Source organism: Hypanus sabinus, chromosome 11 (genome assembly GCF_030144855.1).
Source record: "Hypanus sabinus isolate sHypSab1 chromosome 11, sHypSab1.hap1, whole genome shotgun sequence".
In the NCBI taxonomy this organism is placed as follows: Eukaryota; Metazoa; Chordata; class Chondrichthyes; order Myliobatiformes; family Dasyatidae; genus Hypanus; species Hypanus sabinus.
In genome coordinates this window covers 14453061-14576411 of record NC_082716.1, presented here as the reverse complement: position 1 = coordinate 14576411, position 123351 = coordinate 14453061, and the positions used below count along the sequence as shown (strand labels likewise).

The following is a 123351-nucleotide window of genomic DNA, read 5'->3' as shown; positions in this document are numbered from 1 at the left end:
GAAACTTCAGCCATCTCTGTTCTGCTGTCATTCCCACTAGTATCCTCCTCCAATCCACCTGGTCAAGCTCCTTTCTCATGCCTCTGTAATTCTCTTTTATTCCATTCTGAAACTGATACATGTGACTTAAGCTTCTCCTCATCAAATTGCAGTATGAATTCAATCATATTATGACCACCGCCTCTGAAGGTTTTCTTTACATTAAGCTCCCTAATAAGATCTGGGTTATGACACAACGTCTAGTCTAAGATAGCTATTCCTTGAGTAGGTTCAAGCACAAGTGCCTCTAAAAAGCCAACTCGTAGGCATTCAACTACTTCCTCTCTTGCGATCTGACACCAACCTGATTTTCCCAATCCCCTTGCATATTGAAGTCCCCTATTACAATGGTGTCATTACCCTTATTACATGCCTTTTCCAGCTCCCTTTGCAATCTTAACCCCACATCTTGGCTAATATTCAGAGGCCTATATATGATTTCTATAATGAATTTTTTAACCATTGCAATTTCTTAACTCCACCCCCAAAGCTTCAACATTCTAGTTCCAGTTCTTCTGAATTTCCAGAATCTGCAGAATCTCTTGTGTTTATTTTTACACTGGGTGTTTTATGCTGACTTCCATCAGCCATTTTAATTTCTCATCTACAATCACAGAGTTACCTGATGTACTTTACATTAATTTAATGTGTTTTTTCCCCTTAACACTTCCATTCCTCCCTTGGGGATCAAAGACATAAGGTACTAAATAGCATTATGTTAGAACATGGAAGAGTACAGCAGAGGAGCAAACCAATCAACCCACAATGTTGTGCTGAACCAGCTGAACAGCAAATCAGAAACACCCAAACACTGCCCATAATGTTGCAGAAAGTTCACATTTCAACTTCCAGCAGCTCAATCTTCCAGTGTTTATCAGTTTCACTGGTATTTTATTACTTTCTCTGCTATTCCCACTATTTTATCCCTTCTTGCAAATATTTGAAGTTACCCTTGCTCTACTTTCTATTCTATTCTTAAGGATGTGGAGAAGAATGAACTTATGTATAACCTTTTCTTCAAGAGTGTTACAGCTATTAACCTTCAACAATAATGACCAATTAGGCACAATAACAACCACTATTTACTGACAAATACTGTTATTGGTTCAGTTAACAACAAGCACATGAAGTTACAAAACTATGTATCTGAACACACACTGCTGGATTTCCCTGACACTCTCTGAACAGTCAAAGTAGGAAAGATACTACCTGGGACAGGATTCTATGATGGCCAGGTATTCCTCTTGATCCCATTGTAATCTCCATGTTTCTGACATGGGGTTATCCGCTTCTGCCATGGGTATTCTCCAGAGTTAGAAACATAGGAACATAGAGAAACTACAGCACAATACAGGCCCTTCGGCCACAAAGTTATGCCGAACATGTGCTTACCTTAGAAATTACTAGGCTTACCTATAGATCTCTATTTTACTAAGGTCCATGTACCTATCTAAAAGCCTCTTAAAAGACCCTATTGTATCTGCCTCCAACATCATTGCCGGCAGTGTCATGGTCTAGTCCGTGAAATCCATATTCCAATTCACAGTCCAGTCCATTCTCCTTATTCCGGGTTTCCTGGTTTTCCCCAGTTTCTGTTGAGGCAGCTGATTCTCATTTGGGCTGGCTTCATAAATAGCTTTAGGATTCAACCTCTGGCTGCTGGATTGCTCCTGTCCAAAGCCCCTGTTTGTATCCCTTCCCTTCACCTTCCTCCTGGAGCCTTGCCTTGCCTCCCCTGTAACCCTTGCCTTCTCTGCTGTCAAGTTCAATCACCAGAGCAAGATAAGGGATTGTCTTTTGTTATTTTGAATTCTCTGTGTCTCCACACCTTCTCTAGGTAGGTCTGGCCGTTTTCCACTATCTAGTGTTGGGTACTGTCTTTGTGTCCTCGCTTTTGCTAGGTAGATCCAGCCATTTGCCACTACCTAGCTTTGAGAACTGTCTGTGTTCACAACCTTTGGTAGGTGCGTCCAGCCGTCTGCCGCTACCTTGTGTTGGGAACCATCTCGTTGTATTCTGCATTCTGTGTAGTGAGTCCCGGCCCTAGGTCCTGTACCCAAGGAGGGGTTCTGGCTCTGTGTTCTGTGTAATGAGTCCCGGCCCTACATTCTGTACCCAAGGAGGGGTCCTGGCTCTGTGTTCCATGTTCCTGTCTCTTCCTCGACCAAGACTCTGCGTTTCTGTCTCTTCTTCAACAAAGTCAAAGCTTTGGGGTCTCGTCCAGTCCTATTGATGTCCTAGCACCTTGTCCAAGCCATGGCTCTGTGTTCTCATCTTGTCTATGTGCATTGCCCAGCCCAGGAGTACCTTGCCCAGTCTGGTGCTGGCGTTCCCTTGTCCTGTCCAGGAGTCTCACATCTGGTGCAGTTGCCTCTCCTCATCCTGTAGCCACGTCATGTCTTTGCCGAGTTCTGGAGTCTGAGCCTGAGTCAAGATCCAGGTTCTGGGTCCTTGTCCAGTCTCTGGCTTGGAGTCCAAGCCCAGGCTCCTAGTTCCCAGTTCCACACCCTGGTTCCACTATCCTAGTCAAGTCCTAGCCCAGGTCTGGTATCCTTGCCACATCCAGGGCCTTCTCTTGTCCAGTGATGTTTCTACTCCACTTCCCTTGCCTACTGACACACCTGGTCCTTTCCCTAGTATGGCAGTGTCTACGTCTTGCATTTGGGTCCATTCCCATCACCCCCCCCCCCTTATGACAGACAGCCCATTCCATGTACTCATCACTCTCTGAGTGAAAATAATTACCCCTGACATCTCCTCTGTACACACTTCCCAGCACCTTAAACCTGTGTCCTCTTGTGGCAACCATTTCAGCCTTGGGAAAAGCCTCCGACTATCCACATGATCAATGCCTCTCATCATCTTATACACCTCTATCAGGTCACTTCTCATCCTCCTTCACTACAGGGAGAAAAGGCCAAGTTCACTCAACCTATTCTCATAAGGCATGCTCCCCAATCCAGGCACATCCTTGTAAATATCCTCGGCACCCTTTCCATGGCTTCCACATCCTTCCTGTCGTGAGGCCACCAGAACTGAGCACAGTACTCCAAGTGCTGTCTGACCAGGGTCCTATATAGCTGCAACATGACCTCCCAGCTTCTAAACTCAATTTCATGATTGATGAAGGCCAATACACCATATGCCTTCTTAACCACAGAGTCAAAGTGTGCAGCTGCTTTAAGCTTCCTATGGACTTGGACCAAAAGATCCCTCTGATCCTCCACACTGCCATGAGTCTTACCAATAATACGATATTCTGCCATCATATTTGACCTACCAAAATGAACCACTTCACACTGGGTTGAACTCCATCTGCCACTTCTCAGCCCAGTTTTGCATCCTATCAATCTCCTGCTGTAACCTCTGACAGCCCTCCACACTATCCACAACACCTCCAACCTTTGTGTCATCAGCAAACTTACTAACCCATCCCTCCACTTCCTCTTCCATGTCATTTATAGAACTCACTAGGTGTAAAGGTCCCAGAACAGATCCCTGAGGCACTGCACTGGTGACTGACTTCCATGCAGAGTATGACCTGTCTACAACCACTCTTTGCTTTCTGTGGGCAAGCCAGTTCTGGAAACACAAAACAGTGTCTCCTTTGATCTCATGCCTCCTTACTTTCTCAATTAGCCTAGCATGTGGTACCTTATCAAATGCCTTGCTGAAATCCATATACACTACATGTCACTGCTTGTATCTCGGCATCCTCCATTCTCATCCTTTTCTTTATCAGATCATTCTATAACCTTGCAATTTTGTTCACTGAGGCTCATTGACTTCTCTGGCTCAAGGCCCCAAGCAGTATATTTGGGCCTAAGACAACTTCTTTGTTCTCTCCCAAATCAGCCTAGTTTAGCCAGGTCAGCCATACACTGGCTCATGTTCAGTCAGATCACTGGTGGTTCTTTCTACAAACCTGCCATTTTTTCATAATTGAACAAATAGCTTCTTGTTAAGAAATAGTCTCTCATTTAAAATATTGTCATTTCCTAAGATTAACCTAATTATCCTCAGTTACACAAGCTTCTGGTAATCTCTCAATGAAATAGGAATGAAATAGGATATTCCTACCATTTCAAATAAACAATTTGCAAATATGCTCCTTTATTTTCTAATCTCCTCCCTATTTTACTTAATTTTTTGTTCTTAGATTATAGTTTCTCTCATTCCCCTTTCATTTAGTAATTTATTGCTGGTTTGTTCTTTCTTTTGCATGTAAAGCTTCCCATTTTAGGAAGGATGTGGAAGCTTTCGAGAGGATGCAGGGGAGATTTACCTGAATGATGCCAGAATGTGGAGAATGTCTTATGAGGAGAGATTTAGGGCTTTGAATTAGGGCTTTCCTCTTTAGAGAGAAGGATGAAGAGAGGCGACATGATAGAAATGCCCAAAATAAGAGCCATAGATCATTTGGACAGCCAGAAACTTTCTTTTCCAAGGATGTAAATGGTTAAAACAAGGGGCATACCTTTAAGGAGTTGGAAGGAAAATACAGGGGGATATCAGAGGCAGGTTTATTTTTTACGCTGAGTGGTGGGTGCATAAAACATGCTGCCAGGGATAGTGATAGAGCGACTAGCACCATTTAATATACTCTTAAAGAGAACATGGATGAAAGTAAAATGAAGGATGAAGCAGGAGGGGTAAGTTAGATTGATGTTGGAGTAAATTAAAGGGTCAATACACACCTTGGGCTGAAGGCCTGTATTTTGCTGTTCTGTTCTGTGATCCAGGCTCTATGTTCCATGAATAATTTTCCCTTGTGGTCAGCTGACCTCTCCATCCTCTGCTAGGCCTCCCTTTTCAACTTTTCTTCTTGAATGTCATAGATGCATCTATGGTTACGTTAAGTGGCTCCACTTAATTATAAATGGCTGCTGCTAATGGTGACAAAGATGGAATATTCAATGTGTAAGACAAGTATCTGAAGTTTCTATAGAGACTCAACAAGCTCCAAAAAACAATCTTCATTATGAACTCCTAAAAGGTGGTATCAGAAAATGAATAAAGTAATGCTACCAATTCAGAAAATATTGTTTTTATTGATACAGAGCTCAATAATTCAATAATACAGATTCTATCCCAGTAGAAACCACATCCTCCTCCAAAAGCAGTGTTTCCAATCTAAAGCATCTGATCAACACAAGAAGTTAGGCAACAAATTTGGACAGGATATACAAAGAAGGTCTTCCATTTGTCTGGGAATGATTATAGATATCTCAGAAAATCCTCAGTCTAATCTGCAACAATAATACCTCAGAATAAAATAAAAGTTCAGCAGCTGAATTTTCTGTACGTTATTGCTGCTACTGGAAATCTCTTTTTGTATTTCTTCTCCACAATATAATAAGTAATCCCAATAATCAAACATACAATTACTGCCACTACTACTGTAATCCATGTACTGTGCAGAACCCGTACTTTATTGTCCTCCAATTCATCAGGCAAAGGCACAGAGAAAGAAGCAGTGGTAACATTGGACACCCATTCATCAGGCAAAGGCACAAAGAAAGAAGCACTGGCAACATTGGACATGTCGGAAGACTGATTGTTTTCATCATAAGCACATAGAGCAAAATAAAATGTGGTCGTGTTTTTAAGTTCTGTACTTCCAATGGCAATTGTAAATGTTTCCGTGGAGCCAAATGGTTGTGGTTTCAAACTTGTCACATTAACCTGTTCAGCTCCTGAGAAACTGTCCCGTAGCTGCAGCAGTTTCGCACTCATTCTCATCTCATAGTAGGAGGCTGATAAAGAAAGGAAATACTGTAAGTGATTTCATTGACATATTGAATGGTATCGGATAGATGTGAGAATGTGGTGAGCGCTTATGCAGCTGATCGGTTGTGTGGTAAATTAATTGGGCTTCCTGTGTGCAGAAAGCTCTCTCTTTTTGTGCGGGCTTTTGAGTGCATATGTTTCCATCTTGGCGGGAAGTTCATTGGAACTTCATTGGAAGTTGCCCACTATGTGCAGTGGCTAACATGACTCAGTAAAAACATTTAATCAGTTGTCATTGTTTCTCCGTGCATACATAACCACTTGTGACTAATTTGCCTACTTCGATATCATTCTGCAACTTTTTAATTCTTGTTTCAATGTCCTGGTAAGCAACTTAGGATATTTTGCATTCAAGTGAAGTTGTCATTACAGATCAGAACAATGTAATGCAGTTTAATTTTGAAACCTTATCTGTTCAATTATTTCTATTCCAGTTCAATATATTCAGACTAGATTAACTTTATTTGTCACGTGTATTGAAATATCAAAACATACAGTAAATGTGACATTTGTGTCAAATCAAATCAGCGAGGATTGTACTGGGTAGCCTGTAAATGTTGTCACGTTTCTAACACCAACATCACATGCCCACAATTCCCTAACAACTCCCTAACCCTGATCATATGTCTTCAGAATGTGGGAGGAAACTGGATCAGCCAGAAGAAACCCACACGGTCACAGGGATTACATACACAATCTTCACAGGCAGGACTGGAAACTGAACCTTGATCAGTGATCACTTGCACTGTAAAGTGATGGGCTACCTGCTGCACCACAACACCGGGAGGATTCCCTGCCTGTAACAATTCCAGCAGAAAGAGAGGCCAACTGTACCTGCCTTAACTCTCTGGGCCACTGTGTATGTGTTAGTGTGCACTGATGTTCATAGACAATGAGTCAGTTTGTGATCTTCAGTACCAGACATTGACTGGAAATGTACTGTCCCATTGGGATCAGAGTGATCACAGTTCACTCTGTGAGAGCTGTGAAGATGTATGAGAGGGAAGGACATGTATCTTATTCCCTGTGGTCATTGACTGACTGTGGTCTTCAATACTCACAACTTGGTCATAAAATATACTTCAATAGCCTAATGGTATTGAGTCAGGAGCTGCTGGTAGAAACTGCCATAAAGACCACTACAGATATGCAGCTAAAATTGTCACATTGAAGCTGTGTGTATGAACGGCAGGCGTTGGGAAGCATTCAGAACCTATATTTCCCCACCTGGAATCTATCTCATTGTGAATATGTAAAAAGCTTTAAATTAACATGTTATTGAAGATTACTTAAATATAACCATTGAAATAATGCTTCACCACAGGAAATGCAATTCCTAATTATGGTTTTGCAACGTTAAACATTTTCTTCAGTTTACACATATAGCATTGAAAGTGATGAGACTAAAGGAGGTGTAGAGTCTGCTGTTATAGGAGGATTACCATAAATCTTTAAACCACAAATAATGATATTTGATCTTTAAAAAAGGAATTCTTCTACCATTAGAGCCAGCACAGTAATGTAGTTAGTTAGGAAGCTAGATATGGCCCTTGTGGCTAAAGGGATCAGGGGGTATGGAGAGAAAGCAGGTACAGGTTTCTGAGTTGGATGATCAGCCATGATCATACTGAATGGTGGTGCAGGCTCGAAGGGCCGAATGGCCTACGCCTGCACCTATATTCTATGTTTCTATGTAGTGAATGGTGTAATGCTATTATAATCCAATGAGTGGGTTCAATTCCACTGCTGTCTGTAAGGTGTTTGTATGTTTTACCCATAAGCATGTTGGTTTCCTCCAGGTGCTCTGGTTTCTTCCCACACTCCAAAGATGCATGGATTAGGAGGTTAATTGGTCACATGTGAGCAAATGGGAAGCACAGCCTTGTTGGGGTAGAAGGGCCCGTACCGTGATGTATCTCTAAATATTTTTATTAAAAAGTAGTTCACTAGCATCACATCTTTTATTTGTTCTTGTTCTTTCATCCTGGGGAATGTGCTTCATTGTGTCAAACCTCAGCTGATCAGCAGATTTTTCAACTATCTGATCACTTCATTGCTGGGAAGAAAAATTCCATGTAAATTATTAAAATGCAGGAACATTTACCTGTTCCTTGATCCATGTCTGCTCCTGGTGCTGTCCACTGCAGCTCAATTTTGTCTTTTTCTATCGTTGCTTGAAGATCTGTGACTTTGCATGGTGGAAAGTTGACAGTAGGTGTACCTTGAGGGATTGAAAGTGCTCCTCCTGATTTGACCCTGCTAAAGCTTCCTATTTGAGCCGCAGAATTTTCTTTACTAACTCGAGGCTTTGGTGGATTTATGTGAATAACACCTACATTGAAGGAAAAAAACTGGAATTGAAATTGGGATTGGTTTATTCTTGTCACATGTGCCGAAGTATAGTGAAAACCTTGTTCATGCAGATCAAATTATTACACAGTGCATCAGGATAGAACAAGGTAACATAATAAAGTATACCAGTTGCAGAGAAAGTGCAGTGCAGGTGGACAATAAGGTGCAAAATAATGCCTTAGGTTTTGAGGACAAGAGTCCATCTTATCATATCAAGTAATCATTAAGTAATCTTACAACAACAGGGTGGAAGATGTCTTGAGCCTGCTAGTATGTACTTTCAGGATTTTCTATCTTCTGCACAATGGAAGATTGGCAAAGAAAGGAGAGATGTGAAAGGTACCTTCTCCAGAACTCAGATCATACAGAGAGAACCATGGCTGAACCAAGGATGCCTCCAGCCCTCATTTTTTTCCGATATTGTGGGGGATGTGGACAGTAGAAGTTCATTGCTTTCTCACAGAGTGAGGGGCAAGGAGACTCTAACAGCCCTCTCCCCAAGGTTATGTTGTTACTGGGGAAAAGCGGGCAGAAGGGACACAAGCTCAATGATATTTATTCTGACACTTTCTCTCTGATATCCTTTGTCTAACGTGAAGTATCATGGACATTGGAAATCTGTATTTGAAGCAGAAACACTGGAAGTTCTCAAAGGATCAAGCAATGCAATGTTTTCTCTACAGATGTTGCTTGAACTGATGAGAACTTACAGGATGTGGTTCTTTTTTCCTTCTCTAGAGCTACCTTGCATTTCCTCTACTTGTTCCATTTTCTTTCCCCAACTTATTCTTTCTCCCTGCTGCTTCATCATTCCATTCTCCATCTCTGCCATCTTATTCTCACTCAACCCATGGGTTGTGACCAAGTCACAAATTCCTGCCAGTGACTTGGATCTAAGTTGACACAGAACTGTGGGAATGCCTACCTGATGGGATTGTACTAGATTAATGATCGGAAGACAATTTGAATCTCATTCAATTTAATTCAAGTCAAGTCAATAAATTCTGAATAAAAAGTGAGTCCCAGTAAAAGTAACAATGATGCTGCCAGATCATCTTGAAACATTACTCTTTCAGCATTGCACTTCAGGACAGGACATCTGCCATCTTTCTAGAACTTCAGGTGTTATTCTACTCAAACACAATGTACTTTAAAAACATTTTTTTATTCTGTTACACAGTTTATAGATAGCATAGAAAGCAAGGCTCCAGTATTTTTAAGCAAACCTCGGGAAACAGGACCAGATGAGTTTAAAGGGATTATGCCAGTCAGTGCCCCAGTGAGTGGATGGGGAGCATGATATACGTCACTGACTGAGTCCAATACGGGACCACTGGCATTTCCAATTAGACCAATAGCATATTTTCAGAGTTTTAACAAAGGATCCAATGTCCGGGTAGCATAGCCTTCACAATGTATAACTTTGTAGTGAAGGAATCCACATCGGCCTGCATGTCGTAGACGGACAGTGACTTGCCTGAATGCCATCCTATTAAACAGGGCAGGTGGCGTTGTGGGATTGTGTTCTTCCTGATGATGAGTGACTTGACAAACACAGCTAATAATGCTGGAGGAATGGGCACCAGTTCACAAACAAGCATACAATTCAATGGCTCACTCTGACACTACATCACAAACCAAGGAAGGTTTAAATGGATGTAAACCAATCAAGACAAATGGCACTAGCACAGTCAGTATGGACAAGTTGGGCTAAAAGGGCCTGTTTGCATGCTGTACAGCTCAATGATTCTCTGACACTGTAATGATAAAAACAAACCTGTGTTGTCTTATTGTGAAATGCCAAATAGTTATTACCATTTTCTGTGTATCCTGGTATGTACATGGCACTCCCTTCTGTTCTGTTTGCCATCATGGTAGAACCTTCTTTTCTCTCTGCCCTCACCTTGAAATTGTATCTTCCGTGTTCAGTAGTGTTCAGGAAATACTTAGAGTACACCCCATCATTGCTGACAATATCAGCACCTAAAAGTAAGTAAAGGTGAATGATTTTCAGCTGAGGAGAGAATGCAACACTAATACTACAATTTTTTTTAAAAGCTGCCTATAGAAGCTTCCTACTCTCATCTCATTGGTAGTCCATTATGATGTCCTCGGATCAAGACCAAATTTCAAAATTTAAATGTTTTTATTGCTTTGTAGACTGCCCTAGGTGTGATGCATTGAGCAAGAACAATTTATAGCAACATACAAGAATGGGAATGTTTTACATTAAATTGATGTTCCATCACATCTGCAGAAACTGACATCTGAATGAGTTGCAAAATGATCCCAGACAGACACTATGTGTACAGAGAACAAAGACACCCAGCTACCCTGAATATTCATCAAGTTCAATGCCTGATTTATTATACAAGGTGATAAATGAATCTGAATCTAAATCACTTCTGAATCTCCCTGGATGGATTGATGAGAAAGTTTCCAAACAGCAGTAGGCCAGCAAGTTTGAACCAGTCAATCACAACCCAGAGATGTCTGAAACTAGCAAGTAATTCCTTTATTCTGCTTTTCCTGTCCATATCCATCTTTTTGCATCCAAATTTATTTTTTTTATTTATATGCTGTATAATTCTTTATTTTAATGTAATTTTTTATTCTTCATAATTGTTGAATGTTGTTTTTTGTTACATATCCGAATCAGAATCAGGTTTGTTATCACCAGCATGTGACGTGAAATTTGTTAACTTAGCACCAGCAGTTCAGTGTAATACATAAACTAGCAGAGAGAAAAAAATAATAATAATAATAATAAATAAACAAGTAAATCAATTACGTATATTGAATGGATTAAAATAATGTGCAAAACAGAAATACTGTGATTAAAAAAAAAGTGAGGTGGTGTCCAAAGATTCAATGCCCATTTAGGAATCGGATGACAGAGGGGAAGAAGCTGTTCCTGAATCGCTGAGTGTGTGCCTTTGGTAACACATCATCCTGCTTGAAGGTAACAGTAAGAAAATGGCATGCCCTGGTTGCTGGAGGTCCTTAATGATGGACGCTGCCTTTCTGAGACACCACTTCCTGAAGACGTCCTGGATACTTTGTAGGCTAGTACCTAAGATGGAGCTGACTAGATTTACAACCTTCTGCAGCTTCTTTCAGTCCTGTGCAGTAACCACTCCATACCAGGCAGTGATGCAGCCTGTCAGAATGCTTTCCATGGTACATCTATAGAAACTTTTTTGATTGTATTTGTTGACATGCCAAATCTCTTCAAACTCCTGATAAACTATAGCAGCTGTCTTGCCTTCTTTATAACTACATCGATATGTTGGGACCAGTTTAGATTCTTAGAGATCTTGACAGCCAGGAACTTGAAGCTGCTCACTCTCTCCACTTCTGATCCCTCTATGAGGATTGGTATGTGTTCCTTTGCCTTACCCTTCCTGAAGTCCACAATCAGCTCTTTCGTCTTACTGACATTGAGTGCAAGGTTGTTGCTGTGGCACCACTCCGCTAGTTGGCATATCCTGCTCCTGCACGCCCTCTCGTCTCCACCTGAGATTCTACCAACAATAGTTGTATTGTCAGCAAATTCATAGATGGTACTTGAGCCATGCCTAGTCACACAGTCATGGGTACAAAAAGAGTAGAGCAGTGGGCTAAGCACACACCCCTGAGGTGCACCAGTGTTGATCGTCAGCAAGGAGGAGATATTATCACCATTCTGCACAATCTTCTGGTTAGGAAGTCAAGGATCCAATTGCAAAGGGAAGTACAGAGGCTCAGGTTCTGTACAGTATTGATCAGGACTGTGGGAACAATGGTGTTTAAAAATGAGCTATAGTCAATGAACAGCATCCTGATATAGGTGTTTGTTTTATCCAAGTGGTCTATGGCCATGTGAAGAGCCATTGAGATTGTGTCTGGCCTTCACTTATTGTTGCAATAGACAAACTGCAATGGTTCCAGGTCCTTGCTGAGCCGGGAGTTCAGTCTAGTCATGACCAAAATCTCAAAGCATTTCATCACTGTAGATGTGAGTGCTACTGGATGCTAGTCATTAAGGCAGCTCACAGAACTCTTCTTAAGCACTGTTGTACTTCTTGCCCTTTTGATGCAAGTGGGAACTTCAGTGAGAGGATGAAAAATTGTCCTTGAATACTCCTGGCAATTGGTTGGCACAAATTTTTTGTGACTTATCAGGTTCTCCATCGGGGCCTGCTGCCTTCTGAGTGCTCAACCACCTTAAAGATATCAGCCTCTGAGACAGATATCACACAGTCACTGTGTAAAGCAGCGATCTTCACAGCTTAAGCAATAGTCTCCCTTTCAAAGCAGCATAGAAGGCATTGAGCTCATCTGGTAGTTCAATTACTTCATTGGCAACCCACCAGTAAGCCTGGCACTGGACTCACTACTATGTACAGTGATGAGATGGATAGTCTGTCTGCCATTCAGGCTTGTTTAGATCTTTGCATTTGACATCTTGAGGTCAAATAAATCAGCCAGCACAACACAGCACATTGAAGTCTTGTTCACAATTTGATCAGGTCATCTATAGGTTAAATAGGTCTCCTGGTGGCTGCCAATGGTAATTTGTCCTTTACCCACCCAAACTTATCAATAGATCTCCCCCAAACTTTTACTTATGTTCACTACCTCATTATTAATTTCACAACAGTTCCAAGAGAATTGTATACAACTTACCTAAACCATTATCTGAAAGCTCCACTTGTTCTGTATGACCCGTGGGTTTTTCAACAGTGATCATCACACTTGCATTTAAGACTGGTAAAAATCCTTGGGAGACTTTCACATAAATAACCACTGGAACCTTTCTGGTGATTTTTGTGCTGATGGTGATGGAGGGAACATTCTCATCCGCTGATTGGGATGTTACTGTAACTGTTGCTTGCTGCTGTTTTCCGGGATTCCTGATACTGTAAGTCCAAATTCCTTCCTGGAAGATAATTATGGTTAGTCTTATGATAATCAAAGGCAGGAATAACTTCTCAGTGAAATTTCAAATTATTGATACTAGACATATAGAAGAATGATTATCTCTGTAGGGGTCCATTGAGAAAGTTGTGCTGAGTCATTATATTCTGCTCTAAGATACTACAAGATCATAACACGTAGGAGTAGAATTAGGCAGTTTGGTCCATTGTCTGCTTTGCCATTCCTTCAAGGCAGATTTATTATCTCTCTCAACCCCATTCTCCTACCTTTTCCCATATCTTTTGATGTCCTTACTAATGAAGAATCTATCAGCCTTAGCTTTAAACTTACCCATTGACTTGGGTTCACATCATTCTGTGGCAATGTATTCCACAGATTCACCACTCTCTGGTTAAAAAAATTCCTACTCGTCTCTGTGCTAAAGGGACATTCTAATTTCTTGGTTTTGAAGGAAATCGGTGCAACCACTCAAGGCCCAATACTATGTCTCCGCCATGACAGGTAGAAATGGGTAACTTTGGATAACAGGGCTCTGAGAAAGTTATATAGGACAATTCCTGTACAGTGGATACAATGGATTACAGAATCATTGATGACGTCCAGCTGTACCATCGGCAGTGAGAAGAGGCTCATCATCGAGTAAGTACAAGATGCCATGCAGGATCTGTACAGCCAGCAATTCCTATCTGTCACCAACATACCTGCAATATGAGAACTATGTACTAGGCAGGAAAATCCACCATCATAGCAAATAACGTGAAAATTGGCAAATATTCAATTCTGGACTGAGTGAAACAAGTTTGACTTCATCTGCAGAGACCCAACTGACAGGTGGGATCAATTTCATCTACTTAGGCCATCAGAGCAACAATGCACCTCATACAGAGGGTGTAGCCTTCATGATGACACCAGAAGCACATAGAGCAATGATTGCATGGGAAGCCAATAGTTCCAGAATCATCACTGCTAGGTAGAAAACCAAGCACAAGATAACAACTAAAGTTATCCAATGTAACATGCCAACAAACAATGCTAATAAAGACGACAAAGACAAGTTCTAAGACACACTCAGTGGAGTCATCAGCAGAGGAAAGGAAAAAGACCTGACGATTGTCATGGGAGATTTTAATGCCAAAATATGCTGGTGATGAGGAAACACAGTCTCAGAGAAATGTACGACAATTGGAATCAATTTGCTGAAACTTGTGCTAACTTTAAGCTAGATATTGAAGGAAGCTTATTCCCTAAAGTACAATCCGAGCTACTTGAAAGACAAAGAAACTGTTTAGAGATTTGTCCTCACACTTTCCAACAGGTTTGAGGCACTTGAAGACCCTGAGAACAAAGATGAATGGTCTGCTGTTATAAAGGCAATAAATGAAACTTGCAGGGAAGTGCTGGGAAAAAGGACATTTGAGCACAAAGAGCGGGTTCTGTGAGGAATGAGGGAAACAATCAGTAAGTGAGAACACTAAAAGAAAAATGCAATAGAAGCAGAACGAGGAGCAAGGAAGTGGAGGCACAGAAGGAGCATGACAGAGAGCACAAGGAAGTAAAAAAGAAGCATCAAGACAGACAAGAGTGTACATAAACACCCTTGCATTCCAAGCTGAAGAAGTCTCAGCAATTGAGAATATGGAAGAATTATAAGTACTATCAAGTAACTAGCTGGCAAATTCAACCAGATCAACTCCCAAGAGAAGGTTAAAGATAGAAATGTCCTTAAGAAGATGAACAAAGTCAACATAGGGCATGTAGTTAAAACCATCCACTGTTGGTCCAAGCAGTCAGCCTCCATGCTGCAGGACGGCCTTGATAACATTGACTAGAATGTCTTCCATGATGAGGATGTCTCTGGAGTCACGAGTTTCATCTAGAAGTTCATCAAGAATGTTGACACCCAGAAATCAGTCAGGGTCTATCCAAACCAGAAACCCTGGGTCAGCAGTTCTATGTGAGCAGCATTTACTGAGTGACACAGAGACACAGTGACAGACACACTTACATTGCCAGTAATCAGCAGGAGATCAAAAAGTGCAACTATAACCTGTGCAAAGTCATCAAGGCAGTGAAACAACAACACAGACAAGATCCAGACACAAGTTTTTCCAACAACACACACAGCTTTTGGCAAGATCTGCATACCATGGCAGACTTCAAAGCTAAACACAGTGAAGTTTCCAACATTGCTGCCTCTCTCCCAAACAAGCAATATCTTTTTTATGCTTGATTCAATGTCACCAATACTGAGGCCCTGAGAAGACCTGCAGATGATATGACTGGCAGCTTGGACATCTCTGAGGTTGAAGTACTGAGGAGTTTCTAACGAGTGGACAGTCACAATGCTGCGGGACCGGACGGCATCCCAGGGCGGGTACTCAGGATGTGCGCGGCACAGCAGGCAGGTGTGTTTACAGACATTTTTAATCTCTCCCTCTCCCAGTGTAGAGTGCCCTCCTGCTTCAAAACATCCACCATTGTCTCAGTAACTAAAAAGACCAAGGTTGGGAGAGCTATTTTGTTACACTGGAAAGAATCTACTGTTTTCTATTGGCTCTCCTCCATTATGTCACATCTAAGCTTGGAGAAAATTAGAAGCTGGACATTTGTTACATCCTTTAATTTTGAACAAGTCTGGTGATGCTTTATTCAATATTTTCACATGATTTAATTTATTTTTATTTATTTATTTTTCTTTACTCTCTTTGGGGAAAATCCTTATCCATGAAGGTTCAGAGATAACTGGAAGGATGTGTTTTTTTTCTCTCTCTTTTTTTTCTAATTTTATCCTCAAATGGACTGCCCAATCTTTCTTTTTCTTTCCTTTTCTTTCTTTCTCTTTTTTTGTTTCAGGTTAGTTAGTGGGGTTTTTTTTTTCTTTATCAATTAAATTTCCAATCCTTTTTTTTATGATTTCTATGAGGAGTTGTTTTTTTTTGACCATTGTATATATAACAGCATAATATTTTACCTATTTGATTTTGACATTATATACTTTGTTTTTACTATTGCTGTTTATATGTATTTTATATTATCTACTTGTTAAACTCCTCTTCCAATTTGTATATTCTTTATTTGAAAATCAATAAAAAAGATTGAAAAATGAAATTAAATGAAAGACCAAGGTAACATGTCTGAATGACTGGCGTCCTGTCACACTCACCTCAATAATAAGAAAATGCTTTGAGAGGCTGGTCAAAGACAATATCTGCAGCATGCTGCCACCCACACTGGACCCCTTATAATTCACCTACTGACACAAGAGTTGACACAATGGCCACAGCTCTACACACCGTCCTTACACATCTGGAAAAGAGGGATGCTTATGTGAGAATGCTGTTCTTGGACTACAGTTCAGCATTCAACACTATAATTCCCTCCAGGCTTGACAACCAAGGACTTCACATGGTCTATATGCACTAAATGCATGGTGAAAAAGGCACAACAGCGCCTTTTCACCTCAGACGGTTGAGGAAGTTTGGTATGGGCCCCCAGATCCTAAGAACTTTCGACAGGGGCACAATTGAGAGCATCCTGACTGGCTGCATCACTGCCTGGTATGGGAACTGTACTTCCCTCAATCACAGGGCCCTGCAGAGAGTGGTGCAGACAACCCAGCACATCTGTAGATATGAACTTCCCACTATACAGGACATTTACAGAGACAGGTGTGTAAAAAAGGGCCTGAAGGATAATTGGGGACCCAAGTCACCCCAGCCACAAACTGTTCCAGCTGCTACCATCTGAGAAACTGTACCGCAGCATAAAAGCCAGGACCAATAGGTTGCATCTTCCACCAGGCATCAGACTGATTAACTTATGTTGACATATTGTATTTCTATGTTATATTGACAATCCTGTTGTACATACTATTTATTAAAAATTACTATAAATTGTACATTGCATATTTAGATGGAGACATAGCATAAAGATTTTTACTCCTCATGTATATGAAGGATGTAAAAAATAAAGTCAATTCAATAGTTCAAAGCGCTCCTGAACAGATAACCTCCCTGGAATCTCTTGTAATTCCAGGAGCACCTTCGGGTTTGGATGTAAACTGTGCCAGGCCATCAATGAAGAAAGTTATACAGCCAATCAAGATGCTAAAGTCAGGAAAAGCATCTGGCCCAGGCAGTGTACTACCAGAGGCTTTGAAGGTAGACCCTATCTTTCAGCAGATATCTTATTACACTTTGTTCTGCAACATTTGGGACAAAGAAGAGATGCCATAAGAGTGGAAGAAAAGTCACATAATCAAGCTTCTGAAGAAAAGTGACCTACAAAACTGTAAAAACGACAGAGTTATATCCTTAGTGTCTGTGCTCGGAAAGGTGCTAAACAGAATTATTCTGCAATGACTTCAACAAGCTGTTGACATAATACCAATCAGTCTTTAGGAAACTCTGCTCCTGCACAGACCAGATAGCTACCTTAAGGATAATCCTTGAACAGTCAATTGATTGGAATACTTCTCCTTATTTCATCTTCATTGACTAGGAGAAAGCATTTGATAGCTTAGACAGAAATACTCTATGGAAAGTTATGTAAAATTATAGAATGCCACAGAAATTTATCAATATCATCAGGAACACCTTCAAAATGTCATGCAAAGTCTTACATGCAGGACAACTGTCAGAAAGCTTCAATGTCAACAATGGGGTGAAGCAGGGATGTTTGATGGCTCCTTTCCAGTTCCTGGATTATGAAATGTACCACAAGTGTAAAACATAATGGGATCTAGTGGACCATATGCTGGCAACTTAATAACCAAGAGTTTGCTGATGACTTTGCCCTCATGTCCAGCTCTAACCAACAGATGCAAGAGAAATCAAAACTCTTGACTGCTAACTCCACCATGCTGGGTCTAAGACCAAGTATTAATAAAACAAAAGTGATGAAGATAAACTGCACCAGCAATAGACCCATAGTGATGAGAGATACAATCATGGAAGAAGAGATTTCCTTTGTCTACCTTGGAACAATTTTGAGTATATGTGGTGGAACAGATGAGGATGACAAAGCCAGGATCAACAAGGCCAGAGTAGTTTTCAACATCTTGAAGAAAGTGTGGACATCAAGAGTCATATCAAGGAAATGTAAAATCAGAATCTTCAACTCAAATGTTAAAATAATGCTCCCACATGGCTCTGAAATCTGGAGAGCAACAAAGAGAACACTACAAAAGCTGCAGGCTTCATCAACCAGAGCCTGCGAAGGATCCTAAACATCACATGGATTGAGAAAATAACTAACCAGACACTGTGGGAAAACACCAACCAGGGATCCATAGAAGTACAAATATGCAAATAAAAATGGAGGTGGATTGGTCACACCTTGAGAAAGCCAACCAACAGCAACACCATAGAGGCATTAAAATGGAATGCCTCTGAGGATAGACATAAAGACCAAAATTAGGCAATAGGAACACTCCTGGTCCACCCTCGAGAAACTGGCTCAGAACAGAGGGTGATGGAGACTGGAGGTCACCAAATGCTCCACTGGAAATAGACGAAGGCATTCCTATCAGCTTCACCCTATTTTAGCTATTTAATATAAATGTATGTAATTCAGATTTTTTATTATGTATTGCATTGTAGTGCTGCTGGTGATATTGAACCTGATTGTGATTCTGATTAAATTTCTCTTTAATCCCTTTCTCCTGACTTCTCCCTGTAACTTTTGACACCCTTAATGATGAAGAAACCACTAACTGCCAATTTAAACATACCCAATGACTTGGCCTCCACAGCTCTTTGTGACAATAAGTTCCATAGATTCACCACCCTCTGGATGAAGAGAGTCTTCCACATCTCTGGTCGAAAGGGATGGCCTTGTACTCTGAGACCATGCCCTTTGGCCCCAGAATCCCCCTCTATCTCTTGTATATTCCTATGGTGGGGAATCTAAGATGCTTTATAGAATGGAGATGTAGAAGAACTTCTTTATCCAGAGTAGTGAACCTGTGGAATTCTTTGCCACAGGCAGCTGCGGAAGACACGTCTTTCTGTATATTTAAGGCAGAGGTTAATAGATTCTTGATTGGTCAGGGCGTGAAGGGATATGGGGAAAAAGCAGGAGACTAGGGCTGAGAGGAAAATTAGATCAGCCATGATGAAATTTCGGAGCAGACACACTGGGTCAAATGGCCTAATTCTGCTCCCATATCTTATGGTCTATTGAAAATATTCTCTCCAAGTCTACTCTATCTAGGCCTTTCGATATTCACTATGTTTTAATTGGATCCCTGCTCGTTCTTCTAACATGCAGTGAGTACAGACCCAGAGCCATCAAATGCTCTTCATGTACTAACCCTTTCATTCTCGAGATCATTGCCGTAAATCTCCTTTGGAACTTTTCCAATGCCAGCACGTTCTTTTTTAAATAAGTGGCCCAAAACTGCTCACAATGAGGTCTGACCAATACCTTAAAATTCTCAGCATTACATCTTCACTTTTATATTCCAGTACTCTTGAAGTAAATGCTAACTTGGTGTTTAACTTCCTCACCACTGACTTAACTTGCAGTGTAACCTTCAGGAAGTTTTCAAGTTCATTTGCACCACTGATTTCTGAATTTGCTCCCATCTAGAAAATTGTCTTTGCTTGTATTACATCTAATGAAGTACATGATTGTACACTAACCTACGCTGTAAATTTCTCATCTATATTCACTTTAATCTAAGCTCTCTATTTGTTGACCACACTGCTACAGGGAATAAACAACATCCTGACTACATTATGAATGGCTGTCAGGTCACCCCCGACCTTCTGTGCTTCAATGAGAACAAACAGAGCCTATCCAATCTCATTTTGTGACAAAAATGCTCCATTCCAAGCAGCATCCTGGTGAAATCTCTTCGGCAACCTGTCTATTGTTTCTTTGTCCTTCCTGTTTATAGTTCAAAGTCAACTTCTCATCAAAGTACACACAAGTCACCCTAGTATAACCTTCAGATTCATTTTCTGATATAGATCGTAAATTCAAGAAACACAACAGAATCAATGAAACATCACACCTAACAGGACAGACAAACAACCAATGTGCAATAGACAACAAACTGTGCAAATACAAAGATAAATAATTATAATAATAATAAATGCAGAAGCCACAATTATTGAGAACATGATATGAAGAGTCCTTGAAAGTGAGTCTATAGGTTATGGAAACAGTTCAGTGAGGGGACAAATGAAGTTGAGTGAAGTTATCCCATCAAATTCAAGAGTCTGATGGTTGAGTGGTAATAATTTTTCCTCAATTAAAAAAGGTGTGGATCCTCAGGCTCTTATACCTTCCTCCTGATAGCAACAACAAAAAGAGAGTGGGGCAAGGGTGTGGGGGGGGGGGGGGTGATCTTTAATAATGGATTCTGCTTTCTTGTGACAGTGCTCAGTGTAAATGTGCTCAAAGGTGAGAAATGTTTTACCCGTGATGGACTGGCTGTATCCATTACTTTCTATAGGATTTTCTGTTCAAGGGCATTGGTGTTTCCAAACCAGGCCGTGATGCACCAGTCAATAAACTCTCAAATAATCTACTGAAATTTCGCGAAGTTTTAGATGTCTTCCTGAATCTTCACAAACTTCTAATGAAGTTGTGCTTTCTTTGTAATTGAATCTATGTGCTGGTGCCAGGATAAATCCTTTGAAATAATAACACCAAGTAATCTAACATTGCTGGCCCTCTCCACTATAACTTCCAAAGGAGGACTGGCTGATGAACATCTTCTTCTGCTGACGTCAATAATCAGCTCCTTTCTACCTGACATTGACTGAAAGGTTGTTGTTGCGGCACCACTCAGCCAGGTTTTTAATATCCCTTCTAAATGCTAGTTTAGTGAGAGTCGCTGCATGGGCAGTGTTTTAGAAACAAAGAAAACTTACAGCACAATGCAGGCCCTTCTGCCCACAAAGCTGAGCCAAACATGTTCTTACTATAGAAATTACTAGGGTTATCCATAGTCTTCTATTTTTCTAAATTCCATGTACTTATCCAGGAGTCTCTTAAAAGACCATATTGTATCTGCCTCCACCACCATTGCCAGCAGCCCATTCCATGCACTCACCACTCTCTGTATAAAAAACTTACCCCTGACATCTCCTCTGTACCTACTTCCAAGCACCTTAAAGCTGTGCCCTCTTGTGTTAGCAATTTCAGCTCTGGGAAAAAGCCTCTGATTATCCATATGATCAATACCTCTCATCATTTTATACACCAGGTCACCCCTCATCATCCAACACTCCAAGGAGAAAAGGCTGAGTTCACTCGACCTATTGTCATAAGGCATGCTCCCCAATCCAGGCAAAATCCTTGTAAATCTCCTCTGCACCCTTTCTATGGTTTCCACATCCTTCCTGCAGTGAGGTGACTAGAATTGGGCACAATAGTCCAAGTGGGGTCTGACCAAGGTCATATATAGCTACAACATTACCTCTTAAACGCCTAAACTCCTTGATGAAGGCCAATGCACCATATACATTCTTAACCATGGAGGCAACCTGCATAGCAGCTTTGAGTATCCTATGGTCTTGAATCCCACGATCCCTCTGATCCTCCACACTGCCAAGAGTGTTACCATTAATACTATATTCCCCCATCACATTTTACCTACCAAAATGAACCACCTCATACTTATCTAGGTTGAACTCCATCTACCACTTCTCAGCCCAGTTTTGCATCCTATCAATGTCCCTCTGTAACCTCTGACAGCCCTCCAACCTATCCACAACACCATCAACCTTTACTAAGCCATCACTCCAATTCCTCATCCAGGTCATTTATAAAAATCATGAAGAGTAAGGGTCCCAGAACAGATCATTGAGGCACACCACTGGTCATTGACCTCCATGCAGAATATGACCCGTCTTCAACCACCCTTTGCCTTCTGTGGGCAAGCCAGTTCTGGATCCACAAAGCAATGTCCCCTTGGATCCCAAGCCTCAAATTACTTTCTCAATAAGCTTTGCATGTGGGCGAAGCTTATCACATGCCTTGCTGAAATCTATATGCACTACATCAACTGCTCTACCTTCATCAACGTGTTTAGTCGCATCCTCAAAAATTTCAATCAGGCTCACAAGGCATGACCCGCCTTTGACAAAGCCATGCTGACTACTCCTAATCATATTATGCCTCTCCAAATGTTCATAAATCCTGCCTCTCAGGATCTTTTCCATCAAGTTACCAACCACTGAGGGAAGACTCACTGGTCTATAATTTCCTGGGCTATCTCTACTCCCTTTCTTGAATAAGGGAACAACATCCACAACCGTCCAATTCTCCGGAGCCTCTCCTGTCCCCATTGATGATGCAAAGATCATCACCAAAGGCTCAGCAATCTCCTCCCTCACCTCCCACAGTAACCTGGGGTACATCTCATCTGGTCCCTGTGACTTATCCAGCTTGATGCTTTCAAAAAGTTCCAGCACATCCTCTTTCTTAATATCTATATGCTCAGGCTTTTCTGTCCATTGTAAGTCATCTCTACAATCGTTGAGATCCTTTGCCATAGATAATGCTGCTTTGTACTGTGTATGTGATGTGGGAAGTTTGGAAGACCTCCAGTCTCCCGAATAAACACATCTGCACAAGGTGCACTGAACAGCAGCTCCTCTGAAGAAGCATTAAGGCAATGGAGCTGCAGCTCTATGACCTACAACTCATACGGGAGAATGAGGAGATGACAGATAAGAGGTACCGGGTGGTAGGTGACCCTAGACTGCAGGAGACAGGTGAATTTAAATTCTATTGAGGCGGATAACCTACCAGGGTAACCATAGTGACTGGGCCTCTGTCAATGAGTCTGGCACTGTGGCTCAGAAGAGCAGAGAGGTGAAGAGGACAGCAGTTTTGATAAGAGATTCCCTAGTCAGAGAAACAGAGATGTGGTTTTGTGTGCACGATAGAGACACCCGGATGGAATGCTGCCTGCCTGGTGCCCGGATCAGAGATGCCTTGGATCAGGTCCATGGCATTCTCAAGGGCAATGATCAGCAACCAAAAGTTCTGGTACATATTGGTACCAAATGACATAGGTAGGCAAGGTGAAGAGGTCCTGAAGAGAGATTTTATGAAGCTAGGTAGAAAGCTAAGAAACAGGACTTCCAGGAAGGTAATCTCTGGATTGCTGCCCATAAGGATAGGAGTATGACAATTTGGCAGGTGAATGCACGGCAGATGAATGGTGCAAGGGACAGGAGTTCAGATTTATGAAAAACTGGGATCTCTCCTGTACAGCTTGTACAAGAGGGATAGGTTACACCTGAACCAGAGGGGTCCAATATCCTTACGGGTAGGTTGGCTGGAGTTGCTTGGGAGGGAGTAAACTAACTTGGCAGAGGGGTGGGAACCAAAGTGATAATGCTGAAAATAGCATAGCTGGTTTATAAACAGAGACAATGTGTACTGAGGAGAAGCTATTGATATGTAAAAATTGTAGTAAACCGGATTAGTTGCAATGTAAATGGTGGACAAAATGGAAAAGGGTGAATACGGAACTGAAGGTGTTATGTTTGAATGTGTGCAGTATATGGAATCATGTAGATTAACTTTTACCACAGTTACAAGTTGGTAGATATGATCTTGAATGCATCACCGAATCATGGCTGAAAGAAGATTATAGCTGGGAGCTTAATGTTCAAGGATACACAAGAAAGACAGAGGGGACGTCATTGCTCTGTTGGTAAAAAATGAAATCAAATCATTAGAAAGAGCTGACATTGAGTTGGAAGTTGGTGAATCATTGTGGATAGAGCTAAAGAATGCAAGGGTAAAAGAATCTGATGGGAGATTATACAGACCCCCAATAAAGTAAGAACGTGGTCTGCAAATTACAGCGGGGAAAATTTTGTTGGTGCTGGATTCTGAAGAGGAAGACTTGCTAGAATATTATGAGATGACTTTTTAGAGCAGCTTGTGCTTGAGCCCAATGGGGAATCAGATGCTCTGGATTGAGTCTTGTGCAATGAATTGGAAATAATTAGGGAGTTTAAGGTAAAAGAACCCTCTGGCCAAGTGATCATATTATGATCAAATTCACCCTGAAATTTGTGAAGGAGAAGCTGAATTCAGATAGATCAGTATTACAGTGCAGTAAAGGGAATTACAGAGGCAAAAGAGAGGAGATGGCCAGAATTGATTGGAAAAGAACACAGGCAGGGATGATGGCAGAGCAGCAATGGCTGGAATTTCAGGAAGCAATTTGGAAGATTCAGGATATATACCTCTGAAATAAGAAGAAGTATTTGAAAAACAAGATGACACAGCTTCACTGTGGAAGACACAAGCAGTATGGTGGAAGTTCCAGGTGTCAGAAGTTATGAAATGAATGAAGGTGCCATTACTAGAGAGAAGGTCCTTGGGAAACTGAAAGGTATGAAAATAGATAAGTCACCTAGACCAGATGGTGTGCACCCCAGAGTTCTGATAGAGGTGGCTGAAGAGATCATGTAGGCATTAGTAATGGTCTTTTAAGAATCACTATGTTTTGGAATGCTTCTAGAGACTGGAAGATTACAAATGTTACTCTACTCTTCAAGAAGGGGAAAAGTTAGAGTAAATTAGACTCAGTACTCTGATCTCAGTGGTTGCAAAGAGATGGGAGTCAATTATTAAGGATGGGGTCTCAGGGTACTTGAAGGCACATGATAAAATCAGCCATAGCCAGCATGGTTTCCTCAAGGGAAAACCTTGCCTGACAAATCTGTTGCAATTCCTTGAAGAAATAAGAAGCAGGATAGATGAAGGAGAATTGGTTGATATTCTGTACTTGGATTTTCAGAGAATCATTGAGAAGTTGCCACATGTGAGGCTGCTTAACAAGCTATAAGCCCATCGTATTACAGGAAAAATTCTAGCATGGAGAAAGCAGTGGCTGATAGGCAGGAGGCAAAGGGTTGGTATAAAGGGATCCTTTTTTGGTTGGCTGTCAGTGACTAATGGTGTTCCATAGGGGTTTGTGTTGGGACTGGTTCTTTTTATGTCATCTGTCAATGATTTGGATGATGGAATTGATAGCTAGGTTGCAAAGTTTGCAGACTATATGAAGGTAGGTGGAATGGTAGGTAGTTTAATAGAAGTAAAGGGGCTACAGAAGGACTTAGACTGATTAGGAGAATGGGCAAAGAACTGGCAGGTGCAATACAGTGTCAGTAAGTGTATGGTCATGCACTTTAGAAGAAATAACAGGGTTGACTATTTTCTAAATGGGGGAAAAAAACAAAAAAACTGAGTTGCAAAGGGACTTGGGACTCCTCATACAGGATTCCCTAAAAGTTAATTTGCACATTGGTGAGAAAGGCAAATGCAATGTTGACATTCATTTCAAGAGGACTAGTATATAAAAGCAAGGATGTACTGTTGAGGCTTTATAAAGCATTGGTGAGGCCTAACTTGGAATACTGTGAGCAGTTTTGGGCTCCTTGTTTTAGAAATGATGTGCTAAAACTGGACAGTGTTCAAAGGATGTTCCGGAAAATAATTCTAGAACCAAATGGCTTGTCATATGAAAAGTATTTGATGGCTCTGAGCTAGTATTCACTAGAATTCAAATAATATGGGGTGACCAAATTAAAACCCAAAGAGTGGTGAAAGGCCTTGATAGAGTGGATATGGGGAGAATGTTTCCAATACTGGTAGATCCAAGCCTCAGAACAGAGGGACATCTTTTTTGTTCAGAAATAAGGAAGAATTTCATTAGTGAGAGAGTGGTGAAACTGGAATTCTTTGCCACAGGCAGCTGCGGAGGTTAAGCCTTTATGTATATTTAAGGCAGAAGTTGACAGATTCTTCCTCCTGAAGTCAATATTCTGCTCCTTGCCAGCTAACATTGAGTGAGGCATTGTTATAGCACCACTCAGCCATATCTAAATCTTTTGACTCATCTCTACATTTTATCCAACCAACAACAGTAATGTCATCAGCAAGCATTGCACTGGAGCTGCAATTGGCCTCACTGTCATAAGTGTAAAGTGAGTAAAGTGAGTGTAGTGAGATAAACAGAACTGTATTCAATATTCCAACTTGATCTGTAGAACAGTCAAAAAAGCCCGAATGAACAAGTCCAAATAATGCAATTGACTGTAATGTTAATGGAAAGTAAACCTACAAAACTATGTGGCAGCCAGACAGGCCCATCAACATCTGTGGAGCGAGAACTAGAGATAATGTTTCAGGTACATAGGAGAATACCTGTGCAGTGCCTTCAATTTTGAGCCATGCGGTGTGTACGTTCTCTTCTATGACAAAGTCATTGTTGCTGTATACCTTTCCATTGGGGTCACGCACAAATACTTGTGGTGTGGACGCCTCCCAAGTGAACACAAAATGTGTGTTGTTTCCAACAGTTTTATCAACAACAATTGAATCATTAAACCAACTGTTTTCATCAACACTCCATCCTTTACTTTCAAGCTAGGAACAAAGAAATAAACATATTTTATTATAAAGCACTTGGTAACATAAAAATAATAGGAAATTAATTCTCTAAGGTAATCAAACCTGGATTGCCTGTTGGTTGTTACCATCTCCTGATACTAATTCATTGAATGCATCAAATAATCCATTTGTGTCCACTTTATCAGTGGCTGCTAACCGTTGACCTCCTAGTTAATGGAAAATGAAAAATAATCCATAACTGAGATATTATCCAAGGTTTCATCTTCTATCCCTGATCAGTTCAGCCCTCACTCTAGTTATCCACATACATTACATACATATGCATCTTTTCATATGTATAGAACACCTTGGGGTGTTCCTTAAATCTACTAGCCAAAGCCTTCTTATGTCCCCTTCTAGCTCTCCTTCGTGTATTTTAAGCACCTTCCTGGTTACCTTAAAAATCTAGAACTTTGTCTAAACCTTGGTTCCTAAACCTTAAGTAAGCTTCTTTCTTCCTCTTGACTCAATGTTCCACATCTTTTGTTAACCATGGTTTCTTCAACTTACTAACCTTACCCTGCCTCAATGGGACAAACCTATCCAAAACCCCATGCAAGTGCTCCTAGTATTGCCTGTAATTACTTTATACATTTTCCATGTTTCAGAGTGAGTTTCCTCCAGGTGCTGCCATTTTCTCCCACAGTCCAAAGATGTATTGGTTGGTAGGTTAATTGATCATTGTAAATTGTCCCATGATTAGGCTAGAGTTAAATGAGGAGATTTAGTTGTGGTGCAGCTCAAAGGGCTCTGAAATTCTCCCCTGCCAAGAGATCTGTCACCTGACCAGGTTCATTACTAGTACCAGATCTAGTATGGCCTCTCCTCTAGTCAGCCTGTCTACATTTTGTGTCAGTAATCTCTTTTGAATGTACCGAACAAATTTTGCCCTATCAAAACTTTTTACACTTAGGAGGTGCCAATCAATAGTAGGAAAGTTGAAGTCACCCATAACACCAGCTCTGTTCTTTTGCACCTTTCCAAAATCTTCCTGCCAACCTGTTGCTGCTATTGGGGGGTCTTTTGAATGCTCCCAACAAAGTGATTGCTCCATTCTTGTTTCTGATTTGCACCTGTGCTGACTCAGTAGACTATCCTTTCACAATAGCATTGCTTTCTGCCACTGTGATACTATCACTGATTAGCAACGCCACCTTTTTACCTCCCTCGCTGTCCATCTGAAAGATTTAAACCCCAGAACATCCATTAGCCATTCCAGCCTCTGTGACAGCCATACTTCTGTGATGGTTATAATGTTATAGTTCCATATACTGTCCCATGTTAAAAACTTATCACCCTTTTTCTCATACTTCTTGCATTAAAATAGACACATCTCAACCCATCCAACAAACTGCAATTATGCTCTATCCATTGCCTGTTCATCCTCACAGTCTATCTACACAGTAAATTTACCTTTACATCAATTGCTCCATCCTCTGACCTATTATTCTGGCTTCCAGCTCATTGTTAGTTATCCCTCTCTCTGTCAGGCAGCAACCTTTAGCATTTTATCTGTCTTTTTTTTTACGAGGCTGAGTTTCTTGCTTGATGCTCAACCCAGCACCGTTGGAAAGTGTGCAAGGAGCTAGGACCAGTCATCTCAAAGTCTGAAGCTGATGCTAGTGCACCACTGGCTAGCTAATCTCACTGTCTAAGTAGCTTAGGCCCTCCATTACAGCTCCAACAAACCTACCCGCAAGAATATTAGACACCTCTGTGTTCAAAAAGCTGGAAATAACTACAAAATAGATTGAGCTTTATTTCAACTCTGGTGGTGACAATGTCCAACATTCTGTAGATTTGTATGGATATAGCAAGACCTTTAGGGGGAAGCATGCTACCATGATGAAGATGAGGTATTGCAGAGAAGACTGAGAGTCAGAATAGATGAGTCTATTCAGCTTCAGGGATATAACTAGACAGCTAGACAGGAATCACCAAAGTGCAGTAGGTCATTAGAAAGGCAACCCTTGACAGTCCCAGCTGTAAGATTCGAGTTCAATTCCTGCAGCTGTCTGTAAGGGGTTTTCTCATTCTTCCTGTGACTACACGGGCTTGCTCCAAGTGCTCTGGTTTCTTTCTATCTTCCAAAGAAGTATGGGTTTGGGTAAACAACCTGTGGTGTTGCTATGCTGGTGAGTCTTGCAGGCTGGCCCCCAGAACGGAGAACACTACAAGACAGTTCAAGCCCTTTGGCCCACAATGTTGTGCCAACCATTTTACCACTTAGACTGAGTTCAAAGTTGATGAAAACAGTGCATTTCCCTGCAAGTTTTGATGTACATCTGTCAAATAAAGATAATCTTTAAAGTAGCTTATTCGTCTTCATTACAAAATGGACGGGGTTTCAAAATAGGATGTATTACCTCAATTGTGTCTTCCCTCCTCATTGGTGAAGATCTCCAACCCAGGCAACATCCTGGTGAATTTCTGCACCCTCTCCAAAAATGTTCTCACACTGCTCTTCTAGTTGCTACCTATCTGACTGTCTGGTACTGGTTACCTGTCTTCATTGAGAACTGCTCTAGATCCTTCTCTGCACTTGACCCGAAAGCGATTGTGTGGATCATGGCTCTACTTTTTTCCACCTCTGTGAAGCAACTGCTAATACTGTCGTCCTCTCCGTCCGTAAGTAAAATAATTTCATCACCACTTGTATATCCATCATCACCACGAAGTACCTGCAAGACAATGAGTTGTCAACAAGTTGAGTAAAATGTAATCCCTGAAAGGAATGTGTTAATGAAGTTTTCCAGACCTACCTGAAAGCCAGATTGAACCCCTTCACAAATACATGTTCCCCCGTCAGCTGATGTTGGTAGCAGCCGTACAAGATCCTTCCTCGCACTACTACTATCATCAATCTTTTTTAATTGTGCTATAGTGTTGGCTTTATCGTTAAAAGTGACAATTCCAACTTGTGATCCATTTTCAATGACTTGCAGCAAGAATATCTCAGCAGCTTGTCGAAGCCTGACAATGCGTTTCCCCTGTTCACCAACATAAAGCACAAAGTATGATGTAAGATTGATCTCAGACCCGTTTAATGGACCAGACAGTGCTGGATACAACCAAATCTTAATGCCATTAGATGCAAACCATGAAGCTGCGACCATTTTGCTGGAATCAAGCTGTTGTTGCAATTCAGCCCCACATTCCTGGATGAGCAAGTGACCAGCACATTTACCAGCACATTTGGTAATATGGGGCTCAATATCCCCAGAGAGGTGACGTGATAGAGGTGTATAAGATGATGAGAGGCATTAATTGTGGATAGCCAGATGCTTTTTCCCAGGGCTGAAATGGCTAACATGAGGGGACATAGTTTTAAGATGCTTGGAAATAGGCACCCAGGGGATGTCAGGGGTAAGTTTTTCACACAGAGAGTGGTGGGTGCGTGGAATGCACTGCCGGCGGCAATGGTGGAAACAGATACAATAGGGTCTTTTAAGGGCCTCTCAATAGATACATGGAGCTCAGAAAGTTAGAGGACTATGCACTAGGGAAATTCTAGGCAGTTTCTAGAGTAGGTTACATGGTTGGCACAACATTGTGTGTGAAAGGGCCTGTAATGTGCTGTAAATTTCTATGTTCTATATTCTTGTTCATTCAGTGCCGTTTTCAATGTTCCTACTACCGTGTGTAACTAAACCTTCAAAAATTGTCCAATGCAATTCAATTCAAGGTTGTTTATTGTCAATCATCAGTAAATGAGCATAAAAGAGAACAAAATGATTGGTACTCTGGGTCTGAGGCAGCACTAAATAGACTATAAATATGAATGTAAAACAGTATGTTGAATATGTCTGCATATACATATAATTAGCTTTTATGCATAGACTGTATATACATTAAATGATGCCAGGTGCATCACATTGTATTTCGGATTAGACCATGGTCCAAGGAGAACCTTGTTCTCCAGTTTATGGCTGAACTTTTGGTCTGACCATCTCCTGGAAATGCTAACTATAATAGTCTTTGCCTCCTGCACTCTCCTCTCTGATCCAACTGCTGCTCCAACTATCCATACAATCTGAGAGAAGCTACAGCTGGTAAACACTTGCTGCAGAAATTGCCTTCAGTGTCACCTGACTGTTCTCTGATCTCTCTCATCACACAAGAGGCACATATGTTATTATATGTGCATAATAAAGAACTTAAAGTCCCAGTAGCCAAAACAAGTGTTTCACTTGGAAATGGAGGCGACAATGGTGACCGTGGTTGCATGTGCACAGTAATAAAATGTTCTAATGTAAACACACACCGTTTGTCTCTATTAAGAACAAACATAACATACTGTCAGAAGTCAACATACTAATCACAGAGAGTAAATGAATACTGTGTGAAACTGAGAAAGAAACAGAGTACAAAGGTGCAGCAAGTGACAGAGAGAAGCTAGCCAATGAGGCAAGAAAACACATTTTTACAAAGTTCATCAGTCGCCATATTCACTGAGAGAAATTCTGTTGAGAGAGCTAGAGTTCCCATCATGGAAAAGCTAAGTCCTCCCACACCTATGCAGTTTATTGGCAATCTAACTGATAATTGCCAATGCCTCAAAGAGTGTTTAAATATATATTTAGCTGCTGAGAGAAACTGATGAAAATTTGAGAGTGTCTATTTTTCTGTGTGAAATTGATGAAGGTGCTTTGGGACATCTATAACAACTTTCAAATTGATGAGACAACTTTTACGTTGGTCACTCTGATAACAGAATTTGAGGATCATCACATTTGAGAGATATGTTTTTCTTTTCCCCTGTGACTAGAAACAAGGTGTTACTTTGATCAATACTTAACTGAGCTTCACATAGAGTAAATCCTGTGAATTTTGCGATTTGAGAAACTCAGTAGTTAGAGGGAGAATATTTTGAGGAGCTGCACAGAGTTGACACAACAGTGGTGTCAAAAAAACAACCTCTCCCTCAATATCGCAAAAACAAAGGAGCTGCTTGTGGACTACAGGAGGAACGGAGACAGTCTCACCCCCATTGACATCAATGGATCTGGGGTTGAGACAGTGAACAGCTTTAAGTTCCTTGGTATACACATCACCAAGGACAACATGTAGTCTGTAAAGATGGTTGTGCAACACAGTTTGCAACAGCCACTCCGGAGCTGATATCTGTTATTTGTTAAGCGGGGTGCCATGCACAATCCTAATTGGATAAAAAATGGATGTGGGAGCACAGAGGAACATCTGGAAATCTCTCTGGAAAGCCTTCTTTGTTGCTGCAGCCGGGTCCGGGTCTCTGCTGAGAAGAACAGGCCCCCAGTCCTCAGGGTTGCATGGCCGGTGGCCGTTGACTGGGGCCTTATAGTGCGCTCAGCAGAGGATGGTGCTCAGAGAGGCTGTGCCGGAGGAGATGGCCAGAGGCTCGGAGGTTCAAAGGACTTGGAGTCCGCTGTGGTCGGGGTGCTTTCACCGTGTGCTGCATCTGCGAGGCTGGGTCCAACAGAGTTTTCATTGTGTGCTTTGTCTGTGAGGCTGAGTCCGGCACCATGGAAGTCCATAGCAGGGGTACGCCCTTCTGCCACTTGCGTGGGATGACAAGTCTATCGGGACCCTGAAGACTTGTGGAAAATGTGTGGTGGTTTCTTTCAAACTTATAGTCTTTTAACATGTTTGGACTATTTTTACTATGCCTATGGTCTGTTTTTTATCAATTATGGTATTGTCTGCACTGTTGTAACTATATGTTAAGAATAGCTATATGTAACTATATGGTTTTGTGTAGGTCTTGTAGCTTTAGTTTTTGGTTTGCTGGGTGGTAGAGTTGGTCTCTTGACTTGCTGTGTCTGGGTAGTCTTGTTTTGTCTGGTGGGTTTGGAGCTCCTTCCCGGGGAACGTGCTAAGATGGTAGCATGATATTAATATGCAGCAGCCTCTCCGGACTCTGGATTTGGGGATTGCCAAATGTTTTGTGGATTTTCTGGTATAGTCTGTTTTGTTGTGTGCTTTTGTGATAGCGTTCTGAAGAACATTGTCTCATTTTTTAGCTGCATTGCATTTGTGGTTTCTAAAAGGCAATAAACTGAAACTGAACTGAACTGAACTAAATGCCAGCTGTGTGGTGAAAAAAGCATAACAATGCCACTTTCACCTTAGATGGTTGAAGAAAAATAAACATAGAAAACCTACAGCCACAAAGTTGTGCCGAACATCTCCCTACCTTAGAAATTAGTAAGGTTACCCATATTCCTCTATTTTTCTAATCTCCATGTACCTATCCAAAAGTCTCTTAAAAGACACTATCGTATCTGCCTCCACCACCGTTGCCAGCAGCCCATTCCACGCACTCAACACTGAGTAAAAAACAATGATCCAGAAATCTGAATCCCTGCTCCTTGCTCCAATCCATCAGCCACACATTTATTCCCCACCTCATTCTATTACTATTTTCACTGTCACGTGGCATAGGCAGTAATCCTGAGATTACTACCTTTGCAGTCCTACTTCTCAACTTCCTTCCTAATTCCCTGTAGTCTGTTTTCAAGAAGTAGTTAGGCATGAGACCCCAAATCCTTGGGACTTTCTACAGGGACAGAATTAAGAGCATCCTGACTGGCTGCATCACTGCCTGGTATGGGAACTGTACTTCCCTCAACCGCAGGACTCTGCAGAGAGTAGCACACCTGTGGATGTGAACTTCCCACTATTCGGGACATTTACAGAGATAGCTGCTTAAGAAGGGCCCAAAGGATTATTGGGGACCTGAGGTACCCCAACCACAAACTTTTCCAGCTCCTATCATCAAGGAAATGGTACCATAGCATTAAAGCCAGGTGCAACAGGCTCCAGGACGCTCTTTTCATCAGGCCATCAGACTGATTAATTCACACTGACACAACTGTATTTCTATGCTCTATTGACTGTATTTTTGTTTATACTATTTATTACAAATTACTATAAATTGCACATTGCACATTCAGAGGGAGACAAAGATTTTTACTCCATGTATGTGAAGGATGTAAGAAATAAAGTCAATTCAATTCAGTGTGTTATGTGAAAACAGAGGAGCAGTGCACAAAGCATTTCCCAAAACAACATCAAAGCAAAGAGGAAGGCTCAGACTACAAATGCAGCAAATGTGAGGTAGTCATATTCCAAAGCTGTAACCTGCCTATGGAAAGTCCGACAATAATTGTGGGAAGAAGAATCATTTTATAAACTGCTTTCAAAGCTGAGGCTACCAGGAGAAAGGAGCACATAGCTGGGGGAAATGAAGCAAGTCTTTGTGATTCTTCTACAGCAGGATTTCTCAACTGGGGTTTTGCAGGAGATAGTGATTTAAATAATAAAATCATTTTTGAACTTCATGCTATGTGCGATGCTAGCACTTGCAGTGGTAGGCAGTGACCAAATAGCCTCATTAGCAATCTCATTAGGTCTCCAGCCCAGTATGGCAGTGCCCAGTAGAATCATGTTTGAGTCCTCTCCCTTACGAATTACCTTCCCCAATTTCCCCTTATGTGCCACTTACCCAAGTGTTCATTTTACTGTTCATTTTACACTGTTCATTTTACCCAAGAATCTCAGTTTCCAGTTGAGGGATCAGGTTGGAAAAATTAATCTTTGTAGCTGTTTGGATTGTCTAAAAAATGTGTCCTCAGCATAATAAAGGTTGTGACACTGTCCTAAGTATGTAGTCGCTTTGAGTCTCTGTTATTCACAGCTGGTTAAACAGAAGAAAAATTGTTTGTTTCCACAACTCTATTCTACCATTGTCTAACCATTTGATTATAAAACCTCACTGAATGTTTGGGTCCAAGGGATTGCCCATGTATTAAGGTTAGTGTTCCGTGGTTTCTCTGAGTGGTACCAAGGATTGTAGATTTGAGGAAATTAAGGGCAGGACTCTCAGGTAATAAGATGGTAAAGCTGTCCAACTGATCAGTTACACACATCAGCCAAAAGCTCACCCCATCACTGAATGAATGTTAAACCCACTTAAACATTTTGCATAAATTTGAAACAAATGGTGACCATATTTTGTTTCTACACACATACAGTAAAAGAAAATGGAATATTATAGACAAAAAATTGCACAGTTCCCACTCTGAGGCCTCTTCAAGGATCAAGGTTGAACTTTAATCGCCAAATATACATTTACATATCTTGGGAGTTTGCTGTGGTGTGTTGCTCAGGGCACAAAATGCAACAAAAAACAACATTCAACAATGATAACAACTAAAGAATTATATAAAATAAAGAATTATATATAAATAAGAGTGCTAATGCAGTTAGAGGTTAAAAGATGGGAATGAAATAAAATATGCATAAATATATAAATATCAGCATGCATTTGCAATACCACTCTCATTACCCTATCTACACAATTCATTGAATGGCCTGATCATAAAAGACCTTACTGTATTCATGCTTGCTGAAACGTCAAGGACTAAGCAAATCACACGGTCCTTGGCCTGTAGAAATGTGAATGTCAGGTTGCGTGAACCAGTGTAGGGCGAAGAAATGTTTCTGAAATCTTCCGACTGGCTAATCACATCCCAAGTGCTCCTGTAATCGCACATTCTGTTCTGCATGTTGGGTGCTTCTGTATTGTGGGTCTTGTCAGTACAGAATTCAACCTAGAAAAAAAATATGTTAAAGAGCTGAGTAGCTAAAAGCAGGTCCTCAACTGAAAGTTACAACTGATCTCTGAGAGCTATATCAAAGAGTAGCTGGGGGATTATTCCCATTTTATACCTGATAGTTATCCTTTAATCAACATCACAAACAACAGGTTATCTGATCAAAGACAAAAATGTGCCCTATGAACTATTGTGTCAATGCAGAGTTTTTTGCCCTTCTACACTGATCCCATTTGTTCCCATCTGAACTGTACATATTGAACACTGGGTGTATCTACAGGTATTTGATTGTTAGGTATTTAATTAGTAAAGGCATCAAAGGTTATAGGGAGAAGGCAGGAGAATGAGGTTGAGGGAGAAAAATATCAGCTATAATTAAATTGCAGAGCAAAGTCAATAGATCAAATGGCCAAATTCTACTCCTATGCCTTAAGGTCTGATCAGTTTTCCCAAAATGTTAAGGATTATGAGTCATGGAAAATCCTCTTTGACAAAGCAAAAGATACTCTGTAGTGAATAAGGATATTGCCTGGATTGGAGCATACTAGCAAAAAAATAGATTGGCAATGTTGCGTAGCAGTTAGTGTAATTTATTACCGTGCCAGTGACACAGGTTCAGATCCTGCTGCTGTCTTTAAGGAGCTTGCATATTCCTGATATAAACCTGATTCTGAAGCAGCAGAATTCAGGCTGGCCTGGGACATTGCATTGATGATGCTCTGCAGTGATCAACTGTAAATAATACAATGAGCTGCAGGTAGAAAAGTTCATCGTCAGTCAGGAAAGCAGTCCGGTGACTCCACTTACATTCTTCAATCCTTGATTATACATTATTGAAGATGATGCATCCTGGTTCTTCTCTGGATAAAATGTACAATTCCGACCTGGAAATCCTGCCTTTTTATTATTGGTACAGTCTGAACACTCACCACCACTGCAACCTTTAATAACTCCTTTTATCAACTTTGAACACCTGAAAGACCAGTGACAAAAATAAATCAGATTTGTTTCTGAGTGATGGTTCTATCATTATTGAGTAATTGTGTGCCAGCTTTATTAGAAGAGGCTGAGAATTGGAATTTCGCTCTGGTGGAAGGTATACATAGAACACAGAAGAGCTCAGCCCAGGAACAGACACTTCAGCCCACATTGTCACTGCCAAACATGATGCCAAATTAAACAAATCCCATCTGTCTGCACATGATCTGTACCCCCTCCAATGCCCACCTGTCCAAATGCCTCTCCAAGATCACTATTGTATCTGCTTCTATCAGTTTCCCAGCAGAGTATTCCTCACACCCACCATTCTCTTTGTAAAAAATCTTAATTCGTGTATTTCCTTTAAACTTGCTCCCTCTAACCTTACATCTGTGCTCTTTTTCACCCTGGGGAAAGACTGACCAATCTACCTTATTTATGCAACACACACACAAAATGTTTCAGGAACTCAGCAGGTCAGGCAGCATCTATGAAGGAATTTAAACAGTTGGTGTTTTGAGCCTAGATGCTTCATCATGTTCAATAAAGCTGTCCCATAAGATGATAGGACCACAAAACATAGGGGCAGAATTAGGTCATGTGGTCCATCAAGCTTGCTCCAGTATTCTATCCTGACTTATTTATTATCCTTCTCAACCCATTCTCCTGCTTTCACCCCGTAACTTTAGATGCTCTGACTAATTGAGAAATTTATCAACCTCAATCTTAAATATACCCAATGACTTTACTTTCACAGGTGCATGTGGTAATGAATTCCACAGATTCACCACCCTCTGGCTAAAGAGATTCCTATATATCTCCGTTCTAAAGGGACATTCTAATTTCATGGCAACACACATAAATGTTGGTGGAACTCAGCAAGCCAGGTAGCACTTATGGAAAAAAGTGAACAGTCAAACTTTTGGTCCCAAAACGTCAACTGTTCACTCCTTTCCATAGATGCTGCCAGAGTTCCTGAATTATGTTGTGCGTGTTGCTTTGGATTTCCAGCAGCTTCAGATTTTCTTATGTTTGTGATTCCAATTGCCCGATTTTGAAACAAGAACTTATCAACTTCTACTTTAAATACACCCAGTGCCTCCACAGCTGTCTGTGGCAACGAAGGCCTGAAATATAAACTGTTTACTTTTCTGCACAGATGCTGCCTGAACTGCTGAGATCCTCCAGCATTTTATGTGCATCCAGATATCAACCATTTGCAGGATCTCTTGTGTAACCTGTCTGTGCATCTCATAGTTTTATATACTTCTATCTGGTTAACTCCAGATAAAATAATCCAAATTATCCAACTTATGGTTGATTCAGGGAACATCCCAGCTAACGTCTTCTATACCCTTTACAAAACCTTCCTTTGTGTGGTGACCAGAACAGCACACAATATTCCCAAATTGACCTATCCCAGCATTTATACAGCAGTAACATAACTTCCCATATGGTAGAAGGTAGAAACATTCAAGGAAACAGGAGAAAAATTGTGCCAAGAGCCAGAGGAAGTGGGTGAGGTATTAAATGAATACTTTGATGGTATCCAAAAAGGAGAAGGACATGGATGATAGTAAGATCAGTGCAGGGTATGTTTATATTCTAGAGCAGGTTCATATCATATCATATGGTGTTAGGTCTCTAAACAACATTAAGATGGATAAATCCCCAGGGAAGGGATCTATTCCAGATTTTTGACAGAGGAAAGAAAAGAGATTGCTGGAACCTTAACAGAGATTATTCATTAATGGAGATCCAAGCCATTTATTTAGATCGTAAATGACAGAGGTCCCAGCACTGAGCCCACAGACTTCCAATCATTGAAATTTCTAGTCCACATAGGTGGAATTTATTGCCCTACCATCACCAATCATCTTTGTCACCTCCTTAAAAAGCTACTAAATCACTATCTTTTTGGACAAACCAGTTTTGAATCCATGAATCCCATATGTCTTAATCTTCTGGATCAGCCTACCATGAAAGACTTTTGTCATAAGCTTTCCTAAACTCCTGAGCCACACACACAAAATGCTGATCTTTTCTTGGAACTTGTCTCTACCACAGTCAGCAAATCCTAAGAACTTTCTATAGGGATACATCATTGGGACTGACTGGTTGCATCATTGCCTGGTATGGGACTGTACTTCCCTCAGTCGCAGGACTTTGCAGAAAGTGGTGTGGACAGCCCAGCACATCTGTAGATGTGAACTTTCCACTAGTCAGGTCATTTAAAAAGACAGGTGTGTAACAAGGGCCCAAGGATCATTGGGGACCCGAGTCACCCCAACCACAGACTGTTCCAGCTGCTACAATCTGGAAAGCCGTACTGCAGCATAAAAGCCAGGACCAACAGGCTCCAGGACAGCTTCTTCCATCTGGCCATCAGACTGATTAATTCATGCTGACACAACTATATTTCTATATTATATTACTGTACATACTATTTATTATAAATTACCATGATTGCACATTGCACATTTAGATGGAGATGTAATGTAAAGATTTTTACTCCTCATGTATATGAAGGATCTAAGTAATAAGGTCAATTCAATTCAATTTGGTTTGTGTGTTGCGGATTTACTAAAATCCATGCAGACTACATTCATTGCCCTCCCCTCATCAGTCATCTTTGTCACCTCCTCTAAAAACCAATTCAAGTTCTTAAGACCTGGCCTGCTCAACCCAAAGCCATGCTGACTACCTTAATAAATCACCAGTTTTCCAAATACAAATAAATCCTACAGCTAGGAATCCTCTCCAATAGTTTCCCCAACATTGATGTGTGGCTCACCTGCCTATAATTTGCCAGATTACAAATTGTTATTCTTAAGCAAAAAAACAACAAAGATTATTGTCTGGTTTTTATTACATCGGGCACTAAGTGTTTTGTAGGAAATTGGTTTGCAATCATAAAAAGAGCCTTATTAATGTGGACACATATATAATCCAATAGAAAGTTTTAGTCATTTTATACTCCACAGCTAGGTACCTCAACACAGTCATAATTACAACATAAACACAAGAGATTCTGTTGATGTTGGAAATCCAAAGTTACACTCAAGAAAAGCTGGATTGATGAAGGATTTCAGCCAGAATCATTGACTATTTCCTCTCCAAGGATGTTGCCTGACCTGCTGAGTTCATCCCACATTTTGACTGGAATAACAGCAATTAATAATCTGTGAATATTAATGGATCATGAAAAAAATCTAAATCTTGGATGGTAGCCACTTCCAGAAATTAATTGTTTCTTGTCCATAAACCAGAAAAAGCACAGATAAAAGTTGGAATGCATTAGCCAGTGCCAGAAATACTCAGAAGGTCTGTCAGCATTGTAGAAAGACACCTGTTTAACAGTGAGTTTATATCAGTACTGGGAAATGTTAACTATAAAACAAGTAGATAGAACAAAGGGATCTGGGAATATAGGTCCATAATTCAGTAAAAGTACTGGCACAGATTGATAGGGTTGTAAAGAAGCTTTTAGCACAAAGCTTTCATAAATCAAGAGATAGGATGTTACACTGAAGTTGTATAAGACATTGGTGAGGCTTAATTTGAAGGCCTGAGATATAAGGAAAGATTGAATAGCTGCCACTGGACTTGGAGACAAAGAGGCCAACAAATGGGCAGGAGAAGGAGAAGCCAGTGACCGGGTGGAAGAAGGAGCAGCCAGTGGATGGGCCGGAGAGGTTTCGGAGGAGCTAAACTGGGTGCAGAAAGTAATTCTGCTGCTGCTCAAAGACTTCAGAGTTGGTGCACAAAAGCAGTGTGCAGTGTAACTGTGAGTGACTGTCTAGGACTTTTCTCTTTCAATCGAAAGACCATTTGGATATTGGTGATGTGAGATGCCACAGCCCTGTTTCACTTGGTTTGGTGGTGGGACCAGCAACGAGGCTCAAATGGAGTCCAGGTGAGACAATGCTGGCGACTGTGTAGCTTGTTGTCTATGCTTGATCATAAAATTTAGAGTCATAGAATCATAGACGGTACAGCACAGAAAAGGGCCCTTTGACCCATTTAGTCAATGGTGAACCATTGATGTGCCTGTCAGTGCTGCCCTCCAGTGTTTGACCACTGGAATGACAAGCTGGATTGCCAGGAGCTGTACAATCAATTTGCACACATTGCTCAAAGACTTGGACTATTCTCTCTCCCTCTCCCTCCCCAGATTATAATGCACCCTGTCTTGTTTGACTGTATCCATATATGGTTTGAATTACAATGAAACTTCACTTGATTTATTCCTTGGAAAATAGAATATTCAGAGAGGTTTGACAGAGGTATACAAAATTATGAGGTGTAGAGATAAGGTAAATACAAGCATATTTTTTCTACTGAGGTTAGGTGGGTTTACAACCAGAGATCATGGGTGGAGGGAGAAAGGTGAAAACTGTAAGGGAAATATGAGTGGAAACTTCTTCACTCAAAGGATGGTGAGAGAGTAGTCAATGCAAGCTTGATTTCAATGCTTACCGGAAGTTTGGAACAGTACAGGGATAGTAAGGGTATGGAGGGCAATAGTCATGAAGCAGGTCGATGGGAAAAGGCAGTTTCAATGGTTCATCATTGAATAAATGGGCCAAAGGGCCCTTTCCTGTGCAGTACCTTTCTATGATTCTATGATTCTATCATTCTAAATTTTATGGTGCAAAATTAGCTTGGTTGGGGAAGGATGGAGGGGAATTAAATATGATATGCAAAAAAAATTGATTTGTCTCACCCTGTTGCCTCAATGCTTCCATCACTAGATCTGTAAAAGGGCTCCTGATCATCATATTCATTAAATACACCCCACTGGAGGTGGGCCCATTCATGAACAAATGTTCTTCCTGTAGGAAAAGAAGTGTATTTGTTCAATGTAATGCATTAATTTTTTAAAATTTTATTTTCAGATATAGCACAGTAACATCATCTTCTGGCCTAACAAGCCTGCACTGCCCAATCAAACCCATGCAAACAATTCACCTACAAACCCTCACAGCTTTGGAATGTGGGAGGAAACCACAGTGCTTGCAGGAAACCCAATCAGTCACAGAAAAAGTTTACAAACTCCTTACAGATAGCGGCAGCATTTAGTAAGGAGATGATGCAGAAGTTTATAAGGCACTAGTCAAGTTGTGCTTGGAATATTGTCAACAGTTTTGGGCCCCTTATCTCAGACAGGATGTGTTGTCATTAGAGAGAGTCCAGAGGAGGTGCATACAGAATGTTGAAAGGACTAGATGGAGTGGATGTGGAAACGATGTTTCCTCTGGTGGGGGTATCCAGAACTAGAGGGCACAGCCTCAAAATTGAGGAGTGACCTAGGATGAAATATTTCAGCCAAAGAACGGTGAATCTGTGGAATGCCCTGCCACAGACTGCATTAGAGGCCAAGCCTGTGGACATATTTAAGGTGGAAGTTGATATTTTCCTGATTGGTCAGGGCATCAAAGGATATGGCGAGAAGGCAGGTGTATAGAGTTGAGTGGGATCCGGGTTCATGATCAGCTATAATGGAATGGTGGAACAGACTCGAAGGGCTGAGTGGCCTAATTCTGCTCCAATGCCTCATGGTCTAAAAATAGCTTAATCTAGATAACTCTATCCTAAAGCAAGCTAGGGTTTTCAGTCACTAAAAATCACATTTCTGAATGTTTAAATACTGTAGTGATATGTCTCATTTCTCTTAAGGGGAGATTTGGACAGTGAGACAGCGCTGGCTCTCAGATTAGCACCATTAGTATTTCTACATCCTTGATCCACTTTTCCATGTCCTAGTCAAGCCTCCCCTCAACTCCATTCTTATTCTCTCAACACCCACCTGGACAAAGTGTGGTTTATATGTCATCACTTAACTTACCAACCGGCACAAGCTTTTCACCCTAACCATTAACTTCCTATTTTGTATTCCCAGGTTGTTGTCACAGGAAACCACTAGACACAGCTTCATTGGATTCAAAAAAAAAAGCTGAAAAGATGTTAATTTACCTTTTTTGCCATAAACTTCAACCAGACCGTCGTTTAGTAGGAAGTTCGGTGTAAGATGAATGTAGAGCCCCTTCTCCCCACATCCTCCATACTGCAGGGTGTATGGAGTGTCTCCATACAGAGGATTGGGTTCAGCAATGATCACGTTTGCCTGTGAAATATAATTGCCCATTTCCTTGTGAAAATCATTATACTAATTACACTGTGCACAATGTGCCTGTCAGAATAAAAGTAAAGATAACAAGTGTAGGGCACTTTAGTTTTCAGTAGAATTTGAGGCCCTACTTAAGAAAAACAAAGGAGGTATAGGTAAGCAGAAACAAATGAGACGCTTATGGAATATAAGAAATGGAAGCGAACACTTAAGAAAGAAATCAAGGCTAAAAGACAGCATGTATTTCCTCTAGCAGACAAGATGAAGGAGAATCCTAAGGGGTTCTCCAGATATGTTAAGAACAAAAGGATTGCAAGGGACAAAATTGGTTCTCTGGAAGACCGGAACGGTTATCCATGCATGGAGCTAAAACACATGGGGATGATCTTAAATGAATTCTTTGCATCTGTATTTACTCATGAGATGGACACAGAGTCTACAGAAATGAGGCAAAGTGACATCTACTTTATGGACCTTGCACAGATTATAGATGCAGAGGTGTTTGCAATCAGACCCTATGGGAGACCCTGTGTATAGTGATGCGCCTCAGGGATTGGTGCTGGGTCCTTTGTTGTTGTCATTTATGTCATTGATCTGGATGATAATATGGTTAACTGGATCAGCAAATTTGTGGATGACACCAAGATTAAGGGTGTAGTGAACAGTGAAGAAGGTTATTGTGGCTTGCAGAGGGATCTGCATCAGCTGGAAAAATGGGCTGAAAAATGGCAGATGGAATTTAATTCAGACAAGTGTGGGATTTTGCACTTCAGCTGGACCAACCAGGGTGAGTCTTACATGGTGTACAGTAGGGCACTATGGAGTGCAGTAGAACAAAGTGATGTGGGACTACAGGTCCATAATTCATTGAAAGTGATGTCACAGGTAGACAGGGTGGTAAAGAAAGCTATTGGCTTTCATAACTCAATGTATTGAGTGCAGGACATGGGATATTATGATGAATTGTGTAAGATGTTGTTGATGCCTAATTTGTAGTAGTGTATGCAGTTTTGGTCACCTGCCTGTAGGAAAGACGTAAACAAGATTGAAAGAGAATAAAGAAAATTCGCAAGGATGTTACAGGGTCTGGCGGACCTGAGTTATAAGGAATGATTGAATAGGTTAGGACCTTATTCTTTAGAATATAGAAGATTGAGAGGAGATTTGATAGAGGTATACAAGATTATGAGGGGTGTAGATAGAGTAAATGCCAACAGGTTTTTTCCACTGAGGTTGGGTGGGACTACAACCAGAGGTCATGGGTGAAGGGTGAAAGCTGAGCAGTTTAAGGGGAACTTGAGGGGAAACCTCTTCACTCAGAGGGTCATGAGAGTTTGGAATGAGCTGCCAGCACACATGGTACATGCTGGTTCGATTTCAATGTTTAAGAGATGTTCAGATAGCTACCTGGACAGGAGGGCTATGTTCTGGTGCAGGTCAATGGGATTAGGAAGTTTAAATGGTTTTGGCATGAACTAGATGGTCTGGATGGCCTGCTTCTGTGCTATATTTTCCTAAGAGTCTATGAATCATCTCGCCATTCCTTCCCACATAGCCCTCCATTTTTTATTATCCATGTGTCTAAGAATCTCTTTAATGTATCTCCAATGTATCAAGCTTTACCACCACCACTGTCAATGGGTTCCACACATCCATAATACTGTGTAAAAAATTACCTCTTCCCACTACGCACTCCTATCCATTCTGTCTATGCCTTTCATAATTCTATGCACCAGTATCAAATCACCTCTCATTATCTTTTGCTTCAATGAGAAAAGCTCTAGCTTGCTCAGCCTGTCCTCATAAGACATGTTCTCTGATCCAGACAGCACATGGGTAAATCTCCTCTGCACCATCACTAAAGTTTCCACATCCTTCCTATAATGAGGGGACCAGAAATGTACTGTATGCAATACTCCAAGGATAGTCTAACCAGACATTTATGGAGCTGCGACATTACCTCAAGGCTCTTAAACTCAATTCCCTGACTGAGGTGGTACAGTAGCATATTAGCTAGCACAGCACTTTATAGTACCAGTGGCTTGGGTCCTATTTCCACTGCTGCTTATACGGAGTTTGTACATTCTTCCTGTGAGAAGGGCAGAGCTTTGTGATGATGACGCTAATGGTGACTCCTTTCCTTGCATCTTCGGAAACAACTCTATTTCCATCTTTGATGTCTCTTTTTTTCCCTTTCAAGGTTGTTTTGAAGACCCTGACCTGGAGTTACATGCTGACTTTGGTTCTTTGCAGGAACGGGACTTGTTCTCAGGGCCTCATGACTGGCCGGTTTTCAATATGCCAAGGACACGGCCTAGGAAACTAGCATGCCTTTGGGGTGTCAGATTTTCCCGTCTCTGGAGGCAGGCTGGTTCCGCTGATGACTGATGCATTGTGGGAGAACACAGAAGATTGGAAGGAGTGGCTTGCTGCTGGCTATGTACCCAGAGACCCGAGTTGGGCATAGGGCTCAGAAAAGGTGACATAATGGACTATTAGCACCATAATCCGCAAGTTGCTTGTTATATCTCCCCTCTCACTGTGAAATGGGGACATCTCTTTCTCACTTATGAGGGGGAGAGAGAGAGAGGTACGTCAAATACCAGGTTTGTGGGTACTGCAAGCCTGTATCTTTATTGAGGCTTTGCAAGCTTGAGTGCTCAGTGGAGAGCACCAATGCTTCTTTGCTAGTGGGGGAGGAAGGGATTGTAGCTTTGCTGCTGCCTGTGTGTGGGAGGGGGTCTGGTGGGAGGGCTTTGGGGTTCTAGCATTTAACTGTCATTCATTCTTTTGGGCACTCTTCTGTTTTCATGGATGTTTGAGAAGAAAAATAATTTTAGGATGTATATTGTATACATTTCTCTGACATTAAATATACCTGTTGAAACCTATTGACTGTGTGTTTCCTCCCACAGTGCAAAGATGTACTGGTTGGTAAGTTAATTGCTCACTGTAAATTGTCCCATGATTAGGCTAGGCTAAATCAGGGGTTGCTGGGCAGCATGGCTTGAAGTGTCTAATCTGTATTGTATCTCAACAAACAAATAAATAAATAATGAAGGCCAACGCATTACATACTTTAACCATTCTCTCAATTTGTGCAAGAATGTTGAGAGATTTATGGATGTGGATTCTAAGATCCTTCTGCTCTCCCCACTGCTCATAATCCTGCTATTAGCTGTCATCCTGTATTATGCTTTCAAGTCTGACCTTCCAAAATGCATCACTTAACATTTTTCAGAATTGAACTTCATCTGCCACTTCTCGCTCAAGCTTTGATTGCTATCAATATCCTATTGTAACCTACAACAATCTTCTACACTATCCACAACACCACCAACCTTTGTTGGATGGTCAAAAATTCAAAGGATCTTGGTCAGCAGGGATGAGTTGGGTGAAAGGCCCACTTCTATGCTGTGTAAGTCTATGGCTTCAAGTTGTTCTTGTCATTTATATTTGGCCTCTCTGTAGTAATGGAGGAGGTTGATGACAGACAGGTCAGTGTCAGAGTGGAAAGGAAAGTTAAAATGACATGCAGCTGGAAACTTGTGGTAGCCACTGTGGACAGAGTACAGGTGCTCGGCAAAATGGTCATCTGGTCTCTGCAGACAGGTTGATGAACACCTCCACCTATTAATACACTCCAGCACAACATCCACAAAATGCTGGAGGAACTCAATAGGTCAGACAACGTCTGCAGAAATGAATGTTTCAGGCCAAAACTTTTCTTCAGGACTGGAAAGGAAGGGTTAAGATGCCAGAATAAAAAGGCAGGGATAGAGGAAGGAGGATAGCTAGAAGTCAGGTGTGTAGGAAAGGTAAAGAGCTGGAGAGAAAGGAATCAGATAGGAAACAAGAGAGGACCACAGTGAAAAGGGAAGGAGGAGGGGACCCAGGAAAAATGATAGACAGGTGAGAACCGGTAAGAAGCAGGAGTGGGGAATAGAAGGAGAGGGAAGGGAATTTTTTTCTACCGGAATGGGAAATTGATGTTCATGCCACTAGGTTGGAGGCTAACCAGACAAAATATAAGGTGTTGCCTCTCGATCCTCAGGGTGGCCTCATCATGGCACAAGAGGAGGCCATGGAACAACAATTTGGAACAGGAATAGGAATCGAAGTTAAAATGTTTCGCTGCTGGGAAATTCTACTTCTGGTGCTTGACGAAGCGGTTCCCCAATTTATGATGGATCTCATCAATGTGGAGGAAGCTGCAACAGGCGCATTGGACACAATAGGCGACTCCAGCAGATTCACAGGTGAGATGCTGCCTCACATGGAAGGACTGTTTGCGACCTTGAATGGAGATGAGGGAGGAGGTGAATGGGCAGCTGTAGCACGTTGGCCTGTTGCAGGGATAAGCGTCTCTGACCCCTACCACACCTTTTTATTCTGTCATCCTCCCCCGTCCTTCTCAGTCCTGAAGGAGAGTCTCAGCCCAAAATGTCAATTGTTTACTCTTTTCCAGATGCTGCCTGGCCTGCTGAGCTCCTCTAGCATTTTGCGTGTGTCAAAACTTGAATCTTATTTTCATCAGTGTGAGAGGCCACATCACAGGCAGTGAATGACCAAGTTGGAAGAGCGATAGGTGTGGATTACAGGGAGGTATAGTTAATATTTAAAAAGTATCTGATGAATATTTGGATTGCTACGAACCTAGTGTCAGTAAATGGGATTGCTATATAGTTGATGTGGAGCCTGGAGAAGATTGAGGGTCCATTTCTGCGTGTATAACTATGATTCATTGTTAATAAATTTTTACATGCCACACTCTGTAACTGTAAACAGGAACAAACTGAATAGACAATTAAATCACCAAATTACTACCAACCTTGTTTCCGGAGTATAATGCAAAGACTAAAACATTGTGTTATGAAACAAAACTTATCTCATTTTGATATCACTGATTCTGGCAGCATAATTATTCACTACAGAGTATCTTTTGTTTTGTCAAAAAGGGTTTTCCATGATTTGTAATCCTAAACATTGAGAAATTTATACAAAATCAGTTACTTCCCTCAAGCCATCAGGCTGATCAACACCTCCACCCATTAATTAACCCACTCCACCACCCTCAGCCTTCACAACACACACAAGACATTCCTTTCCACAGCCCCTCAACACACTTCAAACCACCCCTCATGACCTTTACTTTTACATTGTGTTTTACGGGATTGCTTTTACAATTATATTTATTCTATTTTATGTGTATTGTGTTTTTATATGCTTCATCAGATTTGAAATAAATCATTTTGTTCTCCTTTACACTCATTTACTGAAGAATTACAATAACCAATATTGAATCTTGAGGAGCAACGTTTGGCTATTTAGCCCATTGAGTCCGTTCTGCCAATTGAGGGTTGGTGAGTCGTAGATCCTGGACAGCGAAGACCTTCATTCACTTGTGCGAATACAGAAATTTGAAAATTGAAGCCTGAACGTCAATCAGAAAACCAGAAGTCAATGCGTAATGGCTGAAAGCTGAAGTGTAGAGACTGGAGACCCAGTGATGCAAGGCCTGGGCTTGGGGTCCCATCACTGGCTTGGGCAGGGATCAATACAAAAAACTGAGGCCTGAATGTGGATCAGAAAACCAGAAATCAAAGACTGGTAGCCAAAGTCTGGAGGACTGTCCATGTATGTGGATGGAAGGGAGAGAAGGGGGCTTGTGTTGCCTTTAAGGCATTTGTTTAGTTTATAATATTTTCATTTTAGTAATTCATTTGTTATCATTTTCTAGTTAAAGTTAAGATTGTTTAAAGTAAATTTGTTGCCTGTGATATATCGCGGCATGTGATGATGTCACACCCGGTTTCGCCGCGTCTTGTGGGAAAATACCGGTTTGGAGAAATGGGAAGGAGGGGGCTTATGTGTGCAGGATCAGCGCGAGAAAAGTTTTCTTTCTATGCACTAGAAACATTAGAGAAGCAACACTAAGTTCAAGAGATAATCGATATGTTGAATTAAAAATGTTAACACTGATTCTGTTAAAAGTAATGACGGTTAATAAAGTTCATGTTTTTTTGTTATTTAAAGAGTTGCGGATAGTTTGTGTTGAAGTGTATTTAAAGCCAGTCGATGGTGTAGGTAGATTCTGACTATGTTGCACTTTAATGTAATATAGTTGTAGTTTTACTTTTGCAAGTATTTATGATGTAAATGTGATGTCAAGGAGGAAACAAATACTGTATATATTTGGTATTGTTTTATCAACAGTTTTCACCATACGTTAATGTGGAAGAGTGAACAGTAATCTTACTGGGACCGCCTCATTGATTGGTTTATGCTTGGTGTTTAGTTCAGAGTTCTTTTACACCTGTGCGAGAACACTACAGGGCTGTTGTGGTGTTGTCTTGTTGCCCTGTGGTGTCCCATGATGTTTTGCCAAGCATTGTGGGCAGGTTACATTGGTGCCAGAATATGGGATGACACTTGAGGGCTGCCCCCAACTTACCCTTGGATTGTATTCATTGTTAATACATTACACTGTCTGTTTCAATGTACAAATGATAAACAAATGAATCCAAATATGAATCTGAATCTGGATCAGGAACTAGGCTACAATTAGTGTAAAAGAACCACAGGAAAAAGGAACTTTGTGAACTTAACAGGAGAGTGGGAAATGACGTGCTATTGAATTTAAAGAGATCACATCAGCGTCCCAGTAAGCCAAGAAGGAAGGCAGAAACCAGGACAGGGTAAGTTGAAAGGGAGAGAGCAGAAACTGGGTTTCAGTACAAAGAAAGGGAACGTTGGAAATGGGGCACTGGTGAGGATAAAGAAGCACAGGAGAAAGTATTTTAGTATATCCAAAGGTGTGCAGAAACTGGTGTCCGGTTGAGTTGAAGGGAGAACAGAAATGGGGCACTGGTGAGTTTGGCGGGGTGGGGGGGGTTGTGAAACTTCACCAGTTAGCTGATGCTGAACCATCAGGATTTCTGAATGATGGAATGGTAAATTATTGGTATTATATCGAAAATACCTCGGTCTTTCTCTTCACCTGTAACTTGCTGTCTATTCAGCAGGTCCATCTACATCAGTGTACATTATCACCCTCTCACACTTTGCCACTCCTTCGTCCATAAATTTATAAATGTTATCCAACACATCCATTTCAGTATTGAACCCTGGGCAACTAGATACTAGATCTCTACCTTTATTTAATCTGATATACAACCATTTACTATCACTCTCTGATTTCTTTGTTCTTACCTTCTCATATGTTTGATTAGTTGGTCTTTGAACCAAGCTGGAGTTATATGGCCAGGATTTAGGCAAAAGGATTTTAACATCTGAAAAATAGAGCCGCTGTTTGGTAGCTTGATGCAGGAAGGAGGAGGCTTCACTCATCATTGCCTAACGGAAACACAAGTTTAAAATCAATGTCTTATTGTATTTTAATTATCATACCAGAGCAATCACAGCCACATATTCTTTTAACTCTTCCTCCTGTCATCAAATCTTAATTTTAAGGTAATACAACACATCTTTGACATAAAACAACAGATATGAAATCATTTTAGATCTTACCTGGATTTTTTCAGGAAGCTTCTCATCATATGGGATACTTGGTTTAATTGCAATCACAATGTCTCTGTATCCATTATCCACCACATGTATTCCACAGCTCCTCTCAACGTAAACACTTAGGAGATAGCTGAAGACCATGGCAAAGTTTTTCCGCAGAACAATCATTGTACTGAAGTTTTGCTCTACTCCACTCGCTTCCTATGCTTACAAAGACACCTTTGCCAGTGATTCAGAAAAAAATGAATGAAATATTAAACTCTCAGCACAAAAAGTGTATGATATTGGCTCAGCATTTCTAATTTGCGTTAGGCTTTCATCATCAGCAAATCTTAACATAACAAGCAATTGCATCAGACACAGAGCTACAAGAATAGGTCATCGTGGAATTAAACTAAGCAAAACCCTTCTGTGAGTAACAAATTCAACTTGCTTTGACTTTTCTCAGGTTTAAGCAGAGAGGACCTGAGGAACATTATGTACTGTAGATGGAATAGAAAAGGTAGGTCTTTCTTGCAATGGATAAGATGTGAGGAGATATTGTAGAGGGATTTAGCCCTGAAGGAATCAAGAACAGATGAAGAGACTGAGTCATAAAGTCATCGAAAAGTTCAGCAGAGAAACAGACCCTTCAGCCTACCTGGTCTGTGCTGATCTATTAATCTGCCTACTCCCATCGAACTGCACACAGAACATATCCCTCTAGAGAGGCAGAAGAAAGGACATTATAGGCCAGCTAACCTGACTTTAGTTGTTGGAAAGATGTTGCAGTCTATTATTAGGAATGAGGTTTTGACATACTTGGAGGCACATGATATAATAGGCCAATGTCAACAACATAGTTCTCTAAAGGGAAAATCATGCCTGATAAGTCTGTTGGAAGCCTTTGAGGAATTAACAGACAGGATAGACAAAGGAGAATAATTTCATGTTGTTTATTTGGATTTTCAGAAGGCCTTTGACAAGATGCCACACATGAGGCTGCCTAACTAGATAAGACCCCATGGTATTTCAGTAAAGGTACTAGCTTGGATAGAAGATTGGCTGACTGGCAAAAGACAGTGTAGAAATTAATTAATTTCTCGTTGTCTGTGGTAACTAGTGTGCCACAGGGGTTAGTGTTAAAACCACTTCTTTTCACATGAATTAGGAATTAATTGCTTTGTGGCCAAGTTTTCAGATGATGCAAAGATAGGTGAATGGAAAGGTAGTGCTGAGGAAGCAGGATGTCTGCAACAGGACTTAGACAGATTCTGGGAATGGGAAAGAAAGTGGTAGATGAAACATGGAACCCTGAGCATTTTTATTTCCGTAAATGTTCACGGTTCCAGAAGGAAAGCTGCATGTGACATGATTCAAAGGCCTTCCTTTGGCAATATGGTCCGATGGTCCAATTGCATTGCATTGTTGGGATGGGGAATGACAGAGTCGTAGAGTAATCTAGCACAGAATCAGGCCCTTTAACCCAACCTTTCCATGCCATGCAAAGTGCCCACCAAAGCACTTAGCCACATTTGACCCATATCCCTGGCAACTCTTCCTATCCATTAAACTTTTAAATAGACAATAGGTGCAGGAGTAGGCCTACATTTGGCCTACATGTTATTGTACCTACCTCAACTAATTTCTCTGGTATATATGCACCACCCTCCAAAGTTGGCTCTTAGAAACTTTAAAGTCTTTCATCTCTCAACTTAAACTGATGCTCTCAAGCATTTTATTTCCTTCTCAGGGGAAAAACAGACTATGTGCCTTCATCCTGTCCTTGTCCTTCAAGATTTTAATACACTGGCAAAACCTTCTTACTTCTCAATGCCCCAATGAATAAAGACTTAACCTTCCCAATCCTGGCTACATCCTTGTTAATCCTCCTTGCACTCTTTCAAACTCAACACCGCCTTTCCCATAACAGGCAACCAAAACTACACACAATTTCCAAAGTGTGGCCACACCAGCATCTTGTACAACTGTAACATAACTTCCCAGCTCCTATTCCCTGTGCCATGATTGATGAAAGCTAACATGCCAAATGCCTTCTTCACCATTCTATCTGTGACACCAATTTCAACAAATTGTGTACTTAAACTCTGAGGTCATGGATAGTTACATGGATGAAATAAAAATGGAGGGCTATGTGTGAGGGAAGGGTTAGATTGATCATAGAGTAGGTTAAAAAGCACAACATTTTGAGCTGAATGTACTCTACTGGCTGTTCTAAGCCACTTAATACTCCCTGTCTATTTATTGTACAAGTCCTATCCTGATTTGATCTGCCAAAATGCAATACCTCATATTTATCTGGATTTAATCCATTGGCCATTCCTTGGTCCACTTGACAAGATGATCAAGATCCCATGTGATTTTTGATCACCATCTTCACTATCTGCAACACCATCAATGTTTTTTTTTGGAGAAGGAAGTCTGAGGATCAGAACTGGAGTGCGGCAGGACCCATTTTGATTTTTTCTTATTCTCATCAGAGTTAAGAGAGGCTGGACTGCGCAGGCATGTGACATCGGGCAGTGAAGCACGGAAGATTTAAAAAGGGCAGAGATTCTGATTCAGGTTTCATTTGGAGAAGGAAGTCAGAAGGTGAGTGTAAGCGTTCAGCACGGACTAGAAGGGCTGAGATGGCCTGTTTCCATGCTGTAATTGTTATATGGTTATATGATCAGAACAGGAGTGTGGCAGGCACAGCCTTAAGTAGCGGGCAGCAGAGTGAGCCCAGAGCAGAGTGAAGGCTCAAGGGCTTTGGCTCAACGGCCTTAGGTGGAAACGGGCGAGGCAAAATAGTTTTTGTCTCAGTTTTTCCTGTTATTTGAGGAAAGGGGAAGTATGAGTGTGAGGGTAGCTTGTTGTTCTCAGTGTTGGATGTGGGAGATCCTGGAGTCTCCTAGCCTCCCGGACATCCTCATCTGCTCCAGGTATGCCAAGCTGCACCTCCTTAGGGACCATGTTAGGGAACTGGAGCTGCAGCTTGATGACTTTCATCTGGTCAGGGAGAGTGAGGAGTTGATAGAGAGGAGGTACAGGCAGGTGGTCACACCAGGGCCATGGGAGGCAGACAGGTGGGTCACGGCTAGGAGGGGCAAGGGGAAGAGTACCCCAGTGGCTGTACCACTTGACAATAAGTACCCCTGCGAGTACTGTTGGGGGGGCACAGCCTACCTGGGGGAAACGACAGTGGCCATGCCTCCAAAACAGAGTCAAGCCTGTAGCTCAGAAGGGTAGGGAAAGGAAGAGGAAGGCAGTAGTAATAGGGAACTCAATAGTTAGGGGGCCAGACAGGTGATTCTGTGGATGCAATCAGGAGACCTGGTTGATAGATTGTCTCCCTGGTGCCAGGGTCTGGGATGTTTCTGATCACATCCAAGATATCCTGAAGTGGGAGGGTGAGGAGCCAGAGGTCGTGGTGCATATAGGTACCAATGACATAGGTAGAAAAAAAAGGAATATAGGGAGTTAGGAAGGCAGTTGAGAAGGACCGCAAAAGTAGTAATCTCGGGATTACTGCCTGTGCCACACAACAGAGAGAGTAGGAATGGAATGAGGTGGAGGATAAATGCGTGGCTGAGGGATTGGAGCAGGGAGCAGGGATTCAAGTTTCTGGATCATTGGGACCTCTTTTGGGGCAGGTGTGACCTGTACAAAAAGGACAGGTTACACTTGAATCCTAGGGGGACCAATATCCTGGTGGAAAGGTTTAATAGAGCTGTTAGGGAGGGTTTAAATTAATTTGGCAGTGGGGTGGGGAACGAAATGATGGAGCAGAGGAGAGGGAAAACAGCAATAGATCTAAGGAAGTGAGCAGTAAGGATGTCAGGAAGGACAGGCAGGTGATGGAGTAAATATGCAGCCATTGGGATGAGTTGCAGTGCAAGAAAGTTGCAGTGCAATCAATGCAAAAAATACTAAATACTGGACTTGAGGTGTTATACGTAAATGCATGCAACAAAGGAATAAGGTGGATGATCTTGTTGTACAGTTACAGATTGGCAGGTATGATATTGCAGCCACCACTGAGATGTGGCTAAAGGATGCATGTCTCTAGGAGCTGAACGTCCAAGAATACACAGTGTATCAGAAGGATAGGCAAGTAGGTAGAGGGGGTGACATGGCTTTAGTGGTAAGAAATGATATTAAATCATTAGAAAGAGTTGACATAGGATCAGAAGGTACAGAAACTTTGTGGGGTGAGCTAAGAAATCACAGGGGTAAAAGAACCCTGATGGCAGTTATCTACAGGCCTCCAAACAGCTGCAGTGATGTGGACTACAAATTACAGCAGGAAATAGAAAAGGCTTGCCAGAAGGGCAGTGTTATGATAATTGTAGGGGATTTTAACATGTGAGTGGATTGGGAAAATCAGGTCGGCACTGGATCTCAAGAGAGAATTTGTATAATGTCTACGAGATGGCTTTTTAGAACAGCTTGTTGTTGAGCCCACCAGGGGATCGGCTGTACTGGATTGGGTATTCTGTAATGAACCAGAGGTGATTAGAGAGATGGAAGTGAAGGAACCCTTAGGAGACAGTGATCATAACATGATTGAGTTCACTGTGAAATTTGAGAAAGAGAAGCCGAAATCCGATGTGTCGATATTTCAGTGGAAATTACAGTGGCATGAGAGAGGAACTGGCTAAGGTTGACTGGAAAGGGATACTAGTGAGAAGGACGACAGAGCAGCAGTGGCTGGAGTTTATGCGAGAAGCGAGGAAGGTGCAAGACAGAAGTATTCCAAAGAAGAAATTTTCAAATGGAAAAAGGATGCAACCGTGGCTGACAAGAGAAGTCAAAGCCAAAGTAAAAGCAAAGCAGAGGGCATACAAGGAAGCAAAAATTAGTGGGAAGACAGGATTGGGAAGCTTTTAAAAGCTTACAAAAGGAAACTAAGAAGAACATTAAGAGGGAAAAGATGAACTATGAAAGGAAGCTAGCAAATAATATCAAAGAGAATACTAAAAGCTTTTTCAAGTATATAAAGAGTAAAAGGCGAGAGTAGATATAGGACCAATAGAACATGATGCTGGAGAAATTATAATGGGAGATAAGGAGATGGCAGAGGAACTGAACGATATTTTGCATCAGTCTTTACTGAGGAAGACATCAGCAATATACCAGACATTCAAGGGTGTCAGGGAAGAGAAATATGCACAGTCACAATTACGACAGAGAAAGTACTCAGGAAGCTGAATAGTCTAAGGGTAGATTAATCTCCTGGACCAGATGGAATGCACCCTCGTGTTCTGAACGAAGTAGCAGTGGAGATTGCAGAGGCATTAGCAATGATCTTTCAAAAGACGATAGATTCTGATATGGTTCCGGAGGACTGGAAGATTGCAAATGTCACTCCATTATTTAAGAAGGGGGCAAGGAAGCAAAAAGGAAATTATAGACCTGTTAGCCTGACATCGGTGGTTGAGAGGTTGTTGGAGTCGATTGTCAAGGATGAGTTTACGGAGTACCTGGAGGTATATGACAAGATAGGCAGAACTCAGCATGGTTTCCTTAAAGGAAAATCCTGCCTGACAAACCTAATGCAATTTTTTGAGGAAATTATAAGTAGGCTAGACAAGGGAGATGCAGTGGATGTTGTGTACTTGGATTTTCAGAAGGCCTTTGACAAGGTGCAGCACATGAGGCTGCTAAACAAGATAAGAGCCCAGGGAATTATGGGAAAGTTACATAGGTGGATAGAGCATTGGTTGATTGGCAGGAAATGAGAATGGGAATAAAGGGATCCCATGCTTGGGCTGCCGGTTACCAGTGATGTTCCACAGGGGTCCATGTACTCCTTGGAGTTTAGAAGAATGAGGGGGGACCTCAGAAACATTTCGAATGTTGAAAGGCATGGACAGAGTGGATGTGGCAGAGTTGTTTCCCATGGTGGGGGAGTCTAGTACGAGAGGACATGACTTGAGGATTGCAGTGCGCCCATTCAGAACAGAGATGCGAAAAAAAAACTTTTAGCCAAAGGGGGGTGAATCTGGAATTTGCTGCCATGGGCAGCAGTGGAGGCCAAGTCATTGGGCATATTTAAGGCAGAGATTGATAGGTATCTGAGCAGTCAGGGCATCAAAGGTTATGGTAGGAAGGTGGAGAAATGGGACTAAAGAGGAGATTCGATCAGCTCATGATGAAATGGTGGAACAGACTCGATGGGCCAAATGGCCAACCTCTGCTCCTTTGTCTTAAGGTCTTATCTGCATACCTATCAAATAATCATTGTGATTCAATTCCTACCGCTGTCTATAAGGAGTTTTGTAAGGTTTTCCTCGTGACTGCACAATCCAAAAACATACGGTTAAGGCTGGTGATTTGTGGGCATGCTATGTTGGCTTCGGAAGTGTGGCAATACTTGTGGGCTGCCCCCAGCACAATCTAGATGATTTGATACAAATAATGTGTTTCACTGTAGTTTTTTTTCCCCCAATGTTTCAATGTACATGTGACAAATGAGTCAAAGTAATTTTTTTTTAAATCATAGAACAGTTCTACATTCAACGTCCTAATTTTGAGATCCACATTGTAATTTTAGAAATTCTATTGTGCAGTGCATATAAACATCAAACCATATGTTAGCATGTCCTGCATCGTCCAGAGTCCCTACTGATGGATGCTGCTTCACATCCACAGGAAACATTCTTACAGAAAAGCAGCATCCATCATCAGAGACCTCTACCACCCAAGACACGTTCTCATCTCACTGCTGCCATCAGGAGGAAAGTACAGAAGCCTCAGAACTCTCACAATGAGATGTAGGAATACCTCTCAACCATCAAGGTCATGAACAAAAGTGATGACTTGACTCAACTTTACTTGCCATTTCAATGAACTATTCCCACATTCAATGGATTAATTTTAAAGTACTCTTCATCTCACTGTCTCAATATTTATTGTTTATTTATTTATATTATTGTTTCTTCTCTTTGCATATGCACCAATTGTTGTTTTCTGGGTAAAAGCATTAGTTTGGCAGTCATTCATTGATTCTGTTATAGATTGATTCTGTTATAGTTACTATTCTATAGATTTGTTGATTATGCCCACAAGAGAGTAAATTTTGAGTTTGTCAATTACAGTACATAGAACTACAATGTTGTGGCCTTTACTGAAACTCGGTTGAAAAGGGGCAGGAATGAGTGATTAATATTCCAGGTTTTTGAAGTGTTAGAAAAGATAGAAGAGGTAAAAGGAGGGTGGGGAGGGAGTTGCACTATTAATCAGGGACAATATCACAACTGCACTCAGGGGAGACATAATGGAAGGGTCAGAAACTGAGTCCATTTGGGTGGAAATCAGGAATAAGCAGGATGCGATTACACTGGTGGGATTGTACCTCAGACCCCCTAATAGCCACCAGGACATTGAGGAACAGATAGGTAAGCAGATTAAGGAAATGTGCAAAAGTAACAGGATTGTTTTCATGAGGGGTTTCAACTTCCCTAATATTAGTGCAAGGGATTAGATGGGGCAGAACTTGTTAAGTGTTTCCAGCTAGGCATCTTAAATCAATATTTGGGCTGTTCAATGAGAGGAAAGGCTGTACTGGACCTGATGTTGGGTAATGAGCCTGACCTGGTGACTGACCTTACAGTGGGTGAACGGTTAGGAAACCGTGACCAAAAATCATTAACTTTATGGATAGCTATAGATAAGAATAGGAATGGTTCTTGTGGGAGAAAGTTAAAAAGGAGAAGGAAAAATTACAAGGGCATGAGGCAGGAACTAAGAAATATTAATTGGGAACACATTTTCTCTGGGTGTGGGAGACAAGGGGATGTGGAGACCGGACCCAAGAGCAGGACGCAGGCACTAGGGGCAGTACTGGGGCAGGACAGGAACAACTAAAGGGTAGAACAAGATGGGGAGACCATGGCATGTGTGAGGGACGTGGCATTCAAAGTGATCCTGGGGTTCAGAGATAGTTCATGGCGAGGTAGGACCCTGGCTAGGCTAGAGGATGGGTCTGTGGGACAAGGAATGCTGGGAGGCTGGTCCTCTGGGTGGGCCACATAACTCCTGGGCAGGGCCTGGCCTCCCAGGCAGGAACGCAGGGACCTGGGCAGGTGCAGGGCACAACCTGTCAGAAGAGAGGGGTAGGAAAGGGTCAGAGTCCACCACCGGGCAATGGCAATCCGGCCTGCTTACCTGACAGAGGCAAGGGATCGGAAGGGAGCTCGGTCCAGGGTGACTATGAGAATGGACTTACAGAACTAGTTGATTAATGGTGGGTACTCCAAGCCAGGATGAACAGAACGAAACTGGGTGAACAGTGCAAGCAGGACAAACATGACACATGGGCCAGAACAGGGTAAACAGGGAGACCAGCACAAACAGGACGACCAGGTCAAAATGGGATAGACAGGCAAACAGTGCAATCAAGGTGAATGGGACAGAACAGCAGGACCAGTGCGTACAAGGCAAACATGACAAACCCCCCCTCCCCCAACTAGACTCAATCCCAGAGCCCCTTACATACACCTGCCAGCTGATAGGCATCAGGTGCACCTCCTTAAGCCAAGATGATCCTATTTGGGCTGAAGGGTGAAAGGAGGGACGGCTACAAGGCCCAGAGTCCGCAGACCAGGTGAAGACCTGGAATGTGGGCTGCGAACCAGACCATAACACAACCACCCCCCCCCCCCCCCATCAAAGGGAGCCTCCAGGTGACCAAGGAGGGTCTCTAGAACTAGAGAAGATATGGGTGGGTGAAGGGGGAAAATGTTCAGAAAAGAGGGGACCCCACAGTGACAGAAATAGTGCCTGCATGGCTGGGTCCACGCTGGTGGGGTCATTCTGTCACAAGGGGACATGGAGACTAGACCCAAAAGCAGGACGCAGGCACTGAAATACTAGGGGCAGGAAAAGAACAACTAAAGGATAGAACAAGATGGGGAGACCCTGGTGTGCGAGAGATACAGCATTCAGAGGTGATCCTGGGGTTCAGAGATAGTTTGTAGCAAGGCAGGACCCTGACCCAAGGCTAGAGGACGGGTCTATGGGACAAGGACTGCTGGGAGGATAGCCCCCTGGGCAGGTCACAATTTCCAGGCAGAGCCCAGCCTCCCTAGCAGGAACACAGGGGCCCAGGCAAGTCACAGGGCACCTGGGCAGGTGTGAGGCACAACCCATCAGAAGGGAGGGGTAGGAAAGGGTCAGAGTCCCCCACCAGGCAACAGCAGTCCAGCCTGTTTACCCAATGGAGACAAGGGATCCGAAGGGAGCTTGGTCCAGGGTGACTATGAGAACAGACTTACAGAACTAGTTGATTAACAGTGGGTACTCCAAGCCAGGATGAACAGAACAAAACCAGGCAAACAGCACAAGCAGGACAAGCATGACACACGGGACAGAACAGGGTAAATAAGGCAACCAGTGCAAACAGGACAACCAGGTCAAAATAGGACAACCAGCACAAACAGGTCAACAGCACAAACAAGGTGAACCAGTTGGAATAACAGGACCAACACATACAAGGCAAACAGGACAAGCCCCAACTAGATAGATAGATAGATATTCTCTCTCCCTCTCATATTTTATGGCAGTTGGCACCCAGCTTAATGGTGCATTACTGCCACCTTCTGCTCCGGAGTATGCGATGGACTCACATTCTAAATCCCTTCACCCAATCACACATATACACATACCATAACCTACACTTTATCCTCCCCATCCTAGTACCCTATTTCTGTTTATCCATCATAAACTATAAAAAACCCCTGTACCCCTTAAAGTTAAAAATACCCTGACCTGTGTTCTCTCACCCATGCCCAGCAACCCTTTTAATGTGAATTCCTGCACCCCCAATTCCCTTAGATTAATTCTCATCATCTCTCCCTGTATCCCATACTTCCTGCAACTCAGAACTACATGCTCTACTGACTCCTCTTCCTGACATTTCTCACACAGTCCTGTCTGGTGTTTCCCTATCAATTTCAGTGTTTGGTTTAGTGCACAGTGACCCAGCCTTAACCTAGTCCACACTATTTCCTCTCTTCTGTATCTACTTCCTACCCTAGTACCTGCAACACTTCTTTGTATTTGATATAAATGCCTCCCTTTCCCCTCCCTGTTCCATCTTTCTTGCCACATTTGGTTATTTTTTTTCCCCAGGTTACACACTTAACCTCTGCTTTACTAATACTAATAAGCATTTCTATATTTTCTTTCTTTATTGCTCTCTTTGCCAACTCATCCACCCTTTCATTGCCCTTCACCCCTAAATGAGCTGGAACCCATAGAAATTTAACCTGAACTCCCTGATTTGCAACTCTTGTGACTGACTGAAGGACTTCATGAAGTACATCTTGCCGGCTGTTTGAGTGAGAAGACCTTAAACTTGCCAGTACGGAAGATGAATCTGAGCATATCAATATCAATGCTTTGACTAGTTTAGTTTTCTCCACCCAACACAACCAACACTGCCATCATCTCCACTGTATACACCGCTAACTTATCAGATGTTCTTCTGCTGATTGCAATTGCTCTTGCTGGTATAGCCACCCCAAACCTTGTCACTCCTGTCTCAGGTTCCTTAGCACCATCTGTATAGACCTGAGTATAATCACTATACTTTTTCATCACACGTTAAATGCACTTACCAAATCAGTTTTATACTTTCCTTTCCACCTCTAACAAATGCCAGTCTATGTCAGGCCATACCAGCTTCCATGGAGCTACAACCGGATAAACTACTGAAGGACTTATCCTTAGATCAAACACTCCACATGATCTAGCAATATCATTCCCTACCTGACTAAAGTTTTCCCTCTGAAACCTCCCATTTTCCCAGGACTCCTGCAACACTCCTTTAGCAGGATGAGAATCATTGTGTCCCTGCAAATTAACCCAGTAGTTTGCCATCAATTGCATCCTTCTTAATTCCAAAAGTATTGTTCCCATTTCTACCTGCAGGGCTGATACTGGTGGTGTTTTAAAAGCCCCACTGCACACTCTCAAAACCTGAGCCCAAATCACATCCAGTTTCCTTATAAGAGACCTAGCTGCTAATCCAAATACTACATTCCATAATCCAACACAGATCTTACTAAAGCCACATACGTTCTCTTTAATGCTGAACAACTTGCTCCCCATTCCCTACCAGTCAAACATCTCATCACGTTTATTACTTTTACATTTCTCCTCAAATTTTCTGATATGGCCTGCCCATGTTAATCATGAATCAGATACAACTCCCAAAAATTTAAATGATCCAACCCTTTCTAATTCAATCCCATACATCCTTAACTTCTTCCCTACTTCAATTCTTTTCCTAGTGAAAAATACAGTTTGAGTTTTTTCCACTGAAAATCTACATCCCCAAGCATAACCCCACACTACCACTTCATCAATTGCTCCTTGTAGTTTCCCAATTACATGCTCCACATTCCTGCCTCTTTTCCCACAAGGCCCCATCATCCGCAAACAGTGACCTACCTATATCCACTGATACCTTTGTGAAGACATCATTGATCATAATGATGAAAAGTCTCGATCTCTTTATTGCTCTCACCATTTCTGCCAAAGTAAATGGATCATCAATTATATCATCTGTTTCTTTCCTCCTGTTTAACACACCTGGGTATTGACTCATTGTTATTTCCCTTCTTCAGACAAATTTTCTGAACTATGTATCTTTACAAATGACTTGGTCATGATCTCAGCCTTATCCCTGCTGGAGACTGCTGTTTCCTCCTCAGATATCATTACTGGATACTCCCAATCCCTTCTATCTCCCCCCATCCTCTTAATCATTCCCCATATCTCTCCCACAGGCATTGTTCTTCCTATTTTGTTCCAAAAACTCCTCCAACTTGCCCTTTTAGCTTGACATATAGTTCCTCTCACCACTGCCTGTGCCTTCTTATATTGTATCAAATGCTGCATATTATGGGTTCTTTTAACTAGTCTAAATGCTCAATTTCTGTTATTTTTTTTAAATAAAACAGCCTGACAACATTCCTCTGTCCACCATGGCACTATTTTTCTATTCATCCTATTTTTACTCCTGGGTATAGATCCTTCTGCTGCCATAATAATTGCTGAAGTCTCCTGACTGTTTAATTCATCTATATCCCCAGAAATGTCAATCTTTGTCAATGCTTCTTCACTTAACTTCTGGAACTTACCCCAGTCTGCTTTTCCAAACACCCACTTTGGGACTCCCCCACCTGGTCTCATTTCAACTCTTTCACCCACTGAACATGAAACTGGGTAGTGATCACTGCCTCCTGTTGAAGCAGTCCAAGCTCCCCAGTTACTGATGCCAGCCAAGACATTAGACACTAACATAATATCTAATATCGACTCAGTTCACATCAAATCCCTTTCTTCCATCAAATCTTCAATTACCGTTCTATTTGAATCTGTAATTGGATCCCCCCATATTGTGCTGTGAGCATTGAAATCTGCACACCACACTACTTTGTCTATTTTGTCCTTGTATCCTTAGTAGGCTGTCCAAATCCAACCTTTTACATGGATTGTAGTAGTTAATTGTAACCACTCCCTCCCCTCTCTCCCATATTTCCACCACTATGTATTCCTGATCATCTCCTTTTTCCAGTACTCTATACAGTACACCTTGCTTGATTAACATAGCACAACCTCCTCCTCCCCCTAGATTTCTATCTTTCCTTATCATTGTATACCCATGTACCACAAAGTCTAAAGCTGGTTTCAACCAAGTTTCCTGAATACACACTACATCTGGTTTTACAACCATTTCCTTAATAAATTCCTTAAATTCCTGGCCATTGGCCAGTAAACTCCTTGCATTCCATTGCAAAAGAATCACCATAATGAGTACTAACCAACCTATGACACTTCCTGGCTTGACTGATTAGTGAGGTTCTCCCTCACTTCTTCCCATGTCAGTCCTACTAACCCTAAATGGTTTACTGCTGCTTTGACCACCAGCTGAATTTTGTCACTTTTTGACTTTATCTCTGCTGTACTGTTAATGACTCCTGCAATGAAGATTACTAGAGCATTTTTTCCCCCCCACATAAATCCTGTCATTTATTCTTCGCTGCATCTCTTGCATCCCTATTGCTCTCTGGTCATTAGGAGCATTATTCTGTTCTCTTGACATTCTTACAGCTTCTGCATAAGTGATCTTTCTTTTCACTCATTTCTTGAATTTTATTCTCCCGTCTCATAACCTCACACCCACTATATGCCACATCATGAGCTCCTCCACAATTACAGCATTTTGGTTGCACTACTGTTCCACACATTCCATATTCATGATCATCCCCACATCTAGCACATCTCCTCTGACTTTTAGTTTTTAGCTATGTGTCCAAACCTTTGACAATTATAGCACCTCAATGGCTTTGGCACATATACCCTTACTGGGTAACTCATGAAACTCAGGAACACTTTCCTTGGCACTCTTTCTTCAAATTCAATCAATACTCTTTCACTTTCCTTTTTCATTCCCTCCTTTGTTGTTTTCAGTCTTAGAACATTAATTACTTTCCCCCCTTTGATATTCCTCTTCAGCTCCTCTATGTTTATACTCATTGGTACACACATGATTACTCCTTTACAACCACCATTTCATGCTCCCATCCTCCCTGTATATTCCACCTTGCATTTTCCTATCTCTTTTCACTTGAGTGCTTTCTCAAGTTGTTCCTCATTCACACATTTTACCAATAGATTGCCATCATTAAGGACTTTTGCAAATACTATTTCCCCCATCTTAATTGCCAGAGTTGTTGTTAGCACAGAGGTTAATTTTCTTCATATGTCCTTGCACCTTCTCATTAAATCTAATAATGACAACACCTCCTCACTGAACTTGTTCATCTTCCTCACTTTCAGAACTCTCTCCACTGTCATTTCTTATTCTTTTATTCCCTTTGTCTCAGTTTTCATTCATCCATCCCCTCACTATCTCCTTATTCCCTTTATTTCTCCCTTCACAATAATCCATTTCTCCCCAGCTGCCTATCCCACTCCTTCTCCACTCTCTTTCCCTCAGCCCCTCCTCTCACCTTGTCTGCCATTACCAGACCCAGGCAACCCCTTCCCAGCAATTCCCACTCCCTTTCCCTCAACAAGTTCCAAACTCACCAACATCAATTCCCACTTTCAACCACCCACACCCCCAACTAGACTCAGTCCCAGAGCCCCTTACATACACCAGCCAGCCAATAGGCATCAGGTGCACCTCCTTAACCCAAGATGATCCTATTTGGGCTTAAGGGTGAAAGGAGGGATAGCTACAAGACCCGGAGTCCAGTGTATACGTGGACCGGATCAAGACCCGGAATGCGGGCTCCGGACCAGACTGGACCTTAACAAGTAGAGCAAAGTATGTAAGGGGCAGGGGGGGGGGGTGTGAGGAGTAATTTTATTACTCAGAGTCATGAATGTCTGGAATGCACTGCCTAGTATGGTGGCTGAGGGAAATACATTGGAGACACTTAAGAGACGTTTGGATAAGTGCATGGATATCACGAAGATGGAGGGTTTTGGACATGGTGGATGTAGAATAGACTAGTGTTTGGTGTTTTTGATTTGCTTTTTAGCTGGTTTGGCACAACTCTGTGGGCTGAATGGTCTGTTTCTGTGCTGTAATATTTTGTGTTCTATAGTGAAAGCCATGATTCTAAGAGTTCCATCTATTTTAAAAGAACATTTTTACAAATGTCTTTTTCTTGAATAAAATGAGAGGTTGTCCATTATCTAAGGTACCTCACCATAACAGATACTTAAAATGTGTGCAATTGCATAAATCTGATTGCTTTGCTGAAGCATCTGAATGTCTCGTAGTCTTTTTGTGTGTTTATAACAAGTTAGAGTCATAGAGTCATAGAACTTTACAGCAGAGAAACAGGACCATCAACCCATTTATTCTGTGCTGAGCTATTCATCTGCCACATCCCATTTACCTGCACCCACGCCATAGCCCTCCACACCCCTCCCTCCAAGTACTTTTCAAAATTGTTCTTAAAAGTTCAAATCAAACCTGTATCCACTACTTCCATTGGGAGTTCATTCCACACTCTCACCACCCACTGAGTTAAGAAGATCCCCCTCAGGTTCTGCTTAAATATTTCACCTTTCAACCTTTACCTGTAACCTTTAGTCCTAATCTCAACTAACCGAAGTGGAAAAAAATCTTCTTGCATTTACACTAACAATGTATTTCTTAATTTTGTATGCCTTAATCATATCTCTTCTCGTTCACCTATGCTCCAGGAGATAAAGTCCTAACTTATTCAGTCTTTCCCTATAATTAGGTTCTCAGGTCTTGGCAACTTTTTCTTGGTGCTCTTTCAAACTTATTTTCTTTCCTGTTGGTAGGTTGCCTTGCCTTACGCCCTTAACCCCTGGTGGAGTCGTCCGGACGCTGTCATGACAAGTTTTGACTCCGGTTCTTGTAGCCATCCCTCCTTTCACCCTTGAGCCCAATTAGTCTCACCTGTGGATCATCGTGGCTTGTTGGGGCTCAAGGAGGCACACCTGATGCCCATTGGCTGGCGGTGTATATAGGGGGCTCTGGGACTGAGTGGAGTTGGGGAGTTTTCTTTGTTTAAGATGAGTTCTTTGAGTAAGTCTGGTAGTCACCCTGGACCTAGTTCCCTTCCTATCCCTTGCCGGTGTTGGGCAAGCCTGGTTGGACTGCTGTTGCCTGGTGGGGACTCTGCCCTGTCCATCCATTTCTGCTGATGGGTTGTGCCCTGTGCTGCTCAGGCCCCTGTGTTCCTGCCTGGGAGGTCTGGGCCCTGCTTAGGAGTTATGTGGCCTGCCCAGCAGTCTCTGCCCCTACCTATATTGTTGTTGATGGGTTGTGCCCTGTTACCTACCTAGGTATCCTGTGACCTCCCCAGGCCGCTGTGTTCCTGCCTAGGAGGTATGGACCCTCCCCAGGAGTTATGTGGCCTGCCCAGTGAACTCTAGAATCCTGTCCTGCCTGAACTCTGGGATCCTCCTTACCTGAACTCTAAGACTCTCCTGGAACCCCAGAATCGCCTTAAACATCATGTCCCTCATGCACACCATAGTCATCACATCTTCTCTATTGTTTAGTTGTTCTTGTCCTGCTCCTAGTACTTCAGTGCCTGTGTCCTGCATTTGGGTCCAGCCTCCTTTCCCCTTGTGACACATCCAAGGAAAAGACTTTGAACTTTCTCTAGTGTTGTGTGCTAGCTGAATAATTGAATGTTATCTGCATGTTCTCTGTGAATCCTCTGTGTTTCACTGTTCTTCTGCTATCTCTGTCTTGCTACTTTCCTCCTTTCTTCTCCATTGCTCTCTCACTTGAAAATCTCAATGTGTTTGTGACAACCAAGGATTCAGCAGTGCAGCAGATACAGCAATTGCACTTGTGAATATGCACATGTCAGCTAATAATTACTTAGTTGAGGTTATTTGTGAACGCCATTCTTTGTGTCATAGCACTTGTCGAAACTTGGGCAAAGCACAGCATCGTTTCGCTGCCTGCTTGCATTCAGCCTTGGCTGGGAAAATAGGACAGTTGAGTCAGCTGACTCTGAAGACTAGCGGTATTTTTTATATATTTAGTTATTCCTTTCAGTCGCAGGGTTGGCTTCATTTTCCATGTGACAGCCCTGTTTGGCCTAGTGTTTGTTTTATTTCCCCTGTAACTCTGTTTGCATTAAAGTCTGTGAACTATTGACCTGCTTCAATGTTTCTCGCTCCACAATTGACCCATATCTGAATGCAGTGACAGTGTTTTGCTCAGTTGCAATGATCAGAATTTGGAAAACAAAACAGACTAGCATTTACTCTTAGAATGTTAAATAGTGAAACATAAAGGTCTTTTTACTGTTCTACAGAATTCCTGCAAGTTAAATGATTGGCTTTTCTGACAACGAATCTACTTAAACTCAGTTCTGGCTATCTCTCACTGTAACGAAACATTCCTTGCCAAGAGCAATTTGGAGAAGAACATAAATGGACAGGGTATGGAGGGCCATGGTCCAGATGCAGGTTGATGGGAATAAGCACAATAACAGTTTGGTATGCACTCATTGGGACATAGTGCTCTATAACTCAATGATTCTATGATAATAAATGTGATTCTGATTTTGAATCTGATATAGTGTCAAAAGCTAGGCGATCACAATTTGTGAATCTATTGAAGAGACCCCATCTGGATTTTGTCAGCTGTGTTCAGATTGGTTCTGCATTAAGTTCCAACTGAAGCATGGTTGCTATACTGTCAAAACAACTTCTTGTGCCCATAGCTCAGGTCATACAGCTTGTGTTTCACCAGGATCTGACAGGATCAGCCTTGGACAGTGAGCTGTTAACTAACCAGGACCTGGCATCTCAAACCTTCTCACTTGGTTTGAAAATGAAGACAGAAACAAAACCCATCTGTCTGAAGATTAGCTACTTGAAACAACTACTAGTAAGAACATTGATCTACCATATCTGCAATCTCAGTATCCGGTGCAGCAAGGCTGGAATGCAAAGAGGAATCACAATAGGAATGCATGCAGAGAGTGTGTGGCATTTCAGTAACAGTGGTAACAGATTTCCATCCTACAAAATTTATATCCTCCCTGTGCTATCACTGGTTCAGGGACACTAAGTTGCAGTGTATCTGTGCAGGGAATGGGACATCTTCCACCATTACTGTCTCTGATAGATCTTCATGTTTATTGCAGTCAATTTATGCCTGGCATCATTGGAAAACATTCCCAATGATGACTGGAATTGACACATTAGGTATCTCAATCAATGTCAACACGAAGTACACTGCAGATGCTGTGGTCAAATCAACATGTACAAGCAAGCTGGAGGAACTCAGCAGGTTGGACAGCATCCATTGAAATGAGCAGTCAACGATTCGGGCTGAGACCCTTCATCAGGATGAAGGCTTCATTAGGCCCGAACCGTTGACTGCTCATTTCTATCAATGTCAAGATGTTTCAGTCATTTCTGTTGCCTCTAGTTTAAGCTCCAAGATTTTCTAGTCAAAGATTTTTGTTCTGGCCAGGACTTTGTGGAGGAAGAACTTGCCTTATCTTTGGGTTATGTCAGAACTTTTGAAATCCCTTTCCAATTCTTCTTATTCTTTAACAGTATCAATGGGATATGGGATACATCAATGCTCAGAAATGGAAATGACTAGAGAAAGTGAAGGGTACATGCCAGTCAAAAATCAAAGGAAATTTTATTATCAGAGTACAAATATATCACCACATACAACACTGAGATTCATTTTCCTGTGGGCATACTCAGCAAATCTATAGAATAATAACAGAATCAATGAAAGATCAAGTAGAGTATAGAAGACAACAAAATGTGCCAATGCAAATATAAACAAAAAACAAGAGCATGAAATAACAAAATAAAGCATCCTTTAAATGAGATAATTGGTGGTGGGAACATCTCAATAGATGACTGTAGTTATGCCATTCTGTTGAGATGTTCCCATAACCAATAATCTCACTTTGTGGATTCCTTAAGGATTTCAAGCTCCAAGATTTTCTGGTCAAAGACATTTGTTCTGGCCATGTCTTTGGAGAGGAAGAACTGCAAGTGATTGAAACAGGCCAGACCATCACAGCCAAAGCCCTCTTCATCATCGAGCATATTTACAAATAGCACTGTCACAGGAAGAAAAAATCCATCATCAAGGACCCCCACCTTACAGGCATTGCTTGCTTCTTGCTACTATGATTGGGGAGGAGATACAGAAGCATTATGTCCCACACCACCAGGTTCAGGAACAGTTATTACCCTACAATCATCGGGCTCCTGAATCGGCATGGATAGCTTCACTCAGTACACTATGCACTGATACCACTGCCTACAGACTCACTTTCAAGGTCTTGACAAATCACATTCTCAGTATTATTTTCTTTTATTTGACAATTTGTCTTTTTTTTAGATTGATTGTCACTTTTTGTATAGATTTTCATAAATCCTGCTGTATTTCTTTACTTTCCCATAAATGCCTGCAAGAAAATGATCTTGAGATAGTATATTGCGACAGATGCATACTTTGATATTAAATTAACTTTGATTCTGACTTTGCACTTGCACAAGAGGGCCACTTGTTGGCAGCAGATTTATCTTATGCCTGGATTTCTCTTCATAGTTCTCTCTCACCCCTGGCTGTTGCCAACAGTTTATACAGTGGGAACACAAAACACTGGTGATGCTTAAATCTCCAGCAAGAGTTGGATGGATAAAGCCAGCTGTACTTGTAGGGAGAAACCCTACCTCTTTATACCAATCATAATTTCCTGACGATTCTACTATAATGCATGAATTTTTAAGGAAGTTGAATATTTCAAAATTACCACTTAATGAATGTTTAGCATTAGATGTACCCATTATGGAAGAAGAAATAAAGAAAGCAATTTCTTCGATGAATTCTGGTAAAGCACCTGTTTTGGATGGGTATACAGTAGAATTTTTTAAATCTTTTTCAAATCTGCTTTCTCCTTGGTTATGTAGAATCTTGAAAGATGCCTTATTTGTAGGGAAATTATCACAATCCTTTTATGAAGCATCTATTTCTTTAATTCTTAACAAAGATAAAGACCCCACTGAATGTGCATCATATAGACCTATATCCTTGTTGAATGTGGACTTCAAAATCGTTTCCAAAATATTGGCAATTAGATTGGAAAACGTATTGCCACAAATTGTCTCTGACAAACAGACAGGATTTATTAAAAATTGGTATTCGTATTTTAATGTTAGGAGGTTAATGAATAACCCAGAGAAATCCATCCCTGCAGTAATATCACTACTTGCTCAGTTTAGTAGTCTTTCTGGTTATAAATTGAATCTTAATAAGAGTGAGCTTATCCTATTAAATATGTAAATTCCAATCTATAGACAATCACCATGTACACTGGTTACTCATTACTTCACTTATTTGGGTGTTAACATTACTAAGAAGCATAAGGATCTATTTAAAGTTAACTTTTTACCCTTAATTGATTATGTTAAACAACTACTTACTAAATGGTACCTATTGTCCTTATTGGTAGAATTAATGCTATTAAGATGATTATTTTACCAAAATTTCTGTATCTATTTCAGGCCATACCGATCTTCATTTCTAAATCCTTCATTTCTAATTTTGATATTATTGCTTCTAAAATGTCTTCATATATATGGCAGAATAAAAATCCTAAGCTGAAGTTAAAAATATTTACAGAAATCAAAAAAGGATGGCAGTTTGGCAATGCCGAATTTAAGGTTCTATTATTAAGATTCTATTATTGGGCAATTAATATTTGATATTTAACGTTCTGGACACAAGATCTGGATGAAATTCAATGTCCACAATGGGTGAATCTCAAGTGCGAGTCGACTTTTCATTGGCTTCTATTTTAGGGGTCTCGCTTCCCTTTGCACTTACTAAACTAAATAACCAAATAACGAATCCAATACCTAAACATACAATACAACTATGGATTTAACTTCGTAAAGTTTTTGGATTGAATAAACTTACTCTATCAACTCCGACTATATCTAATTTTTTCATCCAACCATCCGGAATTGATCAAGCTTTTCCTTTATGGAAAACAAAGAGAATAACTTGTTTTTGTGATTTATTCATGGATAACTGTCTCATGTCTTTTGAACAGTTGTCTGATAAATATGATTTGCCTAGATCTAATTTATTTCAGATATTTACAGATTAGAAACGTTTTGAATGTTATTTTACCTACTTTTCCAATACCGCATCAAACTGAAATTACAGAAAAATGTTTAGGTTTAAATCCCTATCAGAAGAGTTTAATAGAAATTATTTAACTATCTAACCATATTACAATTACAGCACAGAAACAGGCCATCTCGGCCCTCCTAATCCATGCTGAACGCTTACTCTCACCTAGTCCCACTGACTGGCACTCAGCCCATAACCCTCCATTCTTTTCCTATCCATATACCTATCCAATTTTACTTTAAATGACAATACCAAACCTGCCTCTACCACTTCTACTGGAATCTCGTTCCACACAGCTACCACGCTCTGAGTAAAGAAATTCCCCCTCATGTTACCTTTAAACTTTTACCCCCTAACTCTGAACTCATGTCCTCATGATCTGATCATGAGCATGTAATCATGATCTGATTACAAAAGTATGTCTAGGTACATCTGATAAAATTATGAATGAATAGGAAAGAGAACTTCAAGTATCTTTACCAATAGAGAAATGGGAGGAAATTCCCAACTAGTTAGAAGTTCTTCAATGTGTGCTAGACACGCTTTGGTACAATTTAAGGGGTTCATTGGACCCATATGCCTAAGGATAAGTTAGCTCATTTTTATTGCCATATAAATCCTGTCTGTGACAGATGTAATTCTGAGGTAGCTTCCTTGGTGCATATGTTCTGGTCTTGATCTCTTTTGGGAAAATATTGGAAAGACATTTTTGATATTATTTCAGTAGTTTTGCCTATTGATTTACAACCGCATCCTATTACTGCAATTTTTAGATTACCAGTGATGGACTCTAGTCAATTATCCTCTTCAGTTTACTATTTGATTGCATTTGTTACATTAATAGCTAGAAGATCTATTTTATTTAAATGAAAAGATTCTAATCCCCTTACTACATTTCAATGGTTTTCTCAAAAAATGCTTAAACTTGAAAAAATTAGGAGTGGCATATCGACCCTTTGGTTAAATTTGAAGAAACTTGGAGGCCATTTACTCAGCATTTTCATATGATGTAAGCTGACCTTTTCCAAATCCTTCTCAATAACTTTTTGTTCGTGTATAGAAGAGTGGAGTTAATGACAAATAGTGATTTTAACCGATGGAACATGGCAGCCCAGCTTTTGTTTTGTGTTTTTTTTTGGTTTGGGGGACTTTTTTTTCTGTATAATTTTTTTTAAAATTTTTAATTAGTTTTTCAAATCATTTTACAAATTAAAAACCCCAAATCCCAATGAGGAACATCAAAACGGTGTAAAATTAAGCATACAATAACAATATGCTACTCTGTATAAATTTTTTTTTAAATCTTTTTCATGTTCAGTTATTACGAGATTGGCAGGCTTAGATTACATATGTTACTCAGAGTTTGTGTCTGTATATATTAACCGTTATTAATGTAATTCCGATCTCTTTGTATCATTATCATTGTTATGCTTATCAATTTGCAACTTAATAAAAAAGATTGAGAAAGAATATTCATACCAGTTTTTCTGACCTTCTTCCCTCTCAACTGTTGCTACCAAAATTTTCTTCCTTCACATATCAGTCAGATCCAAATATCTTCACACCAGGATAGAGATTTTTAGTTATGGATCATCATTAAAGTTTGTACAATATTTGCCATTCAATACAATCCTGAGATTCATTTTCTTACTGGCATACTCAAAAAATTCAATATCCATAACAGAATCAATGAAAGACTGCACCAGCAGGTCAGATAACCAATGTGCAAAAGAGAACAAACTGTGCAAATGCAAAAAGAAAAAAAAGAAATAATAACACTGAATATACATTTTAAGCAATAAATATCAAGAACATGAGATGAAAGTGAGTCCATAGGCTGTCCACAGTTCAGTGTTGAGGTAAGTGAAGTTGAGTGAAATGATCCCGTCTGGTTCAGGAGCCTGTTAGTTGAGGGGTAATAACTGTTCCTACACCTAGTGCTGTGAGTCCTGAGGCTCCTGTACCTTCTTGATGAAAGCAGCAATTAGACAGTAGAGTTTACAGAAAATCTCTGTTTATTATAAAAACATGCAACAATTATGTATAGTCAATAATATGAGATAACTCACAACTCTCCTTTAATTCACAGGATTCAAGAGCAATGACCAGATGTCCAGTCTCAACTTGACAAATTCTTTTGCAGCTGTTACAGACTTGGTCAAAGTAGAATTCCAACAACCTTGCTCTTTATACTATCTAATGGACATGGCCAGAATGCAAAGGAAATTACTGCCTGTGCTATTTATGACAATAGGATAATCTTGGCATAACACCAATGATGCAATTCCGCATCCAATCAACAATTTCAGCCTTTACACTGTATGTTAACCCATTAAAGCCAGTGTATCATTATTCCACATGGTATAACTGCGACAAACACTTTTGACAACAGTGAATTAATCGACTTAACAGCAGTTGGTCGGGCTACAGAATGCATATTAATTGCCATGTGAGTGCACCAAATATGCTGGACAAACATAGAAACATAGGAAACCTATAGCACAATACAGGCTCTTTGGCCCACAATGCTGCACTGAACATGCACTTACTTAGAAATTACCGAGGGTTACCCATAGCCCTCCATTTTTCTAAGCTCCATGTACCTATCCAGGAGTCTCTTAGAAGACCCTATCGTATCCTCCTCCACCATCATTGCCAGCAGCCCATTCCACGCACTCACCACTCTCTGCATAAAAAACTTATCCCTGACACTTCCTCTGTACCTGCTCCCCAGCACCTTAAACCTGTATTCTTCCGTGCTAGCCATTTCAGCCCAGGGAAAAAGCCTCAGACTATCCACATGATCAATGCCTCTCATCATCTTACACACCTTGGATTGAGGGATGACTGCACAAGCATGTGGACATCAGCGAGTTAGACCAGCTTGAAGAGCTTAAAAGGCAACCAGATATTCAGGTGGAGAATAAATTTTGGTTCAAGATGGCACTGCTGAAGCTCAGAGACTACTTGCTGGTGGCCAATGAAAGAAAGACAGCAATTAAATACTTCGCTACTCACACTTTTTTTCTGGTAGACAGTTGTTTGTGGCTTCTCTGTCTGAGTTGAATCACCTGTATGACCTGATATTTTTGCGGTGTGGGCTGGGGTCTCAGAGACGCAGGACGATTGCAGTACGTCCAGGCCAGAGATGCTGGAGCGGACTTGGAAAGAATTTGATTTGGCAGAGCGGAGGTGGGGTGAAGTCAAAGAAAGAGCAAAGGTTTGATCTATTTAAGAGTCGAGCCAAATTGGTTGCCACCAGGTTCCGATATGGCCCAAATGTGGAGTGATAGACACTGAAGCAGGTCGATAGTTTACAGACTTTAATGCAAACAGTGTTAAAGGGAAAAGAAAACAATAAACTCTAGGCCAAACAGGGCCATTAACTAAAACTATCAAATGGAAAACAAAGCCTACACTGCAGCTGAAAAGAACAACTGGGAATAAAATGAATACCACGGGTCTTCAGAGTCGGTTGACTCGACAGTCCAATTTCTCAGGCAAGGTAGAATGCAAGCAGGTAGCAAAGTGTTGCTGTGTCCAAGTCTCAACAAATACTACGACAAAATGAATGAGTTAAATACTATCAGAATAAAATTATAATTAGCTGACACATGCATATTCACGAGTGCAATTGTTGTATCTGCTGCGCTGCCAAATCCATGGTTGTGATATTGGTAAGTCAGGTACTAGCTGAATCAAGGTGGTGGTGCCCGAGCCTGAGGGCGTATCAAAGCAGTAAAGAGTGAGAAACTACCCGAGGTTGGACAATTTAAGTGCCAGCCAGATTGAAATGGTCAGGGAGTCAGGGTTGGAGTCCATGGACAGTCCAGTTCGGCTCACTGCTCTACAGGGTTCGCTGCTCTCTCTGCTGGACTGATGCTATGGCCTGCAACGAGTGGATTTCTGGATCAGCTTCAGTGATGCCTGGCTTTGTGAACTTCAGTTCTGAATGCTGTTTCCTTGCTTTTATTGTTTGCATGAAGTATTTTTTCTCTCTCTCTGCACACTGGATGTGTGATGGTTTTCTTTTATTTTTAGTGGGTTCCATTCAATTTCTTTGCTTCGTCAGTGCCTGTAAGGAGACAAATCTCAAGGTTGTATAGAGCATACACCCTTTGGTAATATGTGTATTTTGTACTTTGAACTTTGATTTGGTGAAAAGAACAGTGTTTGTCACTGTTCTATCAACTGACACAAAGATAATCAAGAAGCAATTGTTAAAATTTGAATGTTTGCTGAGTATGTGCAGAGTTCCACTACCTATGTGACTTTTCACAGCTCCACTGTCTGGAAGGAGTTTGTACATTTGCTCCATGACCATTTGGGCTTCCTCTGGGTGTTCTGATATTCTCCCACATTCTAAAGACATGCAGGTTAGTAGGTTCATTGGTCACATGGATGTTGTTGAGCAGCACAGGCTAGTTGGGCCAGAAGGGCTGTTACTGTGCTGTATCACTAAATGATTGGTTTTATCCATCTTATCCGATGATGACAGTATCTGAAACCTGTGTGGGAGAGTTTTTAAAAGAGGAAAAGTCATTGCACTGGGTAGTTCCACTCTCCTGACCTCATAAGTCCATTAGGAGTAATCTTCCTTGTTTGCAATGGAGGACCATGACTTCTGTGCCATGTCTTTTGCTCCTTATGAAATGTTGCAGAGCCACCTTCCTGGTCATTGAATCTCACTGTTGGTCTTATCCATCTAGTCTATCGGATCTGACTTTGCGTGCTAGGACAGGTATGTATGTCCTTATCTCACCAGAGTATGAGGCCTGCCAGCTATGCTCACCTACAGTAGTTTAACCTGCCTGATGAAGCATTAAAACAGGATATAGCCACTGTTGCATGCAAATAACTATATGGAGCAACTGGTGAGAGCTGAGTGTCCCTTGGGGACGAAAGATGGGGGAGCTGCCACAGAGTGGACATGACAAGCCTCTTCGCCAGAGCTGCTACCACTCACTCTTACACCATCTCTAAACAAAATTAAAATAAAAACTCTGCTCAGATTTACTTTATTGTTCAAAAGACTTTCTGAAAAGTTGTTTCCTTTGCATTGTGATTATGTCCGTTTCACATGATATATTATGAAAGCATTTGGAATTAATCCTCAGCTGGGTTCATGATCAGTGCTAAGGAACTTGGCAAGTTAAGACTGGCCATCAAGCCATTGCCTTGGAGTCCTGTGAACAGAAGTTTCGTCTTTTGCTGTTGACTTTATGTGACTTCTGCATTTTTTTATTTACAACAAAACTGAGATTTCTTGTAAATCTCCACTGTACTAGTTTGATTTTTACACCAATATAAATTAGACCTGAACCATAACCAGAAATGTCTGTGCTGACATAATACTCCATAATACACAGTTCTTTTAGCATCCAGATATCTTTTGATCTCAGCTACGAATATACTCAGCAAGTGTGCTTCCAGAGACGTCTTTGATAAAATATTGACAAACCACAAGATAAAGAAATTCTCCAATCACTGCCTTGAATGCCTAACCACTCATCTTAAGAATGAATTTAGTTAGATATGAGAAATTTCATCTCTACAAAAGAGCTTGATATGCTTCAGTGATCACCTCCAAATTATTCTGAATTCTACACAATATATTCCCAGATCAGTTGCTCTCTCATCTTTGATTTACTACCCATTCCAGGAATTACTTTTGTGATCCTTCATTCAATGCCTTTTACCTCATTTATCCTTCTTTATGGAGCGAGACCTGACCTGCACATGTGGCCTAATTGACACCGTAGTCAGGATAGCATGCAAAGACTTTCACTGTATCTCAGTACCTTCCCTTGTATAATCGGTATCTCAGATAAACCAATTATCCTACATCATTGTAATAAAGAACTGAAATCTTGTTACAATAAAGCCAAAATATTGTGTGCTTTCTGAACGGCTTGATTCAATGTCATATTATCTTTTGTGATTACTTATAAGAACCCAAGTCTGTCTGAGTACCAACATATCTCACTCTCTCTCTCACAGTTTAAAAATATCCCTTCTCCCTGTACCCAGCAAACAAAATTGTTGATGTCATATTTTACCAGCCTATTTTTCATCTATTTTTCCTCACCCAAGAATAGGATGGGTGTGATCCTTCATAGTGTCACTGGCCCTTTTCAGCAACCTGTCTGTGCACATGTCCTTTATGGTGGGTAGGCTAGCGCTGGTGATGCATTCAAGTTTGACAATCTATGTTCGTCTTGACCTTTAGACTGGAAAATATCAGTTTATATCTCAATTCCTAAGAAGGGAAATGTAGACCATTAGACCATAAAACCATAAGACAAAGGAGCAGAAGTCGGCCATTCGGCCCATCAAAACTGCTCCGCCATTTCATCATGAACTGATCCAATCTCCCCTTTAGTCCCATTCATAACCTTTGATGCCCTGACTACTCAGATACCTATCAATCTCTGCCTTAAATACACCCAATGACTTGGCCTCCACTGCAGCCTGTGGCAACAAATTCCATAGATTCATCACCCTCTGGTTAAAAATTTTTTTTCGCATCTCTGTTCTGAACGGGCGCCATGCAATTCTCAAGTCATGTCCTCTCGTACTACACTCCCCCGCCATGGGAAACAACTTTGCCACATCCACTCTGTCCATGCCTTTCAACATTTAAAATGTTTCTATGAGGTCCCCCCTCATTCTTCTAAACTCCAAGGAGTACAGTCCAAGAGCGGTCAAACGTTCCTCATATGTTAACCCTCTCATTCCCAGAATTATTCTGGTGAATCTTCTCTGAACCCTCTCCAATGTCAGCACATCCTTTCTTAAATAAGGAGCGCAAAACTGCACACAGTATTCCAAGTGAAGTCTTACCAGTGCCTTATAGAACCTCAACATCACATCCCTGCTCCTATACTCTATTCCTCTAGAAATGAATGCCAACATTGCATTCGCCTTCTTCACCACCAACTCAACTTGGAGGTTAACCTTAAGGGTATCTTGCACGAGGACTCCCAAGTCCCGTTGCATCTCAGAACTTTGAATTCTCTCCTTATTTAAATAACAGTCTGCCCATTTATTCCTTCTACCAATGTGCATGACCGTACACTTTCTGACATTGTAATTCATTTGCCACTTCTTTGCCCATTCCCCCAATCTATCCAAGTCTCTCTGCAGACTCTCTGTTTCCTCAGCACTACTGGCTCCTCCACCTACCTGTGTATCATCAGCAAACTTAGCCACAAAGCCATCTATTCCATAATCCAAATTGTTGATATACAACGTAAAAAGAAGCGGCCCCAACACGGACCCCTGTGGAACACCACTGGTAACCAGCAGCCAACCAGAATGGGATCGCTTTATTCCCACTCTCTGTTTCTTGCCAATCAACCAACGCTCTATCCACGTATGTAACTTTCCTGTAATTCCCTGGGCTCTTATCTTGTTTAGCAATCTCATGTGTGGCACCTTGTCAAAGGCCTTCTGAAAACCCAAATACACAACATCCACTGCATCTCCCTCATCTAGCCTACTTGTAATTTCCTCAAAAAATTGCACTAGGTTTGTCAGGCAGGATTTTCCTTTAAGGAAACCATGCTGAGTTCTGCCTATCTTGAAATATGCCTCCAGGTACTCCGTAAACTCATCCTTGACAACCGACTCCAACAACTTCCCAACCACTGATGTCAAGCTAACATTTCTATAATTTCCTTTTTGCTTCCTTGCCCCCTTCTTAAATAGTGGAGTGACATTTGCAATCTTCTATTCCTCCGGAACTAGGCCAAAATCTATCGACTTTTGAAAGATCGTTGCTAATGCCTCTGCAATCTCCACTGCTACTTCCTTCAGAACACAAGGGTGCATTGCATCTAGTCCAGGAGATTTATCTACCCTTAGATTATTCAGCTTCCTGAGTACTTTCTCTGTCGTAATTGTGATGGCGCAAATTACTCTTCCCTGACGCCGTTGAATGTCTGGTATATTGCTGATGTCTTCCTCAGTGAAGACTGATTTCGCATTTCCCCCTACCCCCACTACTTTCAAATCTCTAACTCTCTTTCCTTTCAGTTAGTCCTGACGAAGGGTCTCGGCCCGAAACGTCAACAGTGCTTCTCCTTATAGATGCTGCCTGGCCTGCTGTATTCCACCAGCATTTTGTGTGTGTTGTTTGATGCAAAATACTTGTTCAGTTCCTCCGCCATCTCCTTATCTCCCATTACAATTACATTACAAAATGTAGAAGAATATTCAAACTATTGAGCAATTTCACTAATTTCACATGTTTCAAAGATCATGCAAGCAAGACTCCAGCAATATATGGAACAAGAATTGCCAGGCATTAAAGTTGGTTTTAGAAGAGACAGAGTCACCAGAGAACAACTTGCTAACTGGATAACAGAGAATCGAGGGAATTCCAAGAAAGTATTCATCCATGTTTTATTGACTACTCTAAAGCCTTTGATAGTGTATATCATAATAAACTATGGCAAATCCTTAAAGAAATGGGGATACCTGGACATCTGATCTGCCTTATGAGAAACCTGTACGAAGATCAAGAAGCAACAGTTAGAACTGTAAACTTGTTCAGGATTGGGAAAGGAGTACAATAAGGCTGCATACTGTCATCTTATTTAATCTACATGCTGAACACACATCATCAGGGATGCTGGTCTAGAGGACTCAAATGTTGGAATCAAAATTGCCGGATGAAATACTAACAACCTCAGATATGCAGATGATACCACTCTAATGGCTGAAAGTGAGGAGGATCTGAAGAAGCTTCCAATCAAAGTGAAAGAAGAAACTGGCTTGTTGCTCAATATGAAGACAACCAAGATTATGTCGACCAGCCCTATTAACCCCATGGTAATAAATGGAAAGGAAGTGGAAACAGTGAATGCTAAAAGGAAACAGCAAGTGAGAGGAAGAAAGCAAGAGACCATCACATGTAGACACCTGCCTCCAGCAGCAACGAGCAAGATGCTGGTAGACAGCACTGAACACCACTTGCCTTCAGCACTCACCTCGATGGTTTCAATCTTCCTCAGTACTTTAATCGGTGAGATTGGTGAGAAGTGGAGTCGATCATGGTCTCCAGGCTTCTGGGCCTTAAGAAGCCGTTTTGCTCGAAGCCTCACTGAGGTGAAAGAAATTGTTTTGTGAACTGTCTGGAAGCTGTTGCCTTTGACTGCATTGTTCACTGGTTTTATCTTCTTCCAACCATCAGGATATTGAAGCTTATTGACTTGTATTATTTTTGCAGGTATTTGTTTAACTCACTTCCTCAGTTCCAATGAAATGTTTCCTAGAATTTCTGAAAGGTTTGATATGTCTGCCAGAATTTCTTGGAAGTTTGATATGTCCTCTATGAAAACTAAGTATAAAATATACTATAAAGTATAAGTATAAAAACAGGAAAGTCAGTGCCAGTTGGTACTTCCTTACTAACTCCAAAAGTATGTGATTTATTTTATGAGACTTTTTCATTTTAAATACTGAATGAACTCATAGCTGTCAGTTTCTATCCTACTCTGATACACTATTTGACATTATGATGTATCCACCATCATACACCATTATCTGCCAGCATCCACCAACATCAAAGACTCCCATGCTCCAGACCATGATCTCTTTTCATTACCACCATCTGGTAGGAGCCTTAGTTTTCACACAGTCAGGTTCAAGAACAATTATTACCCTTCAACCATAAACCTTCCTGAATCTGTGTGGATAACTTCACTCACCAAAGCTCCAAATTGATTTCACAATGTACAGAATCACTTTCAAAGGTTCTACTACTCACATCCTCAGTATTATTTACTGTTTTTATTTGCAAAACTTGCTTTCTTTTGTCGATTGGTTGTTTGCCAGTCTTTAGTTATATTTTTTTCATAAGTTGTATTGTTTTTTTCTTTATCTTCCTGTAAATGTCTGCAGGAAAATGAATGTCAAGGTGACATATGGTAACAAACGTGCATTTTGATAATACACTTACTTTGACTTTGATTTAATTCTCCCTGTATACTTCTGAGGGAGAAGCCCAAGAAAAGAGTGCATTAACACCCAAATTAATACAACAGTTGATATACTGTATCACCATTGGATACACACTAGTAACCTTATATGAAAATGAATTCAGCACATTATAACATCTAAGTTGCATAGATATGAGGTTGAAATTTTTGGTTGTTCTTTCTTCCATGGTTATCTGTTTATTTCAGTTCCCTTTCCAGGGCAACATATTATTGTTTTAGTTATTTGCAAACTATGAGCATTTGAAAATGTTAGAACTACTGTCCGAATTAAAAATATAGACCTAGAAAACCCACAGCACAATACAGGTCCTTCGGCCCACAAAGTTGTGCCCAACATGTCCCTACCTTTGAAATTACTAGGGTTACCTATAGCCCTCTATTATACGAAGCTCCATGTATCTATTTAAAAGTCTCTTAAAAGACCCTATCATATCCACCTCCACAACTGTTGCTGGCAGCCCATTCCACTCACTCACCACTCTCTAAGTAAATGTGTACCCCCGACATCTCCTCTGTACCTACTCCCCAGCATCTTAAAACCGTGTCCTCTTGTGGCAACCATTTCAGCCCTGGGGAAAAGCCTCTGACTATCCACATGATTAATGCCTCTCATCAACTTATACACCTCAATCAGGTCACCTCTCATCCTCCGTCGCTCCAATGAGAAAAGGCCAAGTTCACTCAACCTATTCTCATAAGGCATGTTCCTCAATCCAGGCAACACCCTTGTAAATCTCCTATGCATGCTTTCTATGTCTTCCACATCCTTCCTGAAGTGAGGTGGCCAGAAATGAGCACAGTACTCCAGGTGGGGGTCTGACCAGGGTCCTATATAGCTGCAACATTACCTCTTGGCTCCTAAATTCAATTCCACAATTGATGAAGGCCAATACACAATTAACCACAGAGTCAACCTGCACAGATGCTTAGAGTGTCCTATGGACTCAGACCCCAAGATCCCTCTGATCCTCCACTCATATTCTGCCATCATATTTGACCTACCAAAATGAACCACTTCACACTTATCTGGGTTGAACTTCATCTGCTACTTCTCAGCCCAGCTTTGCATCCTATCAATGTCCCACTGTAACTTCTGACAGCCCTCCACACTGTCCACAACATTTCCAACCTTTGTGTCATCAGCAAATTTACTAACCAATCCCTCCACTTCCTCATCCAAGTCATTTATAAAAATCACAAACAGTAAGGTTCCCAGAACACATCCCTGAGATACCCCACTGGTGACCGACCTCCATGTAGAATATGATCCGTCTAGAACCACTCTTTGCCTTCTGTGGCCAAGCCAGTTCTGGATCCACAAGGCGAGGTCCCCTTGGATCCCATGCATCTTTACTTTCTCAATAAGCCTTGCATGGAGTACCTTATCAAATGCCTTGCTAAAATCCATATACACTACATTTACTACTCTTCCTTCATCAATGTGTTTAGTCACATCCTCAAAAAATTCAATCAGGCTCATAAGGCATGACCTGCTCTTAACAAAGCCATGCTGACTACTCCTAATCATATTGGACCTCTCCAAATGTTCGTAAGTCCTGTCTCTCAGGATCTTCTCCATCAACTTACCAACTACTGAGGTAAGACTCACTAGTCTATAATTTCCTGGGCTATCTCTTATCCCTTTCTTGAATAAAGGAAACCTCCAATCCTCCGGAACCTCTCCTCCCCCATTGATGATGCCATCGAATTCAAGTCTACTACTCAGTCACATGAGAAGGTAAGAGAGTGATGAGAGACCAAAACTGTTCTTAGTGTCTTGCTCATTGCTGATGTAAGGTTGACCAGATTAAAGGAACTCTCCAATCCTCCAGAACCTCTCCCATCCCCATTGATGATGCTAAGATCATCACCAGAGGCTCAGCAACCTCCTCCCTCGCCTCCCACAGTAGCCTGGGGTACATCTCGTCTGGTCCCAGTGACTTATCCAACCTGATGCTTTCCAAAAGCTCCAGCACATCCTCTATATATTGTATAATTTTTTCCTGATTGACAGATCCGCCTCCTCTTCTAATCCATTTCAAGTCATCTTGAGAAGTGGGTGTACCCTGCAGATCTATTACTTGCATTACAGGAAGTTGGTACAGCAGTCCTCAGTAAAAGAATGACTCTTACCCTGGGATTGCTTTTCTACTGTCTCTTGAGTGTTTGCATTACCAAATGCTCCAAGGTCAATTGGTCAATAATGGATATAGAAATATTATTTTTGCTATAAATCCTAGACTCCAATATAATCCCAAACTGATTGAAAACATTCAGGTGAGGTGATTAATTTTGTTACACTGTTTTATTCATTGTATGCTATTTGCATCAGGTTTCTCATCTTGGAGTTTATAATTTGATGACAGTTAAAGATATATTTATGTTCCTTTTTCCCCTCCCTGGGTGATTAAAATGCATTTACTTTCAATCCTGAATTTACTTTGCAGGAAATGATGACTGAAGTCTCCTCCTACCTCTACAAAGCTACAAAACATCAACTTTACCACTCAGATGTAAAAATTCTGCTGCCTGCTGTCTGGTCATCGAATTCAAGTCTACTACTCAGTCACATGGGAAGGTAAGAACAGAGTGATGAGAGACCAAAACTGTTCTTAGTGTCTTGCCAACAATGGAACTTCTTATAAAAATTTCTGTTCACACTTGTGAGTTTCAGTGGTGGAGCAAGAGACGTTCCATGGAAAGACGTAACAAAACAATTTCCGGAGATATTCTGACAAATATAATCTCTGCTCCAGTTAACAGTCTGTTATAAGGTCACTGAAATGCCCCACTGATGTAAAAAAAATAGTGCAAATGATTGCTTGATATTCAGTGCAGAATCAGTGAGCCACAAGAACTATTTCTATGTCATATGACTGTGAGTCACATTTAGATAACTGCTGTGAGGAGTAAATTGAATTCTGAAATTTTTGCTGGTGCATTGGAGACAGATTTTTTTCCCTTGAAATATTCACACAATTGTTATACATTCCTTTATTTGCATATTTGATATTTTTGACTTATCTATCTGGAAGTCTGTTGCAGACAAACATAAAAGTATTGATACCTGAGCTGAAGGTTTCTGGAACTGTAATTGGGTTCTTGCTCTTTGATGATATGAGGCTGTTCTGGGATCTGGTAAGAATGTTGTGGCATGCCTATCGTTTGCTAAACTTAAGAGAATGAATTGTGACTAGCTGATGACTTTTTGTGGAGTGTGTATAGAGTTTCACAAAAGTGTGAATCTGCAAATGAGGGTGGGCAAGTCATAGGTGGCAAGTACTGGCAATGAGTATTGCTGGGTGAGATAATAGACAATAGACAATAGGTGCAGAAGTAGACCATTCGGCCCCTCGAGTCGCACCGCCATTCTGAGATCATGGCTGATCATTCACTATCAATACCCAGTCCCTGCCTTGTCCCCACATCCCTTGATTCCCCTATCCATCAGATATCTATCTAGCTCCTTCCTGAAAGCATCCAGAGAATTGGCCTCCACCGTCTTCTGAGGCAGTGCATTCCACACCTCCACAACTCTCTGGGAGAAGAGGTTTTTCCTCAACTCTGTTTTAAATAACTGACCTCTTATTCTCAATCCATGCCCTCTGGTACTGGACTCTCCCAACATCTGGAACATATTTCCTGCCTCAATCCTATCAAATCCTTTAATTATCTTAAATGTTTCAATCAGATCCCCTCTCAATCTCCTCAATTCCAGTGTGTACAAGCCCAATCTCTCCAATCTCTCTGCATAAGACAGCCCTGCCATCTCAGGAATCAACCTAGTGAATCTACGCTGCACTTCCTCAATTGCCAGAATGTCCTTCCTTAAACCTGGAGACCAAAACTGTACACAATATTCCAGGTGTGGTCTCACCAGGGCCCTGTACAAATGCAAAAGGACATCCTTGCTCTTGTACTCAATTCCCCTTGTAATAAAGGTCAACATTCCATTTGCCCTCTTCACTGCCTGTTGCACTTGCTCATTCACCTTCATTGACTGATGAACTAGGACTCCTAGGTCTCTTTGCATTTCTCCCTTACCTAACTCTACACCGTTCAGACAATACTCTGCACTCTTGTTCCTGCTTCCAAAGTGGATAACTTCACATTTATTCACATTGAATGACATCTGCCAAGTATCTGCCCACTCACCCAGCCTATCCAAGTCTCCCTGTATTCTCCTAACGTCCTCTTCGCATGTCACACTGCCACCCGGTTTAGTATCATCAGCAAACTTGCTGATATAGTTTTCAATGCCCTCATCTAAATCGTTGACATAAATCGTAAACAGCCCTGTGGTACCCCACTAGTCACCACCTGCCAGTCCGAGAAACACCCATTCACTGCTACCCTTTGCTTTCTATCTGCCAACCAGTTTTCTATCCATGTTGAAACCCTGCCCCCAATGCCAAGAGCTCTGATTTTACTCACCAATCTCCTATGTGGCACCTTATCGAATGCCTTCTGAAAATCTAGGTACACTACATCCACTGGCTTACCCACGTCTAACATCCTTGTTACACCCTCAAAAAACTCCAACAGATTAGTCAAGCATGATTTGCCCTTGGTAAATCCATGCTGGCTCGGCCTAATCCTATTACTGCCATCAAGATATGCCACTATTTCGTCCTTAATAATGGACAAGCATTTTCCCCACGACTGCCGTTAGGCTAACAGGGCGATAGTTCTCCGTTTTCTCCTTCCCTCCCTTCTTGAAAAGTGGGATAACATTAGCCACTCTCCAATCATCAGGAACTGATCCTGAATCTAAGGAACATAGGAAAATGATTACCAATGCATCCGCAATTTCCTGAGCCACCTCTTTTAGAACCCTCAGATGCAGACCATCTGGACCCGGGGATTTATTAGCCTTCAGTCCTATCAGTCTACTCATCACAGTTTCTTTCCTAATGTCAATCTGTTTCAATTCCTCTGATATCTTATGACCCTGGCCCATCCATACATCTGGGAGATTGCTTGTGTCCTCCCTGGTGAAGACAGATCTAAGGTATGCATTAAATTCTGTTGCCATTTCCCTGTTTCCCATAACAATTTCTCCCAATTCATTCTTCAAGGGGCCAACATTGTTCTTAACTATCTTCTTTCTCTTCACATAGCTAAAAAAGCTCTTGCTATCCCCTTTTATATTCCTGGCTAGACTGAGCTCATACCTGATTTTTTCTCTCCGTATTGCTTTTTTAGTTAAGATCTGCTGTTACTTAAAACTTTCCCAATCATCTGTATTCCCACTCATCTTAGCCCTGTCATACATCTTTTTCTTTAATGCTATACAATCTCTGACTTCCTTTGTCAACCACTGTGGCCCCTTCCCCCTCTTTGAATCCTTCCTTCTCATTGGAACGAACTGCTTTTGCATCTTTTGTATTATCCCCAAGAATATCTGCCACTGCTGATCCACTGTCTTTCCTGCCAGGGCATCCGCCCATTTAACTTTGGCCAGCTCTTCCCTCATGGCTCCATAGTCTCCTTTACTTAATTGCAACACTGACACCTCTGATCTGCCCTTATCCCTCTCAAATTGTAGATAAAAACTTACCATGTTATGATCACTACTTCCTAATGGCTCCTTTACTTCAAGATCACTTATCAATTCCTGTTCATTACACATCACCAAGTCCAAAATAGCCTCGTTCCTGGTTGGCTCAAGCACAAGCTGTTCCAAAAATACATCCCTTAGACACTCCACAAACTCCCTATCCTGGGGTCCAGCACCTACCTGATTCTCCCAGTCCACCTGCATGTTGAAATCTCCCATAACGACTGCATTACCTTTAGCACATGCCAATGTTAACTCCCTAATCAACTTGTACCCAATATCCACGCTACTGTTTGGGGGCCTGTACACAACATCCATTAGGGTCTTTTTACCCTTACTGTTCCTCAGCTCAATCCACACAGACTCTACTTCCCCTGTTCCTAAGTCACCCCTTGCTAAGGACTGAATCTCATTCCTCACCAACAGGGCCACCCCACCCCCTCTTCCCATATTTCTGTCTCTACGATAGCACGTATACCCTGGTACACTCAATTCCCAGGCCTGATCCCCTTGCAGCCATGTCTCTGTTATCGCAACAATATCGTAGTTCCCCATTTTCATCTGAGCTTCAAGCTCATCTGTCTTATTTCTGACACTACGCGCATTCAAGTATAGAATTCTTAGCCCATTCCTCCTCTCTTTGCTTAAAACACTGTCTATTGTACCTAACCCAGCTCCTTGAACTTCCATCAGGCTAATTGCACCTTGAATTTTGATGACCTTCTCAAGATCACCCAAACCTTGTACACATTTAACCCCATGCTCCTTCTGACCAACCCTCCGTACATGTAACTTTTCCAACACATGTTCTGTCTCACCTTTCTCCTTTACACAATTAATATTTGGGAAACGTGTATTCCCCACCTGTCCCTTATCCTTAAGGCATCATATCATCTTCTCTCGTATTCTGGATCCCTGCCCCCTGCACATCTAGTTTAACCCCCTCCTGAGCAGCACTGGCAAACATTCCTGCAAGAATGTTAGTACCCCTCCAGTTCAGATGTAGACCATCCCTTCAAAACAAATCCCAACGTCCCTAGAACAAAGACCAATTATCCAAAAACCTGAACCCTTCCTTCCTGCACCATGCTCTCAGCCTCGTATTAATAAGATCTCGGAGTCAATGAATTTCAACAACTGTGTCTATGCAGGATTCAAAAATTAGTGCATTTTGTGGTAAGAGAGTTACTTGGCATATAGATATTACCAGAGAAGTAGCCTCAATTCCAATAATGTTGTGGACATACCGTGTCAGAGAGCTTTTTGAATTGTGGAGTATTAGATACTTAAATGGAAGATCTTAGTCATCGCCTGATAACACAGAAACAAACCATTTCAGCTTACCATACCCATGCTGAGAACAATGCCTATCTATGCTAATCAGAGTTGCAATATCATTTTATGTGTTTCCTTTCCAAGTACGGGTCCAAACACCTTTTAAGCATAGAATTGTAATTGCCTCAACTACCTCTTCTTGCAGCCAGTTCAAAATATTCACCACAGATCTCCTTTAAAAATTTCCCCTCTCACTTTCAATCTGTGTCTTCTAGTTCTAGACTCCTCTGGGAAAAAAAAAATATTTTGCTATCTATCCTATGTATAGCTCTTTTAATTTTATAAACCCCTATAAGGTCACCCTCAGCCTTCTGTTCAACTGAAAATAAGCTCAGTCTACCCTATCTATTCTTATAACTACAGACTTCCATTCCAGGTAACATGGTGAGAGGCATTGGTCATGTGGATAATCAAAGAGTTTTGCCAGGGCTGAAATGGCTAACACGAGAGGACAGAGTTTTAAGGTGTTTGGAAGTAGGTTCAGAGGAGATGTCAAGGGTAAGTTTTTTATACAGAGAGTGGTGGGTGCATGGAATGGGCTGCCGGCAACATTGGTGGAGGTGGATGTGATAGGGTCTTTTAAGAGACTCCTGGATAGGAACACAGAGCTTAGAAAACTAGAGGACTATCAGTAACCCTAGGTAATTTCTGAAGTTAGTAGATGTTCGGCACAGCATTGTGGGCTGATGGACCTGTATTATGCTGTAGGCTTTCTATGTTTCTAACAACTTGGTGAATCTCTTCGGTGCTCTCTTTATAGCTACCACATCCTTCCTGTAGTGTTGCACCAGAACTGTACAAATGTGGCTCAGGTTCCAAATCCTAAGCTCAAATCTTCAGCCTGCAAAGGCAAGAATGCCAAGAATAGCATGATCACTGCCTTACATATAAACATCATCACTTTCAGAAAGTTATGGACTTGCATGCCAGAGTCTCTCTGTACATCAATACTCCTAAGATCCTGCCAGTTCTGTTACATGTCCAACTAGATTTTGACCTCTTATCTGGCTACTACTTCTCAACTTACATGTAAACTTAACTATGTTCCATTGTATCCTTAGACAAGCTTCCTCTCCTTAAACGACTCCACCAATTTTTATAAGAGCATAAAACATAGGAGCAGAATTAAGCCATTCAGCTGATCAAGTCTGCTCTGCCATTCCATCATGGCTGATCCCGGATCCCACTCAACTCCATGTACCTGCCTTCTTGCCATATCCTTTGATGCCCTGTCCAATCAGGAAATGATCAACTTCCACCTTAAATATACCCACGGACTTGGCCTCCACCGCAGTCTGTGGCAGAGCATTCCACAGATTCACTACTCTCTGGCTGAAAATAAATTCCTCCTTACTTCTGTTCTAAAAGGTCGCTCCAATTTTGAGGCTATGTCTTCAAGTTCTGGATATCCCCCCCTTCCGCCCCGTCAGAGGAAACTTCCTCTCCACATCCACCCTATCTAGTCCTTTCACCTTCTGGTAGGTTTCAATGAGGTGCCCGGCATTCTTCTAAATTCCAGTGAGTACAAAGCTGCCAAATGCTCCTCATATGTTAACCCCAATTTCCAAAAACACATAATCTGTTATGTCCATAACACATGAGACATAGGAGAGGAATTAAAGGAATTAAGCCATTTGACCCATTCAATCAGCTCTGCAGCTGTGTCAACTGCAAACTTACTGATCATACCTTCTATATTCTCATTCAAGTTATTTTTATTTATTACAAATAACTAAAGTCCCAGCACAGATCTCTGTGGTCTTCTGGCTCCTCACTCTTGGCTGGCAAAGGCACAAATTCTCTGTTGGAGGCTCAGCACTTCCTTCCCTTTCTCCCTTGGAGATCCTGGGATAGAATCATTTAAGCCCTGGGGGTTTTCCACCACCTATTTTTCTGCAAGATGTTGAGCACTCCCTTCCCTTGCTCCCTTGGAGATCCTGGTATAGAATCATTTAAGCCCTGGGGGATTTTCACCGCCTATTTTGCTGCAATATGTCCAGCACTTCCTTCTTCCTGATGCAAACATGCTTCAGAATATCAGAGTAACAGTTAACTCTCCATCTTCCACATCTTTCTCCTTGGTGAATACCAATGAGAAATTTTCACTTGGTATCTTCCTTATGTCATCTGGCTCTAAATAGATGACACCCAATCTCCACACCCAGATCACAAACAGCAAGGCCAGTCAGCAAGTAAGCAGCAGGAGGCTGGTTCTGTTTGCCTTCCACTGGCTCACGCATGTTATGATACTTATAAAACTGCTAAACTGCAGAGAGGCAAGAATGCATGAAGTCTACCACCGGGATCACTATCTACCACTAGAGTTCCATTAAAGTCCTGAAACTTATCCTATTTGGAAAGGAAGTTCAACTCACTTTTCCTAATAGTTTTGTAGCATTTCTAAGTGATAAGCAGCTTAGAGAACAAATTGTTGCTGCTAAATCTGACATATTTTTCCTGTAAGATCTATTTGACAAACTGAAATTATTAAAGCAGCTACAAGGAATCTCAATCATCCAAAGAGACTATTACTGCTTCCTTGGATAATTCAAACATTTCAGCAGCAATGTTGGAAGTCCATAGTTTATGCAATTTCCTTCACTGGCCACTCTTAAAATAGAATTGCAAGATGATGATCTGATTATATATCTTGATCATTTGAAATAACTGGACATTGATATGGAATTTCAGTTCAGAGACCTGCTGGAGATGCATATTCCAGATTGGGTGGTGAATCCATTTGGGCTGAATGTGAATGATGTTAACATCACATTACAAGAATGTCTTATCGAGCTGCAGAGTGATATAACAGCTCAAGCAAAATTGAAATGCAAAATTTCTTGATAACTCATGATATTCAAAATAAACTTCCATAGCTCTGGTAGAAAGCAAAGTTGCTTTTAATTGGATTTAGTTAAACACTTCAACTACAATCAAAGCTTGTAGCAGTCTTGATATTGTGAAAAGAGGTGATCTTTGATTATCTTTAACCTAGTTGCAGCCAATAATTCAAAGGTTCACTAGCTTGCATCAGTCACAAGGATCTCACTATATATGCAAAGTAACAATACAAAGTGCTTCTTCGTCACCAGTTGGAAGCATATTATCTACATTAAAAGTAAAGTATCCTATTCAGAGTTTTGAAAGAATTGTTTTATGTGTTATATACACCTGTAACATTGTATTTAACATATAATAATACCTATAATCTCTTAAAACATAGATATTGACTGTATATTACAATAATTACTACAGCTGACCAAAAGCAACTTTAACAACTAACTGAGACTATGGAGGATGGGGGCCACAGAGGAAAATGAAAGTTACAAGTGGGCCACAAGAAGAAAAAGGTTGAGACCACACTTTTAAAGCACTAACATGAGAACCTACATTACCTTGGACTTCCTGAAAGCTTACAGAGCTATGATCACTGCCCACAATTGCTGCTGATACATCAATCATTTATCCATTCTCATTCCCTGAAATAAGATCAAGTACTGACACATTTTGCTTCAGAAAACCTGAATTTTATGAATTTCTCCTCATGTAATCCCCTTGTACCAAGACAATCAGAACCAATACTGAGAAAGGTAAAATCTATTATTACAGCAACCCTATTCCTTTTCCACCCTTCTGCGACCTGCCTGCATATCTGTTGTTCTAATTCCCACTGACAATTGGGAGGGTTCTCGTTTCTCATTTAACATGGACAGAGTGAGTGCTCCTTTCTTATTCCTAATTTCTACCCATGCAGCATCATTCACCTATTCCTACCAGCAGAATTTTCTGCCTGGGAAATGCCATTATGCTCATTAAAATCAGCAGTGAACAGCCATTCCACTTTTGCAACTTCTGTAATGCTTCAAATATCTATACCCAGGAGTGTTGAGCTTTCAGACCTGTCTATCACTCATCCACATTTCTGTAATTGCAATAACATCATGATTTCATGTCCCATTCAAAATCTTGGAATGTTAAGTAAGAGTTAGTCCTTTAATAGAAAACGACAAAAGGATCAGGAGAATTTTGGCATCTGGCAACTAGGGGAAGGACTTAGAAAGATTCAAAATTGGTTAAGTAACACACACAGAATGCTGGAGAACCCAGCAGGGCAGGCAGCGTCTATAAAAAAAAGTAAACAGTGAATGTTTCGGGCCAAGTAACGGTATATCCATTACGCAAGTGTAATCATTCATTTCAAGAGGTCTGGAATACAAGAGCAGGGATGTGATGCTGAAGCTTTATAAGGCACTGGTGGGGCCTCACTTGAATACTGTGAACAGTTTTGGGGCTCCTTATCTCAGAAAAGATGTGCTGGCATTGGAGAGGGTCCAGAGGAGATTCACAAGGATGATTCCAGGAATGAAAGGGTTAGCATACAAGGGACATTTGATAACATTGGGTCAGTACTCACTGGAATTTAGAAGGATGAGGGAGGAAATCTCATTGAAACCTTTTGAATGTTGAAAGGTCTAGTCAGAGTAGATGTGGAAAGGATGTTTCCCATGGTGGGAGATTCTAGGACAAGGGGGTTCAGCCTCAGCATAGAGAGACGTCCATTCAAAACAGTGATGCAGAGAAATTTCTTTAGCCAGATGGTGGTGAATTTGTGGAATTTGTTGCAAAGTGCAGCTGTGGAGGCCAGGTGTACTGAAGGCAGAGATTGATAGGTTCTTGATTGGTATGACATCAAAGGTTATGGGAGAAGGCTGAGAAATGGGGTTGAAGAGGAAAAGAAAACAGGATCAGCCATGATTGAATGGCAGAGCAGACTCAATGGGCCAAGTGACCTAATTCTGCTCCTATGTCTTAAGGTCTTATGGTGTGAATGAGAATGAAATAATTGTAACATCAGATCTGATGCAGAGCAAAAATGCAATAAGATAAAGAACACAATAAATATAAATATATAATAAGACAGCTTACACACATAGATTGAATGTATGTACATAAAGTGATACTAGGCACAGGACTACCTTTTACAAGGGGGCATTGGGAGCAGACCCAAGTGCAGGACACAGACACAGAGGTCGTATAAACAGAACTGGGTTTATTGATAGTTACGAGCAAGGCCAGGGAGCAAGGACAAAATGTCAACATGGACGTAAACGTTGGATAACAAACCGGTAAAATCTGGACTAGTACTTGGACAAGGAACCTGGTCTTGAACCTGTCTTGGACTTGACTTGGACTAGGAACCTGGAGTCGGTCTCGACTTGGGCTCGAACCCTGGACCTTGACTTGGACTCGGAACTTGGACTTGCAACTTGGATCTTGACTTGGACTCGGAAGTCGGACCATGAGCTTGGACTTGGACTGGACTTGGACCACGAAAAGACAGAATACCCAACTTTGAGTAGTGGCAAACGGCCAGACCTACTCAGCTGGAAGGACTTGGACAATGAGGAGACAGAATACCCAACTCAGAGCAGCATTAAATGGCCAGACCTATTCAGCCAGAAAAGACGTGGACAATGAGGAGATAAAACCACACAATGACAGTCCATTCGTATCTTTGCTCGAAGTGGCAGCAAGTGGCCAGCAAGTCTCAGCCAGCCACGCGAACAACAGAATTTGTTCCTTACTTGGAGCAGCGGCAAAACAGCCGGCACCTCAGCAGGACACAAAAACGACTGAATTCGCTAAGCAGCCACAGGCACTGAAGCGACTACAGTCCACAAATCTCAGTGGCCCCGGGATGAGCAAAGCCACAGTGGATACAGTGAGATGACTGTTTTCCAATGACGTGCTTCTGGTGATGGTTCAGCAATCACCGTTGTAACCCAGAGCCTTTTAAGTTGCCGGTACGAAATGAAGATCAGGTGCCTCAATCAAGGCACCCAACGGAACATGGGGAAAAGGAAATAATTGGAATGAGGAATCCACAGACCAGACCATGACACTACCTAGCTTGGGAAAGCATGGATAATTAAGCTCTAAGCCCTCAAATGCAGTGAAGGAGAAGAAATGTGTCTGTCAGTATATTGGAACCTGTTAAGGATTCAGAAATATTAAGAGGTGGATTTGAATGAGAGTGGCAAGGAACAGCAAATCAGAGATGAAGAGAAAGAGGAGAAAATAAGCTATTCTGAAGCTTTAGGCTCTCTGGTACTTAGCATATGTGCAGTTTTAATGTTGCCATTCATTTCTTTTCAGGTGCAGGGATTATTATATGGAAGCATGCAATTTCCTTTTCATAGGCGAATGTGATCATTGCTGAGCCATACCTTAAATATGGAGATGCCCCGTACACCCTGCAGTATGGTGGATGTGGTGAGAAGGGGTGGTACATTCATTTCACCCCGAACTTCATGCTAAATGATGAAATGACCTCAGTTTATGGTCCAAAAGGTAAAATAATTTAAATAAGCCTGCATTGATTAGCACGTATTTTGAAAAATGAGTTACCCAAGGGACATAAGAACAGGTGCCTGAAGTATCTTCCATCAATCAATGATATGATTGCTGAAGCCCATTGACAATCCAAACTGAAAGTCAGGCTTGATTGTCACACCAAGCTCTATGAGGCATGGAAATGGACACTATATTTCTGGATAACAAAGATATTCAGCACAGCGCATGATTTTTAAAAAGTTTTTATAGAATCATATAGCACAGCAATAGGTTGTTTGGCTCAATGTGACAAATTAGTCTAAGCATTTAGCCTATATCTCTCTTAACTTTTCCAATCCATGAACCTGTTGAAACGTCTTTTAAACTCTGTAATTTTACTTGCCTCCACAACCCAGGTTAGCTGCTTGTTCCATATACCCACCAGACCTTGAGGACCTGCCCTTCTGGTCCTCAATAAATCAAACTTATGCCCTCAAGTTTTAGACTTCTTTACATGTGGAAAAGGATTTTGACTGGGTATTCTATCCAGGCTTTCATGTGGATTATATCTCTCTAACGTCAGCCCTTCACCTCCTTCGCTGATCTCTGCCGGTGTCTCAGTAATATTTTCTTGATTCCCACAATGAAACATTACACACCTGGTCAGGCACTAGGAATTTTCCACCTGTAGAGGCTTACCAATATGACAATATGATTGAGTTTTGAAGAAACGTCTCCGTCTGAAACGTCAACTGTTTATTCATTTCCATAGATACTGCCTGGCCTGATGAGTTCTACCAGCATTTTGTGTGTGTGTTATTCTGTACTTCCTGCATCTGCAGAATCTCGTGTGTTTAACCTTTTAGTAAAATGTTGTAGGAGTAATTATGGGCCATGAGCCAATGAGTAATATATGAACATTTTCATTTATTAACTATAATTACTTTAAATCTTTCAAAATTCATATTTGCAACCTGATATTGGTAGCAACAAACACAAGATCATGAAGAAATTCAGCAGGTCAGGCAGCATCAATGGAAAGAGTAAGCAGTTGACGTTTTATGTCGAGGCCCTTCATCAGGACTGGAAAGGGAGAGGAGAAGTCAGAGTTAGAAGGTGGGAGGAGGGGAGAAAGAAGTACAATGTGGTAGGTAATAGCTGAAACCAGGAGTGGGGGAGGGGGCGAAGTAAAAAGCTGGGAATTTGATTGGTGAAAAAGATAAAAAGGCTGGACAAGTGAGAATCTGATAGGACAAATTCCCAGTAAGGATATTGATGTGCCATCAATAACTCTCGGAGACGTGAGTTATCGCGTCTTCATCCCTCCTTATCGCGGGGGATGGGCCTTTCTCTGACCACCGCCACCTTCTCAAGATCCATCACCACTCCTTCCACAGTCACTAAGTACCACAGGAACTTTGTCTGGCAGTGCAGCAGGCAGCGTTTTGCAGGGTTGAGCTGCAGATTCATCTGGCGGATGGTGACAAAGACCTCTTCCAGGATCCACAAGGCATCATTGAAAACGGCGTTGTACAAAAGGGGGTTGTCCGAATAAATGATGCAACGACTCTGTGGAGTGTGAGCCTCTCCATCAGTCTCTCGAAGGTGGCCGGGACGTTACACAGGCCAAATGGCATTACTGGGAAGTGCCACAGCCCTTGACCAGTGGTGAAGGCAGACTTGAGCCAGGCCTCTGGGAACAGTTCGACCTGCCAGTAGCCACTGTGCATATCGAGAGAGCTGAACCAGGTCAAACCCATGAAGTAGTCCGGGGCATCATCAGTTCGGGGCAGTGGTTAGAAGTCTTTCTGGGCCATGGCACTGAGACACAGAACAGTCACAATCCATCTTTCTTCCTGACCAACATTGCTGGAGCTGCCCACAGGCTATCGGAGGGCTCGATGATGCCAGCTGCTGCCATCTCTTCAGTTTCACAATGCCTGGACGGTCTCACCAGAGGACAGCTTAGATGTCACGCCACATCGATGTGGTTGCTGATGACAGGGGCACGGTGGGCTGCGCCAGGATGACGAGTGGTAGTTGTCGCAAAACCCACCTGGTTCCGCTTCCGGCAGCTGCCCTACTGGACAGCCACGGCTTCAGCACTGAGGTAGAGTATTGCCCCCGGTACATCCACACGGGCTTCCAGTGGGACAGCAGATCCAGCCCAATGATGCAGGACTCGCGGATGTTGGCTAGCTACACCACATGCTCCCCACTGTGATGCACAGCCACCTCTTCCCTCTCTCTGCACAGTCGCATGTGACCGTAGCCAGCTGGACTGCCATCGTTGTCCTCCCAGGCTGGTCTGTGTTGGGGTGGATGTCTGGACGGATCATGGTGACAGTTGATCCCATGTCCACCAACGTACGGCACCTATTGCCCTCCACCACACAGTCTGCATATGATCTCTTCATTCAAACACCCTCCCCCCCCCGATGGAGGAGACAACAGAGGGATTCTGTTGGAGGTCTCGTCGGATGCTGGAACATCTCGGGAGGGCTAAAGTTGCTTCTACTCTCTCCACCTTAGCCAGTGCCTCATCCAGCGATGATGGTGATGTCAGGCAAACGTGCTAACGAAGGCACTCAGGCATCAGCACCTTTATAAAGGTGTGGAGGGCAAGCTCTTCCTGGGCCATAGGAGGGAACTAGGGAAGCCAAGCCAAGCACAGTGGTGGATCTGTTGCAAATGTCGCCAGGCTTCACAGTTCTTCTTCCATTGCTTCTTCCAATGGCCTCGGCTTGAAACACGACTACGGAGTCTCTGCAGTCACACTGCTCAGCCAGTATAAGCTCGAGTAGGGCCCATAGGGCAACCCCCTCCGGTGCCAGGGTAAGGTGCAACACCATCTCGGTGGGGCTCCACCCATTGTGCTATGCCATGTTTGACTTACACCAGGTAAGGCTCCAAGCTGGTACTGTTGTGTCTGGAGAGCTTCAGGGAGGACCTTATGTCACTAATTGTTGAGGCTCATTGGTCTTCCTCTTGGTCTAGCAGCATCTGACATCCTGCCACGGCCGCAGCATCTTGGGTTCCCCAGTGCGGGTGAAGTACTGCACCGTGTCCCCCAGTTCGGGAAGGCTGGGTACACTTGCTCTCAGGTCTCCCTGGAAAGGCATGATGCTCCATTCCCAGGTCCACGAAGCAGGTCCTGCCTTCATGACCCCAGCGCAGGGGAAGAACACTGCTGGATCCCTTGACTTATTCCCTGGGTCTTAAGGTACTCTGTCTATCATCGTTGCTGTTCAATGTTGTCATCAATTTCACATCCCACTCCTGACATCATTGTGGTGAGCATTTGATTAACAATCACAGACGAGGAAGCCTGTTAAACTCAACAACCATTTTATTGTGATGTACACAAAAACAGGTTAGGTACCATGAACCAGACAGAGAACACCTCAGTCTAATCCGGACAGGTAAGTGACCATCACACACCCTGGTTACAGTCATGGTGACCCCCAATTACACAGCAAATAACTGTATAACACAAGCTACAATGTACCAATAAGTGAATGTGTACTTCCCACCATAATCCCACAAAAGCATTTTAAGCATTTTAACAGAAGAACAAGAAAAAGTAATGGTCATTAGAAATGCGGGGGCGGGCTAGCAACCATGACCCCCCCTCCCCCAGAGTGTCAAAATATTCTTTTTTTATATAAACTTTTTTTATTGTATTTCAAGTAGTTACAAAATAAAGTATGGAAAAAAATGTATATTACCCATCCCCCCCTCCCCTTAACCCCTCCCCCCTAGCATTCTTATAGAAAAAAAAAGAGAAAGAAAGAAAGAAAAAAAAAGAAAGAAAGAGTGCCTGGATATTGGAAGATCCCCACATGCTCCATGGAGTTCGTAATAACTTTAGTATATATATTTATATCTTTCCCCAAATAACCAATTATTTCATCTTCGGAGCACCTATATATTTAACCCTGTCTTTTGTAAATTAGGGCGCCAAATTTTCAAAAATGATTCATATTTATCTCTTAAATTATAAGTAATTTTTTCAAGTGGAATACAGCTATAAATTTCTTTCTTCCAACGATCTATACTTAAATATGTATCCGATTTCCAAGTAACTGCAATAGCCTTTTTGGCTACTGCCAATGCAATTTTTATAAATTCTTTCTGATATTTATTCAATTTGGGTATCAGTTTTATCCCTTCAATATCACCTAGTAAAAATAATATTGGATTACGTGGAAGTTGTATTGTCCAAAAAGGTTGAATTTTAGAACAAGACCAAGTAGAATGTAAAAAAGGACCAATTTCTTGGTTACATCAGAAACATTGATCAGATAAATTTGGGTATAATTTATTTATTTTTTGTGGTGTAATATATAATTGATGTAAAAAGTTATGTTGCACTAATCTTAACCGGACATTTATTGTATTTGTCATACTCTCAAGACATAGTCTTGACCAATTTTTTTCTTCAATTTTAATATTCTAGTCACTTTCCCATTTTTGTCTTGACTTATGGACTCCTTGTTTAATTGCCTGTTTTTGAATCAAATTATACATACAAGAAATGAATTTTTTAATCTTTCCTTTTTGAATTAAAGTTTCTATTTCATTAGATTTTGGCAATAACATTGTTTGACCTAATTTTTCTCTTAAATAAGCCCTTAGTTGAAAGTAACAATAAAGAGTGTTGTTTGATAGTTTATATTTATTCTTTAATTGATCAAATGACATTAATATACCTCCTTCAAAACAATCACCTATATATCTAATCCCTTTTTGAAACCAATTATATAAAAGTTGATTATCCATTGTAAAAGGAGTAAGTCAATTTTAATTAAAGATCTCTTTGCTAATAAGGATTTCTTTATCTTGTCGTCAACATTTATCTTATTCCATAAGTCAATCAAATGTTTTAATATAGGAGATTCTTTCTTTTCCCGTATCCATTTAGATTCCCATTTATATATGAAATCTTCTGGTATATTTTCTCCTATTTTATCTAGTTCTATTCTAATCCATGCCGGTTTGCCTTTCTCAAAAAAAGATGCAATAAATCTAAGTTGATTTGCTTTATAATAATTCTTAAACGTTGGAAGTTTTAACCCTCCTAGATCAAATTTCCATGTCAATTTTTCCAACGATATTCTTGACATCTGACCTTTCCAAGGAAACTTCCTCACATATTTATTTAACTCTTGAAAAAACTTCTGGGGTATTTGTATTGGTAGTGATTGAAATAAGTATTGTAATCTAGGAAATATATTCATTTTTATGGTATTTACTCTACCTACTAATGTTATTGGTAATACCATCCATTTATCAATATCTTCTTGAATTTTTTTCAATAGAGGTAAGTAATTGAATTTATATAAATTCTTTATATCATTATCAACTCTTATACCTAAATATTTCATACCATTTGCCGGCCATCTAAATTGGGTTATTAATCGACATTGACTATAATCCCCTTTAGTAAGAGGTAAAATTTCACTTTTATCCCAATTTATTTTATAACCTGATATTTTCCCATATTCTTCTAATCTATAGGATAATTTACACAACAAGTGTAATGGGTTTGTTAGATAAAGCAGAACATCATCAGCAAATAAGTTAATCTTGTATTCCTCCTGAATAACTCTAAAACCCTTAATATCTGGGTCCATTCTAATTAATTCAGCTAATAAAGCAAGTGATAATGGACAACCTTGCCTAGTTGACCTTGTTAACTGAAATGGTGTTGAAATTTGACCATTTGTCACTACTTTAGCTTTGGGATTAGTATTTAAGGTTTTAATCCATTTTATAAAAGATACTCCTAATCATATTTTTCCAACACCTTAAATAAAAAATCCCATTCCAATCTATCAAATGCTTTTTCTGCATCTAAAGCAACTGCCACGCTCATTTCTTCCCTCTTTTGCGCTAAATGAATTATACTAAATAACTGAGTTACATTATCTGCCGATTGTCTGTTTTTAATAAATCCTGTTTGATCCATATGTACTAATTTTGGTAAGTATTTAGATAATCTATTAGATAAGATTTTTGCTATTATTTTATAATCAGTGTTTAATAAAGAAATAGGTCTATATGATGCTGGCTTTAAAAGATCTCTATCTTTTTTTTTGGCAATACTATTAAAATAGCTGTCGAAAAAGATTCTGGAAGTTTATGCGTTCTTTCCGCTAGTTGTATTAACTCCATAAAAGGAGGAATTAATAAATCTTTAAACTTTTTATAAAATTCAGGTGGAAAACCATCTTCTCCTGGAGATTTATTACTTTGAAGTGATCCTAGGGCTTCTTCGACCTCTTTCAATGTAAAAGGCATATCTAATCCCTTCTGTTCTTCCGTATTTAATTTTTGGAAGAGTTATTTGTGATAAAAATCTTTCTATCTTGACATTATCATTTTGTGATTCTAATTTATACAACTCAGAATAAAAATTCTTAAGAGTTTCATTAATTTCTAAAGGTTAATAAGTAGTTTTATTTACTCTTGTTAGAATTTCATTTATTGTTTTAGAAGTCTGGTCTGTTTTTAAGTGCCATGCAAGGACCTTATGTGATCTTTCACCTAGTTCATAATATCTCTGTTTAGTTCTCATAATTGCTTTTTCTGTTCGATATGTCTGGAGTCTATTATATTGTAACTTCTTATTAATAAGATGTCTTCGTTTTTCTTCTGTCATATTTCTTTGAAATTCTTTTTCTAATTTTGTAATCTCTTTTTCCAATTGATCTATTTCTATCATATATTCCTTCTTAATTTTAGAAGTATAACTTATTATCTGACCTCTCAAGTATGCCTTCATTGCTTCCCACAATATGAATTTATCATCAACTGAATGTGAATTTATATCTAAAAAGAACTGAATTTGCTTTTTCATAAAATCACAAATATCTTGACGTTTTAGTAAGATTGAATTAAATCTCCATCTATATATTGATTCCTCTTTATCTGTCATTATCATTGTCATTATCAAAGGAGAATGATCTGACAATATTCTCGCTTTATATTCCACATTTTTCACTCTATCTTGAATATTCGTTGATAATAGGAAAAAATCTATCCTTGAATATGTTTTATGTCTATTTGAACAAAATGAGTAATCTCTTTCTTTTGGATTAATTCTTCTCCATATATTAATCAAGTTTAAATCTTTCATTAATGATAGAGTTAATTTTACTACTTTTGATTTTGTGACCACCTTTATTGATCTATCTAAAACTGGATCTAGACAAAAGTTAAAATCTCCACCTATTAATATTTTGTCATGTGCGTTAGCCAAATTCAAAAAGACCTCTTGTATAAATTTTACATCATTTTCATTTGGTGCATAAATATTCATAAGAGTCCATAGTTCTGAAAAAAATTTGACAATGTATAATTACGTATCTCCCCACTGAATCAATTATTACATTTTGTATTTTAATTGGTAAATTTTTATTAACCAAAATTGCAACTCCTCTCGCCTTTGAATTAAATGAAGCTGCAATAACATTTCCAACCCAGTCTCTTTTTAATTTCTGATGTTCTTTATCTGTTAAATGTGTTTCTTGTAAAAAAGCTATATCTGTTTTCATTTTTTTAATGTATGCTAGAATTCTTTATCTTTTTACCGGTCCATTAAGCCCATTAACATTAAAACTTTAAAAATTCAGTAAATTAGTCATTATTTTTAATTATGTTACTCCAAGCTATAATAATACCTAATCTTTCAACTTTCTTGGTATCTTGGGAAATCTTTTTAAAATTCTCCATGTTACTATGTGTGTCCCCACCAATCATTCAGGCAAAAAGGTAGAAGAAAAATAGAATATAAAGAAAAAAACAAAATACCCCCCTACTAATGTTGTGAAAAAAAAACACAACATTACCCCCTTCTGTTGTACGGGTCATGGCAATCGCCATGATTACACACGTGAATCCCGCAGAAACTGGTCCAAAGCTCTCCAGCTCCCCCCCCCCCGCAACATAAAAAAGTATATACATAAGAAGAAAAAAATACTATTCTCAATTAGTGTTTCTAAAATTTTACTTTTCTTCCCTATATTATCCTTAAATGTCCATCACTTCTGTTCACTGTCTCTATCTTCATCTTTAATCCATTACGTTTGGAAGTCTCTATGTATAATTAGCCACTAGATGGAAGTTCTTGTGCGAACACCTCCACTTCTCGATAATCGGAAAAATATCTTCTTTTTCCCTCCTTCAAAAAAATTATCGATGTTGCTGGGTGACGCATTATAAATTTATAACCATTTTCCCATAAGGCTTTTTTCACTGGGTTAAATTCTTTCTTTCTCTTCAAAAGGTTATAACTTATATTAGGATAAAAAAGAACTGGTTTCCCTGCTATCATCAATGGCCTGTTTCTATTTTTAGCACTTTGGGCAGCCGCCTTCAGGATCTTTTCTTTATCTTGGTATCTTAAGCATTTTATCAAAATTGATCGTGGATTTTGATCAGATTGAGGTCTTGACCTTAATGTTCTGTGAGCCCTTTCTATCTCAATTGGAGTTTCTCCTTCCATTTCCAATTTTTCAGGGATCCATTTTTGAAAAAAACTTATTGGATCATCACCTTCTTCATCTTCTTTAAGTCCAACAATTTTGATATTGTTTCGTCTACTAAAATTTTCAATCTTATCAATTTTTTCCATAAATTGATTTCTTTCTGATGTCCAAGCAGTATTCTCATTTTCCATTTTGTTAATTCTTTCAATCAAGTCTTCTGTTGTAGTTTCCAAGTCTATAATTTTCTTTTCCATTTTTCCCTGTCTCTTTGTCATTTTATCAAACATAATCTCCATATTTATCATTTTTTCTTTGATTATTTTTTGATTACTTTTAATTACTTTTAATGCACCTAATTTACGCATTATTGGCCTCAAAGTCTTTTCTATATTTCCAGAAGAACTTTTATCTTCATCTCCGTCTGATCTTTCCAGAGAATCTGACTCTCCCTCAGATTCACTTTCACTTTCGGTTGCAGTCGTAACTGGGCTTTGTAGTTTTGGTTGCTCCCGTTTGCGCATGCTCCTTGCTTCACGCTTGCGTAGTTCTCATTGGTCTTTTCCTTTAGGAATGTCCGATGTTGCCGTAGTTTCCTGTTCCGTATCACCAGTGGTATAATGAACCTGAGTCCTCGGTTCTTTGGTAGAAGTGGGCCTTGGTTCTGCTCCCAGTTGCGTTGTCTTCCCGGTAGTGGTTTTCTTCATCTTCTGTTTTTGAGGCATAGCTTGAAACAATCTGGAGTAGTTTATAAGTAACTTTTAGAAAGTATTGACTAATTTTTCTTCACTTAAACATTAATTTATTGATTTTTTACGGGAGAGCTGAGTTCCAGCGTCTCAATCCTACGTCATCACGTGACATCCCCCAGAGTGTCAAAATATTCTTAACCATGGGTGAGGTGTTGAAGGATTTGAGTGTGGCTAAGGTTGAAATATTGTTTAAGAATGCATCTAAGAAGAAGCCATGAAGAAGAAGGCTAGTGAGCATGACATTATGAATGGAAACATTATTGGAAGGTATTCTAAGGGACCAGATATATAAGTATTTGAATAGACAAGGACTGATTACTGATAGTCATCATGGCTTTGGGCAAGGTAGGTCAGGTCTAACTAATCTTATAGAGTTTTGCTCATAGACTTGAGGACCTAAATTATATGGAAAGTTTGAAATAGTTTAGATGTAGAAGATTGAGGGGAGATTTGATAGAGGTAATCAAAATTAGGAGGTGTGTAGTTAGGGTAAATGCAACAGGCTCTTTCCACTGAGGTTCAGTTAGACTACAACTAGAGATCATAAGTTAAGGGTGAAAGGTGAAATGTTTAAGGGGAAGATGAGAGGGAACTTCTTGACTCTGAGGGTGGTGAGGTTGTGGAATGAGTTGCCAGTGCAAGTGGTGCAGAGTCAATTTCAACATTTAAAAAACATTTGGAGAGTTACATGGATGGGAGGGGTGTGGAGGGTATGGTCCAGGTACAGATTGATGGGACTAGGCAGATTAATGGTTCAGCAAGACTCGATATGCCAGAAGACCTGTTGCTGAGCTGTAACGATCTATGACTCTAAGGTCTGATTAGAGGGAGAGATTGGTCATGCTAGATGCCTATTTCTTGAGGATGACCTAATATACATGTGTATGTTTATGAGGGGCATAGACAAGGTGGACGGTAGCAGGCTTTTCCCCAGACCTTGGGGATATGGTTTTAGGCTGGGAGAAGTATTTAAAAAGGGACAAGCTTTTCATGCAGAGGGAGTTGAGTACATGGAACAAGCTACCAGAGGAAGTGGTAGAGGGAGGTGCAATAGTATCATTTAAGAAACATTTGGATAAGTATTGGGCAGGCAGGGCAAACAGGGCTATGAGCCAGATGCAGATAATTGTCAATAGCTTTGTGGGCACTATGGTCACCATGGACTCTTTGGGCTGAATGGGCTCTATTGCTCTATTTCTCTATGACTCTATGACTTTTCTGTGCTCAAATTTCCAACTCATCTTTACCCTGCTCTGTCCTTTGAGAAACTTCCTCATTGACCACAATTCCAACAATTTTTATATCTTCTTCAAATTTGCTAATTAGCTCACCTACGGTATATCTTCAACTAGATCATATCACAAATAACACAGATCCCAGCACTGATTCATGTAGAACACCACTAGTTACTGACTTCAATTCTGAGAAACATTAGAAGTATTAAGGACGTTGCTCACTTCCTCTGTTTCCATGCATAAAATCCTTCTATTGTAATTGAATTATCCCACCTTTCCTAGTTACCCTCTTGGCTCCTAAAATACGTGTGTTTAGTCTGACTTGTTTGAGATATTTCATGATCACTTTCAGCACTCCGAATTCCTCGTATTAGTTCTTTCTTGTTTCCGTAGCCAGCACAAGCTGGCCAAGTTAACACAATTTTATTTCTCAGTTCTGAGAATGGCTACAACACCATAGTTTCGTATACTAATCCAGGTTCTAAATTCATCTAACCTACTTGTTATTCTCCTTGCATTAAAATAAACATCCTTAGACTGTCTCCCCACCCTGTTATTAACAATCTGCCTGTAATTGCTATTAATCCCAGTTCAATGAACCTCAACCTTCATCTCATTTATTCCAGCTGCCAATTTATTGCTTTCATTCCCATGTTCCTTTCAGTCCAGTTTAAAACCTTCTTAGTAGTATTATCAAACCCCTCCCCCACCCCACCCCACAAGGATATTGAAGCCCTCAGATTTGTCTACACAATACTCTCCACCTGCCTAGAAGGTCTTAACATTAAATTCTCCAAGATATTACTGTATTGTAGTTTTTCAATTAGCTCGACCTTATTAGTAGTTTTAAGCCAAAATGTCTTGTTCAATATTTTCACCTCTTTAACCCTGTAGCTTTAAATTTCCAGGTAGATAAATTCTGTGATGCTGAGACGCACAATGCCGAAGCACCCAACATGCAGAACGAAATGTGTAATTACGAGAGCATCTGGGACGTGATGAACAAGTCAGAAGACTTCAGAAACATTTCATCACCCCACACTGGTTCAGTCAATCCAAATTTCATACTTTTACAGGCCAAGTACCGAGTCGTTTGCTTAGTCCTTGATGTCTCAGGAAGCATGGGTTCGGTAAGGTTATTTATAATAGTCTATTACTATTTTGGGCTGAATTCCCTACCCTTGTGTGAGTTTCAGCAAGAACATGTCAAAGGTTGGCTGTTCTAATGACTCATCAAACTCCTCTCCACCACCGACAAGCTATGGATGTGGAGTGAGGTGATGGGTTTTCAGCTTGCACAAGTGTCTGTGGATTGAGCAACAATGAAGGAAAAATTAGACCCCATTGAGCAATGCAGGCTGCTTGGAAAAACCTAAATTTGCATTATTTTTTAAATTCCTTAAAATATGGAGTTTAAGATAAACAGGCTTTGCTGGACTTTGAATTTTCTTTTTCTGATATACAGGAGGATCGCATTGTCAGGCTCCAACAAGCAGCTGAGATATTCCTACTGCAGATTGCTGAAACAGGATCACAAGTTGGAATTGTCACTTTTAACCATGATGCAAGCATTAAAATACAGTTAAAAAGGATTGATAATGATACCATAAGGGAGCATCTTGTACAGCTGTTACCAACATCAGCTAGTGGGGGAACGAGAATCTGTGCTGGGTTAGGGCTGGATTTCAGGTAAGCCTAGAATGTTGGGCCTTTTCTACTAACTTCAAGTGTTGCATTTTTTCCATGTTGGCTTCTGATTGTTGCAGGTACTTCATGGTGATGACAATGCTACAAAGGGTGATGAAATTATTTTACTGACAGATGGAACAGATAATCAAATAAGCACCTGCTTCCCAGAAGCGGAAGGAAGTGGAGCTGTAATCCACACCATTGTACTAGGACCATCTGCAGCTGAAGAATTAGAGCAGCTTTCAACCATGACAGGTAACTCGTGCTGAAAAATCTGCAATTACGTACCTGGAAACCAGGAATGCAAACATTTCACATGTTTATTTTAGGGGATTCCCCTTACTATTTGTTTTGATGCTATTAAAAGGTTTATGTTAAATAGCCAGCATAAAGTAAACAATTAACAAAGGAACCTCAAGTGAAAACATTAAAGTTGGAGTCCATACAAAGTGTGGAGCTGGTGGGACTTACTTTTTCCTGATTTTATTCCTGATCCTAACCCAGTTCAGCAATGGTAAGAAGGAAGTTGGCAACCTTCTATGATTCATTTGTGCATAAGTCAAATCACACAGATTTTTGTAAAGGTACAATGAAAGGATTACTCAGCTCACACAAATTAGTGGAATTATATAACAAAGCATATAAAACACAGAAATTAATATTTTAATTCACAAGTTAATGTATCCATATATTTGCCCCATCTGCTTAACTGACCACCTTTACCAGCTACTCAAGTCCTTCTGATTGTTGTCCCAAATCTTAGCATGTGTTGCTTTTCATGAGGTGGCTATTGGTAGTGAAACCACATTAGCTGTGCACCCATAAGTGCTCTCAACTGAATAGCTTCATTGCACTTCCAGTTCAGACTCCATATTTTCATATATCTCCATGCAACAAAGCAGGAGGCCATTTTGGCCCATCAGATCAATGTTGGTTCATAGAGCAATCCCATTTATGCACAGATTTCACTGTAGATCCAAGAGTTCCCAACCTGGGTCTCATGGACCCCTCAGTTAACTGTAAGGCACCATGGCATAAAAAATGTTGTAAACTTCTGCTATAAGTGATTCTCCCCACATTGTATTCAATTCTTCCCAAAATCAGCCATTCACCTAAATACAAAGAGCAATTTATAATGTCTAATTAATCTACTGATCTGCATAATAAGGAGGAAACCACAGTATATGGAGGAACTCATGTAGTCACAAGGAGAACATGCAGGCTCCACACAGAGAGCACCATAAGACTGGAATAAACTGAGGTAATTGAAGATATTGTGTTATAATATATATCGCCTCATATTCCACTGAAAGGTACTTCAGTCTTAAGAGGCTGACTCAGGTATTCATTTGTCAGTTTTGACCCAATATTTCTTACTTCTTCGTATTTAATTTGTACTAAAATTTCTGAAAGCCAGGACTGAAGTGTTGAACTGTTTCAGTCCTAATTTAACGGATCTGGTTACAATTCACGATGCTTATTTGTTAATTAGCATAGATCATTGTTATTACCCACGTTGATCCTAAAATTTGTCATTGTAATTTTGCAGGGGGCTTACAGTTTGCAGCAACTGATAACCTGGATACAAGTGGATTAATTGATTCTTTCACTGGATTGACATCAGGAAATGGTGACAGCAGCCAACAGGCCATCCAGGTTGGATTATCTATTAGTAAAGTCCTAGCTAGATTCCAATATTGTAGAAATGAATGCAACAAGCCAAATCACCTCACCACTCCTATTTCCAGGTCCTCATGTTTTAAACTTGGTCACTTCTGGAGTCACTGACCTCCATCTCAGCTGCTCCTAGAGTCCTTGGCCTACCCCTTAACTGCCCATGAGGCTTGCCATCTTCACTTCCAATCTCATGCCCAGACTCATGCCCTACAGAAAAACTCATGAACCCAGGCCAATCATATGCCTGAATTGAACCAAAGATCTGTGTTACATCTGGGAATGTGCCTTAAGGTTAAGTTACTTAATGTGATAATGGCATGATTTCAAGGTTTAAAATAATACTAAATTGCTTATGAAGATCAAAATGTTGCAGATCTTGAAAATTTAAGCTAAGGGGAGAAAATACTTTAAACACTTAGCAGGGCCTGAAACGTTAACTTGATCCTTACTCCTCAAATGCTGGCTGACCTATTAACTGTTACCAGTATTTTCCTGTTTTATTATTAATTTTTTTTTGCTATTTTATCTATCTTTTCTGCAACTCAACCAGTTTTTGAAGTTCATCAAATTATTTAGGTGGGAACATTTCAGAGAACTACAATGCAATTATTCTCATCCTTTAAAAATTGCTTTTTGGTAAAATATGATATTGTTTGCTTCCAGCTTGAAAATCTAGGAAGAAACATTGGCAATGACACTTGGCTAAATGGCACTGTTGTTATCGATGAGGCTATTGGCAATGACACATCTTTTGTCATCACCTGGGAGACACAGACTCCTTATATTCTTCTCCATGATCCCAGTGGAAAGAGTCACAATAACAGTGACTTTAAGATAGATGAGATTGTGCACACAGCTCGACTACAGATTTATGGCACGGCACAGGTATGTTCTAAAATGCTTATTAGAATTGAAGAGAAATATTAAAACTATTTCACTTTTTTCTTGAGGCTGAATAACTTGCAGGGTATTTCCAGTATTTTTCCTTTTGCTTCAGTCATCTGCTTTCTGTTCTACTGTCTAAAAGCTGAACTTCCTTTCTTCTGGTGTTATGTATCCCTAGGGTTCATATTTTCTGTGGACAATCACTTTAAAATGTTAGTAGAATGAGGCTGGCTTTTGGACACTGACCCCCCTGTGAACTGGTGCTGCTAATGAGAGAGAGATGAAGAACAGAGGGGGAGGCAGAGTCATGCAACACAGATGGGAGAGAGAGAGACAAGGATTAAATTGGATGATTTAGTATTATGGCTTCTTCGCTAATTGTTGACTTTAATGCCAAGGACATTTGGCCCGTTTGTGTGGTTCTCTGCTGACACAGCAGAGTGATGCCAGGTGCCTGCTGAGACAGGAGGGAGTAACCAGTTTGATGGACATGGACAGGATCAATTGATGGATGGCTGATACCTTATCAGGGGAGATAAAAGACGGGTCTGCTGAGACACTGGCAGACACAACACAAGACAATGCAAGAGAGTTGTGCACCCACAAGAAGGTAGGGGCTTGGAGGACTGAATCAGGAGATCGGTCATAAAAGCTGACAGTGTGATGGCAGGACTGGTGGGGACTTGTTTGTGTGTCCACTCATGCCAGAGTGACGAGTCCACCACGGAAGAACGGTCTAGCCGAGAACAGAGGGTCATATCCGAATGACCACATCAGTACAATGAAACAAGAAGACAATGGAATGTTTGCCTGCTGCAGCTGCTTACATCTCGCTCACTCTCTCTCTCTCTTTCTCACTCTCTCTCTCCAACGTTACACTAGCAACTACTTCGACCTAAGCTAAACTGAACTGAACTAAACTGAACTGAACTTTCATCATCTCCTAAGACTATTCATTTACCCCTAAACTTTGGAAGAGCTTGGTTTTTGATTCCTTTTACCACACTTCTGTATATATACTTATACATATATATTTGCTAACCTGTAATATATACATATTTGCATTTTATTTTGTACTGTATTACTTAGTTTGCTAATAAACTTTATTAGTTATTAGTAATTACAGACTCCAACGTGTATTCCATTTCTGCTGTTTTGGTAATCCAGTTACGGGGTACGTCACAAATTGGGGGCTCATCTGGGATTTGATTAACAAATTGGGGGCTGGTGAATTGTTCGGAGTAAAAATTCCCGTATCTGATCTGGTTGTGTGGAAAACCATAAAGGAAACCAACTGAGATGGAGATTGACAAATTTTTAAGGGAATCAACTTCAGAGGCATTATGGGATGCCAGAAAGTTGGAATTGTTGAATATTGTGGAACAGTTGAAACTTGTGAGGGTGAAACTGGCAATGAGGAAGTCGAAGGTATAGAGAGCCATAGTTGACCACTATGTATCTGAGGGGGTGTTTTCCGAAGAGGAGCTGGAAATGTTTCCCGAGAGTAAACCTAACGGGTTTGAGCTCCAGCTTCAGATGGAAAGACTACAGATGGAGGAGGGGGAGAGGAAATGGGAACATGAGTTCCAGATAAGGAAGCTGGAGGCAGAGAGGGAAAGAGAAAAGGCTGAATGGCAGAGAGAAGAAAGGGAGGAAGAAAAGAATATTGCAGCTGGGAGGTCCAGTGTTTGACATTGATGATGTATATAGCTTGAAAGGGCTGGTTGTAATTGATGAATTTAATAAGTGTGTCCCGATTATGAAAAGGCGTTCCGAGATGAAAAGGATGCCGCTACTTTAAGGGAGTCTGCTGCGTTAGCAGACAAGGTTGTTTTAACTGGTAAGTTTGAGTTTACTCCAGATAGGAGTATCCCAGAGAGTAACTGTGAGGATCAGGGGAACATGGAATTTGAAACTGGGACTGGTATTGAAGGCCTAGAAGAGGCAGCTGTCCCATTTGCCTGCGTTCAGGTTGTTGAGGTACCTGTGAATTCATAGGGTACTGAACCTTGTGGTGAAACACAGTTAAGGTCTAAGGTTTCTGACTTGGTTGAAAAGGAATGCAATTCTTTTGGGTCAGATGGACTTGGTTCAGTGAGTAAGGGGTTAACCCTGGCACCAGTGGAAAGTGAGGATTCTCAGTCACTTGTGTTAGAAGGTGTTCTAAACGTTGGTGATGAGATGAAAACTAGTGAAGTGAATTTAATGGACAATAGTGAGGAAGGAGCTGTGTCTGGATTTTTAAATAAAGAACTGGAGAAGTTTGGACTGGTTTCATGACCTTTGACCCTGCTTGCAGAACAATGGTCTGTTGAAGAATGTGTCAGCTTGTTAAACTCTGTTTTAGAAGTTGAAAGTAAACCACTCCAAGGTCAGAGAACAGTTGTTCAAGATGACAATGTAGGAAAAAAAATTGTTTTGGTTTTGAGAGGCCACCTGTCTGCGTTACTATGGGAACGAATCGAAGTAAAAGTCGAAGAAACAGATTAGATAGTTTATTTGGGAATTTCCAGAATGTAAACGTGGTTTTCATAAGTTTAGAGATGGTGTTGAGCTTGGTAAACATTATTGGCAGCTATCCAGGGTGAAATTAAGTCAGCAGAATGACTAACGAGCAAGCTCATGGCTGGCAACCCGTGCACATATACTGGCACAGTTAGCAGAGATAGGAGTTTAATTTATGGAAGTTTGTCAGAGACTTTTCTACCTTTCATGTTACAGCAGGATTTGGAGAGTAAGGGGGATAAAAAAAGGCTTGTCTTTGTCAAAGGTTGAATTTATAGCAGAGCAAGGTAAAGATTCTAAAATTACTGTGTTAAAGGAGACAGCTCCTTTATAGGAGGTTTGGAGAGGGTCAGCAGGATATTACCTGAAAGATGGGGTATTGATGAGGAGGTGGAGACTACCTACTGAGTTTGCAGATGAGGATTGGGCAACTGAACATCAAGTGATGGTCCCGAAAGTTTACAGCGCTGAAATTTTAAACGTGGCTTATAATATGTCCTTATGTGGACAATTTGAAGTGGAAAAGACAGTAAATGGAAGTGAGAAGGAATTCTACTGGCCTAATTTAAGGAAGGCTATTGTGAACTTATGCAGGGCTTGTCATACCTGTCAGAGTGTAGAAAAACCTAATCCAGTACCTAGCAGTACCATTTAGGCCGATACCTGTTCTTGGTGAACCGTCTTCCAGGGTCACAGTGGATTGTGTGGGCCCATTGCCAAAGACTGCAGCTAGCTACGAGTATCTGTTAACCATCATGTGTGCTGTGTCTAGGTTCCATGGAATGGTGCCCTTCTGGAACATCAAGACCAAGACTGTGGTAAAAGCACTTTCTACACTGGTAGGTGTACCTAAAGGAAGCTAATTTGTCCAGGGTAGTAACTTTATATCAAGAACATTCCAGGGGATAGTGAAAGAGTTGAGAGCTAAGCATATTGTATCACCTTTGACCTTACTGAGAGAGCAATGGTCAGACCAGAATGAAAATATGATTAAGGGTTATTATGACTCCTACCCTGCAGCAGTGAGTACTGTTATGATGATGGAGGAGATTGTCATGTCTACTACTGGATTACCAATTCATTTTACTGAACACCCTGTAGTTTTCACAAGACTCAGAAAGTCTGATGTTTTGGAAAATACTGATGGAAAAATTCAACATTCGCAGTCAAAGCAGCAAAAACAACTGAAGAGCTTAATTGACAAGTATAAACGTTTATTCCCTGATATTCTAAGGCTGTGCAATGCATGATCTCATTGTAAATTCAGTCCAGGCTATTAAGCAGCATCCCTACAGAGTGACCTTGGAGGAAAGCAAGCTGGTAGAAAAACTGTTTAAATGGCTGTCTGAGGCAAATCTCACAGTGAACCTCACCAAAAGTGAGCTCGGCCATGCCACGGTCACATACCTGGGGTATGTGGTAGGACCGGGGCAGCTGGCTCCTGTGCAGGCTAAAGTACAGGCTATTTCTGAAGTTCCCTTCCCGACTGATAAGAGGGTAGGGTACTATTGGAAGTTTTGTAAGAACTTTGCAGATATTGCCCTCCTTCTTACTAAGCTCTTGCAAAAGAGTAAGAAATTTGTGTGGAGTGACACCTGTCAACAAGCTTTCGAGAGTCTGAAAACTATACTGTGTCACCACCCTGTGTTAAAAGCACCTGACTTTTCAAAACCCTTCTCCCTAGCAACAGATGCTAGCGACGAAGCTGCAGGGACAGTGTTGCTGCAGAAAGGCTGGGATAAAATTGAACACCCAGTTGCTTATTTCTCTAGGAAGTTCATTGTGCACCAGAGAAATTATTCCACTGTAGATAAAGAATTACTGTCACTTATTCTGGCATTACAGCATTTTTAGGTTTACACTTGTCCAGCACAGAAGCCATTGATAGTTTATACTGATCACAACCCATTGGTAGTTTTGACTAACATGAAGAATAAAAATAGTCAGTTATTAAGTTGGAGTCTGTTATTGCAAGAATTTGATGTGAAGATAAAACATATAAAAGGAACTGACAATGTAATTGCTGATTGTTTATCTAGGTGTTAGTTTTAAAAATCCTATATATTACTCTGTCGACTAATAACTATCTGTACACCATATTAGACTCTGTAATGTGCATGCATGGTTTAATTTTTACACACTGTAAAAATTCCTAAAAATCGGGGGGGGGGGGGTGTTATATACCCCTGGGGTTCATATTTTCTGTGTACAATCACTTTAAAATGTCAGAAGAATGAGGCTGGCTTTTGGACACTGACCTCCCTGTGAACTGGTACTGCTAATGAGAGAGAGATGAAGAACAGAGGGGGAGGGAGAGTTATGCAACACAGATGGGAGAGAGAGAGAGACAAGGATTAAAATGAATGATTTAGTATTATGGCTTCTTCGCTAATTGTTGACTTTAACACCAAGGACATTTGGCCTGTTTGTGTGGTTATCTGCTGACACAGCAGAGTGATGCCAGTTGCCTGTTGAGACAGGAGGGCGTGGCCAGTTTGATGGACATGGACAGGATCAGTTGATGTATGGCTGATACCTCGTCAGGGGAGATAAAAGATGGGTCTGCTAAGACACCAGCAGACACGACACGAGTCTCTGCAAGAGTGTTGTGCACCCACAGGAAGGTGGGGGTTTGGAGGACCGAATCGGGAGATTGGTCACAAAAGCTCACAGTGTGACGGTAGGACCGGTGGGGGCTCGTGTGTGCGTCCACTCACGCCAGAGTGACGAGTCCACCACGGAAGTACGGTCTAGCTGAGAACAGAGGGTCATATCCGAATGACCACATCAGTACAATGAAACAAGAAGACAATGGAATGTTTGCCTGCTGCAGCTGCTTACATCTCGCTCACTCTCTCTCTCTCTTTCTCACTCTCTCTCTCCAACGTTACACTAGCAACTACTTCGACCTAAGCTAAACTGAACTGAACTAAACTGAACTGAACTTTCATCATCTCCTAAGACTATTCATTTACCCCTAAACTTTGGAAGAGCTTGGTTTTTGATTCCTTTTACCACACTTCTGTATATATACTTATACATATATATTTGCTAACCTGTAATATATACATATTTGCATTTTATTTTGTACTGTATTACTTAGTTTGCTAATAAACTTTATTAGTTATTAGTAATTACAGACTCCAACGTGTATTCCATTTCTGCTGTTTTGGTAATCCAGTTACGGGGTACGTCACAAATTGGGGGCTCATCTGGGATTTGATTAACAAATTGGGGGCTGGTGAATTGTTCGGAGTAAAAATTCCCGTATCTGATCTGGTTGTGTGGAAAACCATAAAGGAAACCAACTGAGATGGAGATTGACAAATTTTTAAGGGAATCAACTTCAGAGGCATTATGGGATGCCAGAAAGTTGGAATTGTTGAATATTGTGGAACAGTTGAAACTTGTGAGGGTGAAACTGGCAATGAGGAAGTCGAAGGTATAGAGAGCCATAGTTGACCACTATGTATCTGAGGGGGTGTTTTCTGAAGAGGAGCTGGAAATGTTTCCCGAGAGTAAACCTAACGGGTTTGAGCTCCAGCTTCAGATGGAAAGACTACAGATGGAGGAGGGGGAGAGGAAATGGGAACATGAGTTCCAGATAAGGAAGCTGGAGGCAGAGAGGGAAAGAGAAAAGGCTGAATGGCAGAGAGAAGAAAGGGAGGAAGAAAAGAATATTGCAGCTGGGAGGTCCAGTGTTTGACATTGATGATGTATATAGCTTGAAAGGGCTGGTTGTAATTGATGAATTTAATAAGTGTGTCCCGATTATGAAAAGGCGTTCCGAGATGAAAAGGATGCCGCTACTTTAAGGGAGTCTGCTGCGTTAGCAGACAAGGTTGTTTTAACTGGTAAGTTTGAGTTTACTCCAGATAGGAGTTTCCCAGAGAGTAACTGTGAGGATCAGGGGAACATGGAATTTGAAACTGGGACTGGTATTGAAGGCCTAGAAGAGGCAGCTGTCCCATTTGCCTGCGTTCAGGTTGTTGAGGTACCTGTGAATTCATAGGGTACTGAACCTTGTGGTGAAACACAGTTAAGGTCTAAGGTTTCTGACTTGGTTGAAAAGGAATGCAATTCTTTTGGGTCAGATGGACTTGGTTCAGTGAGTAAGGGGTTAACCCTGGCACCAGTGGAAAGTGAGGATTCTCAGTCACTTGTGTTAGAAGGTGTTCTAAACGTTGGTGATGAGATGAAAACTAGTGAAGTGAATTTAATGGACAATAGTGAGGAAGGAGCTGTGTCTGGATTTTTAAATAAAGAACTGGAGAAGTTTGGACTGGTTTCATGACCTTTGACCCTGCTTGCAGAACAATGGTCTGTTGAAGAATGTGTCAGCTTGTTAAACTCTGTTTTAGAAGTTGAAAGTAAACCACTCCAAGGTCAGAGAACAGTTGTTCAAGATGACAATGTAGGAAAAAAAATTGTTTTGGTTTTGAGAGGCCACCTGTCTGCGTTACTATGGGAACGAATCGAAGTAAAAGTCGAAGAAACAGATTAGATAGTTTATTTGGGAATTTCCAGAATGTAAACGTGGTTTTCATAAGTTTAGAGATGGTGTTGAGCTTGGTAAACATTATTGGCAGCTATCCAGGGTGAAATTAAGTCAGCAGAATGACTAACGAGCAAGCTCATGGCTGGCAACCCGTGCACATATACTGGCACAGTTAGCAGAGATAGGAGTTTAATTTATGGAAGTTTGTCAGAGACTTTTCTACCTTTCATGTTACAGCAGGATTTGGAGAGTAAGGGGGATAAAAAAAGGCTTGTCTTTGTCAAAGGTTGAATTTATAGCAGAGCAAGGTAAAGATTCTAAAATTACTGTGTTAAAGGAGACAGCTCCTTTATAGGAGGTTTGGAGAGGGTCAGCAGGATATTACCTGAAAGATGGGGTATTGATGAGGAGGTGGAGACTACCTACTGAGTTTGCAGATGAGGATTGGGCAACTGAACATCAAGTGATGGTCCCGAAAGTTTACAGCGCTGAAATTTTAAACGTGGCTTATAATATGTCCTTATGTGGACAATTTGAAGTGGAAAAGACAGTAAATGGAAGTGAGAAGGAATTCTACTGGCCTAATTTAAGGAAGGCTATTGTGAACTTATGCAGGGCTTGTCATACCTGTCAGAGTGTAGAAAAACCTAATCCAGTACCTAGCAGTACCATTTAGGCCGATACCTGTTCTTGGTGAACCGTCTTCCAGGGTCACAGTGGATTGTGTGGGCCCATTGCCAAAGACTGCAGCTAGCTACGAGTATCTGTTAACCATCATGTGTGCTGTGTCTAGGTTCCATGGAATGGTGCCCTTCTGGAACATCAAGACCAAGACTGTGGTAAAAGCACTTTCTACACTGGTAGGTGTACCTAAAGGAAGCTAATTTGTCCAGGGTAGTAACTTTATATCAAGAACATTCCAGGGGATAGTGAAAGAGTTGAGAGCTAAGCATATTGTATCACCTTTGACCTTACTGAGAGAGCAATGGTCAGACCAGAATGAAAATATGATTAAGGGTTATTATGACTCCTACCCTGCAGCAGTGAGTACTGTTATGATGATGGAGGAGATTGTCATGTCTACTACTGGATTACCAATTCATTTTACTGAACACCCTGTAGTTTTCACAAGACTCAGAAAGTCTGATGTTTTGGAAAATACTGATGGAAAAATTCAACATTCGCAGTCAAAGCAGCAAAAACAACTGAAGAGCTTAATTGACAAGTATAAACGTTTATTCCCTGATATTCTAAGGCTGTGCAATGCATGATCTCATTGTAAATTCAGTCCAGGCTATTAAGCAGCATCCCTACAGAGTGACCTTGGAGGAAAGCAAGCTGGTAGAAAAACTGTTTAAATGGCTGTCTGAGGCAAATCTCACAGTGAACCTCACCAAAAGTGAGCTCGGCCATGCCACGGTCACATACCTGGGGTATGTGGTAGGACCGGGGCAGCTGGCTCCTGTGCAGGCTAAAGTACAGGCTATTTCTGAAGTTCCCTTCCCGACTGATAAGAGGGTAGGGTACTATTGGAAGTTTTGTAAGAACTTTGCAGATATTGCCCTCCTTCTTACTAAGCTCTTGCAAAAGAGTAAGAAATTTGTGTGGAGTGACACCTGTCAACAAGCTTTCGAGAGTCTGAAAACTATACTGTGTCACCACCCTGTGTTAAAAGCACCTGACTTTTCAAAACCCTTCTCCCTAGCAACAGATGCTAGCGACGAAGCTGCAGGGACAGTGTTGCTGCAGAAAGGCTGGGATAAAATTGAACACCCAGTTGCTTATTTCTCTAGGAAGTTCATTGTGCACCAGAGAAATTATTCCACTGTAGATAAAGAATTACTGTCACTTATTCTGGCATTACAGCATTTTTAGGTTTACACTTGTCCAGCACAGAAGCCATTGATAGTTTATACTGATCACAACCCATTGGTAGTTTTGACTAACATGAAGAATAAAAATAGTCAGTTATTAAGTTGGAGTCTGTTATTGCAAGAATTTGATGTGAAGATAAAACATATAAAAGGAACTGACAATGTAATTGCTGATTGTTTATCTAGGTGTTAGTTTTAAAAATCCTATATATTACTCTGTCGACTAATAACTATCTGTACACCATATTAGACTCTGTAATGTGCATGCATGGTTTAATTTTTACACACTGTAAAAATTCCTAAAAATCGGGGGGGGGGGGTGTTATATACCCCTGGGGTTCATATTTTCTGTGTACAATCACTTTAAAATGTCAGAAGAATGAGGCTGGCTTTTGGACACTGACCTCCCTGTGAACTGGTACTGCTAATGAGAGAGAGATGAAGAACAGAGGGGGAGGGAGAGTTATGCAACACAGATGGGAGAGAGAGAGAGACAAGGATTAAAATGAATGATTTAGTATTATGGCTTCTTCGCTAATTGTTGACTTTAACACCAAGGACATTTGGCCTGTTTGTGTGGTTATCTGCTGACACAGCAGAGTGATGCCAGTTGCCTGTTGAGACAGGAGGGCGTGGCCAGTTTGATGGACATGGACAGGATCAGTTGATGTATGGCTGATACCTCGTCAGGGGAGATAAAAGATGGGTCTGCTAAGACACCAGCAGACACGACACGAGTCTCTGCAAGAGTGTTGTGCACCCACAGGAAGGTGGGGGTTTGGAGGACCGAATCGGGAGATTGGTCACAAAAGCTCACAGTGTGACGGTAGGACCGGTGGGGGCTCGTGTGTGCGTCCACTCACGCCAGAGTGACGAGTCCACCACGGAAGTACGGTCTAGCTGAGAACAGAGGGTCATATCCGAATGACCACATCAGTACAATGAAACAAGAAGACAATGGAATGTTTGCCTGCTGCAGCTGCTTACATCTCGCTCACTCTCTCTCTCTCTTTCTCACTCTCTCTCTCCAACGTTACACTAGCAACTACTTCGACCTAAGCTAAACTGAACTGAACTAAACTGAACTGAACTTTCATCATCTCCTAAGACTATTCATTTACCCCTAAACTTTGGAAGAGCTTGGTTTTTGATTCCTTTTACCACACTTCTGTATATATACTTATACATATATATTTGCTAACCTGTAATATATACATATTTGCATTTTATTTTGTACTGTATTACTTAGTTTGCTAATAAACTTTATTAGTTATTAGTAATTACAGACTCCAACGTGTATTCCATTTCTGCTGTTTTGGTAATCCAGTTACGGGGTACGTCACAAATTGGGGGCTCATCTGGGATTTGATTAACAAATTGGGGGCTGGTGAATTGTTCGGAGTAAAAATTCCCGTATCTGATCTGGTTGTGTGGAAAACCATAAAGGAAACCAACTGAGATGGAGATTGACAAATTTTTAAGGGAATCAACTTCAGAGGCATTATGGGATGCCAGAAAGTTGGAATTGTTGAATATTGTGGAACAGTTGAAACTTGTGAGGGTGAAACTGGCAATGAGGAAGTCGAAGGTATAGAGAGCCATAGTTGACCACTATGTATCTGAGGGGGTGTTTTCCGAAGAGGAGCTGGAAATGTTTCCCGAGAGTAAACCTAACGGGTTTGAGCTCCAGCTTCAGATGGAAAGACTACAGATGGAGGAGGGGGAGAGGAAATGGGAACATGAGTTCCAGATAAGGAAGCTGGAGGCAGAGAGGGAAAGAGAAAAGGCTGAATGGCAGAGAGAAGAAAGGGAGGAAGAAAAGAATATTGCAGCTGGGAGGTCCAGTGTTTGACATTGATGATGTATATAGCTTGAAAGGGCTGGTTGTAATTGATGAATTTAATAAGTGTGTCCCGATTATGAAAAGGCGTTCCGAGATGAAAAGGATGCCGCTACTTTAAGGGAGTCTGCTGCGTTAGCAGACAAGGTTGTTTTAACTGGTAAGTTTGAGTTTACTCCAGATAGGAGTTTCCCAGAGAGTAACTGTGAGGATCAGGGGAACATGGAATTTGAAACTGGGACTGGTATTGAAGGCCTAGAAGAGGCAGCTGTCCCATTTGCCTGCGTTCAGGTTGTTGAGGTACCTGTGAATTCATAGGGTACTGAACCTTGTGGTGAAACACAGTTAAGGTCTAAGGTTTCTGACTTGGTTGAAAAGGAATGCAATTCTTTTGGGTCAGATGGACTTGGTTCAGTGAGTAAGGGGTTAACCCTGGCACCAGTGGAAAGTGAGGATTCTCAGTCACTTGTGTTAGAAGGTGTTCTAAACGTTGGTGATGAGATGAAAACTAGTGAAGTGAATTTAATGGACAATAGTGAGGAAGGAGCTGTGTCTGGATTTTTAAATAAAGAACTGGAGAAGTTTGGACTGGTTTCATGACCTTTGACCCTGCTTGCAGAACAATGGTCTGTTGAAGAATGTGTCAGCTTGTTAAACTCTGTTTTAGAAGTTGAAAGTAAACCACTCCAAGGTCAGAGAACAGTTGTTCAAGATGACAATGTAGGAAAAAAAATTGTTTTGGTTTTGAGAGGCCACCTGTCTGCGTTACTATGGGAACGAATCGAAGTAAAAGTCGAAGAAACAGATTAGATAGTTTATTTGGGAATTTCCAGAATGTAAACGTGGTTTTCATAAGTTTAGAGATGGTGTTGAGCTTGGTAAACATTATTGGCAGCTATCCAGGGTGAAATTAAGTCAGCAGAATGACTAACGAGCAAGCTCATGGCTGGCAACCCGTGCACATATACTGGCACAGTTAGCAGAGATAGGAGTTTAATTTATGGAAGTTTGTCAGAGACTTTTCTACCTTTCATGTTACAGCAGGATTTGGAGAGTAAGGGGGATAAAAAAAGGCTTGTCTTTGTCAAAGGTTGAATTTATAGCAGAGCAAGGTAAAGATTCTAAAATTACTGTGTTAAAGGAGACAGCTCCTTTATAGGAGGTTTGGAGAGGGTCAGCAGGATATTACCTGAAAGATGGGGTATTGATGAGGAGGTGGAGACTACCTACTGAGTTTGCAGATGAGGATTGGGCAACTGAACATCAAGTGATGGTCCCGAAAGTTTACAGCGCTGAAATTTTAAACGTGGCTTATAATATGTCCTTATGTGGACAATTTGAAGTGGAAAAGACAGTAAATGGAAGTGAGAAGGAATTCTACTGGCCTAATTTAAGGAAGGCTATTGTGAACTTATGCAGGGCTTGTCATACCTGTCAGAGTGTAGAAAAACCTAATCCAGTACCTAGCAGTACCATTTAGGCCGATACCTGTTCTTGGTGAACCGTCTTCCAGGGTCACAGTGGATTGTGTGGGCCCATTGCCAAAGACTGCAGCTAGCTACGAGTATCTGTTAACCATCATGTGTGCTGTGTCTAGGTTCCATGGAATGGTGCCCTTCTGGAACATCAAGACCAAGACTGTGGTAAAAGCACTTTCTACACTGGTAGGTGTACCTAAAGGAAGCTAATTTGTCCAGGGTAGTAACTTTATATCAAGAACATTCCAGGGGATAGTGAAAGAGTTGAGAGCTAAGCATATTGTATCACCTTTGACCTTACTGAGAGAGCAATGGTCAGACCAGAATGAAAATATGATTAAGGGTTATTATGACTCCTACCCTGCAGCAGTGAGTACTGTTATGATGATGGAGGAGATTGTCATGTCTACTACTGGATTACCAATTCATTTTACTGAACACCCTGTAGTTTTCACAAGACTCAGAAAGTCTGATGTTTTGGAAAATACTGATGGAAAAATTCAACATTCGCAGTCAAAGCAGCAAAAACAACTGAAGAGCTTAATTGACAAGTATAAACGTTTATTCCCTGATATTCTAAGGCTGTGCAATGCATGATCTCATTGTAAATTCAGTCCAGGCTATTAAGCAGCATCCCTACAGAGTGACCTTGGAGGAAAGCAAGCTGGTAGAAAAACTGTTTAAATGGCTGTCTGAGGCAAATCTCACAGTGAACCTCACCAAAAGTGAGCTCGGCCATGCCACGGTCACATACCTGGGGTATGTGGTAGGACCGGGGCAGCTGGCTCCTGTGCAGGCTAAAGTACAGGCTATTTCTGAAGTTCCCTTCCCGACTGATAAGAGGGTAGGGTACTATTGGAAGTTTTGTAAGAACTTTGCAGATATTGCCCTCCTTCTTACTAAGCTCTTGCAAAAGAGTAAGAAATTTGTGTGGAGTGACACCTGTCAACAAGCTTTCGAGAGTCTGAAAACTATACTGTGTCACCACCCTGTGTTAAAAGCACCTGACTTTTCAAAACCCTTCTCCCTAGCAACAGATGCTAGCGACGAAGCTGCAGGGACAGTGTTGCTGCAGAAAGGCTGGGATAAAATTGAACACCCAGTTGCTTATTTCTCTAGGAAGTTCATTGTGCACCAGAGAAATTATTCCACTGTAGATAAAGAATTACTGTCACTTATTCTGGCATTACAGCATTTTTAGGTTTACACTTGTCCAGCACAGAAGCCATTGATAGTTTATACTGATCACAACCCATTGGTAGTTTTGACTAACATGAAGAATAAAAATAGTCAGTTATTAAGTTGGAGTCTGTTATTGCAAGAATTTGATGTGAAGATAAAACATATAAAAGGAACTGACAATGTAATTGCTGATTGTTTATCTAGGTGTTAGTTTTAAAAATCCTATATATTACTCTGTCGACTAATAACTATCTGTACACCATATTAGACTCTGTAATGTGCATGCATGGTTTAATTTTTACACACTGTAAAAATTCCTAAAAATCGGGGGGGGGGGGTGTTATATACCCCTGGGGTTCATATTTTCTGTGTACAATCACTTTAAAATGTCAGAAGAATGAGGCTGGCTTTTGGACACTGACCTCCCTGTGAACTGGTACTGCTAATGAGAGAGAGATGAAGAACAGAGGGGGAGGGAGAGTTATGCAACACAGATGGGAGAGAGAGAGAGACAAGGATTAAAATGAATGATTTAGTATTATGGCTTCTTCGCTAATTGTTGACTTTAACACCAAGGACATTTGGCCTGTTTGTGTGGTTATCTGCTGACACAGCAGAGTGATGCCAGTTGCCTGTTGAGACAGGAGGGCGTGGCCAGTTTGATGGACATGGACAGGATCAGTTGATGTATGGCTGATACCTCGTCAGGGGAGATAAAAGATGGGTCTGCTAAGACACCAGCAGACACGACACGAGTCTCTGCAAGAGTGTTGTGCACCCACAGGAAGGTGGGGGTTTGGAGGACCGAATCGGGAGATTGGTCACAAAAGCTCACAGTGTGACGGTAGGACCGGTGGGGGCTCGTGTGTGCGTCCACTCACGCCAGAGTGACGAGTCCACCACGGAAGTACGGTCTAGCTGAGAACAGAGGGTCATATCCGAATGACCACATCAGTACAATGAAACAAGAAGACAATGGAATGTTTGCCTGCTGCAGCTGCTTACATCTCGCTCACTCTCTCTCTCTCTTTCTCACTCTCTCTCTCCAACGTTACACTAGCAACTACTTCGACCTAAGCTAAACTGAACTGAACTAAACTGAACTGAACTTTCATCATCTCCTAAGACTATTCATTTACCCCTAAACTTTGGAAGAGCTTGGTTTTTGATTCCTTTTACCACACTTCTGTATATATACTTATACATATATATTTGCTAACCTGTAATATATACATATTTGCATTTTATTTTGTACTGTATTACTTAGTTTGCTAATAAACTTTATTAGTTATTAGTAATTACAGACTCCAACGTGTATTCCATTTCTGCTGTTTTGGTAATCCAGTTACGGGGTACGTCACAAATTGGGGGCTCATCTGGGATTTGATTAACAAATTGGGGGCTGGTGAATTGTTCGGAGTAAAAATTCCCGTATCTGATCTGGTTGTGTGGAAAACCATAAAGGAAACCAACTGAGATGGAGATTGACAAATTTTTAAGGGAATCAACTTCAGAGGCATTATGGGATGCCAGAAAGTTGGAATTGTTGAATATTGTGGAACAGTTGA

At 41.0% G+C, this 123351-nt stretch overlaps 2 protein-coding genes across 5 annotated transcripts; one reads left to right on the top strand and one right to left on the bottom strand.

Annotated features, from left to right (window-relative positions):
- Positions 1–5070: 5070 nt before the first annotated feature.
- On the bottom strand, positions 5071–72652 carry LOC132401711 (calcium-activated chloride channel regulator 1-like). Of its 3 annotated transcripts, none has more exons than XM_059983819.1 (15): positions 72517–72652; positions 49768–49965; positions 49450–49593; positions 42084–42234; positions 40834–40942; positions 35937–36102; positions 34908–35126; positions 29298–29525; positions 29039–29216; positions 26599–26702; positions 26290–26511; positions 12850–13102; positions 9997–10164; positions 7934–8161; positions 5071–5795 (listed from the first exon to the last, which is right to left on the bottom strand). In XM_059983819.1, exons 2-15 carry the CDS (start codon positions 49930–49932, stop codon positions 5323–5325), a joined length of 2808 nt encoding a protein of 935 aa, XP_059839802.1. In that variant the 5' UTR covers positions 49933–49965; positions 72517–72652; the 3' UTR covers positions 5071–5322. The 3 variants fall into 3 exon arrangements, with proteins under 3 accessions (XP_059839802.1, XP_059839801.1, XP_059839803.1); XM_059983818.1 differs by having other exon boundaries at positions 49768–49983; positions 72517–72648; XM_059983820.1 differs by lacking the exon at positions 72517–72652 and having other exon boundaries at positions 26365–26511; positions 49768–49983.
- Positions 72653–105628: 32976 nt separating this feature from the next.
- Positions 105629–112609, top strand: LOC132401539 (calcium-activated chloride channel regulator 1-like). Of its 2 annotated transcripts, none has more exons than XM_059983560.1 (4): positions 105629–106099; positions 107394–107500; positions 108185–108406; positions 111684–112609. In XM_059983560.1, the coding sequence occupies exons 1-4, from the start codon at positions 106093–106095 to the stop codon at positions 111762–111764; spliced, it is 417 nt and encodes a 138-aa protein (XP_059839543.1). In that variant the 5' UTR covers positions 105629–106092; the 3' UTR covers positions 111765–112609. The 2 variants fall into 2 exon arrangements, 1 of the variants encoding a protein (XP_059839543.1); XR_009514604.1 differs by lacking the exon at positions 111684–112609 and having other exon boundaries at positions 105631–105844; positions 105922–106099; positions 108185–108380.
- Positions 112610–123351: the final 10742 nt, after the last annotated feature.

Coding starts and splice junctions, on each gene's coding strand:
- LOC132401539 (XM_059983560.1), top strand. Junction 107,501..108,184: donor GCAGCCAACAGGCCATCCAG/GTTGGATTATCT, acceptor GTTTGCTTCCAG/CTTGAAAATCTAGGAAGAAA. Junction 108,407..111,683: donor AGATTTATGGCACGGCACAG/GTATGTTCTAAA, acceptor TGCTGTGTCTAG/GTTCCATGGAATGGTGCCCT.
- LOC132401711 (XM_059983819.1), bottom strand. CDS start 49,932: ATGATTGTTCTGCGGAAAAACTTTGCCATGGTCTTCAGCTATCTCCTA. Junction 36,103..40,833: donor GGAAGCATTGAGGCAACAGG/GTGAGACAAATC, acceptor CTGGTCTTTCAG/GTGTTCAAAGTTGATAAAAG. Junction 29,526..34,907: donor TTTCAGCAAGCATGAATACA/GTAAGGTCTTTT, acceptor GTTGGTGAACAG/GGGAAACGCATTGTCAGGCT.